The sequence below is a fragment of the Scyliorhinus torazame genome, chromosome 4, assembly GCF_047496885.1.
Source record: "Scyliorhinus torazame isolate Kashiwa2021f chromosome 4, sScyTor2.1, whole genome shotgun sequence".
Taxonomy (NCBI): Eukaryota; Metazoa; Chordata; class Chondrichthyes; order Carcharhiniformes; family Scyliorhinidae; genus Scyliorhinus; species Scyliorhinus torazame.
In genome coordinates this window covers 126749692-126893870 of record NC_092710.1, presented here as the reverse complement: position 1 = coordinate 126893870, position 144179 = coordinate 126749692, and the positions used below count along the sequence as shown (strand labels likewise).

The 144179-nt window shown below is 47.8% G+C and overlaps 1 long non-coding RNA gene across 1 annotated transcript; it reads right to left on the bottom strand.

The window, feature by feature from the left end:
* Positions 1 to 67361: 67361 nt before the first annotated feature.
* On the bottom strand, positions 67362 to 123926 carry LOC140411636 (uncharacterized). Its single transcript, XR_011940913.1, has 2 exons — positions 123518 to 123926; positions 67362 to 67893 (listed from the first exon to the last, which is right to left on the bottom strand). It is a non-coding gene; the product is annotated as an uncharacterized lncRNA (long non-coding RNA).
* Positions 123927 to 144179: the final 20253 nt, after the last annotated feature.

Genomic DNA, 144179 nt, shown 5'->3' with positions numbered 1-144179 from the left:
CACCCCAGATGATTATCATATAATCAAATCCCTACAGTGAAGAAGGAGGCCATTCAGCCCATCGAGTCTGCACCAACCCTCCAAAAGAACACTGTACCAAGGCCTACTCCCCCTCCCTATCCCCATAACCCCACACATTGACCATTGCCAATTCACATAACCTATACATCATTTGGACACTAAGGGGCAATTTAGCATGGCCTATCCACCTAACCTGCACATCTTTGGACAGAGTTTTCGAACTTCACTATCAAAACATGCTTTAAAGTTTTCTCTTGTAGTCATGCTTTCCATTAGAAGGTTGTGTTGCGAAATCCACTTCACATTTTCAAAAGGACTTTTTGAACAGAGCTTCAACTTTACTTTTAACAGTGAATCCACACCAGGTTTTACATCAATCCCTTGTAGGATTTATTTGCCTTGACTGCATTTGCACACTTGAGGTCTGTCCACCAATTCCCACAGGTACTTCATTCCATGTTTCACGCTGTAGTAAAATCACTTCAGATATCCTTCTGGCATCTCAGCCTTCTTCTCAGTTCTGTTTGATTTTACTGAATAGTCCTCAGTTCTCTTACCCTTAACCTCGGACCTCCTGAAAACGTCTTCTCATTTCTCTACTTTCCTTCACTAGCTACTCTTCAGATAATTATTGCTCCATGGTATGGTTTTCTTACGGCAAAGCTGAGAGAGATATTCCCTCTTTAGCATTCTAAAACCATTGCTTTTAGAAGAGCTGTGGGAGCTGTTCCCTCTCACAGCTGTATATCTGCAACTGCCCTAGCTTTTCAGTTAAAACTAAAGAACAAAGGAAAACTTTCCCTTTTATCAGGGCTACTAGTTGCTGAGCAACCATATTTATTCTTCATGCCATAGCTCTCAACCACAATTGAATCCTAGTTGGAAGTGAAACCAAACCACACAAACATCTTTTCCTAGCATGAATCCAACTATATGTCCTGTCCAGGCACAGAAATATTAAACTGAACCCACCTAAAACCAGACCTTATTTCTAATGTTTACCAATACAGATATGAATTCCTTCATGGTACCTTTGTTTTGGTAACAGTAGCCTTATCACATTAGTGGGACCGGAATGAATGTTTAAGTTGGTGGCTGGGGTGTCACTCAAGTAAACTACCCTTTCTGAGATGTTGGCAGAAAACTTGATTATTATAGCTGCACCCAACCTGGCAAGTGGAGTGTATTTAATCACACTTCTATTTTGTTCTTTGTAAGTGGGAGGCTTCAGGGGGAGTCAGAAAGTCATAGAATCTTCGGAACTTACAGCTTGGGAGACCATTTAGTCTGTCATTTCTGTGCTGGCTGTTTGAAACAGTAGTTGTGCTTCGTCCTGCTTTTTATGCGTAAACCTGTAAGTTCCTGAACCTCAAATGTCTGTCCAACTCCCTTTTGAAATTATTTGTGGAATCAACATCCATAACCTTTGAATGGAAATTTTTCCAGATCCCAATAACGCTGAAGTGAAAAAAAAATCCTCATCCACCCCAAAACAATTCCTAATGATTTCAAATCTATGGCCATTTGTTGCTCATCCATTCACCGGAGAGAATAATCTGCCTATCCTTTCAAAACTTTTAATCCTGAAAGTATCTATCAAGTAATTCTTAACCTTCTTTATGCAAAGTCCTAACGTTTCACATATAACATCCCAAAATCATCCTGGTGAATCTTCTCCAATTACTTTTGAAAGCCTTTATATCTTTCCTGAAATGTGAGTGGTAAACCACTGTTTTCTTATATTAGGGGTTGTACGGTAGAAACTGTACTGCAGGTTCACCTGGGCCCCTGCATGCTAGCTCCGCCCAGGAGGCGGGTGATAAATATGCGCGGCCTTCAGCTCGCAGCCATTTCGTCAGCTGCTGTGGGAGGCTACACATCTGATACTAATAAAGCCTCAGTTTGGATTCAACTTCATCTCCGGTCAACTTGATCGTGCCTCAATTTATTAGAATCAGATTCAGAAGATGGACCTCCGGATTAAACCAGATCGCCTGCAGCTGGATCCACTCGCAAGCGACGCCAGAAAGAACTTACAGTACTGGCATCTTGTTTTGAAGCGTATATCAACGCGGCGACGACCCCTCTTCCAGAGGCTCAGAAGATTCAAATATTGTACTCCAGACTCAGCTCCAAAGTCTTCCCGCTGATCCAGGATGCGCTCAATTACGCTAATGCCATGACACGACTAAAAAAAATTATGAGCAGAAGACGAACACGCTCGTCGCCAAACATGCGCTTGCAATGCGTACTCAACTACCTGGTGAGTCAATCGAGGACTTCCCCTGATCCCACTAGTGCGGGATTGTGACTGTCAGGACGTTACAGCTCAGGAGCACTCAGATCTCCTTATGCGGGATGCTTTTGTAACTGGGATTGGGTCTGATGTTATCAGGCAGCGGCTCCTAGAAGGGGCCACGCGTGACCTCGCAGCGACTAAAACACCAGAAGAGGGCAGTAGAGCGGAGCTGCTGATTAGCTGTTGCAAGGGAAATTTGCATACCTTCATTGTGGTCACCCTAACTTGAAGGTGGTTTGTGGAGGAGCTGTTGTCAAGTGACACTTAAACCCAAAACACTTCTTCAGTGTTTCCCTCCCTACCCCCTCCTCTAACCAAAAAAACAACTGCTGTAAAGATCACGAGGAAGGCTCGAGGGCAGGTAGAAGTTGAACTGGGATGTCACAGCCTGCAGGCAAGGGATTAGCTGGTGACTGGTAAGTAGTTTTTCTTTTCTTTTCCTTCAGGTGTTATTGTGCAGGATGCAGAGGTTGCTGAGTGAGTGCTTGCTGAGAAGGGGAGTGAATAACAGGTAAGCTCTTTCTTTCTTCTTTTTTTTAATCTCGAGGGGATGGCAGGGAAGGTAGTGCAATGTTCCTCCTGCAGAATGTTTGAGGTGAGGGACGCCGACAGCTCCTCAGAAACCGCGTTACGGAGCTGGAGCTGGATGAACTTCGGATCATTCAGGAGGCAGAGGTGGTCATAGTCAGGGATGTAGTTACGCCGCATTATAGGAAGGATGTGGAAGCATTGGAAAGGGTGCAGAGGAGATTTACCAGAATGTTGCCTGGTATGGAGGGAAGATCTTATGAGGAAAGGCTGAGGTACTTGAGGCTGTTTTCGTTAGAGAGAAGAAGGTTAAGAGGTGACGTAATTAAGGCATACAAGATGATCAGAGGATTGGATAGGGTGGACAGTGAGAGCTTTTTTCCTCGGATGGTGATGTCTCGCACGAGGGGACATAGCTTTAAATTGAGGGGAGATAGATATAAGACAGATGTCAGAGGTAGGTTCTTTACTCAGAGAGTAGTAAGGGCGTGAAATGCCCTGCCTGCAACAGTAGTGGACTCGTCAACACTAAGGGCATTCCAAATGGTCATTGGATAGACATATGGATGATAAGGGAATAGTGTAGATGGGCTTTAGAGTGGTTTCACAGGTCGGCGCAACATCGAGCGCTGAAGGGTCTGTACTGCGCTGTAATGTTCTATGTTCTATGTTCACTAGCGCTTTCCATGATGGTCGCCCTGCGCAATGTCCAGTCCTATGCCCCCAACCGCACGACCCACTCCTCCTATGCTTCATGTGCCCCACAGGCAGCCGTCCCAGCGGGGGCGCTACCCACCCAATAAGCCTGCGCGACGCACCAGCCATTGATCTCTGGGGGGCCCAATGCTATTTTTGCAGCCAGCAAAGACATCCCCGCCAACGCTGCCCGGCTTGCGCTGCCCTTTGTAAGGCCTACGGGAAGAAGGGCCACTACGCAGCGGTGTGCCAGGCCCGCTCAGCGGCCATGGTCGCCCCCCCCCCCCCCCGGTCACGGACAATGGGCACCGCTATCCTCCTCTCCTCCCCAGGCTATGTGCGAGCAATGGGCGCTGCCATTTTCTTCCCCGCACAACACGTGCGTTTCATGGACGCCGCCTTCTTGCTCCACCCCCGTAACGTGCATTCCATGGGCGCCGCCATTTTGTAATCCCCAGGACCTCCGGGCGCTGCCATCTTGTCCACCCCGCAGCACATGGATACCAACGGCGTTTCAGGACCCCAACTCAACGGCCGCCTCACTACCCGACGATGAACCACAGCTTGCATGCATGGCAATCGACCAGTCCCGACCACATACTCTGACCATCGCATCCACCAGCGTGAAAGACAACGGCCATGTGACCTCTTGCCTACTGGATTCCGGGAGCACCGAGAGCTTTGTACATCCGAATACGGTAAGGCACTGCTCCCTTCAGGTACACCCTACCAATCAAAGTATCTCCCTGGCCTCCGGATCCGATCGCGTAGTGATCCAGGGGTACTGCACGGTCACGCTCACAGTCCAAGGTGTAGAGTTCCACTGTTTTCGCCTCTACATCCTCCCTAACCTCTGCGCTGCACTTATCCTCGGCCTGGACTTTCAGTGCATCCTCCAGAGCATGACCCTTAAATTTGGCGGACCCTTACCACCTCTCACTGTGTGCGGCCTCCCGACCCTAAAAGTCGATCTCCCTTCCCTCTTTGGCAATCTAAGTCCAGATTGCAAACCCGTCGCCACCAGGAGCAGATGGTACAGCACCCAGGATAAGGCCTTCTTCAGGTCTGAGGTCCAGCGGATGCTTCGGGAGGGATTCATCGAGGCCAGCAACAGCCCCTGGAGAGCTCAAGTGGTAGTGGTTAAGTCTGGGGAGAAAAACCGAATGGTCGTGGACTACAGCCAGACCATCAACAGGTACACGCAGCTCGACACGTACTCCCTCCCACACATATCTGACATGGTTAACTAGATTGCACAGTACCGGGTCTTCTCAACGGTGGACCTGAAATCCGCTTACCACCAGCTCCCCATCTGTAAATCGGACCGGCCATACACCGCCTTCGAGGCAGACGGCCGGCTATATCACTTCCTTCGGGTCCCCTTCGGCGTCACCAATGGGGTTTTGGTCTTCCAAAGGGAGATGGACCGAATGGCTTGCGGGCCACGTTTCCGTATCTAGACAATGTGACCATCTGCGGCCATGATCAGCAGGACCACGACGTCAACCTCGCTAAATTTCTCCGCACCGCCATTCTCCTCAACCTCGCGTACAACAAGGAGAAGTGTGTGTTCTGTACAAACCGTTTAGCCATCCTCGGCTACGTAGTCCAGAACGGAGTTCTGGGGCCCAATCCCGACCGCATGCACCCCCTCATGGAACTCCCCCTCCCCCACTGCCCCAAGGCCCTCAAACGCTGCCTGGGGTTCTTCGCGTATTACGCACAGTGGGTCCCAAACTACGCGGACAAGGCCCGCCCACTCATACAGTCCACTCATTTCCCCCTGACCGAGGCTCAACGGGCTTTCGCCCGGATCAGAGCTGATATTGCCAAAGCTGGAATGCACGCTGTAGACGAAACACTTCCTTTTCCCACTTGCCGCCACCCTCAACCAGGCAGGCAGGCCCGTGGCATTTTTTTCCCACACCCTCCATGCCTCTGAAATTCGGCACTTATCCGTCGAAAAGGAGGCCCAAGCTATCGTTGAAGCTGTGCGACATTGGAGGCATTACCTGGCCGGCAGGAGATTCACTCTCCTCATTGACCAACGGTCGGTAGCCTTCATGTTCAACAACACACAGCGGGGCAAGATCAAAAATGATAAATTCTTGCGGTTGAGAATCGAGCTCTCCACCTATAATTACGAGATTAAGTATCGCCCTGGCAAACTCAACGAGCCCCCAGACGCCCTATCCCGAGGTACGTGTGCCAGCGCACAGGTAGACAGACTCCGGGCCCTGCACGACAACCTTTGTCACCCAGGGGTCACTCGGTTGTGCCACTTCATTAAGGCATGAAATTTGCCCTACTCCGTCGCGGAAGTAAGAACGATCACCAAGGACTGCCAGGTCTGTGCGTAGTGCAAACCACACTTCTACCGGCTGGACCGTGCGCACCTGGTGAAGGCCTCCCGCCCATTTGAACGCCTCAGCTTGGATTTCAAAGGCCCCCTCCCCTCCTCCAGTCGACACACATATTTCCTCAGTGTGATCGATGAATACTCCCGTTTACCCTTCGCTATCCCATGCCCCAACATGACGTCTGCCACCATCATTAAAGCCCTTAATTCTATCGTCACTCTGTTCAACTTCCCTGCCTACATCCACAGTGACAGGGGATCCTCATTCATGAGTGATGAGCTACGTCAGTTCCTGCTCAGCAGGGGTATCGCCTCCAGCAGAACGACGAGCTACAACGGACAGGTAGAAAGGGAGAATGGGACAGTATGGAGGGCTGTCCAGCTGGCCCTACGGTCCAGAAATCTCCCGACCTCCCGCTGGCAAGAGGTCCTCCCTGATGCACTACATTCCATTTGCTCATTACTCTGCACTGCTACTAACAGTACACCACACAAACGTCTTTTTGCCTTCCCCAGGAAGTCCACATCTGTGGTATCGCTCCCAACTTGGCTCACAGTTCCAGGAACCGTGCTTCTCCGTAAACATGTGCGGCTCCACAGGGCGGATCCGTTGGTGGAAAGGGTGCACCTGCTCCACGCAAACCCACAGTACGCCTACGTGGTGTTCCTGATGGCCGCCAGGATATCCCTCAGGGACTTGGCACCAGCAGGTTCCACTCCCACACCACCCCCGTCGCCCCCGGCGCCACCCTCTCCTCCCCCGCCGCCCCCATCACCCCCTCTAGACTGTCCATCCTCCCCCTGCCCACACCCGTTGATGAAGAGGATTCTGGCACGCTCCTGGAGTCAACTTCGACCACGACAGCACCAACACCACCGGCTCCACTTTGTCGATCTCAAAGGACTATCAAGGCGCCAGACCGGCTGAACCTCTGACTGGCCCGCCGGATGACCAGACATTATATTTACTGCTCTATAAATATTAAAGATTGCTCATTGTATATAGTTATCCACCACCCCCCGCCGGACTCAATTTTAACAGGGGGTGAATGTGGTAAACCACTGTGTTCTTATATTAGGGGTTGTGCGGTAGAACCTGCACTACAGGTTCACCTGGGCCCCTGCATGCTAGCTCCACCCAGGAGCCGGGTTATAAATATGCGTGGCCTCCAGCTCGTAGCCATTTTGTCAGCTGCTGTGGGAGGCCACACATCTGATACTAATAAAGCCTCAGTTTGGATTCAACTTCGTCTCCAGTCAAATTGATCGTGCCTCAATGTGGTACCAAGCAGGAACGTATGCAATTGTTCCAACTGTGGCCTAACCAATGATTTACCAAGTTTGAAACATGAATTGAATTCCCATCCTTCGACCTGCTCTAGTAGGCATGTGCTTGTCCAGTTGAACTGTTGGTCAAGGGCACCACCACACCTGATCCCTCGCATGTTGATGGTGGGCTTCACCATCCATGTCAAAGGTGGCACGGTGGCACTGCTACCTCACAACGCCAGGGAGCCGGCTTCAGTTGCCGCTTTGGGTAACTGTGTGGAGTTTGCACATTCTCCCCGTGTCTGTTTGGGTCCTCTATTTTCCTCCCACAGTTCAAAGATGTGCAGGTTAGGTGTATTGCCCATGATAAATTGCCTCTTAGTATCCAAAGATGTGCAGGATAGTTGGGATTATGGGGATGGGGCAGGAGAGTGGACTTAGGTAGGGTTGGTGCTAACTTAATGGGCCAAAAGGCCCCTTCCTGCACTGTAGGGATTCTATGATGCTTCTATTCTATGACAGGTGGTTGACTCTCCTATATTGGAGATGGCACTTGTATGCAACAAATTGTACCTGATACATCAGCCTAAGCTTGACATTTGTCTAGGATTGCAATATTCAGACATGTCTTGTTTCATTTTCTAATAACTGGGAATGGAGCTGAACACTCTGCAATCATCAGCAAACAGCCACTTATCATGTCTGTGTTTTATTACTTTTGAAATTTACTCCGATACCTTCAGGGAACTGGGTCAAGATCTAGGCCTTAATCCCAAGGCAGTAATCATACAAGTGTTGGGTTCCTACAAACTGACAATCAAGGACTTATAACAAACAATATTTTATTCACTAGCTGAGCTACTATTACATGCTTGCACGCTGCCCGTACTTCAGGGAAAACTCCTGTGCTTCCGTCATGTGACCTCTTAAATAACCACATCATCATGTGACCACTCGGTTTACAGAACCACATTGGCAGTCCTCTCACTTGCCATAGTATCCGCCAACGGTCTACTCACTCAATGAGAAGCTGAGGACACAGGAAATCCCGGAATTGTGAGTCCCAGCTTCTAACCCATTCCTATCTCACTGGCCTTGTTTGAGGCAAGAGGCGGCACTGCTCCTTACAACTGGTGATTACTGGTTTTGCTATCAGTCAGAAATTCTTCTGAGATAGACCCAGGACATGAAATGGAACTATTTGCAAAGTGGCAGAAACATTTCCCACAAAGGAATGTTAAATCGAATAGATTTTAAAATGGATATTAATTTAACTTTTGTAAGATTTGGAATTAAACGTAGATAGAAGAAGACGCAAATGTTAGCTAGCCTTCTTGATTTAGGGCAACTATGAGTCAATTCCTATGGATGTGGGCAAGGATCAAACTATGAACAGCCAGAACCCCTTCCATGTCTTAAAAGCACCCTTTCTCTGATCTTTAAGTGATTGTTCTTTATGTTTATTTATGCAGTTTATATTTATTACTGACTGTGTCATAGAATTAGATTATTATAGAATTTACAGTGCAGAAGGAGGCCATTCGGCCCATTGAGTCTGCACCGGCTCTTGGAAAGAGCACCCTACCCAAGGTCAACACCTCCACCCTATCCCCATAACCCAGTAACCCCACCCAACACTAAGGGCAATTTTGGACACTAAGGGCAATTTATCATGGCCAATCCACCTAACCTGCACATCTTTGGACTGTGGGAGGAAACCGGAGCACCCGGAGGAAACCCACGCACACACGGGGAGTATGTGCAGACTCCGCACAGACAGTGCAGAAGGAGGGTATAAGCATAATCATTTATATGATTGTAATGCAGAGGAAAGCTTTCATACTTCACTGTTTGTGGATAGATCTTTTATGAATTTACTTCTAGTTTCCTCCACTACAGATATTCATCCAACTCCCAGTTCCACACATCAGCTGTCCAACCAGCCAAGAAACCTTTTGATCGACAGTGAAGAATGCCACGCCAGTCACTGCGTTAATACACACTTAGCAATGATATAATTTCAAAGTGCAAAGGCTCATTTGTCACAGGAATAACTATTCATTCCTTGGGCATTGGAACATACATTTTATTCAGCAAGGTTAAGAAATATAGGAACAGGAGTGCACCTTTCAGCAACTTGAGCTTGTTTAGCCATTTACTTAGTTGATCTGTATCTTTAATCCACCTTAGTTCCTTATTCCTTTTTCCTTTACAAAAATCATTTGATTTCAGTCCTGCAAATTTTAATTGATCCAACAACCTTTTGGGGAAGAGAGTTGCAGATCTCTGTTACCCTTTATGTAAAATGTGCTTCCTGATTTCACTCCTGAGAAAACCTGGCTAGGATTTTACGATTATGGCCCCCTGGTCCTAAGGTCTCCCAATGATGAAATCTTATCAACATTTTGAACGCTCCCATTAAATCACCCTTCAATCTTCTGTGCTTATGGAAATAAAGGTCCAGTCCATGCAACCTGTCCACAGAATTTTTGACTTTAGACCGGGTATCATGCTGGTGAATCTGCACATCCCAAGGCCAATGCATCCTTTCCTGAAAAGCAATGCCCCAAACTGAACATACTCCAGATCAAGGCTCTAAAGAACTGAAGCACAGCATTTTTTTCCCTTTTGAAAATATCTTTGAGATAAAGGCCAGCATTCCATCAGCCTTTCTGATTACTTTCAGTGCCTGCGCACACTTGCATTTTGTTCGGAAAAATATAACGTTTTTTTTGGTCCCTAGAATTTCTCACTCTGTACCTTCAGCAGTACAACAGTGGAACCTCAGGAGTGTTTGACTTTTGTTTAGTCATCAATATTATTCCTCTGTTATGATATGGCAGGAGAACCCATGTGGAATTTCTGAGCCGAAATGTTTTGCATTGTTTCCAACAAAGGGCAGTATTTTCCAGCCCCGCCCACCGCCGGGATAATCCGGTTCCGCCGAAAGTCAATGGACCTTTGGCTGGGCTCCCTAATCTCCCGTGGCGGGGCCCTCCTCGATGGGACCCAAACATCCCACCTGATGTTTTCATCCTCCGATTTGTTGTTACTGAATTTGGGGCTTTTACATCGGTGGATGAGGCCAGGGATGACGGTAACGTGGATAGCAAGAAACAGATCCTAGCCGGTCCTGAATAACCTGTTTTAATGTTATTTGTTTTGAAAATAATCTGTCGGCACGGATGTATACTGAGGGGTTGTAGCTTGACTCTCTTCAGCTGTAAATGATGACACTGGCAACCCATTAACTCCGGCCTCAGGCTTCTTCAGTCAAGCACGAATCTGAGAGAAATTGTCAGAAAGTGCAATAGTAAAGGTAGGTTTAATAATGTCAGTCCTCATTATGCAAAAAATCCTTATTGCCAGCTCTATGTTCGCAGGACAAAGCAGGAACAGTGAAAAGGATTTTTTAAAGAACATTTAAGAGTAATTTGATTCATTTTTCTTTATAGTTCTTGCTGACGGCTCAAACTTGGTTATTTCAACAGGCTTATAATCATTCTTCATTGGAAGGTAATGTGCGTACGTTTGATTGGTATCTGATTGGAAATTTCTTAACCATTCAGGTGTGACTTATTGCACTGTTATGAAAATGAAATATGAAATTAACTGCAACTATGATGCCTAAAGTATAATGAACTCAAACTGACAAAAAGTTTTATTCACAACAAAAACTTTGACTTATAGAGCACTTTACAGGTGATAAATTGTCAAAGGTAGTTCAAAAGATTGTTTTTACGTAAAATTTGACTTCGAACCACATGAGGAGAAAGATCTGAGACAGATTGATCAAAAAGGCAGGTTTTAAGGATTGTTTTTGAAAGGTGGAGAGGTTTAAGTAGGGAATTCCAGAGCTCCGGCCTCCTCAAAGAAGCATGAAAATCAACTGAAGATACACCTGGGAATGATGGAGAGATAAAAGTAGTGAGGTAAAGAACCAGAATTGGAGGAATTGAGAAGGTTACTGTTGTGTTCTGGACTTCCAGCACAAAGGATCTTGAGGTGGAAGTATGTGGGATTAAATGCAAATAACAACACAGATTTATTGAAGAGCTATACAAAGGCTTGAAGTAGACTAAGGCAAAGGCAGTGAAGCAGCCGATGATGTTACAAACTATACAGCTGACTAGATTTTTAAAGTGACCACACAACAGCACAACAACAACCCCAAATATATACTTCTAAGGTCTTATAACAATAATTAACCATCGTACTTTTATATAGACATCAAATAATATATGCATGGGCAGGTAATGAATCATTACACAGTGATAATACAGTTAATAGGAAATACAATCTGGTGGGCATCTATTCTGCACTGGATGCCTGAGCATTTCAGGGATTTAATTCTTGATCTGAGAGGTATTCTCTGGGTCTTCAGAATATGCCTCTACCCTGGAAGGCATCATAGTCTCTTTTGAGAAGGAAGACTGTGGTGATATCATGCTTATGTTGTAATTCACCGACTGACCACTAGGAGTCTCATTAGTATATCAGTGAATGTTAGAGTCAGGTGACCTCAGACTGACTGGAGCTGGAAGCGAGAGGTTGCTTGTACATGTTAGTACTTTTATTCATCTGTTGTTTGTATATAGTTGTCCCACAGTTAATGTCAATAAATCGTTTATAGCTTTAGCTACAAGTGTTCTTGTAATATAAATCAGGCCATCTGACAAGAACATTACAAAGACTAGGAATAGCAAGGAGTTTGTTGGCAATCTTGGTTTCTGCTGATTGACAAGAAGTCACAGGCACACAATCTGGTTGTATAGCTGGTGGTTCATCCCGCGGTAGTTCTGGCATACACAGTACTGGCACATTGATGTGTGTAGCTAACAACTGATCTGCGTGTTGTCTCCACATTTGCTCATCTTCAGTTTGTACTGTTTAGGAGACAGGGTGGGTTTGAGCCAATACCGTTGCAGGAACCGTCTTCTCACTGATGGTATGACTGCGTGCCAAAACTTGCTCTCCTTGTTCAAACAAGCATCTTTTGGAATTACCTTCTCTTCTTAAGATTCCTGTCTGCGTTCTATTGTTTTGGAAGTCTCCTGTGGTAAAGGTAGATCAAATGTAATTTTCAACTTCCTCTTCAGTAGTAGTAAAGCTGGGAACTCTGAGTAGTCACATGTGTGGTGTCATTAAACTCGACAAGGTATTGTTTAGACTGCAATTTAATGAGGCTTGGTCCTTGTAGGCTTTCAGTGCATACATCAAGGATGGGACAAATCTTTGTCCAAGCCATTCATGGATGAGTGGTAAATTGCTGATTTTATGTGTTGGTTACCACTCATCTTTAGATAATCTTCAAACTGCTGTGGATTGTGGACCATTTCACTCACAATTTGTTATGGTTTCTCAAATCTGGCGAAAATCTCATTGAGCTTTTCAATGGTTTGTTCTGCAGTCGTTGACTTCATCAGGACTACCGCAGGCCATTTTTGAACATGTGCCCCTCATATGGACCTGCAAAGAAAATTTGGAGGTGTTGCCAAGGCATTTTAGATCACTCCCTTCTAACACCATTTCCAGTACCTTCCCCATCACGGGATCATTTCTGGTCCATCGTTGGACCTGATCTGCAGTCATTGGGACATATGGGGCGGGATTCTCTGTTGGCTGATACCGAAATCGGGAAACACAATTGGCGGAGAAAAGGTTCCAACGCCAAAATCGCGGCAGCCGATTTGATGCCAAGTCGCAATTCTCCATCATGTCAGCGGCATCAATGCACTGACAGTAAACACCGTTTGCATATCATTAGCAGGCCTGACTCGATATTCTCCGGGGCCTCTGCGATTCGCCGCCACCGATAGGCCGAGTTCCTGATGGCGCGGTTCGCTTGTGCTTTTAAAAATCGTCAAATTGGTGTCGTGGCGGCTGAGGGAGAGAGATAGGTACAGAAAGTGTCCAACATCGCCATAGTTTGCTGACAGCTGTGCCGCTGGAAGGGGGCTTCTGCCAGGGCCAGGGGGAATAGCAGGGGTGGCCAGAAGGTGGGATGTAGGGTGGGGTGGATGGACACAGAACATCATTGCCGCAACCAGAAAGGCAGCTATGCAATTGCGCCTGCTGTTGACAGCCCACTGTGAACTTAGGGCCACCGCTCATATAGGTCGTCCCCCCCCCCCCCACAAGCCACCCCCTCTAGGTGCCCACTGGCCCCATCTGACCCATCAGCTGCATGGGCGCACTCCAGCACAACCAGTGCCATCTTGTTGGCTGGGATGAGTGTGTGCAGGGATTGTAATGTGTATATGCAGCTGAAACGTAAGCCTCCCGAGTGCCAATCATGGACCCGGCGAAATCCGCACTGTTTTTCATTGGAATCAATTGTGTTCCATGTGGTGCCGGTGCTAGTCCCTCCACAGTTGCTGAATCGGACCAGGTTCAGCTCCAGTTTTGCTATCGTGAAAGTCCATGAATCCTGCCCTGGCATCAACACTTAGTCTCAAGAACTGAGAATCCAGCCCATTAAATCTGCGAAAAATAGACAATCTTGCCATTACTGGGTGGTACGTGACCAGCACGCAAAGGCATACGTGACAATGCATCAACATTGGGATGACTCTCTGATGGTAATTTAATAATCTTCATTAGTGTCGTATGTAGGCTTACATTAACACTGCAATGAGGTTACTATGAAAAACCCTAGTCGCCACATTCCGGCGCCTGTTCTCCCCAGAGGGAGAATTCAGAATACCCAATTCACCTAACAGCATGTCCTTCGGGACTTGTGGGAGGAAACCGGAGTATCAGGAGGACACCCACGCAGACACGGGGAGAACGTGCAGACTTCACACAGACAGTGATCCAAGCCGGGAATCGAACCTGGGTCCCTGGCACTGTGAAGCAACAGTGCTAACCACTGTGCTACCATTGGTCACAGAATCATAGAATTTACAGTGCAGAAGGAGGCCATTCAGTCCATTCAGTCTGCAGCAGCCCCTGGAAAGGGCACCGTATCCAAGCACATGCCTCCAAACCCCATCCTCACAACCTAGTACCCCCACCTAAACCTTTTGACACCGAGGGGCAATTTGTCATGGCCAGTCCACTTAACCTGCACATCTTTGGACTGTGGGAGGAAACCGGAGCACCCGGAGGAAACCCACGCAGACACTGGGAGAAAGTGCAAACTCCACACTGACAGTCACTCGAGGCCAGAATTGAACCCGGGTCCCTAGAGCTGTGAGGCAGCAGTGCCGCCCCATGATGTCATAGGAATGTGTAGATAATATTAAAGGTCATTGTTGAAGTTGCCTAATTGTAATTATGCCTTATGGTATCTTATAATCCTAACAATTGGGATAAGGGGATGTTCTTCATTGTCACGCCCTGTCTCGTTTAGATGAATGGAGCCGGAGTGGGGAGCGGGGTGAAAGGTTGGTGCTGGTTGTGTTCGTTCATCCTCACTGTAATTGAGAATAGTTTCCCAGTTAGAGCTATTTTGTTTTGGGTTTTTCTTTTAAATTTGAATGTCAGATTGTCTGTTATTAGAGTAGGCTGAAATGAGATTGGTATTCGTAGCTGAGGTTTGGGGATGAGAGTGACCCTGGATATCCTTTATATGATGGTTGTTACCGTGAATCAGTTCGGTGTCCCCTCCCTGGGTGTTCCTTTTTTCATCTGGGCGAGCATGGTGCTGCCCCTGATTCTGGTCTGGGTGGCTGGGAGAGGAGTGCAGGGCCTCCCCCTCCCTTCCAGGACTGGGTGCCTTGATGATTCATCTTCTCGTGGACTGGGATCGCCTCCTGGCTCGGATTAGGGAGATTACCATTTTCCTCCTTATGAAAGTGGGAGTGGTACATTGCCCTGAATGGGGTTGGGTGGGTGCAAGCTCAGTGCGGTGAGAGTTTTGGGTTGTGTGGAGATATAATCTCCTGAGTTTACTTTTTTGATGGTGCTGGGCTAAGTCAGACCTAGCACCACGGCTCGTGTGCTGTTGTGCCTGAGGATCAGAGCTGCCTCATTTTGAGGCCATCTGTTGGGGTAGGTGGGCAGGGGTCGGGAGGCTGGATTTGATCCCCGGGTGCTTGGAGCTTTGGGGATGGGCTGAGCATTATATTGAATAGATATCCTGTTTTCTTTCTCCCTGGGTTAGACTTGATTCCCCCCTTATTGTCTGGTGGCTGACTCTTCTCCTTGTTGACGTGTCTTGGAAAGCTGCCCGAGAAGCCGGGAGAGTGGCTTGGATACTGATTCCCTGTTCTTATTATTGTTCGGCTTTTGTTTGTGCATGATATTATTTTGTAACTTTGTTGTGTCAATTTCTAAAATGTAGAATCCTAACAGATATACTTTATAAAAAATGTATTGCCAATGGTGCTCAGGAAAGCAGGGACAGTGATATCCTCGGAAATCCTGTTAACTAAAATATAGTAATGAAAACGTTTTGCATAGGACTTCCAATTTTAAAATTTTTCCTTGAATGGGCTAATGGTGCCAAATTGCCCCGCCATTTTACAGTGATCCCGGGTTCTGCTCGCAACTTCCCTTCACAAGCTTAATATAAATGATGTGGTTTATTTAATAATATAAGCCAATTGTAGCAGCTTGTCTTGGATTTAATGCAATGCAAGAAATCTCTGTCTCACTCCACCTCTGTGCTTTACTCTAACTGTGCATGTGGCGAAGTGTGCAGCCCAAACTCCTCAGGGTTGTCGTTTTTCATTTTAGGCGCGGGCCTTTTTTCAAATTCTGCCCCACAACCTTACCGTTCCAATGCCAGGTACAATCAATCGGCTGACTTGTTGTTGATTCTGCCTCAATGTCAAAAAACTTTGCTTTTCTATTTATGCTTTAAAAGAATTTTTAATCCGTCCTTCGTCGGCAGTATTCTTTTTATCCTGTTATGTTCTGGGCTATCAGGACAAAAGAACTTGAAGTTCAAACTTCAATGGAGTTGAATGCAAATAAGAGAGTGGGTTTATTGAAGAGCCGTTAACTGTACAAAGGCTTGATGTAGACTGAGGCGAAGCCTGTGAAATAGCTGAAGACATCATAAATTATATATGTGACCAGACTCTTAAAGTGACCACACAACACAACAACTCCAAATATATAACAAATACAGGGATCGGAATGGGTGAGGCTATGGAAGGATTTGAACATGTTTTAAAACCAAGCATTGCCATTCTGGGACTCAATTTAGGGCAGCAAGCACAAGGATTGATGGGTGAATGGGACTTTTTGGGAATTAGTATGGACACTCAGGGCTGGATTCTCCGATCGGCGACGCTGAAATCGTGTTTGCCGATTAGCCGGAAAAAAACAGTTTAAGCGAGAATCGGCAAAGATCCAGCCCCTTAAAAACAGCGTACTCGGGGAGTATACCGCACGTCGTATGGACAGCCTCAGGACGTCACCTGAGGCCCTCCCCCTATGTTCCGCCCCCAATGGGCCGATTGCTTGACAGCGTGGGACATGTGTGCTCACACCGTTCGGGGATCTCGCGTGGCGGTTGCAGACTGAGTCCAGCACCGCCGCAGTCGGGGGGAGCTGTTCCGCTGGCAGGGGTGGCTTCTGCAGGAGCTGGGGTACAGTTGAGGGGTGGTCCGGGGGTGGTGAGGCTGATTACAGGGAGGCAATCTTTGACAGGCCGGGTCCGCGCCTGGCGGGCGCTATGTTGCACGCGCGGCCATCGCAGGCCGCAGCCGTGCGCATGCGTGGCACGGACCCGGCCATTCTCCTGCCATATCCACAGGTAAAGCCGGGGGGGCTTTATATTGCGTGGCTGCTAGTCCCCCACTGGATGGAGGATCAGTGCGGGGGGCAGCGCCGACTTTCTAGTCGTAAGACCAGACGGATCCTACAGATATAGCCGCAGGATCGGAGAATCCAGCCCAACATATCTCATACTTGGATGAGCTCAGATGTACGGAGGGTGGAAGGTGGAGGATGGCCTGGAAAGCATTTGAATTGTTCAATCTTGAGGTAACAAAAACAGAGACGAGAGTTTGACTACCCGACAGGCTGAAGCAGGGGCAGATATAGGTAATGTTACGCACGAGGAATGATGATCTTGATGGGATTTGGTGTCAGTACCTCAGCTCAGAGTAAATAGTTCTCAAAATTGTAAAAGGTCTCGTTCAGTCTCAGACAGTGGTTAGAGCAGAATAATTAAATCAGTCAAATGGAGTTTGTGGCAGGGACAAAGCCAATTGTTTCTGTCTTCTCAATAATTAATTGGATAAAATTTCTAACTAAACGTAAGCAGATCTTTGACATTTACTTTCTAAACAGTCTGCTCATTTCATATTCTCGATGGCATGTGGTTGAATAAAATGTAATTAACTTACCCAATCTGAATCATTCCGATACTAAAGAAGTGTGAGAAACAGTGAAAGTGAGGGGTAAACAATATGGCTGTATATATCAAGCAAAATAAAAGTTGCAAAAATACAGAACAGGCCATCCATGTGGAAGACTAATTGTTTCATTGTGAAAAGTGAACACAGTCTCTCTTCCTGTGACGAACATCTCCCTCGCGTGAATTCATTGCTAGATTTACCGATGTTTTCCACTACAGTGGATAAAGGGGAGAACACCATGTGGACGTTTACCACTCTCTCCTCGCCGTGAAAATATTCCAAATTATTCACTACTTTGGTGCTTCTCTGAAAATGTAGGATCTTTTTCTTGGCGTCAAGTGAGAAGCTCTGCCTGGACTCAGGGTTATATAATGACACTGACCTACAAATTACGTACGTTGATCTACAGAACCAGAACAAGCCATTCTGCCCAAATCGTCCATGGCAGTTGATCATGCTTCATATGAAACTTCTCCCACCCGTTTTCATGTTAAGTCGTAACCTTCTATTCCTTTCTCCCTTATGCTCTTAACAAGTGTGCCCTAGTTTTTCTTCAACTGCCCCTTGTGGGAGTGAGTTGCACATTCTTATTACTGGCATCAGTGAGTCCTTGCCACTGCACCACGCATCTCTTCTGCCTGAAGGCCCAGAGGCTAGGAGCTTGTACTTATGAGCAGGCTTGTTATCCAGACAGGGAATACAAGATTGACTGATGTTAATTGTTAGGAATCGGTTCATGGACAACAGTCTCCCTGAAATTTTAGACAATCTGCCTGTGGGTCTGGGGTGGGCTGGCTGTGGAATTATGGAGAGACTTGCCACAACACATCATAGCTCTTGGTGGCAGAAGAGAATTTAAAAGTAAATTACTGTCAGTTTGAAGCTTGAAACTTGCTGATTCAAGGGAAACTTGTCTTACTGATCATAACCTTTTTTTAATGCATTTTGAAAATGAGAAGAAAAAAAACCCCTACTGATTCCAGAAGCATAGAACTCCAGTAACACTTTTGGGATGTAAAAATTAAAAGATTTATTAACGGGAAGAAAAAAAACACTTAAGCACACAAGATTGAAGTTAAATAGCTGAACGGATCCGACAAAACAGCCCCCCAAAACTTACTTGGTCAGAACACACAAGTAAACTACGTGACAACAATTCCCGCATCAAGTTTTAACCATAAGTATCCAATAATATTACCCAAGGCAAAAAATATTTTTACTTCAGTAAAGGTATAAAACTCGACTTCTCAAACGCTTCCACTCTGCTGTTGAATTCCAAGAAAGCTTATAAAACAAACTGCTTTCTAAACAAATATTTTTCTGGTCTGAAAAGATGGCTGCTTCAGCTTTCTCACCTTCTCTCATCATATAGCTGGTTCCAGGCCAACACTCCCACACAGCCACCTAACCCAGCTCAACATTTTTCCCTGAACATGTTTTTCACCTTTAATTTTCGATTCTATTCTCCACAGCACTTCTTTAAATACAGCCTTTCCAAAATATAAAAGTCTTTCATGTTGCCTCCACTTTTGAGTCAAATAAAATTTAATAATCTTCCTTCGTTTACTTGTGAAGCCTTTGTAAGTTGTAAAGGTTCCTTAAACTGCCATTTGAAATTTAACAACGAAAACACCAAGGGCGGGATTCTCCAATCCCGCGGCAGAGTGTCCACGCCATCGTAAATGCCGTTGTGTTTTACGACGGCATGAACAGGCCGCTCCCAGGACTAATTCTGGCACCTACAGGGGGCCAGCACGGTGCTGGAGCGGTTCGCGCCGATCCAGCTGCCAATCCCGGTGCGAACTGTGCGCCGCAGGATCCATGCATGCGCAGTTGAGCCAGCGCCAATGAGGACATGCGCAGTGGCGCTGGCGCCAACACGCACATGCACAGTGGCCTCCTTCAACACGCCGGCCCCGACGCAACATGGCGCAGGACTACAGAGGCCGGTGCGTAGGAAAGGAGTCCCCCAGCCACAGAAGCCAGCCCGCCGATTGGTGGGTCCCAATCGCGGGCCAGGCCACATCGGAGGCCCCCCCAGGGTCGGATCCCCCCACAGGCTGCTACCCGACCCTTCAAGGTCGAGGTCCCGCCAGCTCAGAGCAGGTTAGAATGGCGCCGGTGGGACTCGGCTCTTTTCTTACGACCGCTTGGCCCATCCGGGCCAGAGAATCAGTGGGCCAGCCACGGAGAGCGGCCCACGACCAGCGCCGCGCCAACTACGCCGGCGCCAATGGTGCCGATTCTTCGCTCTGCGGAGAATCGCGTGCCTGCGTCGGGCGGCGTGATCCATTCGAGGGGATTCTCCGGCCTGGCCCAAGGCTGGGAGAATCCCGCCCCATGTTCCCATCTATCCCCTAATGCAATTTTTAAAACCCTAATCTATTTCCTAGTAAATTCACTTCACCATAGCTTTTCATTACAAATGCATGCTCTTGCACCTTTACCTTTTTATCTCTCAGACAGCTGTCTCTATTAACCCTCACCCAGCTTAATTAAATCAGGTAGATACATACAGATACATAACTTAAGAAGTAGACACCGCCACATGGACTTCTATACAGAACACCACCATATTCCCAAACTATTTTTTAAAATCAACTTCACAACATCATATATTATCTCACATCTGCTGCATTGTTGCAGGTAACATCATCCAAATAAAGTGTTAAAATAGGTTTGAGCTGCCTGTTCAGGTGGATGTTAGAAATCTACATGGGTTTGAGTCCAAACTTGGTTGACTGTATGTGTGGAGTTTGCACATTCTTCCCGTGTCTGCATGAGTTTCCTCTGGGTGCTTCGGTTTCCTCTCAAAAAATGTACAGGTTAGGTAGATTGGCCAAACTAAATGCCCCTTAGTGTCCAAAGATGTGTGGAGTTACGGGGTTATGGGGATTGGATGGGGGAGAGGGCCGAGGCAGTGTGCTTGTTTGAAGGGTCAGTGCAGAATCGATGGGCCAAACAGTCTCCTTCTGCACTGTAAGGATTCTGTGAACCTATTCCATGAATTTCTTTAATAAGAAGTCTTACAACACCAGATGAATTTCTTGGCATTATTTGAATAAAGGTTAATAATATCTTGCAATGTATTTCCAATGAGCTCCTCCAAAAACTAATTAACTTAATCTCATTTGCTGTGTTCACCAGTGGAATGATGGACTGAACATCAAATCATTTGTTGTAGAGCACTGTATGATGACGTTGGATATAACACCAAGCACATGAATTTTTAAAGGACCTTTAACATACATGAACATTCCAGCCATAAAATCAACACTGGGCCAAACCAAGGTGGGGGTCAAGTGTTCACGAGAGGTTTGGTTCAAGAGTTGGGCTTTATGGAGGAGAGGGAAATGGAGAAGGGGAGGGGTTTCAGGAGGAAATTCGAGTCTTGGCTGAAGACACAGGCTCCAATGATGGGACAGGGGGCGTGGGACAGTGTGAGTACCTTCACCGAACAAATTTCAGTTGTCCTAGGAGGGGGCTCACCATAACTTTCTCAAGGGCAATTATAGGACTGACTAATAAATGCTGACCTTGCTCATGACAACACATTCTACAATGAATAAAAATAGCTATATTGACTGACATATGTCATGAATGTCACAGAGGTTGAGCATAAAAGCTCACAACTCATTATAGCCATAGCAATAGAGTTAATTAACTGTGAGAAACAGTCTTGTGCTAAATGACTATCAATGAACTTTGAAGAAAAGGTCAGGAAAAATAGATGAATTAGTTGTCAGAGTTGGATGCAAAGAAGTGGAAGATTTGCACCATACTGTCAAAATAACCTTTGTTCTTATTAATAATTGTTTGAAGACATGCACGGCTGCTGTTATTCTTAATGTTACAATTCTATGTGGTTACTTTATTACCGGGTTTCTAAGTATTATATGGAGTTTTATAAAAAAGTGCATTTTTCCTTTAAAAAGATAACTAATATCAGCAATTATCATCTTATATCACAAAATCGGCCTGAGTTTTTCCATGGCCTTCTGCCATCATTGTGAACATACACATGAACATACTTTAATAACTGAGGAAACCAGTGGTAATGGAACAAGGATTTATTTAACTATGTACAATACTCTGCCTACTCTCTCCCAATCCAGTCTCTGTTGGGACAACAAAAAGCTCCGGGCCCTCCTTAGGTTGGCTTTATATGTTGGTTTAATGATCTCCAGCTGGGCTGCCTTCGTCCCCTATCTCAGAAACTCCACAGGGAGATCAAGGATAGTTTCCCCGTGGTCATCGTAGGGGTTATGACACATACAAAATAGAAGCAGGAGTAGGCCATTTGGTTCCCTGAGCCTGCTTCCCCATTCAATAAAATCATGGCAGATCTGATTTTGGCCTCAACTCCATATTCCGCCTCCCCTGACAACCTTTGTGGTCTAAATTATGTGCTGGTAGAAGAAAATGGGCATGAAGGTGACCACTGTTTTAGACTGGCCCCTGACTCAGTAACACCAGAAACAACTACAATCCCATGCACACATGCATTTGTGAACTTCATTGGTTAAAATAAACCGGGCAGATTAGTAATTATTGATTTGAACATTTTGCTCAAATGAGTGAGCTATCTTACTTAGTGATTCCATTTTCTGAACATGATCTAACCTTGGGGAACTTATACATTTCCAGCTCATAATGAACATTTGATGAGCTGAAAGCTGGTTAAAAGAATTTGAGTGATGTTTGCAATCAGGAACCGTGTGTAAACGTATTGAGTCTGCCGAATGACCTGATCCATTTCATGGGCAGCAGTAACCAGGTTGAGAATCGGAGCAAGACACATACAGGCAAGGAAGGCATTTTATGACGTTGTCGTGGTCGGGACAGGGCCGGAGAATTCTGTCAGGAGAGTTTTTACCAGGCTGTTGATGTGTGTCTTCACACAGCAGCTTTTTGAGAACAGTGTGCATCATCATGCTTCTGTATCTACATTAATCACAGTACAAAGGAAATAGTGCTTCGGCCTCATAATGACACACAAAAGGTTGGACTCAGTAGGTTGGACATGTGTGACCATGACAGTGGCCCCAACCTGGCACAATCAAGGCCAATCATTTTGACTTTGAATGCTTTGATAGAGGCTGGGAGCTTTAAATGTATCTATTCTAAATGGGGTACCAGGAGAAGACTGTCTGAAAACTGGGCTACCCTGTATAAAGCCGGACAAATGGTTACCCTAACTATTTTCCCCTGTGTAATATCCAAAGAGTGGGCGAGTGACCTTGGAGTCTCCTGAAACAGGAGTGCTTCAGCTGAACATGTTTTCAGATAAAGTGTTCATCCTGCACACCAGGGAGATAGTAAATGCCCAAATGGACTTTTACCCTTGTTTTCGACCCCACCCAAATTTGACAGTGTTGTTATTTGTGAGGAACAATCTCTAGTTGTTTCTCTTGGTGCAGGGCAGGAGTGGGAAACATTTTGGGCATAGAAATTGTATGGGGGGAGTGTGGGTGCGGTCATAAACACTCAAGAAATAAACAATCATAATCAGCATTAATGTTGGTACAAATAAACATGATGGGCCATGTCTTCGTGGCTCCGCAGCATCAGATTTGGGGGGTGGGATGGGGGTTACCCTAAAGATGTGCTGGGGAATCCCTCTTAGAAATTCCCAGGTAAGGCTTTACACGGCAATTGTCGAGAAGGGCTAACTTTCTCTCGATAATTGCACTGGGCTGAGAACGAACTGATAAAGCGATTTAAATCACTAACTTTGGATGTTTCTACCGGTTTTACACCAATAGTTACCCTGAAAGAGTTAGAAGAAATAAAACCATTTCAAACTTCAGCATATCTATTTTAAACACCTAGACTGAGCCCCGCATGTTACACTCCCCACACTCCGGACCCTCCGCCACCCCGATTAATCAGCCATCAGCACATTCCCAAACCCAACCCCAGCAGCACCATATTCCCCGCCCCCCTTCCTCCAACCTGTGGGTCTGACTCTTAGTCACCCTGCCCCAAATTGACCCGATTCCCCACCCTCGGCTCACCTCCCAGTGCTGGCCCAACACCACTACCACCTGAGAGTGAACCCGACCCCCTCTTGGACATGGACCACACCTCTGGACCTGGACCTGCCCCCATCCCCAGACCCAGATCTCACCTCCGGGAGCAGACCCCAACACTTTCTCCCGATCCGGACCTGGAACTCCCCCGTCACTGGACCCGGACCTCCCCATCTCTGACCTGGACCGAGTCCTCCCCGCTCCCCAGACAACCCCCACCAGACCCATACCCGGACCGCTTCCTCGACTTCCCTCCATCCATGCACTTACCTGGACACTTACCTTCTCCCTTTCCTGTCAGGTTCATTGCACCCTTTAAATCAACTTGTCTTCCCATAACCAGTGTGTTAAAAAAGATGGTGTGGCCTCCCTGGGATCAATGGAGTTGAATCTGATCTGCGGGGACTCTTTTGCTGCAGGCCCCAAGCAGCATTTGAGTGCATGTGTAATTTCAGCAGGTCATGACTTTACGCTGTTGGGTGGAGATATGGCGCCAAATCTTCATTATTACGATAATACGATGATAACTATGTATTATATACAGAAATGAAATAAGTGTACCACCTTCCGAGCTTTCTTGACTTCCATACAAACATAACACTTGTGGAGAAATGAAATGAAAATCGCTTATTGTCACAAGTAGGCTTCAAATGAAGTTACTGTGAAAAGCCCCTAGTCGCCACATTCCAGCGCCTGTTCGGGGAGGCTGGTACGGGAATTGAACTGTGTTGCTGGCCTGCCTTGGTCTGCTTCCAAAGCCAGCAATTTAGCCCTGTGCTAAACAGCCCCTAAATACATTGATCTATACCCTCTCTCTATAATCACATTCCTTGGGCTGGGATTCAATAACCTCATGGCACATTTTTAAAAAGGTGCTTCCAAGGCCTTCTGAAATCTACTGCACCTCTGTCAGGGAACACGATTTTCAATTTTCTCAAAACACAAAACCAAAACTAAAACCACATAGCCTTTGCTTTCTATTACCTTCACCATCCTTCTTCTGAATATTTAAACTTTAACTGCACTTCTAGCAGGAACAGAACATACTTTCTCAACTCTACTTTTCAGAAGTGCCTAAGTAACTAATCACTGAGCTGTCCATCTCAAGCATTTAAGCTGAGTTTGCTGGTGGAGACATTCAGGCCACACACAGCTTAGGATTCGCTGCAGGTATCAGCAATTATGCTTCATATGAGAACTTGTGGCAGGTGTAGGTTTGGCACCAATAAATATAAACTTTATTGGCTTGCTGTGAACTCCATGATCAGTGTCCTCAGCAACCGGTGGAGTGGTGCAGTATGGTGCACAGATTAGGTAAGAAACGGCTGTAGTAATTCATTCCTACTTTGATCCCAGACGAAACCCAAATAGTAGCTAGGATACTGGACAGAAACCCCAATTATTATTTTAATTTTGTGAGACCGAGGAAAGGATATTTCACCCCAGGAGTGACTGCACAAAGAAATAGGGATATGATGTATTAAAACAAGCTTTATTACTAACACAGTATTAAAATCTTTAACATCACTGCAGAAAATAGCTTACAAAACCTCTTCAACAATATTACTCAATACAGTGAATACAGTACCCTTAATTGCTATCTTTATTATACTTAAACAACAAGAACAAAAACCATCTCAGCTCTGAATTCGCTTTAACTACCAATGGCACAGTGGAATACTTGCTTTACAAAGATGTTCTTTGAGAAAGAGCCATCTCTTGACATTGCTTTACAGAAAAGATCTGACTCCTGTCAGACCCATGAAGAAAATTTGGTCCTCATACAAGTCTGCACTGTTTAAAGGCAGTTAATCTCTTATTAACTAAATTGCAGAGAGCAAAACCTGACGTATGTTCCCAGCTTCATCCAGAACAGAACTGAACTGAAAATGTTTTCTCAAAAAGCCTGATGCCTTAGCTCCACCCAGAAATTACATAATCTCACCAAGCTGAACACTAATTAACTCCTCAGGAATCCCCTTAATCGTAACAAAATTGCATTACCGCAAGCTTTTTATGTTGGTTAATTGCACCTCTGTCCTCCAAACGCTTTGTTGTCTTTCAATCTAAGAATCTATTAAAACATGATTTCAGCAGTCAAACAAACTCTCACCCAGGTTTTTAACCCATACTTCACCAAATAGTTATCATACAACATATTGACATTCATCACAACTTAAGCTCCGTCACATTACAGGGTGATGGTTCATCTGTCAGGCGTTAACCTTCTCTTCAACACAATGCAACAACATCGCGTCCACTCTGTGGCCCAGGCAGGTTACCTCAGATGACTGGAATGTGCATTTCCCTCGCTGAAAACACACGCCTGCTGCCATAAATCATATCAGTACTTACTTGAGGTTGGCTGAATTTTGGGCTTCAGTCGGTCCTGTGATGAAGACATCATCTAACTAGACAACCATTCGTGGAAGTCCCTGCAGGAGACTCTAAATAGTTCATTGAAAAATGGCACATGCAGATGAATTCTGAAAGACAAAGGGGTGTACTGGCAGAAGAATTGTCTGTGAGAATTGTTGCCACATGCCCCTTTGAGGGGCTATCCATCCAGCTGCTGATAGGCATGACTCATATCTAGCTTGGTGAATGACTTCCCTCCTGCTAACTTGGCATACAAATCATCGATTTTAGCATTGGAATACTTGTATAATTTTTGCTGCTCTGTTGACTGTCAATTTGTAGTCACTGCAGAGACGTATGGTCTGGCCTTGCTTGAAAACTGGAACGATGGAGGCAGCCCACTCAGGAAATTGGACAGGTTGAATTATTCCCAGGTTTTCCAACCCACACATCCCGTCCTCCACCTTTTTTTCTGAGGATGTGAGGCACTGGCCAAGCTTTGAAGAAACATGGTGTTGCCTGGGGATCGATGTGTATTTTAGCTTGCATGCACTTCACTTTTCCCAATTTATCCTGAAAAGCAGTGTCATATTTCTTCAAAACTGTGGAAATGGAATTTTTTGACCAGTCTAGTTTTATATTTTGCAGCCTGCCTTGACCCAAAAGGCTGGGCCGCTCCCCTTCTGTAACTATCAGAGGAAGCTGGGCTGCCTGCTGCTTGTGGCGGACTAAAATATCAGCAATGCCCTTGGCATGAATGGTCTCTCCAGTGTAGGCCCTCAGTTTGGTTGACTTGCAATCCAATGTCAACAGTTTACTCCCTTCACTGAGGTACGTGAGCTCCCCAACAACAGTGTCTGAAGCACCAGTGTCCATTTCCATCTGCAGATGCTTGCCCCTGTCACTGCAATGGGCACAGAGTTAGAGCAGCCACCTGATACAGGGAGTGTGCAGCAGCATCAGCTTCCTCAGTGCCAGTTGACTCAATCAGATGTTCACTCTGCTCTGCTGTTGCTTTATTTTTTGTCCTGCAATGCCTCGCCAGGTGTACTCTCTTTGGCAATAGTAGCACTCTGCGTCTCTAAATCTTAATGTGAATGCTCCATGATTCCCTCCACACCTATAGCAAGTGTCTACCTTGTCAACTGACGCATTGTAATTAGGCTTCCTGGCTTGTTGTTTGGGAGACAGGGAATTGTGCTGACGATGTGCTGTGCCGCCATTTCCAGCAAGCTTCTGCCAAACAGATGCAGTGCTCCATTGTTCACGTACTGCAAATCATAAGGATCGTTTGCAGCACTCTCCTTGGTGAGAAAAAGTTCCAGAACGCATTTGAAATTAATATTCGGTTCAGCAAGCGAACAGCACTGTCTGATATTTCCATTCACGCAGCACACCAGCGTGTTCCACAGCATATCATTCAAGACATCCACCAAACTCGCAATACTTGGTGTGTTGTTACAGGTTTGCCATACAGGTAGCAATAGATTTTCCCGGAGCACGGACTCTCGTGTTGAAGATGAAGCGTTTCATAATTGCAGATGGTTTGGGCTGAAATTGGGACCTCACAAGCTCCAATGACCCGTGGTATGACTTAGTACCGGGTGCATCTGGGGCATGGAGGTTTTTGATAATGGTCCACATTTATGTCCACGCATGCTCGGGGAATAGCTCTGCGTTTACCTTTTTCAGCTGTTTCATTTGCATTGAAATAGAAACCGAGCCTCTCAATGTACTGACTCCTATCCTCAGCATCTGCATCGTATGGATGAACAGCATGATCAGTAAGTCTTTATTTCTATTTGCCTCTACAGCTGTTGACTGTTTATTTTTGTCTGTTTACTGCTTTAAGAGCATCGCCACTTTCAGAGCTCATCTTTGCAGCTTGCTGGTTGCGTCCTCTGTGCTTTTTAATAAGTGGCATTTGACCTGTATGTGGATTTTGCTTAATTGAAATTTTCGAAGTAGATGGGAGAGTAAGCTCAAAGACGTTTTTTTATTTTTACGAACTGTTTAACTGTTAATTGAACATGTATTTTTTCCTTGGATATTAATGGGGTGAATCCTGTGTTAATAATAAAGTTTGTTTTTGTACAGAAAAATCCATATTTGTCAGTGGCATCATTCCTGGGGGTGAAGTATCCTTTTCCCACAGCTTACAAATTGAAAAATTGTTGGGGTGTCTCGGCCCGTTTCCTAATATAAATTGGGGTCTTAACAAAATGCTTACAAAGCAAAAAAAACTAATTCAAACTGCAGTCGTCGAACAAGTAAGCCTAAATGCACACTTATTTTATGCTGCTCCACGTGTGTTCCCCTTTTACCTCCCCAGAAATGTCCTCACCCAGCCTCTGATAATTGGTCAACCACAACGTTCTCAAAGTGGTTCAAGAGGCATTCAAGTACTTCCCTTGAAGCTCTCCATGGGATCTGAATTCTACATTCACAGCTTCTAATGCTTATTGACCAGGCAGCAGGAACAGTTGTGCACAAACATTCCTTGCTTACTGCCTTCATTGGCACACCTTGTGTGCTTTTCCTGAAGCAGCTTGCAGGCAGGATTACAAGCTCATGTGGGTTGGATGTGGTCTGTAGTTTGTCCAGGTCTGGGTTAGAGAGTCTTGGTGACCTCCTTGATACAGTAGAGAATTTCCTGGTACAAGGCTCAGGTTGTGACTGCAGCAAGTGACCTAACCCCGCAAGGAAATCCTTTGCAAATCAAAGGCCATCACAAATTCTTCCTCAGACACATTCAGATTGAAGGAGTGCTCATGAAGACTCACTGTGGAAATGGCCTCTCACTTAGTGCTCTCTGTTTTGTTATGTTTCCTTTGTAACATAAGCGGCTTCCTTGAGTTGCATTTGTCAAAGGAAGGTCGAGACGTGTAGATAACGTCAACACATTTATTTACACTATGTACACTTTTATAACTTGAGTTCGACACTACTGCTAATCCTATTATAGCTACCTAAACTGACTAACCAGCTGCTGTCTTTCATGTGGTGGGTGTAATATTGAATCAACCCTGTGCCTCTCCTCACTGACTGTCTCCACTGGCCAAAGGGCAGATCATGTGTGTGGTGTCCTTTATATATGGGTTGGTGAAATGCCCCCCTGTGGTCGTGTCACCTCCTTGTGTATCGTGAATGTCCATTGGTCGCCTCCTATCTAACTTATCTATTGGTTGAGTGTGTGTGTGTGATGTTTCTGGTGCTCCCTCTAGTGTCTGGCTAGCTTACATGTATTTACAGTGATGCACATCACCACATCCTCCCTTTTTTATATGTTCATATTTTCTGTACACTTTAAGAAAAACTGAACAAAGAACAGGTAGATAAGGTAAGGTATATACAAGTTATGGGAACGGTGATTAAACAATAAGTCCAAATCATTCATGTGAGTCCATAAACCATCAATCATCATGGTCAAATGTCTCTCTTGGTTATGAACGCCATCAACGTTTCCGAGCCACAGGAACCAAGAAGTGGTCGAATCACTTCGCTGTCTGATTTGGAGTGTTTTTCTTTTTTTATGTTTGTGGTGGTGCTGTCGGATGGCATCTTGTAGCTGATAAGTCGTTGACATTGAAGAGGTACCATCAACAGTATCATTCGAGGTCATGGATGTGCCATATGCTGAAGTTGGATAAGACTGTACATACTGGATCTGGCCACGTGCTGTGCTGGAAGGGTGATTCTGCTGAGAAGCGTTGAAGCATGTCGATTTGGAGACAGAATTGCTGCTGCTCCCCCTAGTGTCTGGCTAGCTTACATGAATTTACAGTGATGCACATCACCACACTCTCCTCCTCTCTGTTCACTTAGTTATGCCTGCCATCGGTTTTCTTCACTGCTCCCCTTCTTCTCCAGCTCCAACGCCAATCATTAACAAGCCCTTAACTGCAGTCCAATTGTTTAGATGGCATTCAAAAACAGTACAGCACCAGAAAAATCTTCTTCTCAGAAGAAATTTAAATATATATATATTTATTCTCTGCCTTTTTCACACTTTCATCCAAATTTACACCCACCAACAAACAATCAATGATAACAAATACAATGTCAATCCCCTGGCCAACAATTCCTCCCTCCCACCAACCCCCAAACAACCTTCACCATTTTGAATACAAACACCAAAGAAAAGGATTCAGGAATCCACCATCCACCCATACATAGTCACCAGCAACATACACAGACCAACCCCCCCCCCCCCCCCCAACTTCTCAGAAGAAATAATAAAATTTTCCACCAGAAAATATCAGCCTCAATTGGCAGACTAGCAACTAATCTACAAGTACTGCACAAATCATTTGAGTCGAGCAACTAAAGGATCCTTTCAGTTTACTAAAGGTTTTGAAGTGAGTTCATCACAGAGCCGAAGAACAGTATCAGAAGAGGACCTTCCAAAAATCAAACAACCCTACTTTGATTGTTTGATGCACTAACATCGGACACTATATATTTTTATGAAATATATGCATACATAAAATCGCTATTTCTAAAGTTTTTCATGACCTTTACAGATGGCTGAAATTGTGTCTGTCTATGACACCTGAACAAAACTATTAAAACAAATTTCAACTTCAAATTCCAGGACACCTTTAAAAAGCTGAAGCTAGATAATGTGAATGCCAAAATAAAAGGAAAACAGAAAATGCTGGATAAACTCAGCAGGTCAGGCAGCATCTCTGGAGTGAGAAAAACAAAGTTAACATTTCCAGTCCATATGACCACGGTCAGGGCTCTTTAAAAGGGTCATAGGGACCTGAAGTGTTAGCTGTTTTTATCTTTTATCCAGCATTTTCTGTTTTTATTTCATAGTTCCAGAATTGGCAGAATTTTGGTTTGTTTGAAGAATGACATTGTGACAATGACACATCTTGCAAAACACTTCACCATGCTACAGGAAAGAGCAGACAATAGCATGATCAAAAATCATAATGGCTGATAAAGAGGGAATATGGCATATTGTGACTTGGTAGAGGTTGTTGAACAGGGATAGGCAGGATTTATTGACCAAAATGTACAAACTTCTTAAAATGAAATAATTTGACTTCAGGAAAGTTATAAAGTACAATAAAAAAACCTTCAGTCAAGAAAAAAGTGTTGGATATACTCAGCAGGCCAGATAGCATCTGAAACAATAATTACTTTGCTGGATAATCCTTCAAAGCTCTCCACTCCAGTTTTGCAGGTTAATTCAGCCTTCTGCATTTCTTGAATGCAATGAACACAATAAAATGCTAAAGTGATTACAGTAGTATTGGGACAGTGCTTGAACGGTTGTTATATACCTAGTTGATAGTAGACTTTTAAGCTTAAGATTTATAAATGTTTCAGACAAATGGCTGTACTGTGTTCCCATTCCTAATGATTTTCCATCATTAGAAATGTCACTAGCAGCTGGAAACTTCCTCCATATCTCTGTACTTTTCCTTCAGTGTGATCACATTGCATAAGTGCAACCATCTGCTCATCTTCTGGTAAACATCTATTGGCAGCACAAAAACCGGCCATGATACACTTGGGTGATTCGTGTATTTGGAAGTAACAATATAATCAGAATAACTCATCGGACGAACTAGATTAATTGCCAGATTTATGTTTTATGCTTCCTTGGAAGAAGTTGAAAACTGTTCCATTGAATGCTTTCCAAAGAATTTCCGTCAAGTTAAACACAGAGGGGGAATCTGTCACATTGACGAACAAATGGGTTTAATTTCGGGTCGGTTTTCAAATTCAGTGAACATATCAGCATGTTCCAAAATGCAGACTTTCTGGTTTAGTTCAGGTTTAGAGCCATATTAGACTTGAAACTCTTTTTCTCTCTGCACAGAGGTGAGATGAGAGTTGATATCAAGGCAGAATTTGACCAAGTGGTGCATCAAGGTGCTCAAGCAAAATGGCGTCAATGGGAATCAGAGGGGAAATCCTCTGCTGGTTAGAGTCACACCTGACACTGAGGGAGCTGTTTGTGGTGGTTGAAAGAGCCGGAGTTCCTCATGGTAGTATATTGTCGTCTGCCCAACTATCTTCAGCTGCTTCATCAATGGCTTTCCTCCCATCATTAGGTCAGACATGTGGATGCTCGCAGCTGACTGCAAAATGTTCAGCACCATTTGCAACTCCTCAGATACTGAAACAGTCCATTACCAAGTGTAGCAAGACCTGAACAATATCCAGATTTGGGCTGACAAGTACCAGACAATGACCATCTTCAACAGGAGAGAATCTAACCATCACCCCTAGACATTTACTGGCATTACCATCGCTGAATTTCACATGATCAATAGCTTCAGGGTGCTGATCAAATGGTGCTAAACATTGACCAGAAACTGAACTGAACATGCCATATAAATACCGTGGCTACCAGAGCAGGTCAAAGACAAGAAATCCTGTGACATTATTCAAGAAGAGAAGTAGGGAAAAAACAGGTAATTACAGGCCCGTGAGTCTCACATCAATGGTAGAGAATTTATTGGAAAACGTTCTGGAGATAGAATTAATCGGCACTTGGGTTGATCGAGGATAGTCAGCATGGCTTTGTCGAGGGGAGGTCATGTCTAATTAATTTGATTAGATTTTTGAAAGAGATGGCGAGATGTGCAGATGAAGGCAGTGATGTCTATGTATTCTGTGTAGCTTTTGACAAGATCCTGCATGGGAGACTGATCATAAAGGTCAGAGCCCATGGGAGCCAGGCGGGTCAGTGATTATAATACTTAAATGAATATTAACCAATGATATTTTAACTGGCATTTCTATTTGAAAGCATATTCAGGCTTCCTGGGGTACCTGAAACTGATAAAAGCTAGACATATAGTTGTTGATAGGTGCTCATTGATCAAAGATGCTTTCTTACCACTCAGTGGGAAAGGTTTGTTGAGAGTACTTGCATTGAGGGGCTATTTTTGGAAGTGTTATAGACAGCTAGAAGGAGAGATAAAGTGAAAACCCCAATTCCATTCTCTTCTGTCCCTAATCAATGTGCTTTTGTGGAAAGATAGATGTGTGTGTTTCTAAGCTGCTTTTTTAGTGTGCAACTAATTTAAAGAGTCAGCAGCAGACTTTTATGGTATTCAATAAAAAAGATTATTTGTACACGCACACCCCAAAAAATCTTAATGCTTTGTCAATCACACACAGCACATTGGTAAAGATGCTAGTTCATTTTCACAAGTGTAAATCAAAAGAATAGTTACCGGTTCACATACCTGGCTCATGTGGTGTTCTTTGTGTTGCTTATTTCAGGATGGTCAGCGTAGTGTTGACAAAGACCACAAAGTAGCTTGAACTTAACAAAGTTATAAATTTATTAACACCACTAATTTGGATTCGACACGTACTCCTAAAGAATACACAGTTGATTGTTAACATTTAAACTACACTCACCTGCAGCTAATCTTAAGTCAAATATAAACTATGATCTGCTCTCACTCACACTATTTGTACTTCTGACTCTCTCTAGCTAACTCCTGCACACACTCTCCCACAAGGCTTAGCGTCACTGCCTTACATACTTGTAACTGTAGCTCCCTCGAGTGGTTACTCTCAACACTTCATTAACCATTACAGTTCTTACAATTATGATAATAACACATTCCCCTTTCTTTGTAAAAGAAAATTATTATAATTTTGGTTGTGATATTTTCTTTAACCATTACATTTCATGTGTGAATCTGACTATTAGCTAGTATTCATCATAAACTTGTTATAATTTTGCACATTAATTTGTGAAGAACTGTTACATCACTCAGATGATCAAATTATTAATAATACAGTCACCACAAATTAAGTCTTTCAGGTGGTCTTCTTCTTCTTGAGGACCTTCTTACCGGCGTCTTCTCAGTATTCAATTGCTCTGCCACATATTCTTGCTGTTTCTGTGTCAAGTAATGATTGGGAAAGCCAAGGTCCTTGAAGATGTTATCTGGATCAATAACATTCTGTGGTTAAGGTTTAGCATTATGTTTTAAAGGATTGTCCCATCATTTTGAGGCTGTGCCCTAGGGTTCTAATTTTTCCCTACTAGTGGAAACACCCACTCCATGAACACTCTATCCAGGCCTCTCTGTATCCTGTAAGTTTCACTGAGATCCCCCCTCATCCTTCTGAACTCCATCGAGTACAGACCCAGAATCCTCAACTGCTTCTCAGATGACAAGTCCTTCATTCCAGGGATCATTCTTCTGAACCTCCTCTCGACCCCAAGGCCCGCACATCCTTCCTTTGATACGGGGCCCAACATTGCTCACAATATTCCAGACCGGATCTGACCAGAGCCATATACAGCCTGAACAATACATCCCTGCTCTTGTATTCAAGCCCTCTCGACATGAATGCTAACATCGCATTTGCCTTCCTAACTGCCAAATGAACCTGCATGTTAACCTGAAAGAATCCTGAACTCGGACTCCTAAGTCCCTTTGTGCATCTGATTTCCGAAACCTTTTCCCATTTAGAAAATAGTCTATGCCTCTATTCTTCCTACCAAAGTGCATAACGTCACATTTTTCCACATTGTATTCCATCTGTCAGTTCTTTGCCCACTTCCCTAGCCTGTCCAGGTCCCCTGCAGCCTCCCTGCTTCCTCAACACAATTTGTCCCCCTACAACTCTTTATGCAAACTTAGCAACATTTCCCTCAGTTCCTTTTTCCAGATAATTCATGTATATCGTGAATAGCTGTGGTCCCAACACTGACCCCTGCGGAACACCACTAGTCACCGGCTGCTATCCTGAAAAGGACCCCTTTACCCACACTCTCTGCCTTCTGCCTGTCAGCCAATCCTCTATCCATGCCAGTACCTTGCCCCTAACACCATGGGTATTATCTTCTTTAGCAGCCTCCTGTATAGTACCTTGTCAAAAGTTTTCTGGATATCCAAATAGATCACGTCCATTGGTTCGCTTTTGTCATACTAGGGAGGGCTCAGCACACATAGCAGGCATGCATGCTTCCTGACCTCTCATCCATCTCTTCCCATCTCTGCCCATTTGTCTTCATGCAGGACAAGCTTGCAGTTGGAGGCAGTGACAGCTCAGGTCTCTGGCACTTGAAGGATTGCTGGCGAACAGGCACCCACTGAGTTTGAGTCAGATGGTGAGACTCTGGAAATAGCTGTATCACACATGCTGGAGATGCAATGGCAGGTTGTGGAAAATCAGATACAGTTATGAGAAACAGTCAAGAGACTAGAGTCAAAGATGGTTGAGTTAATCTGCGTTCTTTCTAATGTCGTGGCTCCAACATGCAAGTGCCTCAAGGTCTCCATGGGAAGGATCATTGGAGGCCTTGGTCCAGGAGATTCTGCTGGATTTTCACTCGGACCTGCACTCCATTGCTATAGAATTGGTGGGATCCGTCAGTGGCATTCCTGCTTTCGTTAAGCCATGTTTCAGCAATAGTTCTGATATCATACTTCCAAGTGCCGTTTGCTTACGAATTTTCTGCTTTCCATTTTCAGCTTTCTTTTTCTTCCTTCAAGAATCTGTGCACATATTGCAATCCCCTTGATGCTCTCCAACCTTTAACTTTTAAAAGCTTATCTTTAGAATTAGGATTTGGCCACACCCTTCAACGTCTCACCTTCTGCATTCACCATATTCAAGGGTCTTTTTTAGCTGTTTATGAATTGGGCCCAGGGCCTCCTCAAAATTGACTTTAAATAACTCCTTTATTTCTTTGCCCTGCTACTCAAATTTCCTGTCCATCAGCTTGCACAATTACTCCAGCTCCTGCACCATTACTACAACCAGCATGTCTAATGTAATGGGCGTGGCAGCCATCTTCACTCTTTTAAGTTCATTCAACAGGCTCCCCTCCTGCGCTTGTTTTACATTGGGTTTCTTTGTCGACGCTTTCAACATACCTCCACCGGGAAAAAGTTCTCTAAAGCCACTAAATGAGATTGGACATCAAAATCCCCCCAAAATTCAGGTAAACGGGACCAAAAGCAAAGACCCTGCCGGGAGCCACCTTTTATGCGTCATGCTATCACATGACTTCACCAGACGTTCCCAGAGAAACAAATTCAATGTGCAGAATTTTCCAGCCTTTCCACTGGCTGCATCTTTTGGTCCCTCAGCAGTCAATTAACGTTTGAGAGGCTCGCCACATTTTCCGGTTCCTCTCCTGCCATGATGGGCGTTGTAAAATTTCCCCCAACGTTTCATTTTGCCAACCTTTCATTAGAACTCATTGATCTAAAAAGTGCTGCCATAACTACTGAATATCTCCAGCAGTTTCTGTTTTATTTTCTAGATTTCCATGAATCTCAATATTTTGCTTTTGAATCAACTTAAATCCCGGTTGCAAAGCGAAAGATTAACAACCTGATACTGTACTGCCCAATCTCTATTGCATTGGATTTGTGTTGCCTTATATAAATTAAAATACACTGCACTTTGTTCGAGAAGTCTCTTCCCAACATTGAAGATGCACAACCAATGTACCCACTGTTTCTTTGCTTCCACAGTTTTCTTCATGCCTCAACAGATTTCACATACATCAAAGCTTGAAGAGATTAATAGACTAGACAATGCCTAATGAGATGGCACAGACAGATGGGAAGGGAGAATAGTATCATTAAAAGTAAGAAAAAAAACACTTTGTTCTTGGCAGTAAATGTTGGAAATTCTAGGCCAAAACTATCTAAGTCCGCCTCATCCCAATAGTCTTGCTCATTATTTCAGCTATTGCTTTTTGAAGCATTCTGGGTCCTATTGAATGTTATCTTACTTAAATTGTTTAATGGCCCCCAAAAGAATTACAAAATTGGGCTGAATTCAAGAAATGTGTGTCGTCTGAATGCTTCAATTAAGGTTTTTTTCTCTAATTCTTTAAAAAGAGGGCAGCACGGTAGCACAAGTGGATAACACTGTGCCTTCACAGCACCAGGGTCCCAGGTTCGATTCCCCGCTGGGTCACTGTCTGTGCGGAGTCTACACGTTCTCCCTGTGTCTGAGTGGGTTTCCTCCGGGTGCTCCGGTTTCCTCCCACAGTCCAAAGACGTGCAGGTTAGGTGGATTGGCCATGATAAAGTGCCCATAGTGTCCAAAAACGTTAGGAGGGGTTACTGGGTATGGGGATAGGGTGGAGGCATGGGCTTATGTAGGGTGCTCTTTCCAAGTGCCGGTGCAGACTCAATGGGATGAATAGCCTCATTCTGCACTGTAAATTCTATTCTATGATTCTATCACTGGGAGATACTGTTGCCACACGGCAGGAAGAAGAGGACTCCACATCTCACCAAGAAGGCTGAGACCGGTGGCAGTACAAGTCAGCAGATGGGCTGGCTCGTGGGGGTAGCATGAAGGATCTGGGTCAGTATTGGAAGAGGGTGAATGACCTTCTCCACTCTACAAGGGTGAGTGATGAAGCCCCTTTTCACCTTGAATCGGTGTTTATGTGTGGGCTTGCATTTGCTTAGCTCAAGGGTATAAAGCCATGAGCTAAATTCAGCATACCTTGTAGTGCCCTAGAAGGCTGCCCGGGACTAGACAGGATGGCAGGTATGTCTGGAAGGCAGATGTCCTGCAATATGCTGGGAATTTACACCAGCAAGCTAGGGAGGAAGATGTAATCTATCAAGGAGGGACTCATGCTCTCTTCCTCACAGGAGAAGAGGAAACACAATGCCCTGGAGCAAAGGTGTACTGGTGGTGGATATAATGATTCATGGTTGTGTTATAATTTACTGACTGACCACTAGGAGTTTCATTAGTATATAAGTGAATGCTCGAGTCAGGTGACCTCAGACTGACTAGGGAGCTGGAAGAGAAAGGTAGGTATTCCCGCTGACTATTTGGGGGCCTGTAGTACAGTCCTATCAAGGTGATCTCTCCCTTCTTATTTTTCAGTTCCACCCATATAGACTCAGTGGGCGAACCCTCGGATATATCCCCTCTAAGTACTGCCGTGATGTTCTCCCTAATCAAAAACGCCACTCCCCCTCCTCTCTTTCCTCCTGTTCTATCCTTTCTATAGCATCTGTACCCCGGAACATTGAGTTGCCAGTCCTGCCCCTCCCTTAGCCATGTTTCAGTCATAGCTATAATATCCCAGTCCCATGTGCCCATCCATGCCCTGAGTTCATCCGCTTTGCCCGTCAGGCCCCTTGCATTGAAATAAATGCAGTTTAATGTAGACTTTCCTTGCTCTCTGCCCTGCTTTCTCTGGTCATGCTTTACACACTCTCCCTTCCTGCCTTTTGTTTCCGTCCCCACTGACTTCCTACATCGGTTCCCATCCCCCTGTCACATTAGTTTAAACCCTCCCCAACTGCACTAGCAAACACACCCCCGAGAACATTGGTTCCGGTCCCACTCAGATGCAGACCGTCCGATTTGTACAGGTCCCACCTCCCCCAGAACCGGTTCCAATGTCACAGGAATTTGAAACCCTCCCTCTTGCACCATCTCTCAAGCCACGTATTCATCCTAGCTATCCTGTCATTCCTACTCTGACTATCACGTGGCACTGGTAGCAATCCTGAGATTACTACCTTTGAGGTCCTACTTTTTAGTTTAACTCCTAACTTCCTAAATTCAGCTTGTAGGACCTCATCCCGTTTTTTACCTATATCGTTGGTGCCTATATGCACCACGACAGCTGGCTGTTCACCCTCTCCCTCCAAAATGCCCTGCAGCCGCTCCGAGACATCCTTGACCCTTGCACCAGGGAGGCAACATACCAACCTGGGTTCTCGTTTGCGTCCGCAGAAACGCCTGTCTATTCCCCTTACAATTGAAGAAACGCCTGTCTATTCCCCTTACAATTGTTATTAATGTGGGTTTATAGTGGTGCAGTGGTTAGCACTGGGACTGCGACGCTGAGGACCCGGGTTTGATTCTTGGCCCTGGGTCACTATCCGTGTGGAGTTTGCACATTCTCCCCATGTCTGCGTGGGTTTCACCCCCACAACCCAAAGATGTGCAGGTTAGGGGGATTGGCCACGCTAAATTGCCCCTTATTTGGAAAAAAATAATTGGGTATTCTAAATTTTTTTTTAAAATGTGGGTTTATACCTATATGAATTCAAGAAATTTATAGCTTTAGCTACAAGTGTTCTTGTAATATAAATCAGGCCATCTACCAAGTACATTAAAGTGGGGTGCCAAATTTTGCAGTGCTGACTCCGATGGAGGAAGCCATTTTGGGCCTAACGCGCGAACTTGCAATTAAATCCACTGGTCGCGGAGAGGCTGAGTAGTGAAGTTGTCACAGATTAGGTTGGGGAGGGTTTCAGAAATGGAGGGCAATGGAAAAACTACAAGGTGGCATCCATTTATCTTTTGCGTTCTTGAATGAGGAAATCTTTGCATAACCCTCTGCCCAATTGCAGACTCGAGCTGAATTCACCTACTCTGCAACTTAAAATCTCATGGATATTTACAATTTGTTTTTCCTCCATCGGTGGGATCATCTTCTACACCAGCTAATAATCCAGAAGGTCCTTCATTAACATTGATGGAGGAGGAACCGTCAGATACAATAGCACCAGATCCTCGCTCTGAACCTTCCACCACCTCAGGTACAGACACTTCAGTGGGTTTGAGCACACTTTCAAATATGTGAAATGAACAACACATTCACTCGGAGGTGTTGGAGACAGAAAATTCCCAGGCCTCTGACAATTGGAGCAATGTTGGAGACACTGAGTCCCAAAGATGATGTGCCTCTGGAGTCATCCATTAGACACCAAATGTTGGGTATCCAGCAGGAAGTAAATGGACAGCGATTCCTGAGTGTTTGCATGCCATGGTTGAAACAATGAAACAGTTGATGTGGAGTATAGGCACTGCATGCACCCTTAGCCCTGAATGCATGGCATTCTCCATAAAAAGATTGCCAACTCTCATGGGGTGCCAACTGCAGGAGCTCAATCATGGGTTTCTGGGGCTGTTCAGCCCTGCGAGCCCACACTGGCAGTGACCTCAGCAGGAAATTGCCTGTGTGTGAGATGGATGAGGCACCCAGTGACTGTTAGCTGCTCATCCATTTATAGTGAGCAAGGAGGTCAAATCAACTTCATTTTGCCAAATGACCTGCAGTTTGAAGCAGTTGAGGCTTTTCTCAGGGTGCTCTCTTCCAGTGATCATTGTGTCTGAGGACACTGCGATGATTGAGAGTGTCCAGCATTGTACAGGACTCTCCTGCCCAGTTGCAGCTGCTGGTGACAAGGGACCACCAAGACATAGCACTTGTAAGCAGATCATGAAGAAACACACAAGGGCTATCTCTGGTGAGATATTTATCATTGTTGCTTGTCTCATTTTTTATCTTGTTGTCACACATCACTGTATTAAAGTGCAACCTCATATCACTTGCCCTTCTTGTACTTTTTGTGCCAGTACGTTAGGAGGCCTCCAATTCAAACCTAAACAGTGATTGAGAATGATAGTTTATTTCACAAGGAGGCCTAAGAGAAAGAGGGTGTCAGGAAGGCTTAATGAACTCCGAGCAATAATGTGACTGCCTCTTTCCGATTGTTTGGAGTGTTGCTATTGGAATCTGACTGGAACATCCTTTGAATCAAAGTGCCCCTGACCTCCCTTGTGCCTAAAAGCTACCTCATTGCTGGGCCATCATTATCACACTGTGGTTGAGCAGGTTCTTCCTCATAGTCTATGCTGGAATCTTCGTCAATGTGGAAGCACAATACAGTCTTTACCTGCCATTTGATCTCCCAGAGAGAGAGCCAGATTGTGGAGGGCACAGCACAACTACAATGAGTGACATGCATTCTGGAGGAAGTTGACGAGATCCTCTGGACCAGTTCAAGCAACAGACAGTCACCAGGGAGCCTGTTGCCTCCCAATTACTGGCACAAAAAGTACAAGAAGGGCAAGTGATATGAGGTTGCACTTTAATACAGTGATGTGTGACAACAAGATAAAAAATGAGACAAGCAACAATGATAAAGATCTCACCAGAGATAGCCCTTGTGTGTTTCTTCATGATCTGCTTACAAGTGCTATGTCTTGGTGGTCCCTTGTCACCAGCAGCTGCAACTGGGCAGGAGAGTCCTGTACAATGCTGGAAACTCTCAATCATCGCAGTGTCCTCAGACACAATGATCACTGGAACAGATCACCCTGAGAGCCTCCCAATTTTGGATGTATGGCTTCTAATGCACCTCTCCTCCGTGATATTCTTAGATGCTTGTTTGGCATCATCAGCCAACATTTCAGAGGATATCCTTTACCCCCAACCCCTCCACCCACCACCACCCCCCCCCCCGCCCCGCCCCGTCCCTCCTCCACCACCACCAGCCAGCCATCCAAACGTGCAGGGGGAGATGAAAAGCTTTGCAACTTGGGAGTTGAAGTGTTGGGTACTCTGAGACACAGACGAACCAACACGGTTGCGAATGGTACAACGCAGTTTTATTTCATTTAACTATTGACATAGGAAACTTTGGTACTCAGCACATGGTGACTGTCTGAGTGGCTGGCAATGAGGTCTGTGCCCTGAGCCGTCTCCTGCTGGACTGCTCAGGAAGTATCGTGTTCCTTGTTTTGTACTGTGTATGCTCTTGTCTGTGATTGGCTGTCGTGTTGTGTGTGCTAATTGGTCCGTTGATCTGTCCATCATTATGTATGTATGTGCTGTGATGTTCACTTGAATATCTTGACATCCCCCCTTTTTTACAAGATTATGTGCCTATGTGGTTATAATTAGAGATGTGTACTGAGTGCAGCTAAATGTATGTGTGTGTAATATTTACAGCATATACATGGGGCTTAACTATATACAAGGGGCGATGTCGGGTGTGACATAATAACGAGGTTGTACCATAACAAAGAACGGGGAAATGTGGAGTGATAAAACGAATTCCTGTAACGATAAGAACATAACATGTTAACACAGTGGTTGCATGAGTTCAACGTGTAAACAGTCTCATAAGTCCAGTCTAGTAGGTGGGCGATGAATGCGGGTTGACCGCCTCAAGGGTAAGTCTGGAACCACCGGCTGAGGTGCGGGCCTGGCCACGGGCGACGACGGAAGGATCATGGTAGCAGGCAGCTCCACGAAGTCGCTATCAGGAACAACAGGAGGACACGGTTTCAGTGTAAGATCTCGTAGCGAGTGTGGAAGTAGGCGAAGAGCCCAGCGATTGCGCCTACGAACGGATCCATCAGGCATGCGAACCAGGAATGAGTGGGGAGCCACGCGTCGGAGAACTTCGGCAGGTGCTGACCAGCCACCTTCTGGTAGGTGGATGTGGACTTCGTCTCCAGGGGCCAGGGCGGGAAGATCAGTTGCCCGTGTGTCATATGACCTCTTCTGGCGACCGCGCTGCAGTTGCATCCTGTGCAGTACCGGAGCATGGTCTATTGTGGGTGCCAGGATGGAAGGCACGGTGGTCCTGAGGGCACGACCCATCAGCAGCTGGGCTGGTGAGAGACCAGTGGCTAGTGGGGCCAAGCGATAGGCCAGCAGGGCGAGGCAGAAATCCGATCCGGCGGCAGCAGCCTCGCAGAGGAGCCGCTTGACAATGTGAACGCCCTTCTCCGCCTTTCCATTGGACTGGGGGTGCAGAGGGCTAGACATCACATGTGCAAAGCCATACGAGGCAGCAAACGATGACCATTCCTGGCTGGCGAAACAGGGTCCATTGTCCGACATGACAGTCATCGGAATGCCGTGGCGAGTGAAGGTGTCTTTGCAGGCCCTTATGACAGCAGACGACGTCAAATCGTGCAGGCGTATGACTTCTGGGTAGTTGGAGAAGTAGTCAACGATGATGACATAGTCCCTGCCGAGCGCGTGAAATAGGTCCACACCCACCTTCGCCCAGGGGGACGTCACCAGCTCATGGGGCAGAAGCGTTTCAGGAGGTTGCGCCGGCTGAAACCTTTGGCAGGTGAGACAGTTGAGCATCATGTTGGCAATATCGTCACTGATGCCCGCCAGTATACCGCCTCTCGGGCCCTTCGTCTGCAATTCTCAACCCCCAGGTGGCCTTCGTGTAGTTGGTCGAGAGCCAGCTTGTGCATGCTGTGTGGAATCACAATCCGGTCCAGCTTCAGAAGGACACCATCAATGACGGCCAGGTCGTCTCGGACATTGTAGAACTGTGGGCACTGCCCTTTGAACCACCCTCCCGTCATGTGGCGCATCACACGTTGTAGAAGGGGGTCGGCCGCAGTCTCTCGGTGAATACGGACCAGACTGGAGTCGTCAGCTGGCAGATTTGCCGATGTGAAGGCCACCTGCGCCTCGACCTGACAGACGAACCCCTCCAAGTTGGGCGGTGTGCTCACTGCTCTGGATAGGGCATCTGCAACGATGAGGTCCTTCCCTGGAGTGTAGAACAGTTGGAAGTCGGACCTCCTGAGTTTAAGCAGGATGCGCTGGAGGCGAGGGGTCATCTCGTTCAGGTCCTTGTTTATGATGCTGACCAGGGGGCGGTGGTCAGTTTCAACAGTGAACTGGGGAAGACCATACACATAATCATGGAACTTGTCTAAACCGGTTAGCAAGCCCAGGCATTTTTCGATCTGCGCATAGCGCTGCTCTGTGGGGGTCATGGCTCGCGATGCATAGGCAACTGGGGCCCATGGCGCCGTGTCATCCCGCTGCAGGAGCACTGCCCCAATGCCGGACTGGCTGGCATCAGTCGAGATTTTGGTGGCACGAGACGTGTCGAAAAACGGCAATACCGGTGCAGTGGTGAGTTTGAGTTTGAGCTCCTCCCATTCCAGCTGGTGTGTGTGTTGCCACTGGAACTCTGTGGACTTTTTGACGAGGTGGCGCAGAGCTGTCGTGTGGGAGGCAAGGTTGGGAATGAACTTCCCCAGGAAGTTGACCATGCCAAGGAAGCGTAGCACTGCTTTCTTGTCTGCCGGCTGCGGCATGACTGTAATGGCGCTCACCTTGTCTGCATCCGAACGGACCCCTGACCGGGAAATATGGTCCCCCAGGAACTTCAGCTCGGTTTGGCCAAAGGAACACTTGGCTCGGTAGAGGCGCAGGCCGTTTTCCCGTATGCGGGCAAAAACGCGTTGGAGATGATATATGTGCTCCTGTGAAAAATGAAAAAATGAAAATCGCTTATTGTCACAAGTAGGCTTCAAGTTAAGTGACTGTGAAAAGCCCCTAGTCGCCACATTCCGGCGCCTGTTCGGGAAGGCTGATAAGGGTGGTGTGATGGACCAGATGATGACATCGTCCACGTATACGCGCACCCCTTCGATGTCTTCCATCATCTGCTCCATGATCCTATGAAAGACCTCGGATGCCGGGATGATGCCAAATGGCATCCGGTTGTAGCAGAACCTGCCGAAAGGAGTATTGAAGGTGCACAGCTTTCGGCTAGACGGATACAGTTGGATCTGCCAAAACCCCTTAGAGGCATCCAGCTTCGTAAATATTTTCGCCTGGGCCATTTCACTCGCGATCTCTTCCCGTTTGGGTATGGGATAATGTTCCCTCATGATATTGTTATTGAGGTCTTTTGGGTCAATACATATCCGGAGCTCGCCGGGGGGCTTCTTGACACACACCATGGAGCTGATCAATGGCGTGGGTGCCGTGACCCTGGATAGGACCCCTTGGTCTGGGAGATCCTGCTGCTGCTGCTTGAGGCGGTCTTTGAGTGGCGCAGGGACTCTGCGAGGTGCGTGAATGACCGGGATGGCGTCTGGTTTGAGGCGAATTCGGTAGGTGTATGGCAGTGTTCCCATGCCCTCGAATGCCTCCTGGTTGTGGGCGAGGAGCGATTGAAGCTGTGCGTTGAACTCTGCATCCAGGAAGTCAGACGTGCCGTCTGGACAGAGAGAGTGGACTCGTTGCACGAGGTGGAGAGCCTTGCATGCCTTTGTGCCGAGCAGGGAGTCCTTCGATGAGCCGACTATCTCGAACGAGAGTGTGGCCATGTGTGTGTTGTGAGTCACCTGGAGCTGGCAGGATCCCATAGCCGGGATAACGTTCCCATTGTAGTCGACCACTCTGCACCAGGATGGGCGGATTGGTGGTCTGACCTTCATGGCGTAGAAGGCAGACCATGCTATAAGGTTGGCGGAGGCGCCAGTGTCCAGGCGGAAAGTGATCGGCGATCAGTTGACCGTCAGGGTGGCACACCATTCATCACCCCGATTGATCGTGTTGACTCGGTTCCCATCAATGACCGCAGCCCGGAAGGCGTCTCGGTCATCTGTGTCACCGGTCTGGATGTCGTCTGGGCCCGATTCGTAATGGGGAGGCTGAATGGTCCGCACGTCCCTGCGAGGTTGTTGGAGACGTGGAAGATCGACAGGTTGAGCTGCTCGACAGTAAGCAGCGTTGTGGCCCACCTTGCCACAGCGTAGGCATTGTTGGGTTCTTGCGGGACATTGCCTCTTTAAATGTGCAGCTCCACAGTTGCCGCACGTCATGATGTCATGGCGTTCATTGCGCCACTGCGCATGCGCAGTTCGGTCTTGTGTTGAGCACGCCTGCGCATCACGTCCCTCAGTGTTGCCGTAGGTTTTGGCGCGCACAAGCGCGGGAGGCCTCGAAAAGCGCGCAAAACGGCCGCCCTCGTCCGGGCCATGGGCCGGGAGGAACTCGATCGCCTGGACCCATTCGGCCTCGTGGGGCACCTGGCTCGCCGATCCGGCCACGTAGGACCCTCTCCGCGCTGACTCGGTCACCTGAAATTGGGCATAGCGGCTAGTCGCGTTCTCGTGCAGGACACAGGCTCCGATTGCAGAGGCTAAGGTTAGGCCTTTTATTTTTAAAAGCTGCTGGAGTAGGGTGCCCAAGGCGACCCCAAAAACGATCTGGTCCAGGATCATGGACTCTGAGGTGGTGTCGTAACCGCAGGACTGCGCGAGTATGCGGAGATGCGTCAGGAATGACTGAAAGAGCTCATCCTTACCTTGCAGGTGCTGCTGGAAGACATACCTCTCAAAGCTCTCGTTGACCTCGACGTTGAAGTGTTGGTCGAGCTTGAGGAGGACCGTCTTGTATTTAGATTTGTCCTCGGCTTCCGCGAACACCAGAGAGTTGTCGACATGGATGGCGTGCTGACCTGTGGTGGTGAGGAGGATGGTGATCTTTCTTTTGTCCGAGGCGCTCTCTTTTTCGTTGCTTCCAGAAAGAGTTCGAAACGCTGTTTGAACCACGTCCAATTTACGCTAAGGTTCCCAGCGACTTGCAACGGCTGCGGTGTGTTGACGGTGTCCATGGCGCAGGATGGCAGATTTGTGGGTAGGTATTAATTCACCTCTGGTACCATGAAGTGTTGGGTACTCTGAGACAGAGACGAACCAACACGGTTGCGAATGGTACAACGCAGTTTTATTTCATTTGACTATTAACATAGGAAACTTTGGTACTCAGCACATGGTGACTGTCTGAGTGGCTGGCAATGAGGTCTGTGCCCTGAGCCGTCTCCTGCTGGACTGCTCAGGAAGTGTTGTGTTCCTTGTTTTGTACTGTGTATGCTCTTGTCTGTGATTGGCTGTCGTGTTGTGTGTGCTAATTGGTCCGTTGATCTGTCCATCATTATGTATGTATGTATGTGCTGTGACGTTCACTTGAATATCATGACAGGAGTGATGGGGAATATAGAATCATGGCAAATCCCAGGATATCCTGTACAAATCTGGTAGGATCTCCTGCTGCTGATCGCACTGTAGCTGGACATTGAATGAATGGAAGCTCTTAGAATATACAAAAGCCTCCCCGGTCTCCAGCAAGTGCCATGTTGGATACATGGGTGCCTGAACCTTTGGGAAGCCTGCAGTAGCTGCAAGTCCTGGCTATCCGCACCTGTTTTAAAATGTATGAAGGCATTGATCTTTCTGGAGATGTACATCACAAGCTTTAAGCAGCTGTGTATTGTGGCACACCACACAGACCATCAACAGGACCCTGGAAGGAACCTGAGGCATAAGAATTGAGAGTGGCAGTCACTTTCATCGCCACTGGTATTGGATGCTCACCTACACAGTTGCATGCGATCTCACCAATTGAGATTAGTGTCTCCTTTTGAGAGGCCGATCCTTCTTCTGCACTACACCTTGGCCATCACAAGCTAGCTGGATCAAACTCTATAGACCCTCAGCAGAGTGTATGGCACCTCCTCCTGCCCTTTCTCCTTTGCAAGCCTTGCTGTCCTGTAACCCTTTCAGATTGCACTGCTTGGTCTTACGGACAGATTCTATGATGATGTCCCAGACCGCTGACCTCCTCTCTCTTCTTGCCCTCCACTTCTCATGTGAGGAAGTTCTGCAGCTGAAAGGAATGTGTCCATTTTTTCACCTTCTGCTTTTCAGAGGTTCTCCCTTAATAATTATGTGGCCAGTCTGTAAAAGCCTGAAGAAGGAGTTAAACCTCCAAACTTACAAGTGAGCAGGATGGTTCACTGTTATAAAAAGGACTTCTCAGACTTTCAAATAACCTGTGTACTTGTACCTTCTCACTCCACCATTCCTCCCAGTATTGTATGCTGCCCAGGATGTAGAAGTTGTAAATAACATGATCCCTGCTTACCCATTTCTCCTGTACGACAAATGAAAAAATGCACAGGCCTCTCAAAACTGTGGTGCATTATCTCTTTAAGTTGCTTCACTGGCCCTTTGATTGGTGTTGGCGAGGCTGCCGCCATCAGAACATGTCCGCCCAGTGTAATTTCACAATGTGTGTGATGACTTTGGGAACCCCTCCCAACATCATCATGCTCTACTTCACATAATGTTTGGTGTGCTGGGTACTGGTGTCATAAAATTCAGCCCCAAGTTTTCTCCTGTGGGAAATATATGTAATCTCAAATAAAACCAATGCACAGGCTTTGTTACTGGGAAGTAGTATCCATTTTAGCAATGAGCCAAATAATATACAAACCAGCACTATTCACTGTACTACCACTGATATTGACAGTAGAGTACCAGATACATATCCTGTCTCACTGATGTTCACGCTCCTGCAGCCACATATGCCAACAGCCTGTGTTTCAGGCTGACAGTTGGTGCTTCGACATATGTGTCAGCATGAGAGCATTACACACGAACAGCCAACTTTATCACTGGAAATGAAGATTGTGAGAACCACCAAGTCAGGTCAGTCAAAACACAGAGCTGGAGCCTGACAGAACCAATCAATCACAATGCCACTTTCTCTCACTGTTGCAAATTTGACTGGAGAAGCTTTAAGATAAGTTGATGGCTTCTGAAAGGAAACAATTCCAGATAGTTTTCATTAATGTTTGTCCCCCAATGAAGAGACAGACAAACAAATCCACTACTAATGTGCAACTTTTGAAATGTTTATTTTTCTCAAGGTAGTGAATTGTGACCTATTAAACTATTGTCCGATGGGAAAAGTTATTTTCTTCAAACCTAGATGCAATTGCATTTCAGTGTGTCAAAATATACATCTATATATACGATGGAGTGCAGACAGACAGTGATTGACACACAGGATGACCAGTAAGCACACAGAACAGAGCAGCCAATCACCAGACAGGACACGACCACTATAAAGCCAGAGGGCACCAGTTTTCCCGCTCTCTTGGGACCTAGCCTCTGAGACAGTCAGAGTTAGTGAGCTGGCCAGTGCAAACACCATGTGGGAGCTAGTAAGTCTGGTTAGGCTAGTATCAGATCTCCAGTCAAGTCAGCATAGTGTCAACCCATAGTTGAACATGTAAAATAGTTTAGATATTAAATAAAATCATGTTGCATCTTATCAAGTGTTGGAGGTCTGTCTCTCGCTACACTGCATCAAGTGCAGTCCACATCGACCCAGCCTACCAAACACATCATGGTATCAGCTGAGTGATGCTGAAAATTGACGGACCTGACTTGAGTGAATCAGCGTTGACCTGCAAACAGCCATCCGGTGACATGGAAAACATCCGCCCTCCTCCGCAGCTCCGCATCACCGGCAAATTGGAAGATCTTCAAACAAAAGTTCCAACTCTACCTCGAAGCCACCGACCTTGAGGCCGCATTGGACGCCAGGAAGATCGCACTATTCCTCTCCACAGCCGGGGACCACGCCATCCACATCTACAACTCCCTTACATTTGCTGAAGGCGAAGACAAGACAAAATTTAAAACAGTCCTACTGAGGTTCGACAGCCACTGCAACATTGAGGTGAATGGGAGCTTTGAACGGTATTTTTTCCAGCAGAGGCTTCTGGGTAAGGATGAACGTTTTCAATCCTTTCTGACCCATCTGCACATCCTCGCGCAGTCATGTAACTATGACTCGACCACTGATTCCATGATCCGGGATCAGATCATTTTCACTTCGATTCCATTCGCCAGCAGCTCCTGAAAGTCAAGCAGCTCACCCTCACCATCGCCATCGAAACGTGCGTTCTCCACGAACATGCTAACAATCGGTGCTCCTACATCAGGGCGGCAGAAACGGCAAAGCTAACCTCCCACGAGGCGGAACGGGTTCAGGCCATTGCACAAATGCAGGGCCTAAGTATCAACGAGAATGGCCATTCCGCACGCTTTTCCCGGGCCCCTGCGCATGCGCACCACGAACGAGGGGACGGCGAGACCGACAACCAGACTGCGCAGGTGCATATGTCGTTCGACCGCACTGCGCATGCGCGATGGCGCACGGAATGTGCTGACGTTGGCGTCATGACGTGTCTGAATTGTGGCTCCGCCCATTTAAAGCGGCAATGTCCGGCAAAATCACGACGGTGTCTACAGTGTGGCAAGCTTGGTCACTACGCAGCCCTTTGCAGATCTGCTCCACTGCCCAGCATCCAGCAATCCCAGCCGCGGCGCAGAAGCGTCTGTTCAATGCAGCAGGCCATGCAAGACTCTGACCCCGACAGCCCAACAGATCCTGATGCTGCGTGCCTCAAATCTTCATACCGGGTGGGCATCATTACGAAGCATGCGCTGCCTTTCTCCAAGACAGCAAAGCACCTCGCGATCCTCAGCGTGGATCCCGACGACGAGTGGTGTGCTGTCCTCACAGTCAACAAGGCTCGCACCCGGTTCAAACTGGACACCGGCGCTACGGCGAACCTCATCTCCAAATCCGATCTCGACACCATCCGCATCAGACCAAGCATTCTTCCACCGGCCTGCCAGCTCCTTGACTACAATGGCAATGCCATAGCTGCCAGTGGCTCATGCCAACTCGGAGTTTCCAATAAGTCATTTAAAGCGACACTACGATTTGAGATCGTGGGACCTGACAGAGCATCCCTGCTCGGTGCTCGGGCCTGCAAACTCCTGAACTTGGTTCAGCGAGTCCACACCATGTCATCCTCACAGGCGACGGCCTCACCTGGTGAGAACTTCTAGGCTGAAATTGATGATATCATCACACAGTACCACAGCGTGTTCGATGGAATGGGCACACTCCCATACCGATACAAAATCCTGCTCAAACCGAACGCCACCCCTGTGATCCACGCACCACGTTGGGTGCCGGCGCCCCTCAAGGACCGCCTCAAACAGCAGTTACAGGATCTCCAGGACCAGGGCATCATATCAAAGGTCACAGAACCCACGGACTGGGTCAGCTCCATGGTCTGCATCAAAAAGCCGTCAGGGGAGATTCAAATCTGCATCGACCCCAAGGGTTTAAACCGCAACATCATGAGGGAACATTACCCGATACCAAAACGCGAGGAGTTGACCAGCAAGATGGCTCATGCCACACTCTTTACAAAGCTGGATGCCTCCAAGGGGTTCTGGCAAATATAGCTGGATGCATCCAGTCGCAAGCTGTGCACATTCAATACCCCGTCCGGTTGCTACTGCTTCAACCGGATGCCTTTTGGCATCATCTCTGCCTCAGAGGTATTGCACCGCATCATGGAACAGATGATGGAGGGTATCGAGGGGATGCGCGTGTATGTTGACGACGTCATAATCTGGTCCTCAACTCCTCAAGAACACATCGATCGCCTCAAGCAGGCATTCCACAGAATCCATGAGCATGGCCACCGATTCAACAGAGCCAAGTGCTCGTTTGGTCAATCAGAAATCAAACTCCTTGGTGACCACATCTCGCAGCAAGGCGTGCGCCAGATGCTGACAAGGTCTCGGCGATCAATGCCATGAAGACCCCAAAGGACAAGAAGGCGGTCCTCCGTTTTCCAGGGATGGTCAACTTCCTCGGGAAGTTCACTCCCAACATGGCATCACACACCACAGCCCTCCGCCATCTCGTCAAAAAGTCGACGGAATTCCAGTGGCGGCCCGCTCATGAGAACGAATGGTGTGAGCTGAGGGCAAAACTCACCACAGCCCCGGTTCTGGCGTTCTTCGACCCTACCAAAGAGACCAAAATATCTACTGACGCGAGCCAGGACGGTATTGGGGCGGTGCTCCTCCAACGGGATGACTCCTCCTCATAGGCCCCAGTTGCGTATGCCTCCAGAGCCATGACGCCCACTGAGCAACGGTACGCTCAGATCGAGAAGGAATGCCTGGGCCTCCTAACGGGAATCGACAAATTTCACGACTATGTGTATGTTCTCCCAAAATTCACGGTTGAGATGGACCACAGGCCACTAGTCCACATAATCCAGAAGGATTTGAATGACATGACGCCTCGGTTACAACGAATCCTTCTCAAGCTACGCCGCTATGACTTTTAACTTGTCTACATGCCAGGCAAAGAACTCATTGTTGCAGATGCCCTTTCCAGGTCTCTCACCACACCGTGTGAACAAACTGACTTTGTCTGCCAAATCGATGCGCAGGTGCAATTGTGTGCCTCCAACCTTCCGGCCACTGATGAGAGGGTCATCCAAATTCGTGAGGAAACGGCCAAGGATCCTCTGCTACAGCGTGTGATGCAGCACCTCACGAATGGCTGGCAGAAGGGACAGTGTCCCCAGTTTTACTACGTCAAGGACGACCTGACGGTGGTGGACGGCATCCTCATGAAGCTCGATAGGATTGTGATTCCGCAGAGCATGCGAGCTATGGTGCTCGGCCAACTCCATGAGTGTCACCTGGGGGTCGAGAAATGTCGACGCAGAGCTCGAGAGGCAGTCTACTGGCCGCGCACCAGCCAGGACGTTGCCAACTCAGTCCTCAACTGCCCCACATGTCAGAAATTTCAGCCAGCTCAACCCAAAGAAACTCTGCAGCAACATGAGATAGTGACCTCCCCATGGTCCAAAGTCGGTGTCGACCTTTTCCACGCCAGGGGCGTGACTATGTCCTCCTGGTCGACTACTTCTCCAATTACCCAGAAGTGGTGAAACTGTCCGACCTCACATCGAAGGCGGTGATTAAAGCATGCAAAGAAACGTTTGCCAGGCATGGGATACCGCTCACGGTGATGAGTGACAACGGTCCCTGTTTTTACAGCCAGGAATGGTCCGATTTTGCCCGCCTATACAACTTTTGTCACGTAACCTCCAGCCCCCATTACCCGCAGTCAAACGGGAAGGCCGAAAAAGGGGTCCATATCGTCAAGAGATTACTTTGCAAAGCTGCAGACTCAGGCAACCTGGCGCGGCTGGCATACAGATCATCCCCGCTGTCCACTAGGTTGTCTCCCGCGCAGATGCTCATGAATCGCATTCTGCGAACCACGGTTCCAGCCATCCATGTTCCAGACCTTGACCACCTCACGGTCACACGGTCTCGGGCCCAACAGAAATCAGCATACGACGTTCATGCCACAGATCTCCCCGAGCTGGTCCCAACTGATTGTGTTCGTGTGCAGTTGCCTGACGGCGGCTGGTCCGCCACAGCTGTTGTGGTCAAGCAAGTGGCCTCGTCCGCATGGCTGATGGTTCCTTCCTACGACGCAACAGACGGGCACTGCGCAGAGTTCCATGCCCGTCACCTAACCATGATGTCCCGCCTCACACAATGCTCCCTCCGGACGTGCCCTACCACGAGGCCACCGATCTACCAGCAATCCTGCCGACCTCTGCGACCACCGCATTGGTGGCGGTCCCGCCTATCCAAGTGCAGGCGGCCCCTGATCCACCCTTGAGGCGGTCAACCAGAATTTGTCGCCCGCCTCAGAGACTAAACTTATAGACTGAACTTTTGCACAACTGTGTTACCTCATCGTTTTGACCTCTGTAAATATCGTTACCGTTTCATCGCCCTATATGTGCACTAGCGACACCTTCCTATGTACATAAGGTCATTTTAGCACAGTCTGTATATAGGCACGCACATATACACATCCACACGCACATGCACCTTAATGTTTATTATCTCAACACACACAATACAAAACAAAAAAAAAAGGGGGGGGAGATGTCATAATATCCATCTATGTATACAATGGAGTGCAGACAGGCAGTGATTGACACACAGTAAGCACACAGAACAGAGCAGCCAATCACCGGACAGGACACAACCACTATAAAGCCAGAGAACACCAGTTTTCCCGCTCTCACGGGACCCAGTCTCTGAGACAGTCAGAGTTAGTGAGCTGGCCAGTGCAAACACCATGTGGTAGCTAGTAAGTCTGGTTAGGCTAGTATCATGTCTCCAGTCAAGTCAGCATAGTGTGAACCCACAGTTGAACATGTATAATAGTTTAGATGTTAAATAAAATCGTGTTGCATCTTATCAAGTGTTGGCGGTCTGTCTCTCGCTACACTGCATCAAGTGCAGTCCACATCGACCCAGTCTACCCAACACATCACAGTGAGTGCTCCTTTCTGTTAATTATAAACTGGCTTTATGTCCTACCTCGGAAACTGCAGTTGCTGAAGTTTCAATACACATGGAGGGTAATGGCAGGTGGTAATGTGTTCAATGTAATCACAAAACATTACTGTGAGATTCTGAATTAAGGATTTTACCACATCATACGATTGTGATGTAAACCATTCGTACCTTCATGTGCATGTGTGGCGATTTATCTCGCACTATCATCACTGGGTCTGAAGATTATGGGTTTATGTTCCACTCCGGTTCCTCCATGGTGAGACATTGAAATGCCCAGACGTTGACGGGACTGGAAGGTCTGGCTGGTGCGAAGGGGCTGGAAAATGTCAAAGACTTGAACACATAGGGTGGGATTTTCCATGTGATGGAAGTTGCCCACCATTGACCGGTGTCAGTGTCTTCTCATCCTCCTGTTGTCAACAGAGTTTCCTTTTGAATGCACCCCTCGCCTCTGGGAAACCCGCAATGAGGGTGTGCCACTGGCAGCACTGGAAGATTCTGCTGGCGATTTCTGGTCATAACCTTGCATCATGGATTTTGTGATCAGCAGTGAACCACTGCAGTTCATCACACCAACAGCTGCCCACAAACCACTTCTCATTTCACAGCAACTTAAGAGTGAAAGTTTGCCTGATATAGCATGGTGCCTTTTACAGTGGATCTGCAACATGCTTGAACAGAATAGGCAAGAGTGTGGTCTCCTCAACTGATTAGAATGAGGGGCGAGATTCAACTGTGGGCGGCACGGTAGCACAGTGGTTAGCTCTGTTGCTTCAAAGCGCCAGAAACCCAGGTTCGATTCCTGGCTTGGGTCGCTCTCTGTCTGTAGTCTGCATGTTCTCCCCGTGTCTGCATGGGTTTCCTCTGGGTGCTCCGGTTTCCTCCCATAGTCCAAAGATGTATGGGTTAGGTGGATTGGTCACGTTAAATTACCCCGTAATGACCAAACGTTAGTTGGGGTTGCTGGGTTACGGGGAAAGGATGGAGGCGTGGGTTTAGGGGGGGTGCTCTTTCAGGGGCCAGTGTCGACTCGATGGGCCGAATGGTCTCCTTCTGCACTGTGAATGCTATGAAAACATTTCTAAGTGCCATATTGGGCGGGTTTGGCAGGGTGTTTCACGTCGGCTGCAATGGCAAGATCGCAGCCTGTATTCACTCGTACTTAGTTCCAAAAGTGAGCCGCCACATGACACCCCCCTCTCTCACTGTCTGACTCACCCAACTTGCACCTCAGCTGCTCGCTGCTAACAAGGAGGTGCTGCTTTTAAACGCTCCCTCACCACTCACTCCTAGTCAAGACACCAGGATGGCAGCGTGGAGACCTGCTTCTCGCTTTGGGGATGCCGACTTGGCCACAAAATCATCCTTCTCTTTCACTAACCATAAGTACAATGTCTTGCAAGATCACCATCTGATGAGGCCGGAGTCATGCCCCGCCCACCTCACAAGAAGCCACTTTGGAGGAGAGCTCCGAATAGAACACTGACAGCTATCATCCGCACTTCCCATCAGCACAGAGACACACACATTGATGGGCGACGTAAGTGGACAGGCTTCGGGGGCACTCTCTGATGATCACCAAACAATTGCTGATGCTCATTAACTGGAGGCAGGAACATCCAAGGGAGACAACAGTTGGAGGTCTTCTGGAACCCAGGACTCAGTTCGACCCCTGCCTGATGTAGAGCCCCTGGACAAAGTTCTCCCAGAGCTGATTGATACAGATGATAGGACACAGCTGTGACATTCAGGGGGAGGTGTCAGCCACATTCCTGCAACTGCATGGCTGATTGGAGAAGTCCCAAAGGCTTCAAGCGCAGGAGATGGTGCTGACAATGCATGGCTCCTGGGCCCGCACTGCTAGGGTGGAGCACGACATAATCTCCTTGAGTAGTGGTGTCCAAGGCATGGCTCAATCTGCGACGACCATCGCTGAGGGGCATGTCCGAGGCGCAGTTTGGCATTGCAGAGGTGCCCCACAGCATGGCCCAGTCACTGAGGAGCATCACGGTGTGTGCCGACACCATGGTGCAGACACATGGTGCAGTGCCAGGTGACTCCAAAGCCTCTGGAGCTTACTCAGGGTGCCTCTCCGTCCCGTGGAGTCACCCAGGGTCCTATGAGCACCTTCAGGGAGGAGGAAGTGCTGAAGTTTATCAAAGACACTGGGGATCTCAGTGTGCCCCATGATGTAGCTGTCATGCACACCTCCAGGGTAGGGGCACACGCATGATGATTCTGAGGTGGTGGTTGCACACAATCTGAACATTCAGGGAGTGGAACCTTTTCCTGTTAATATGGGGCGCTCCCAGATTCGCCTCAGTCGCCATTGTGCCAGCTTCCCGGTTTGGAAAGGAGTACTAAGCAACATCCACGTAACTTCTCTGGGGTGTAGGGTGACTCCCATGAGGCCATTGCATCTGACTTCAACCTCGCTAATGAAATTGAAATGAATGCAAATCAAGCTTAATGACCTTGTCATCATTTTTGGGTGAGATCCAGAACTCTCCATCAGGATTGGGCCGGGTGAATTTCCAAATGGTTCGCGCCCGGTGCGAATTTCTGTTTTGGCCTTTCCCGCTTGATGCACAATCAATGACCACTAAAGCGAGGTTGTAGTCCAACTGAAGGCTTTAATAAGCTAAATGTTTCCCTGAGCATCTCAGGTACAGAATGAAGGCTGCTGGGGCGGCATGGGCTCTTATACCCCGTCTTGCAGGGCAGAGCTACCATACAGCTTGACCAATAGGAATCATACAATATCTACCAATGGTGTTCCAGCATTACCAGGTACCGTAATACCTCTACACAGACTACCACATTCACCCCCTGTTAAAAAAGGGTCCGGCGGGGGTGGTGGCCTGATATTACAACATGGTAACGTGGTAGAAATTATAGTTATGGAGGTACCGTAATACCTCCGTACAGCGTTTTGTAACTATTTACAATTCTATTTACTATTTACAATTTATGATTCATAATTAACTATACACTTTAAAATGAAGCAATCAGTCAATCGGGGGCCCTGGTCATCCTCTGTGATCGTCGAAGCTTCGGTGGTGACTCCGGTGGAGGCTCGGGCGTCTGTGACTCCGGGCGCGTGGCCTCAGTCTCTGTGGCAGCTTCGGCACCCCTAGACGGTGCTGGTGAGGAAAACGGGTGACCTGGTAAGGGAGCGTCTGCGAGGTGCGTCGGTGGGTGGGGGGGCCTAGACGGGACCGGCGGAAGGACCGATCCTCCTGTAAGGTGCACTGGTGGGAGGGAGGGTGGGACTGGTGGCTGCAGTGTGCATGGGGCTCCGGCGGGCACCAGGTCTCGTAGGGAGACCGTATCTTGTCGGCCGTCAGGGCACGCCATGTAGGCGTACTGGGGATTAGCGTGGAGAAGATGGACCCTCTCGACCAACGGGTCCGACTTGTGCGCCCGCACGTGTTTTCAGAGCAGGATGGGTCCGGGAGCTGCCAGCCAAGTCGGGAGCGAGGTCCCAGAGGAGGACTTCCTGGGGAAGACAAGGAGACGTTCGTGAGGTGTCTGATTGGTGGTCGTACAAAGCAGTGATCGGATGGGGTGGAGGGCATCCGGGAGGACTTCCTGCCAGCGGGAGACTGGGAGATTCCTGGACCGTAGGGCCAGTAGGACGGTCTTCCAGACCATTCCGTTCTCCCTCTCTACCTGTCCGTTACCCGGTGTTGTAACTGGTCGTCCTGCTCGAGGCGATGACCTTGCTGAGCAGGAATTGACGCAGTTCGTCGCTCATAAAGGCGGGCCTCCTATCACCATGTATGTAAGCGGGAAACCCGAACAGTGCAAAGATGCTATGGAGGGCCTTGATGACGGTGGTTGCGGTCATGTCGGGGCATGGGATGGCGAATGGGAGCCGGGAGTACTCGTCAATCACGTTCAGGAAGTATGTGTTGCAGTCGGTGGAGGGGAGGGGGCCTTTGAAGTCCATGCTGAGGCGTTCAAAGGGACGGGATGCCATTATCAGGTGCGCTTTCTCTGGCCGGTAGAAGTGCGGTTTGCACTCCGCGCAGATTTGGCATTCCCTGGTGGCTGTCCTGACCTCCTCGATGGAATAGGGCAGGTTGCGGGTCTTGATAATGTGGAAAACGCGAGTGACCCCCGGGTGGCAGAGGACCTCGTGGAGGGCTCGGAGGCGGTCTACTTGTACGTTGGCACATGTGCCGCGGGACAGGCCATCAGGAGGCTCGTTTAGCTTCTCGGGACGATACAAGATCTCGTAGTTGTCGGTGGAGAGTTTGATCCTCCACCGCAAGATCTTATCGTTTTTTATCTTGCCCGGCTGTGCATTATCGAACATGAAAGCAACCGACAGTTGGTCAGAGAGGAGAGTGAATCTCCTGCCAGCCAGGTAATGCCTCCAATGTCACACAGCTTCTACTATGGCCTGGGCCTCCTTTTCGACTGAGGAGTGGCAGATTTCGGAAGCATGGAGGGTACGTTAGAAGAAGGCCACAGGTCTGCCCGCTTGGTTGAGGGTGGCCGCCAGAGCTACGTCAGACGCATCGCCCTCGACCTGGAAGGGGAGGGACTCATCGATGGCGTGCATCATGGCCTTTGCAATGTCTGCTTTGATTCGGCTGAAAGCCTGGCGGGCCTCTATCGACAGGGGAAAAGCTGTGGATTGGATCAGGGGACGGGCCTTGTCCACATAGTTGGGGACCCACTGGGCATAGTAAGAGAAAAACCCCAGGCAACGCTTCAGGGCCTTGGAGCAGTGAGGGAGGAAACTCCATAAGGGGGCGCATGCATTCAAGGTCGGGCCTATAACTCCATTTCGCACTACGTAGCCGAGGATGGCTAGGCGGTCGATGCTAAACACGCATTTATCCTTGTTATATGTAAGGTTAAGGATCTTTGCGGCCTGGAGGAATTTTCGGAGGTTGGTGTCGTGGTCCTGCTGGTCATGGCCGCAGATGCTGACATTATCGAGATACGGGAATGTTGCCCGTAAACCGTACCCGTCAACCATTCGCTCCATCTCGCGCTGGAAGACCGAGACCCCGTTGGTGACACCGAAGGGAACCCTTAAGAAGTGATAGAGCTTCCCATCTGCCTCGAAGGCAGTGTATATGCGGTCACTAATGCGGATGAGGAAGTGGTGGTAGGCGGACTTAAGATCCATCGTGGAGAAGACCTTGGAATGCGCGATCCTGTTTACCAGGTCGGATATGCGGGGGAGAGTGTACGCGTCCAGCTGCGTAAACCAGTTGATGGTCTGACTGTAGTCGATGACCATCCTATGCTTCTCCCCGGTCTTTACCACCACTACTTGAGCTCTCCAGGGACTGTTGCTAGCTTCAATGACTCCTTCCCTCAGTAGGTTTTGGACCTCTGACTTAATAAAGATCTGATCCTGGGCACTGTACCGTCTGCTCCTGGTGGCGATGGGTTTGCAATCCGGGGTGAGGTTCGCAAACAGGGAAGGCGGATCGACCTTGAGGGTCGCGAGGCCGCAGACAGTGAGGGGGGGCATAGGGCCGTCGAATTTTACTTAGACTTTGGAGATTACACTGGAAGTTTAAACCTAGGAGTGTGGCCTCGCAGAGGTGGGGAAGGACGTAGAGCTGGTAATATTTAAACTCCCTTCCCTGGACTGTGAGATTTGCTACACAAAACCCCTTTATCTCTACTGAGTGCGAACCGGAGGCCAGGGAGATTTTTGGATTAACGGGGTGGACGAGCAGAGAACAGCGCCTTACGGTGTCGGGGTGTATGAAGCTCTCCGTGCTCCCAGAGTCGATTAAGCAGGACGTCTCGTGCCCGTTGATTAATACTGTTGTTGTAGCAGTTGAGAGTGTTCGAGGCCGGGACTGATCCAGGGTCAACGAGGCTAATCTCAGCAGTTGAATGTTCTCTTCGGGCGGTGTGCGTTCAGCCGAGCTGGGGTCCTGGGAGTCCATCCAAGATGGCGCCTCCCATTGGTCGCGCATGGCTGGGGGTGCACAAAATGGCGGCGCCCATCCATCGAACGTGGCGTCCGCGGGACAAGATGGCGGCGCCCGGGAGCCACAAGTCGCCCTGGAGTAGGAAAATGGCGGTGCCCGCTGGCCGCATGGGGACCGTGGATAGGTTTGTGGTGGTGGTCCGCATTCGCCGCCGGAGACCGCGGCGACCACACGGGCCTGGCATACCACCAGGAAGTGACCCTTTTTACCGCATCCCTTGCAGGTGGATGCGCGGGCCAGGCAGCGCTGCCAGCGGTTCTTCGCCTGACCGCAAAAGTAGCAGCGGGGCCCCCCGGGGTTGCCAGGCCACCTTGCAGCACAAGCTTGTGGGGGGATGGGGGATGTCTCAGGGTCGGCTGCGGAGGGGTTCCATGCTGCCCAGGGGGCTGCCACGCAGTCGGGAACGTAAGCGCGGGCATTTCTGGAGGCAACATCCAGGGAGCCTGCAAGATCCGTGGCTCCTTGAGGCCTAGGGTGACTTTTTCCAGCAATCGCTGGTGGATTTGGGAGGACAGCATACTTCTACGAAAGCGTCCCAGATCAAGAGTTCTGTGTGGTCGCTCGCCGAAACCTGCGGGCAGCTGCAGTTTCTCCAGAACACCAGGAGCGCACGGTAGAATTCTTCCAGCGATTCCCCAGGGATTTGTCGCCTCGTTGCTAGCAGATGTAGGGCGTAGACCTGGTTTACCAGGCGAATATAATGTCCTTTTAACGGCTCTATTGCTGCATCGAAGTCTTCCGTGTCCTCGATGAGGGTGTAAATTTCCGGGCTCACCCTCGAGTGCAGGACTTGCATTTTCTGTTCTCTCGTGGGTGCGTTTTCGGCCGTACCCAGATATCCTTTAAAACACACCAGCCAGTGCTTGAAGATTGCCGCTGAGTTCGCTACGTGGGGGCTGAGTTGCAGACAGTCCGGCTTGATTCGGAGCTCCATCCTTTTAAATCTAGCTTATTAAATTGATGCACAATCAATGACCACTAAAGCGAGGTTGTAATCCAACTGAAGGCTTTAATAAGCAAGATGTTTTCCCCAGCAGCTCAGGTATAGAATGAAGGCTGCTGGGGCGGCACGGGCTCTTATACCCCGCCTTGCAGGGCGGAGCTACCATACAGCTTGACCAATAGGAAACCTACAATATCTACCAATAGTGTTCCAGCATTGCCAAGTACCGTAATACCTCTACACAGACTACCACACCGCTATTCACCCAGTGCACCTGGATCGGTGCAGGGCACAACATGGTGGTTGAATCATGCCAAACTAATCCTCCCTGGGCCACCAGAAAGTGTCAGTTAGAATATTTACTGCAATGTAAGAAAGCAAAACAAAGTGAGGAAAAGAAAGAGGGGATTAAAAGTGAGACAAAAAAGAAACAAAAAGTAACAAATAACATATTTTATACTTTTAATCTCCAACAATAATTAAAATCTGAGGAATGAAAGTCCACTTCCGTAAAAGTTAATTTTCAGTGTAAGCAATGTTGTTTGACCGTAACCAAAGTGTATCACAGTACTTAAAGAAAAAGGCACATGTTTTAAAACTTGGACAGAATTTAAAGATTGTTGTCAAAATGGTTCCAAGCTCTCTGACAGATTTATGGATCAGACTATGATTGCCTTCTAAGATGCGAAAGATAACCTTTAATTTAATTATAGTCACTGTGATCTTGCCCAGGAGAATACAAAGTTTTCCAACGCCTCATTGTAAGAATGTAAATTGCGCTTTTGCCTGAACAAATAAAACAGTTGGGAAAAAAAATCTGTTTGAAATGACAATACCATATTTGGAAGATAACTTGGTATTTTATCCAGATCATATGGCACAGCAGCCATCATGGGTCTCTCCAAATTTTTGCAGGAACATTCAACCTGTTATTTCAGATCCATCTTGAATCATTGAAATCCGTCTTCAGAGAAGCAGGACGAGCTTCAACCCAGAAGGAGAGAGGGAAAGGTATCTAGAAACAGCCATGTTTTCTGCTATAAATAATGAGGTAGTTTGAAAGTGTCACACCTGCAGAACCCCAACAAAGTGACCTTCTCTCCCCCCTGTAAACATGATTCCACATATTAAGCTTACCTGGGCGGTGGGGCAAATCACGGGTGGGATTCTGTGATCCTGAGGCTAGAGTGATGACGCCGTCGGAAATGCCGTTGCGCTTCTCGACGGCGTCAACACGGCCTCAGGATCAGCAATTCTGGCCCCTATAGGGGGCCAGCACGGCACTGGAGTGGTTCACACCACTCCAGCTGCTGATCCCGGCATCAAATGGCCACCGCGGCATCCGGGCATGCACAGTGGCACCGGCGCCAACGCGCGTATGTGCAGTGGCTTCCTTCAACGCGCCGGCCCCGATGTAACATGGCACAGGGCTACAGGGGCTGGCGCAGAAGAAAGGAGATCCCCAGCCAGAGAGGCCGGCCGGCTGATTGGTGGGCCCCGATCGTGGGCCAGGTCACATCAGAGGCCACCCCCCGGGGTCGGACCCCCCTCCACTGTGGATGGCGGCGGCGAGAATCGGCGGGCCAGCCGCGTAGAGCGGTCCCCGACCGGCGCCGTGCCAACCACGCCGGCACCAATTCTCCGCTCTGCGGAGAATCGCGTGTCGGCATCGGGGCGGCAATTCGCGCCGGCCAAGGGGATTCCCCGGCCCGGCCCAGGGCTGAGAGAATCCCGCCCCACATTCTAGCTGCGTAGAAGAGTCAGATGAAGAGCTTGCTTGGTGAAGCTTCATAGGTAGCTGAGTGTGATAAACCTAATTATTGTGCATTGGAAAAACTGCTCGAAAGCCTACAGATTATGCCGAGAAGTCCGCCTCCACCTTATTCTTCAAGTTGACATGCAGCCTGGAACCCATCTTCTCCAGTTTTGAGGGGCTGAATACTTCCAACTACCAACCAGTGGAGCCCAATGTAATGCAATGTTTGGTTACTGAGTTTGCAACTTCCACTGCATTCATTGCAGCTTCTATGAAATGACCAACTGCTCTAACCAAAGCTCGAGCAGCAACCATAATGGTTGTGGACTCTGTTTGAAAGGGTTGCACACTGTCTCTGCGCACAGATTTGTCCTCCAATAATTAGGGAAGACCCAACAAATGCCCCAAGGTAGAAATGGGGGAATCATCCAATAGGACCTACTGGTATCTGTCTGAATGACAGCATTGCTGCTCCCTGTCTTGGCACTGCACCATTATCCTTGAGTTGTCCATCGGATAGGTGGCACAGACTGCTGAGACCTATACTGATGCAGTCTGAGGTGAGGCCATGAGTGTCCACCACCTCTTGGAGGGAATCACCGGAGGCCCCCTGAGATATCCTCTTTAGAATCTCAGCAGCCGTCCACCTGATATGCTGTATCACTGGGGCTACACTTCACCACAGAAGGGCTAGATTACACAAGAACACTTGTATATAGAAACTAAGAGTAAAAATCAGTGGTGAATAGTTTGACATGTCAGTGCTGTTGATTGTGTAATGAATTCATTGTTTTTCAATTGATAAAGGTTAATTATAGTAATTAGACACTTATGGAATTGGTAGACGATTATTGTGATCTTCATGGGGAAGGATGGAAAGGATAGAATGTGAGTCCTGGGCTTCTTGATGGATCTTCAACCATGGAAGGTGCACCACATGGTTAAAGTGCTCCAGTGTTGGGATGAGAAGGATGTTTCTCAAAAGTACTGTTCAAATAGATGGTAGTGAGCATCCCTCACAAATGCACACAATTTATTTGGAACCTTCTGGTGACACCCCTGATCATTTCCTTCCCCTTCCCCTTTCCTCCTTCAAAGAACAAGAACAAAGAACAAAGAAAAGTACAGCACAGGAACAGGCCCTTCAGCCCTCCAAGCCCGTGCCGACCATGCTGCCTGTCTAAACTAAAATCTTCTACACTTCCTGGGTCCGTATCCCTCTATTCCCATCCTATTCATGTATTTGTCAAGATGCCCCTTACATGTCACTATCGTCCCTGCTTCCACCGCCTCCTCCGGCAGCGAGTTCCAGGCACCCGCTACCGTCTGTGTAAAAAACTTGCCTCATACATCTCCTCTAAACCTTGCCCCTCGCACCTTAAACCTATGCCCCCTAGTAATTGACCCCTCTACCCTGGGGAAAAGCCTCTGACTATCCACTCTGTCTATGCCCCTTCCTTCCACATAGATATATTTGGAGGTTCAAGCAGTCCTAAGCAATAAACATTTTTTTTTTGCTTGTTGTTTATGATCTACGGAATAAATATTCAGAAAATCGCTATAGCAAATTCCATTGCCACCACTTTGTTTACTGTCGTTACTTACAAAATGGGGTTTACCTGAGACTTTCACTACAATGGACTGCAATTTGTTTCCAGCCAGTCCCGAGCAAGTTATAGAATTCACCACCATCTGACATTGCGATGCAGCCCATGACTGAACTGAACGAATGTGTCAGAATGAAAGCAGAAAAAAGCACAAAATGACAAGGTCAAGCAAAAGCTTACTTCGACAAGCAAACTTAGGCAAAGGGAACCATGATTTAAAATTATAGATTAGGTGCACATTGAACGATAAATCACTGCTACAAACTCACACCATCTCCATCAGGACCAGAGAAGATCAAGCAGTTGCTCAATACCAACATTTCTCTGTTGGTTGACAGCTCAAAGTGGAATGTGAGACACTTGATAACGGGCAGACCAGGATATTTTAAGGACAATGATTATGAGGATACATTTCCTTTTCCAGTGAGTGACCATGATGTTGATTATCTATCGAGCTGATCATGCAGAACCACAAATTCAAGTTTGTAGACCTATACGCTATCATCAGCAACATTCACGTCTCAAAGATTGTTTCCTCTATGTTTGTTTTTTAGAGCGATCACTCAGAGTGTACAAAGCTTCGGTGACCACTCTACTAAAATTTAGTATCACTGTGCTTAATACAGGTGATGCAGTTTTAGCTATGCTGATAAATGTGAGTCTTCATTTTATGAGGCAGCAGATCTCAGTGATGACCTCTTTGGTAAAGCTCAGTCTCTTTGTAACTCGGGTTCTGTGAGGAGTGTGCTCTCTGAAGATCCTGGTGAGGATAGGCTTCCTGATGAGAGCTCTCCTCACCCTTCGTCCTTTTCCTTCTGAAGCAATTGGTCTCATCGCCTCCTCACATTCCTCATGCAGACTGTGGAAGACCCCCCCTCCCCCCAAGCGGGATCCCAACGTCCAGGCACTCTTTCTCTTGGTGACTCTTGCAAGGTGTCCAAAATATAAAGTCAGACAGCCATGATCCTTTTCAGGATCAGAGAATTTCCAGCAATAAATGCGGATTAAATGTTGGTGAAATTTTTGCAGAACATCTCCTGATGTGCATCAAAAGCCTTCTTCAGAGTGTAGTCAGACTGAACAGTGGAAGCTCGGCATGACTTCAGTGTGTTTGAAAATCTCAGCAATGACTAGTTTCTACCTGTTCAACATGTTCCTTTTAGGGGAGCTTGTTTAATGAAACATTGGGAACAAAATGTTGTGCAGCCACTTTAATGACTGCTGGCAGGCAACATAATTCTCCATCATGATTCTCTGAGCTGTCATATCGAGGTTGGGCTTCAACTCCTTTCCCAAAATAACAACTTCCACTAAATGCACCTAAAGCTGACTTGCAGGTTAAGATTCCATCTTGGCCACCTTGGAGGCTCTTTAGTGCCTAAAGTAAATCTCCTCAATACGCACAGGTTTTTTTTAGGCCTTTTAGCGCAGCTGCGGAAGTATAATTAAAGGAAATTAATTCAGTGTGAATAAGGAAATAGGTTCCCAGTGATTGCCAGACGATAAGCTTCCAAAGGCAATAAATCAGGAAATTATTGCAAAGATTGGAAGCAAAGAAACAATGTTAAAAGATATAAGCGACCCCCGCACCCCCATGCCCACCCCACTTCCTCCCCATCATTGTCCAGCAATCTGTTCTGTGATCTAAGGGTTATAAAGCACAAATTAAAGTTGCACCCAGCACAAACAGTGAGACAGATATGAATCAAAGCTCTTTAAGAACTTTGACTGCTTCAAGGTAACATGAATAGACCTGAATAATCAATGCTCAAGGTTTCCACATAATTCCTTAAGTGCACATTTTAGATGTAGGGCTGTGTGTACTGCTCTTTAAGAAGTCCTAAGATGTAACAATAAGAAATAATTTGAAATAATAACTCAATTGACGGACCTATTGTCGTCTCTACTTTTTCAAATCTACTTTTAAAGAACTTCAGGTAAAAATGATCTAAAAGCGATGAGTTCCCACCGTGAACTGGTTCTCCACATCCAGATCAAGGACCAAAACTTTGGATTTATATTGCACCTTTAAATTTGCAAAACGTACAAAAGGCACTTCACAGAAGCATTACAAAACAAAATTTGACACTTAACCACATGTGGCAATATTAGAGCAGATGACCAAAAACCTGGTCATAGGTTACAAGGCCTGTCCAAGGAGGAGACAAGAGAGGTAGAGAGGTCAAACCGTGTGAGAGATGATGGATTGGGTTTGAGAAGGATGATAAAAATAAAATGTCAGAGATACACAGAGCATGATTATTTGTCCAGGTCAATTTCTCATTAAATTAGAGTACTGATTTGGATTTATGGAGAAGACGGAGCAAAGCAATCTCAGCTAACTCCGCTGCCTGGATAATTAGCCTTTCTATTGGGACAGAAAAGGAGAGGGTGCCCCACACGCAGCCATTGCTCACAAATGAGATGACTTTGTCAGATAACACATGTACATCACTCGTACAATATTGGGGCAGAGCTCCATTAACCATTAAAGCCAATCTTTGCATAGTATTTGTTTCTATACAGTTTGACAGTGTTAAATTGCACTCAGAAGAACTTCATGCAAATGAGTTAACATGTTCATCACAAGTTTCATTGAGAAAATATCAGGATTTTTAATGCATACTAACTGAAATCTGAGTGCAGGTTGGATAATTAGAGAATTAATAGGGTATGGTAGCAATGTGGTTCTGTTATTAGACTAGTGATTCCAGAAGCCTGGGATTAATGAGAACAAATACAGCCACAGCAGCTGGGGAATTTATTTAAATTAATTATTGGGATGTGAGCGCCACTAGCGAGACCAGCATTTATTGCCAATCTCTAATTGCTCTTGGGAAGGTGGTGATGAGTTGTCTTCGTGAACAGCTGCAGTCCATGTGTCATAGGTACACCCACTATGCTGATAAGGAGGGTGTTTGGGGATTTTGACCCAGTGACAGTAAAGGAACAGTGATATAGTTCAAGTTTGGATGGTGCACTGAATTGGTGTCCCACACCAGCTTCCCCAACAGACCCCACCCACCACCAGCAGAGCACAGGCGGTCAATCTCAAGGTAACATGAAAATTTGTTTCCTTACGGCGGGATTAATTGGCGGGAACTTGTAGTCCCGACCGTTTTGGTCGGGTAATGAACAGCGATACTGAAGTCAAATGCAGTGGGTGGAATTTTCCATTCATTTGACTAAGTATCAATCAGGCAGAAAAGCAGTGTGTAGCCTGCCAGCTCCACTGCCATGGATTTGTGCCTTTTTTTTGACACATGGTTCTAAAAGAATCCTGGAAGCAGGCCCCACGACGTCAAGCTGGTGGTGAGGGTGCCCAATGCAGATTTTTGCGACACACCATTACTCACATCCTACTAATTAGAGCACCTGCTCAACCGTCCTACTCTTTACTTCATGCTGCTCAACCGATTTCATAAATACAGTATATACCCGTGCAAAAGCCAAACTTTTTTGGACCAATTTTGTAAACCAAAAGTTAAAGTGGGAATATTTTTGACGGATTGACATGCAAGCTTGATTTGGGCCCAAAATGGACCAATGCAATGGAATAAAATCAAAACCAACAACATGTAATCATTCTCTACCATGTATTTATTTTGTAACATTACAAACTATATACATTCATCCAATACCATATAAATATATACCATAATGAATTAACTACAACACTTTGCATTGAAATCCTTTGAGAACACGCTGATCACTGTCCCAATCACCAAACAATTTGTCCCAATAACCTGGTTGTATCATAATAACATCTGGATCTTCCCTGTCTTCACCATCATTGTTGGTAGAACCAGAAACTTCCGTATCATCCCACAAGCAATCATCCTCATGCACACATTCAATATTCAGCATTTTAGAAATGATTTGTTTACAATATTGGGATCAATTTCTCAAGTAATGGTTGATACAAAGGTGATGGGCGACACGATGATGCAATGATTAGCACTGTTGCCTCACGGTGCCGAGGGCCTGAGTTCGATCCTGGCCCGTGGTCACTGTCCATGTGGAGTTTACACATTCTCCCCGTGTCTGCATGGGTCTCACCTCCACAACCCAAAAGATGTGCAAGATAGGTGGATTGGCCATGCTGAATTGCCCCTTAATTGGAAAAAAAAGAGAATTAGGTCCTCTTCGTTTTAAAAAAAGACACAAAGGCGATCAACCAATGTCATGACAACCCCATCGAATATGGAAAAAGCCAAAAGAGGAACCTTTGAAAACAATTCCACACATCTATGTTTCACTTAGTCAGTAAGTGGCCCATAACTTCCGATCTCCCGGGGGCTTGTTTTGGGAAGGTATCCCGGAAGACGTCTGGGACTGTACAGGAATAGTCTGTTAAGTTTAAACCTCTGATGGGTAATTACCCTGCACCAGGAGCCACTTCTAATTCCTCCTATCCTAGTGACGCACCAACCCCCATTTAGCTCCCTGACTATATCATCCACACCTCCACTAGAACCTGACTATCATCCTAATCCTTTGGCTGTCGTCTGACCCACTGACAAACCCCCAACTTCTGACTATCCTCCCAACCCCCCCCCCCCCCCCCCAACTAACCAACCATCTCCCCCTGACCTATCCTCCATCCCTAACTGACCCCTCATCCCACAACCCATCTTACATCAACTGACCACCTGAGCCACCTAACCCACTCTATCGCCCAGGCACAAGTCAGGAGTGTAGTGGAATACTCTCCACTTGCCTGGATGAGTGCAGCTCCAACAACACTGAAGAAGATTGACACCATCCCGGACAAAGCAGCCCGGTTGATTGCTCCTCCTTCCACAAACATTCAAACCCTCCACCACCGATGAACAGTGGCAGTCGTGTGTACCATCTACAAGATGCACTGCAGTAACTCACCAAGGTTCCTTTGACAGCATCTTCCAAACCCATGACCACTACCATCTAGAAGGACAAGAGCAGCAGATACCTGGGAACCCCACCACCTGGAGGTTCCCCTGTAAGTCACTCACCACGCTAACTTGAAAATATATCGCTGTTCCTTCACTGCCACTGCGTCAAAATCCTGGAACTCCCTCCCTAACAGCACAGTGGGTGTACCTACACTTCAGGGACTGCAGCAGTTCAAGAAGGCAACTCACCACCACCTTCTGAAGGGCAGCGAGGGATGGGCAATAAATGCTGGCCTAACCAGCGACGCCCACATCCCGTCAATGAATTCTTAAAAAAGACATACCTCGCCCCACTAACAAACCCTTTACTGAGCCCCAAACCCAACCGCCTACTGACTGATCATGTGACAAACCATCCTATGCTCCTAACCAATCCTACCCACTTACCTTACACACTTACCTTCTCCTGGCTTCTCTGCCATTTAAACAGACCTGATTTATGGGACCTAGTGCTGTATAAAGTGAGCATGGCTTATGGCTTCCTTTTGTCCTACTCTGCTGCCCTAAACTGAAGGACTCAGGAATCCGCAGCAGTGCACTTTTCTGAGGAGGCTCGAGTTGGAATGTCGGGCATGAAATGTGCAACTCCCGATTGTGGTGAGAAACAAGCAGTGGAATCCAACTGTGATTGTAACTCCTGGGAAGTTCTAGTCTATTGGACCAATGTTGCCAGTGAGAATGCTTGTATATTTTTACCTTTGGTGCATGCTTTTTCACCTTGCAAAATCCAATTATCCCATATCTTTCAGATATGGTCATTGGGAGGTTTATCTGTACACACATGCACAGACTGATCAGGATTGCTGGGAACAACTACCATATCGGTGTTTGCTGACCTCACATCACAGACTGCATCATCGACAAGGCAGGATTTGAGAATGCCTTAGTTGTGAAAATATTTTACTTTGCATACTGCTCCTGGTCTCAGATTCTACCAATATTTGATCCAGTTCTTGCAACCATCTTCATCCTCTCAGTCTTTCTCATGATCATAACGCATTTCTGAAATTTCTCTTTGGGGAGGGCTTTGCACTCATATGTCATTGTTTGTTTTAATTTTGTGCCACTCACCATACAAGATGGAACCATGTGAATTGTGTTCTCTCATGGCCTTCTGTCTTTATAAAGGATATCTTCTTTCACTGGTCTTAGTAACTGCCCTGTTTACTGATATGTTCATTGGTGTTTCGCCCATATTTTAAAATGTCGATCAAGCGAAATTCCTGTCTCAAAATCAGATGACAAATGATGAAATTTGATGATTTTATCATCTAGTTGAGGTGACAGAAACTGTGATTTTGTTTTGTGGTGGAGTACTAAATCGTGCCTTTTCACAAATCTCATGCATCATCTGGCACTCGCCCTGAGGTCGAAAATGCCACTTTTCTTCACTTTCCCGTGGGTACAGAGTCAGATGGCTCCATGGGTAATATTATTTATTTATTTTATTTTTAAATAAATTTAGAATACCCAATTCATTTTTTCCAATTAAGGGGCATTTTAGCGTGGCCAATCCACCTAGTCTGCACATAGAACATAGAACATAGAACATTACAGCGCAGTACAGGCCCTTCGGCCCTCAATGTTGCGCCGACCTGTGAAACCACTCGAAAGCCCATTTACACTATTCCCTTATCGTCCATATGTCTATCCAATGACTATTTGAATGTCCTTAGTGTTGGCGAGTCCACTACTGTTGCAGGCAGGGCATTCCACACCCTTACTACTCTCTGAGTAAGGAACCTACCTCTGACATCTGTCCTATATCTATCTCCCTTCAATTTAAAGCTATGTCCCCTCGTGTTAGACATCACCATCCGAGGAAAAAGGCTCTCACTGTCCACCCTATCCAATCCTCTGATCATCTTGTGTGCCTCAATTAAGTCACCTCTTAACCTTCTTCTCTCGAACGAAAACAGCCTCAAGTCCCTCAGCCTTACCTCATAAGATCTTCCCTCCATACCAGGAAACATTCTGGTAAATCTCCTCTGCACCCTTTCCAATGCTTCCACATCCTTCCTATAATGCTGCGACCAGAATTGCACGCAATGCTCCAAATGCGGCCGCACCAGAGTTTTGTACAGCTGCAACATGACCTCATGGCTCCGAAACTCAATCCCTCTACCAATAAAAGCTAATACACCGTACGCCTTCTTAACAACCCTCTCAACCTGGGTGGCAACTTTCAGGGATCTATGTACATGGACACCGAGATCTCTCTGCTCATCCACACTACCAAGAATCTTACCATTAGCCCAGTACTCTGTCTTCCTGTTATTCCTTCCAAAATGAATCACCTCACACTTTTCTGCATTAAACTCCATTTGCCACCTCTCAGCCCAGCACTGCAGCTTATCTATGTCTCTCTGTAACTTGTAACATCCCTCCGCACTGTCCACAACTCCACCGACTTTAGCGTCATCTGCAAATTTACTCACCCATCCTTCTACGCCCTCCTCCAGGTCATTTATAAAAATGACAATCAGCAGTGGCCCCAAAACAGATCCTTGTGGTACACTACTAGTAACTGGACTCCAGTCTGAACATTTCCCATCAACCACCACCCTTTGTCTTCTTCCAGCGAGCCAATTTCTGATCCAAACTGCTAAATCACCCTGAATCCCATGCCTCCGTATTTTCTGCAGTAGCCTATCTTGGGGAACCTTATCAAACGCTTTACTGAAATCCATATACACCACATCAACTGCTTTACCCTCATCCACCTGATTGGTCACCTCCTCAAAGAACTCAATAAGGTTTGTGAGGCACGACCTACCCTTCACAAAACCGTGTTGACTATCTCTAATCAAATTATTCCTTTCCAGATGATTATTCCTCCCATCTCTTATAAACCTTTCCAAGACTTTGCCCACAACAGAAGTAAGGCTCACTGGTCTATAGTTACCGGGGTTGTCTCCACTCCCCTTCTTGAACAAGGGGACAACATTTGCTATCCTCCAGTCTTCTGGCACTATTCCTGTAGACAAAGATGACTTAAAGATCAAAGCCAAAGGCTCAGCAATCTCCTCCCTAGCTTCCCAGAGAATCCTGGGATAAATCCCATCCGGCCCAGGGGACTTATCTATTTTCACACTTTCCAGAATTGTTAACACCTCCTCCTTATGAACCTCAAGCCTTTCTAGTCTCGTAGCCTGAATCTCAGTATTCTCCTCGACAACATTGTATTTTTCCTGTGTGAATACTGACAAAAAATATTCATTTAGCACCTCTCCTATCTCCTCGGACTCCACGCACAACTTGCCACCACTGTAGTTGACTGGTCCTACTCTTACCCTAGTCATTCTTTTATTCCTGACATATCTCTAGAAAGCTTTAGGGTTATCCTTGATCCTACCTGCCAGACTTCTCATGTCCCCTCCTGGCACTTCTTAGCTCTCTCTTTAGGTCCTTCCGAGCTAACTTGTAACTCTCGAGCGCCCTTACTGAACCTTCATGTCTCATCTTTACAGAAGCCTCTTTCTTCCTCTTGACAAGTGTTTTGACTGCTTTAGTAAACCACGGTTCCCTCGCTCGACCACTTGCTCCCTGCCTGACAGTACATACTTATCAAGGACACGCAGTAGCTGTTCCTTGAACAAGCTCCACCTTTAAGGGCAGCACGGTAGCATTGTGGATAGCATAATTGCTTCACAGCTCCAGGGTTCCAGGTTCGATTCCCCGCTGGGTCACTGTCTGTGTGGAGACTGCATATCCTCCACATGTGTGCGTGGGTTTCCTTCGGGTGCTCCGGTTTCCTCCCACAGTGCAAAGATGTGCAGGTTAGGTGGATTGGCCATGATAAATTGCTCTTAGTGTCCAAAATTGCCCTTAGTTTTGGGTGGGGTTATTGGGTTATGGGGATAGGGTGGATCTGTTGACCTTGGGTAGGGTGCTCTTTCCAAGAGCCGGTGCAGACTCGGTGGGCCAAATGGCCTCCTTCTACACTGTAAATTCTATGAAATTTCCATTGTGCCCATCCCCTGCAGTTTTCCTCTCCATCCGATGCATCCTAAGTCTTGCCTCGTCGCATCATAGTTGCCTTTCCCCCAGATATAACTCTTGCCCTGCGGTATATACCTATCCCTTTCCATTCACTAAAGTAAACGTAATCGAATTTTGGTCACTATCACCAAAGTGCTCACCTACCTCCAAATCTAACACCTGTCCTGGTTCATTACCCAGTACCAAATCCAATACGGCCTCGCCTCTCGTTGGCCTATCTACATACTGTGTCAGGAAACCCTCCTGCACACATTGGACAAAAACGGACCCATCTAAAGTACTCGAACTATAGCGTTTCCAGTCAATATTTGGAAAGTTAAAGTCCCCCATAACAACTACCCTGTAGCTTTCGCTCCAACCAGAATCATCTTTGCAATCCTTTCCTCTATATCTCTGGAACTTTTCGCAGGTCTATAGAAAAGCCCTAACAGGGTGACCTCTCCTTTCCTGTTTCTAACCTTAGCCCATACTACCTCAGTAGACGAGTCCTCACCAAACGTTCTTTCTGCCACCGTACTACTGTCCTTGACTAACAATGCCACCCCTCCCCCTCTTTTACCACATTCCCTGAGCTTACTGAAATATCTAAACCCCGGCACCTGCAACAACCATTCCTGTCCCAGCTCTATTCATGTCTCCGAAATGGCCACAACATCGAAGTCCCAGGTACCAACCCATGCCGCAAGTTCACCCACCTTATTCCGAATGCTCCTGGCATTGAAGAAGACACGCTTTAAACCACCTTCCTGCCTGCCGGTACACTCCTGCAACTTTGAAACCTTACTCATGACCTCACTAATCTCAACCTCCTGTATACTGGAGCTACAATTCAGGCTCCCAAACCCCTGCTGAACTAGTTTAAACCCTCCTGAAGAGCATTAGCAAATTCCCCCCCCCCCAGGATATTGGTACCCCTCTGGTCCAGGTGTAGACCATCCCGTTTGTAGAGGTCCCACCAACCCCAGAATGAGCCCCAATTATCCACAAATCTGAAACCCTCCCTCCTGCACCATCCCTGTAGCCACATGTTCAACTCCTCTCTCTCCCTATTCCTCATCTCGCCAGCACGTGGCATGGGTAACAACCCAGAGATAATAACTCTGTTTGTCCTCGATCTAAGTTTCCACCCTAGCTCCCTGAATTCCTGCCTTACATCCCTATCCCTTTTCCTACCTATGTCATTCGTACCTATGTGGACCACGACTTGGGGCTGCTCCCCCTCCCCCTTAAGGATCCCGAAAACACGATCTGAGACATCACGGACCCTGGAAGGCAACACATCAACCGCGAGTCTCTCTCGTTCCCACAGAATCTCCTATCTATCCCCCTATGGAGTCTCCAATGACTAATGCTCTACTCCTCTCCTCCCTTCCCTTCTGAGCAACAGGGACAGACTCTGTGCCAGAGACCTGTACCCCATGGCTTACCCCTGGTAAGTCTCCCCCCCCCAATAGTATCCAAAGCGGTATACATGTTACTATTGTTACTAAGGGGAACGACCACAGGGGATCCCTGTACTGACTGCTTCCTCATAGCCCCTCTCACCGTCACCCATCTATCTTTATTCTTCGGAGTAACTACATTCCTGAAGCTTCTATCTATGACCACCTCTGCCTCCCGAATGATCCGAAGTTCATCCAGCTCCAGTTCCCTAATGCGGTTTCTGAGGAGCTGGAGATGGGAGCTGGAGATGGAGGTGTTAACAGATGAAATCAGCAGGGACACTGATGGCGTCCCTCACCTCAAACATTCTGCAGGAGCAACATTGCACCACCTTCCCCTCTTGATAAAAAAAAAGATGAGTGTCTGCGGCTCCCTGACTGGGAGGACCGATTGCAATAACTTCATTGAAGCCTACTTGTGGCAATAAGCGATTATTATTATTACCCCGCCCCAGAGTTGGGGAGTGGACATTGTGGCCATTTACCGCCAGTGCCCCTTGAGGAGGTGGTGCCAGACCACTGTTGGTTGTGTGTGTGTGGTGGGTTTGGGAAGGGGTTGACGCAGGGTGAGGGTGTGTGTGAGGGGCAGACGGTGGGTGCTGGCGGTCTGGTGCCTGGTTGGGGAGGAATGGAAATTGGTTGCCCCCAACTCCATTGACCAACCAACATGGCCGCCTTATCACCGCGCTGCCCGCTGGGAGACGTCCACTAACCCTCAGCGTGCAGTGCGCCACCCTCTTCCAGGCAGCGCATACGCGCTCTGGTTCAACCAATCCAATCTGCGCACGCGCACTCTCCCACCTCCCCTCCCCCTCTGATCTATCGAGCCCGTCTTAGGCCTCAGGCTCCGGTTTCGTGCAGAACCTCGAACCCCCTCCGCCTGCCGCCTCCCGCCCGAGATGTTCCACGCAGCCCCACACCCGGTAACAACCTTCTCCGAGTAAAGGTTCACCAGCTTCTTCATGTGCCAGTGCGGCGCCGAGAAGACGTCCACCTCCTCCGGAAACGGCGCCATCTTTGCGCTGGAGTCGCCGGGGAGCAATGTCGGGGTGAAACCCACGCAAACACGGGGAGAATGTGCAGACTCCACATAGACAGTGACCCAGAGCTGGGATCGAACATGGGACCTTGACACCGTGAGGCTGCAGGGCTAACCCACTGCGCCATTGTGCTGCCCTCATGGGTAATATTATGACCATTTTGCCAATGCAACATTAACCATTCTGCCACTTTGATCTCCAGTTTGAATTGAGCTGCATGCTTGCCATTATTTCATGAAGGAATTGTGATACATGTGGTACACGCTAGTCTTGTTGATTGCGCAATTGCTGCTAGAACAGGCGGAGGGAAATCTGAAGGTTGCTGGACATGCTTTCAAATGAATGAACCATTGTAATTACTGGTAGATTATTCACAATCAGAATGCATCTTGTTCCTTGATTAACTGGAGTCAAATTTGGCAAGAAGTATATGAAAAATCACATTTCTTTCGGTTGAAAGCTAATGGATCAATTTTTACATGAGGTTGGATTTTACCTGAGTAAATATGGTAGAGCGATCATTTGCTTTCAATTCTATGGGTTTCAACTTCAGCTAAGTTTTTGAGTGAAATGTTCCTGAAATTCTGGGGATCCCCAGTAGAAAAGCAAACCAGAAAGATATATTTGTGCAAGAGATGTATTTCCTCAGGTCAACAGCAAGTGGTTTTAACTGACTGCAGAGAAATCAATCATTGTGATTCAGGTACACTATTTATTCTCATTTTTTCCCAGAGCTCCATCAAAGTAGATTCAATATCTCCAGTGCAGCTTTTCTGAAATCCCCTTGAGCAGTTATTACTGCAGGCCCATTACTCCTCATTTTCACTGGAGCAAGATCCCATTTGTCAGTGTAATTATTACCTCAGAACCTAATTTCCTCCGTTCATCATGCCAACAGCACTTGTACATCCTCCACTTGCTTTGCTCCACTATGGGCAGCTGTGCCTCCAGATGACTAACCCCTGAGCTTTGAAATGCTCTTCATTGTTTGCCTCTTTGCCTCTCTCTTCTCCTTTAAGATGGCTTAAGGCCCATTTATTTTAACCAAGTGTTTAGTCACCCACACCAATGTCCCCTTTATTGTCTCAATGTAAATTTTTGTTTGTGTACGCTCCTGTGAATGCCTTGAGGCATTGCACTACATTAAAGGAGTTGTGTAAGTGAAAGTTGTTGTTATGGGCCGGTTTAGCTCAGTGGGCGAGACAGCTAGTTTGTAATGCACAACAAGGCCAGCAATGCGGGTTCAATTCCTGCACCGGCTTACCTGAACAGTGATGCCTTTCTTTTCCTGTGGCTCTGCTCTAACTATGGCAATCAGTGGCTTTGCCCTTCTTTCTTTTGGTATCTGTATTCTAATGCTCAGAGTCGCCAGGTATCAAATGATACCACCACAAGGTTCAACCGGCTATCGATCAAAGAGCCAAACACCATTAGTTAGTTCAAGGTCAAGGGTACTTTATTTACATACAATTGGTCATGCAACATAAACACTACTAGTTAACTACACCTATCGACAGAGACAACCTGTACTTAACTTCAGGCACCCAGCTTAGGTCAGAGAAACAGTGGCCGCTGTCCGATTCTGGATCTATCGAGTCTGGAAAAGTAACTGCTGCTCAGCTGGGCTCATCCGTCTGGTGGCGGGTGTTGAACTTGGACTTGCTTCTGGTGGTTTTGTGATTGGAGATGGTCGGTGCCGGTGCGCCAGGTCCAAAAACAGGACGAACATATGGCGGACTCTCTACTTATACTTGGGGCTTTTCGCCCTCTTTCGCGTGGTCCTTCAGTTTGGACCCCACTAATTGGGTGATCCCTGATCACTCTGTTCGATTTCTAACCAATAAATGGGCGGGGATCTGGATGGCTGGGCGTGTCCCAAGCGGTCACTGATCCTATTGTTTACGCTTCCCTTGAACAGGGAGTGGTCCCGAAATGTCTGGGACTGTACCGGTCGCTCAAGCACCAGTCCTTTGTCTTGGTGGAGATGGGCCATCAAATGCTAATTGGCCCATCAAAATGCTAATTGGTCGGAGTTTCGATACCGTCTGGATTCCTCACTTGCAAATATACATTTCAGGCTGTGAGCCTGCCTGAACCTTGCTCTGTCCATTTTACCCACTAGGCTTTGCGAGTTTCTCTGTTCCTGGTTGTAAATGGCCATCCCAGATGGCGGCAACAAGTGCCGGAATGTGGCGACTAGGGGCTTTTCACAGTAACTTCATACTTGTGAAATAAAAGATTATTACCGTTATTATTATTATTATCCTGGAACAGCAAGAGGAGAGCCCATAAGAAGGATCCTACTGTTTTTCTTCTATCTTGTTCCTTTTACTCTTGACAACATTCAACAAGGACATTTCTTCAAGCACAAATGAGAATTTATTCTTGCTTCTATTACATATTGTGAAGATAGTTTGACATTTTATCTATTAAAATGCATCCAATGTGACAGCATGATGTATTATTTGCATATCAGTTGGCTTTACCTGTCTGCAGATGGTGAGCATTAATTAGAGATATATCCATACTATAGCCTTCGACTGAAAGTGTGGTAGTTGGGTAAGGAAATGCATGCTTGCAATGTGAAATTCTGTAAATAAATGCTTATAAAAGTGTGCAAAGTTGGTATGGTTAGTACGAATATTTTCCATCCATGTCATCCAATAATGTTATTTTCCTGACAAAAAATTTGACAGCGAGAAATGTGTACCGGGACAGGTAAGCATAAGGGGCGGGATTCTCTCAGCACACACGGGGTCAGAGAATCGCTGGGCCGCACTCGACTCGGGCGACGCTGCCCCGACGCCGGTCTGCCGATTCTCGGTGACTGGAGAATCGGTGCGGCGCCGGCGCAGACAGCGTGCCGCCGGTTGAGGGCCACTCTACGCAGCCCCCCCCCCCACCCCCCGGTGATTCTCCACCCGGGATGGGTCGAGTGGCCACCCAAAAAAGCCCGAGTCCCGCCAGCGCCATTCACATGTGGTCTTACCCAGCGGACCTCGGCATCCATCCAGTCGGGGGCAGCCTGGTGGGGGGTGGGGGGGGGGGTGGCAGGTCCGACCCCAGTGTGGGCCTCCACCGTGGCCTGGCCCGCGATCGGGGCCTACCGATCGATGGGCCGGACACTCGTGGTGGGGGCCTCTTTTGCTCCGCGCCTGTAGCCCTATGCCATGTTGCGTCGGGGCCAGCGCAGAGAAGGGAGCTTCTGCGCATTCGCGCCGGTCGCAGTGCACATGCGCGCATTTGCGCCGGTCGCAGCACGCATGCGCAGACCCGCGCCGTCCATTTGACGCCAGTATCGGCAGCTGGAGCACCGTGGGTCGCTCCAGTGCCGTGGTGGCCTCCTGTAGGGCACAGGATCGCTACACAAGCAGTCCGATGGCGCCAACGTTAAACTCTCCAGGTTTTACGACCGCGTCAACACTCTGCCTTTAGATGGGAGAATCCCGCCCAAGGTTCTTTCCTGACACATCCTCTTCTGAGATCTCCAGACCCCCTGATCTGACATCACTGATGATGTATATTAGCTGTTGTCATAACAGCAAATACCTCCTGCGTAGTATCAAGGCTGGCAAAATGGCAGGATCCTCAATAGCTGCTGTTCAGTAGCAGATAGTTGGTTCAACAGGGGAAGCATTGCATAGTCCTCATCTTCAGCTTCTGACTGTGTAATTTTCTGCTGCCTTCCATCTCAGCACGTGCCTTCCACTCTGCTCCTGCTCTATGGAACACCCTATAGCTCTTTGATACCTGTCTCTTCTCTCCTTTAAAAGTCGCCACAAAACCTGTTTAATTTACAATTGTTTTCGGTACATCTCCTAACTTCTCTTCCATCTATTCTATTCTTCTACCTTTAAAACATTTGGAGACGTGACATTTTTCTATGAAAGATGAAAGGTGCATGTTGTGGTGGTCATATTCACAGTAACATATGCAACTGGTTACCTTAACTAAGTAATACTTGCTTTGGTAATGGTGAATGTTCTCATTCTCTGAAGGTTTATGGCGACTGGATGATTTTATATAAGTAACCTATAAAACCTAAGCCGTAAACTTCCCATTTAACTTTTTGACTCAAGTAGAAATGGAATTAATTCTTTCAACTAAAACAACAATTTTCTGACTGATTTTATTATGTGAGTTACTGACCTTCCCTGAGATATAAGAAAGAGATACAACTAATTTGGGAAAAGGTTTGCAAAAACAAAATGCGAATGATTTGCTTTTTATAAGTTCAGTTTCGGACATGAAAAATAATGCCTTGATGGACTGTCAAGTCATCTTAACATTCACAAAACTTTTTCACGTTTTCCACACCAAATAAGAAGTGATGGCCAGGATTAAATATAGGCAATATTCACAGCCCTAAAACCAGCAGAGCATAATAATAGCATTCATAATCTTGTATTATTGCATTATTGCCAGCGCAATGAAGTTTAACAATTATATATTTGAGAAACTTTATTTTGTTTTCTAGTTTATCTCCATCACACCTTTGAGCTATTTATTGCCTGTTCCTAACAAGTGCTTTTTGTGAGGGCCACGAAGAATCCAACACGAGTTGAAGGATAGAAAGAAATAACATTTATTTACAATAACATATATATACAACAGCAGCAGCAACTCCCTTGCTGCTAACTCCTCTCTAGCTGGTTCCTTACTGGCCAGCTTTATTTATGCAGGGAATCTGCTAATGATTTTTCCGCCCCCCCTCATTGGGGAAGTTCATACTCCCAGAGGATTGTGGGATTGCCATTAGTCCCCAGCCAGTGGTAAGCATGCAGGTTATAACAGTGCTCATTTGCTAATTGTAATGATGGGTTTAAAACTGATATATAAGCAGGTTCTCAACATATTTCTAACATTACTTGGAAAGTTTCCTCACAATTCAGGAAAATATGAAGTCCCCAAATTTGTCAACCCAGATGCCCAGCCTCTTTGTTGCTGCACTGCTGGAATGCCCCAAAATTGTTATGCTTGGGTGAGGAGGGATGAACTGGCTTCCTTTCTTCATTCAAACCCCTCTGCAGGTTGCAACAAGAAATTTAAAAATTATCTAAAGAGGAGCCACTTTAACCACGCTTTCTTGAGTTCAAGATAGAGTGAGTTTATTAACTACTAAAGGCAAGAAAATGATAAAACACTTTCATTTACGGTCATAAGATTAGAAGTGAGAATTGAGTCCCTTGGTAAGTCTTAAAAAAACATTATACAAAATAGTCCTTGGCCGGGATTCTCCCTTCTGGGACTAAGTCCCCATGTTGGCGCGAGAACCGGCTCCAACCACTCCGGCGTCAACAGCCCCCGAAAGTGCGGAATTCTCCACATTTTCGGGAGCTAGGTGGACGCCCGAGTGGTTGGTGCCGCTCCAACCGGCGGCAAAGGGACGGTGCGGGTTCACGCATGCGCCAAAGGGCAGGCGTGAAATTGCGCATGCGCGGAACGGCCGGCATGATTCCGCGCATGCGCAGACCGGCCAGTGTATTTTGGTACATGCGCGGGGGGTACTCTTCTCCGAGCGTGCCATGGCGGAGCCCTACAGGGGCCGGCGCGGAAGAAAGAAGTGCTCCCATGGAACAAGCCCGTCCGCAGATCAATGGGCCCCAATGGCGGGCCAGGCCACTGTGGCCCCCCCCCCGGGGTCAGATCCCGTCCCGCCCCCCTGAGCACCGCCCACGAACACTCATCTGCCAGGTCCCGCCGGTGCTTGAGTTGAGTGATTCACGGCGGCGGGACTGGCCAAAAATGGACGGCCGCTTGGCCCATCGGGGCCCGGAGAATCGCCGGGGGGGGGGGGGCCATGCCAATGGCCCCCAACCGGAATGGCGGGAATCCAGCCCCTGCCCGGAAAACAGCACCGAAGAATGCGGCAGCCGGCGTCGGGGCGGGATTCGCGCCGCCCCCCCGGGGATTCTCCGGCTGGCGGGGCGTCGGAGAATCCCGCCCCTTGACTCATATGGAGTCGCAAAATGAGCATTGTGGCCATGGAAACGCCAGTAGCACTGACGTCAGCAGGTGAACAGTCGATTTCGGGATTCCATGTTCTGGAGTTTGGCAGTGCAGAATCCCTGTTCCTGTTTAACCATTAGTCATTTCTGACTTGTCTTACTTCAACAATCAGAGATGGAGATATACCTGTGTTAGCGGATGAAATTGCTTTTTGTGTCAGGTATAATAAAGATGTCTCAAAGTATTGTCATCGCACAGGTCAAGGACAAACCAGCAGGCAAAGGGTTAAACATATACCAAGGGAAAACCAGCAAGCAAGGGGTTAAAGCCACCCACATTGGAAATGATTTAATCATCTCACAAAGCATTTGGATATGAATAGGGAAATACAGGAGGTCCCAGTAAGTCTAAGGGATCCATTGTCCAACACATTTGCACCTCTTCTAGAAGTTAAATATGTTAAGCACAAACCGATGAGATTGTAAGGAAACATTGTATTCTTTAATCGTTTACCCATTACGGGAACCAGAAAATATGCATACTGATCACTTTGTATTATTCCGAATGATTCAGTGACGCCAATACCTGCTTGTGACACCGAAGAATTTTCAATATATATGCATGTAATTCTGAGGACAGGCAGAGCTGACTTTTGCGAGCTACAGGATTGTCGCTGAATCTATCTCTCCTCTGTGCACACAGTTTTTCCGAATTAAACAAAGTTTTAACAACACCACGCGGTCGTGAACAGACTTTGAGGTTTTTCTTCCCTCCAACACCTGCAAAAAGCTTTTGCAAGGGTGCCTCTGCTGCTTGCTTCATCTTTGCTGTTATACACCCTAGAACAGGTTCATGTACATATACACACACACACTTGGGGTAGCTTTTCATAGAATTTACAGTGCAAAAGGAGGCCATTCGGCCCATCGAGTCTGCACCGGCTCTTGGAAAGAGCACCTCACCCAGGCCCACACACCCACCCTATCCCCATAACCCAGTAACCCCACCCAACACTAAGGGCAATTTTGGACACGAAGGGCAATTTAGCATGGCCAATCCACCTAACTTGCACATCTTTGGACTGTGGGAGGAAACCGGAGCACCCGGAGGATACCCATGCATACACGGGGAGAATGTGCAGACTCCGCACAGACAGCGACCCAAGCCGGGAATCGAACCTGGGACCCTGGAGCTGTGAAGCAATTGTGCTGACCACTATGCTACCGTGTTGCCCCTCAGTTGTTTTTTTTCTCACATCAGCTTCGCAGTTGTTTTTTTCTCACATATTTGTACATTCCTGGAAACAAAATCCACAAATCCATCTGGACATTACTCATAGGATATTTCTTGATGAAATAACATTCATCTCCTATTAGGTCCTATTGTCTCCATCGGAGATGGCAATTAGTTTCTGTATGTTTTACAAGTATCTTTGTCTGGAAACCGGGTGGGGTTTCATTGTCTCTCAGAATATCATCCACCCCAGCACTTCAGCCAGTGACTGACTTTACATCCTTAGCCATCTTTGGCTTGTATGTCCATCAAAAAAAACTAACAGGTCTTATTTATGTTCAATATTTCCAGATGTAACTCAGTGTTTTTCCTTCATTACTATGGCAAAATCATAGATATCATCGAATTTACAGTGCAGAAGGAGGCCATTTGGCCCAACGAGTCTGCATCGGCTCTTGGAAAGAGCACCCTACTTAAGCCCACACCTCCACCCTATCCCTGTAACCCAGTAATCACAGCTAACCTTTTTTGGACACTAAGGGCAATTTAGCATGGCCAATCCACCTAACCTGCACATCTTTGGACTGTGGGAGGAAACCGGAGCACCCGGAGGAAACCCACTCAGACACGGGTTCTTCTTTCATCTCAGGTGTTCTTCTTTCATCTAAAAGTACTTTCACTTAAAGTTATTTACTTCACGGATGGAATTTAATGTAGCCCACCAGAGCAGAAAACGTGACTGGGGCTGTTGAATCACACAGATTGGGGTCATGAATGTAGGAAAATGGGAGTCAATTAAGCATTTGGCAGTAAGGACATGAGACAACAATGTCACTTGGAAGGGGCTGGATAGCAGTTAATCTCATTGACAAAGTCTTTAAATAAAATTTACATACCTCTGAATCAAATGTCACACTATCTCGGCAATTAAACTAGAGGGAATGGCAATCATTCAACATGGCCCAGGACTGACTCAATTTGTCCAAGTACAGTGTCTGGAGTTAACACCAAAGTGCCTCATAAATAGTTAATCGGGTCCACTTCGGAACTCAACACACTTCAACGCAAACAATATCATTAACTGACTTTCAAAAAGTTGCAAAACGTGTTTTCTTTTATTCTACAGCTTTACGTTAATGATTTGCCTTTGTGACCGTGCATGTGGATTCACAGGAGGGGAATTCACCCTCTGATCTGATGCACTGTGGATATTATAGTTCCATTGGCATAATTGCCATCACACTTTACTTCAATGGCAACTCAAATTGTCCACAGATTCACTAACAGTTTCAAAAATACCTTCTTCCCCGCTGTTACCAGACTCCTAAAATGATTGTCTTATTGACTGACCTGATCTCGCTACGCATCTTCTCTACAGTTGTGTCACTATACTTCGTAAGTCTGTGCCTATGTATTTACATTGTGTATTTATCGTCTGTCCTCTGTTTTTCATGTATGGAGCAATCTGTATGGACTGTACGCAGAACAATACTTTTCACTGTACTTCGGTACATGTGACAATAAATCTAAATCTAAAGATTATCACAATTCCAGTTCCAGGCAAAGGTTTCATCACAAGCTGAATACTTCAACACAAAAGGCCAGCGCCGAGTGAGAAAAGCTCTGCCCCGGCATTTTCAACATTAATTAACCAACTTTTCAGTTAAGCACTGTGACTTTGTTTCCAAGAATATGCAAATGTTGATGTGATGCTTTACATTCTAACTGTTATTTCTGGCTGCGCATATGCAGAAAAAAAGGCAAATGAAAACTCCCAAGTAATTATCTGGAGTGATTTAATTGTTTCATTTCAAAAAAATAACCTCCAACTCTTGCTGACTTCCCCATTTTTAATTTATAATTCTTTGAACATCATGATTTGTGTTTAGTATTGCTACTTAATTTCACATTGTTGTGTTTGTATCTGTTTCCTGAATATGGAAATTGTACCAATTAAGTCTGACTGTGTCAAAAATAAATTAACATGTAAATACGATGATATCTGAAGTGACAGATGAAATACACAGTGGACTTTACATTTTTATAAAATTTCATAGATTTCATAGAAGTTACAGGGCAGCAGGAGGCCATTCGGCCCATCGAGTCTGCACCAGCCCTTGGAAAGAGTATCCCACTTCGGCCCACACCTCCACCCTATCCCCGTAACCCCACCTAACCTTTTTGGACACAAAGGGCAATTTAGCATAGTCAATCCACCTAACCTGCACATCTTTGGACTGTGGGAGGAAACCGGAACACCCGGAGGAAACCCACGCAGACACGGGGAGAAAGTGCAAATTCCACACAGGCAGTCATCCAAAGCCGGAATTGAACCCCGGACCCTGGGAGCTGTGAAACAACAGTGCTGACCACTGTGCTACTGTGCCGCTTGTCATAATATGCACCCATGCACATCACGATGTAAAAACAGGCAGAGACAGACACCCAGGTTAGCCAACCAACACACAGGAAAGAACACAACCAATCACCAGACAGAAACCAGAGGGGGGCTTCCAACTATAAAACACACGAGGCATCAGCACTCCACCTCTTTCCACCGGTGACAACTGTAGTGATAGTCAGGGTGTATATATCAGTCAACACCTTCTACACGTGGATCAGAGCTTGCCTGGTCTAGTAAGTTAGAGTTAGTACACTTAGAGTAGTAGAGTATCAACCCACAGCCAGCTGTGTGCATTGTTACAGAAGTTCAATTAGTCATAATGAACCGACGCCTACGTTTGGTGTATGCTTTACAGTTCATCTGCATTCTGTTGCAGTCCGTGTTACCCTAGGGTGAATACCCGTTTCCTGGGTATGGTTAACTTCTTGGGTAAGTTCATTCCCAACCCCGCATCAACACCACAGCTCTCAGTGAAGAAGTCCCCTGCCTTTCAGTGGCTACCCACACATCAAGCAGAGTGGCTCGAGTTAAAGGCAAAGCTCACCACTGCTCCGGTACGAGCGTTTTTTGACCCAGAGCGGGAGACAAAAAACTCCACGGACGGCAGCCAGGACTTCATTGGTGCGGTGCTCCTCCAGAAGGATGACTCCTCGTCCTGGGCTCCAGTGGCCTATGCGTCCAGGGCCATGACTCCCACTGAGCAGAGGTATGCTTAGATAGTGCCTGAGCCTCCACACCGGTATTGTAAAGTTCCATGATTATGTCTACGGTCTACCAACCTTCACAGTAGAGACTGACCACAGACCCCTAGTCCATATCATTCACAAGGACTTGAATGACATGACGCCCAGGCTTCAGCGCATTCTCCTTCGACTCCGCAGGTATGATTTCGAATTGGTTTACACACTGGGCAAGGAGCTAATCATTGCGGATGCCCTGTCTTGTACCATCACCTCACCCTGTGAACAGGTCGACGTCATCCGCCAAATTGAGGCACAGGTGCAACTGTGTGCCAGCAACCTCCCGGCCTCAGACAAACGAGTCGTCAATATTCGAGGAGAGACTGCCAAGGACCCTCTTCTGCTGCGGGTTATACATCACCTTGCAAATGGTTGGCAGAAAGGGCAATGCCCCCAGTTCATTAATGTCAAGGATGAGTTAACAGTTGTCAAGGGGATCCCCCTCAAGCTGGATCATATCGTTATTCCTCGCAGCCTCAAGAGCTTAGTGCTCAAACAGATCCACGAGGGACACCTCGGTATCGAGAAATGTAGGCGCAGGGCCCGGCAGGCTGTCTATTGGCTTGGAATCAACGAGGACATATCCAACATGGTCCTCAACTTGCCAGCGTTTCCAGCCTGCTCAGCCCAAAGAAACAGTCCCGCAACATGAGATTGTGACCTCTCTGTGGTCTAAGGTGGGAATCGACCTTTTTCACGCCAACGGGCGTGACTACATGCTTATAATTGACTACTTCTTGAGTTACCCCGAAGTGGTGAAACTGTCCGAACTCACATCAAGGACTATCATCAAGGCCTTCAAGGAGACATTTGCCAGGCATGGTATTCCGCTCACGGTCATGAGCGACAATGGTCCCTGCTTCTACAGCCAAGAGTGGTCCAACTTCGCGAAGCTATACCAGTTCAAGCACATTACCTCGAGCCCGCATTACCCGCAATCTAACGGGAAGGTCATAAAAGGGGTCCATATCGTGAAGCAACTGCTCTGCAAGGCTGCGGACTCAGCTTCTGACTTTAACCTTGCGCTCCTGGCATACACGGCACCCCCTCTGTCCACCGGTATGTCTCCGGCACAACTCCTTATGAATCGTGACCTGCGGACGACTGTTCCGGCCATTCATTTACCAGACCTGGATCACCTCCCGGTGCTGCAAAAGGTGCAGCAACTCAGAAACCGGCAAAAGCTGACATACGATGCTCATGCTACTGATTTGCCTGTGCTCTCTCCGGAAGGTGCTGTTCGCATCAAATTACCTGGTGGAGGCTGGTCAGCTCCAGCTGCTGTTGTCCGACAGGCTGCTCCCAGGTCGTTCGTGGTTCGCATGGTTGATGGATCCATTGTCAGGCGCAACAGAAGGGCACTACGCAAACTAGCCTGCCCACCACCGGATCTCACATTCCCAGCTGTCGTTATGCCTTTTCCGGACACCTCGCTCTATGAGGCCACCAATCTGGCTGCAATCCCGCCTGTCAAGGTGCCGCCGTCCCCACCTCCACCACTCAAGCAGTCGACAAGGATCCGACGCCAGCCCCAGAGATTGGACTTATAAATATTTCCTTTGCACATATTGTTCTGTATCTGCACGCTAGACACCTTACATGTACATATGCCTTCACTCGCCATTTGCTGTAAATAGTTATATCTGTAAAAATGTCGTATATGCTCCAAGCAAGCGACAATTTAAAAAAGGAGGGATGTCATAATATGCACCCATGCACACCATGAGGTAAAAACAGGCAGTGACAGACACCCAGGTTAGCCAGTCAACATACAGGAAAGAACACACCCAATCATCAGACAGAACCCCAGAGGGTGGCTTCCAACTATAAAACACACGAGGTATCAGCACTCCGCCTCTTTCCACTGGTGACAACTGTAGTGACAGTCAGGTGTACATATCAGTCAGCACCTTCGACACGTGGATCAGAGCTAACCTGGTCCAGTAAGTTAGAGTTAGTACACTTACAGTAGTAGAGTGTCAACCCACAGCTAGCTGTGTGCATTGTTACAGAAGTTCAAGAAATCGTATTGAACCAACGCCTACATTTGGTGTGAACTTTACCGTTCATCTGCATCCTGTTGCAGTCCGTGTTACCCCCAGGGTGAATAACACAACACCGCTTACTTGTGTTGCAGCTTGAAGAGTGTTGAAGATACACTGTTTTATAACGATTGGAACACTGTAGTTTCAGAGAGTAAATGCTTGCGTTTTGCCCTTCTCAACTATGAGTGGAAAAAGTTTCCAACTGGTTACTATAACAGCTACTTCATAGTCACAAAAATGTAGACATATTCTAATTTTAAACAGTGAGCTAAGTTCTCGCCGCCTGTGGTCAGCTGCTATTGTAACAAGTTGGAAGATTTGAGAGCTACAGAACAAGGGCATTTAAAGCGATCAGCAGGTTAAAATTGGGCGTTGCCTCTGACTCATTCCCTCTTCCGTTGTATAAGGTAAAAGAAATGCTTAAAAACATTTCTGAAATTCGTCTTAAAAATGCAATTGGTATTCAACTCGAACACTAAGAACTGGTGCTAATTAATCCATGAGAGGCAGATAAGGGTATGTGGAAGTGACATTTTATTATGCACAGTTGATTCACTAACATTCTTGCATTCTTCCTCCTCTTCTCCTTTCTTGAGGCAAGCCAAAAAAGGTAGTCCTACAAAGACATAATCAAAAGGGCAAAAATAGAGAAGGAAAATTCCCATCTCCAAGATAAAAGTAAATTGCTGCGGATGCTTGAATCTGAAACAAAAACAGATAATGCTGGACGATCTCAGCAGGTCTGACAGCACCTGTAGGCGGAGAATGGATTCAACGTTCTGAGCCTGGGTGACTCTGTAGCGCAACAATTACTCACTCAAGTCGAGAAGTGATTAAGTCAATCGAAGCTTTATTAAGCAAGACTTGTTCCCCAGCAGCTCAGTTACAGAATACGGCTGCTGGGAGAACTCAAGCTCTTATACTCCGCCTTCTGGGTGGAGCCAACAGGCGGCAGATCCAACCAGGACCCGGGACCTGTCAGCCAACAGCCTCTCAGCTTCACAGGTACCGTACTACCCCTAATACATACCACCACATTCACCCCTTGTTAAAAAAGAACCCGGCGGGGTGGTGATTCGCATGGTGGTAGGGGTTTACAAGGCTGGTCCTGGAACAAATTTCATTCAGTGGCTATGCATTTAGACCAACAGTTAACTATGTACAGGTTTTGTCAGAATAATTTACAAGTTTTTATTCTGTTGTCACGCGGATTCCACGTGTCGAGCGGGTGCCCTGGTCGTCCTTGTCGATCGCCTCACCCTGGGTGGTGGTGCAGGTGCTGGCTCGGGCACTGTCATCTCTGGGAGTATTGCGCTGTTCGTCCCTGTTTCTTTACTCCTGGGCGGGCACGGGAGGAGGACCGATCCACCCGGGAAGGGAGCGGTCGTGGGGTGCGCCGGTGGCAGGGAGGGGGTGACTGGTGTTGGGAGTGTGTGTGTGTTACCGGCGGGTGCCAGGTCCCGCAGGGAGACCGTGTCCTGTCGGCCGTCGGGGTAAGCCACGTAGGCGTACTGAGGGTTTGCGTGCAGAAGGTGAACTCTCTCGACCACCGGGTCCGATTTGTGCGCCCGCACATGCTTTCAGAGCAAGATGGGTCCTGGGGCTGCCAGCCAGGTCGGCAGCGACGTTCCGGAGGAGGACTTCCTAGGGAAGACAAGGAGGCGCTCGTGAGGCGTTTGGTTAGTGGTGGTACACAGCAGCGACCGGATGGAGTGGAGGGCATCCGGGAGGACTTCCTGCTACCGGGAATCTGGGAGATTTCTGGACCGTAGGGCCAGTAGGACGGTCTTCCAGACCGTACCGTTCTCCCTCTCTACCTGACCGTTCCCCCGGAGGTTGTAACTGGTCGTCCTGCTCGAGGCAATGCCCTTGCTGAGCAGGAACTGACGCAGTTCGCCGCTCATGAAGGAGGCCCCCCTGTTGCTATGGATGTATGCGGGGAAACCGAACAGTGTAAAGATGGTGCTGAGGGCTTTAATGACTGTGGCCGCTGTCATGTCGGGGCAGGGGATGGCGAAGGGGAAACGGAAGTACTCGGCCACCACATTCAGGAAGTATGCGTTGCGGTCGGTGGAGGGGAGGGGGCCATTGAAATCCAAACTGAGGCGTTCAAAGGAACAGGAAGCCTTTATCAGGTGTGCTATATCTGGCCTGAAAAAGTACGGTTTGCACTCTGTGCAGATTTGGCAGTTCCTGGTGGCTGTACGGACCTCCTCAACAGAGTAGGGGAGGTTGCGGAACTTCACAAAATGGTAGAATCGAGTGACCCCCGGGTGGCAGAGGTCCTCGTGGAGGGCTTGGAGGAGGTCTACTTGTGCGTTGGCACATGTACCATGGGATAGGGCATCGGAGGGCTCGTTCAGCTTTCCGGGACGATACAAGATCTCATAGTTATAGGTGGGGAGCTCAATCCTCCACTTCAAGATCTTGTCATTCTTGATTTTGCCCCGCTGTGCATTATCGAACATAAAGGCTACCGACCGTTGGTCAGTGAGGAGAGTGAATCTCCTGCCGGCCAGGTAATGCCTCCAATGTCTCACAGCTTCCACTATGGCTTGGGCTTCCTTTTCCACTGAGGAGTGGCGGATTTCTGAGGCATGGAGGGTCCGGGAGAAAAAGGCCACGGGTCTGCCCGCTTGGTTGAGAGTGGCCGCCAGAGCTACATCGGATGTGTCGCTCTCGACCTGGAAGGGGAGGGACTCGTCGATTGCGTGCATCGTGGCCTTTGCGATATCCGCTTTGATGCGGCTGAAGGCCTGGCGGGCCTCTGTCGACAGGGGGAAGGTAGTGGACTGGATTAATGGGCGGGCCTTGTCTGCGTACTGGGGAACCCACTGGGCGTAATATGAAAAGAAGCCCAGGCAGCGTTTCAGGGCTTTGGAGCAGTGGGGGAGGGGAAATTCCATAAGGGGGCGCATGCGTTCGGGGTCGGGGCCTATCACTCCATTGCGCACTACGTATCCCAGGATGGCCAGACGGTTGGTGCTAAAAACGCATTTTTCCTCGTTTGGGTGAGGTTCAGGGCGTTAGCGGTCTGGAGGAATTTGCGGAGGTTGGCGTCGTGGTCCTGCTGGTCATGGCCGCAGATGGTTACATTGTCGAGGTATGGGAACGTGGCCTGCAACCCGTGCTGGTCAACCATTCGGTCCATCTCCCGTTGGAAGACCGAGACTCCGTTCGTGACGCTGAATGGGACTCTTAAAAAGTGGTAGCGCCGCCCGTCTGCCTCGAAGGCCATGTACATGCAGTCACTTGGGTGGATGGGGAGCTGGTGGTATGCGGATTTGAGGTCCATGGTGGAAAAGACCTTGCACTGTGCAATCCGTTTGACCATGTCGGATATGCGGGCGAGAGGGTACGCATCGAGCTGCGTGTACCTATTGATGGTCTGACTATAGTCTACGACCATCCTCTGGTCTCCCCGGTCTTCACAACTACCACCTGGACACTCCAGGGACTATTGCTGGCCTGGATTATGCCTTCCTTCAGCAGCCGCTGGACTTCAGACCGGATAAACGTCCGATCCTGGGTGTTGTATCGTCTGCTCCTAGTGGCGACGGGTTTGCAATCCGGGCTGAGTTTCGCAAACAAGGAAGGCGGTTCAACCTTGAGCATCGCGAGGCTGCAGATAGTGAGTGGGGGTATTGGGCCGCCGAATTGGAACGTTAGGCTCTGGAGATTACACTGGAAATCTATCCAAAAGAGAGTGGGAGCGCAGAATTGGGGCAGGACATAAAGCCTATAATTCTTAAACTCCCTCCCTTGCACCGTTAGGTTCGCGATGCAGAACCCTTTGATCTCTATGGAATGGGATCCCGCTGCCAGGAAAATCTTTTGGGTGCTCGGACGAATAGAAAGAAAACAGCGTCTTACCGTATCCGGGTGGTTAAAACTTTCCGTGCTCCCAGAGTCGATTAGGCATGGCGTCTCGTACCCGTTGACCAGTACTGTTGTCGTTGCCGTTTGGAGCGTCCGGGGCCGTGATTGGTCCAGGGTCACTGAAGCCAGTCTTGGTTGCTGCATCGTGGCGCTTTCTTCCGACCGCGTGGAGCCGTCTATGCTGGGGTCCTTGGCTATCAGCCAAGATGGCGGCGTCCATGGATCGCACGCGGTCGGGGGTGGACAAAATGGTCGCCCCCATGGATCGCACATGGGCGGGGGGTCACAAGATGGCGGCGCCCATCCTCCCCGCGTGGTGTCCGGGACCCAAAATGGCGGTGCCCGCGGGCCGCATATGGATCGCTGGGGGGGGTTGAGTCTGCTGTCCCTGTTCTCCCCCGGAGATTGCGGCGACCCCCCGGGACTGGCACACCACTGCGTAATGCCCCTTTTTGCCGCAGCTTTTACAAATAGCTGAGCGGGCCGGGCAGCGCTGCCGGGAGTGTTTCGCCTGCCCGCAAAAATAGCAGCGGGGCCCACCGGGATGGTCTGGCGCTCTAGCCACGCTAGCATGCGGGGGGGTGCCGGGGAGTCGGTCGCAACGGGGGTCCACAGAGCCCAAGGGGCTGCCGCGCGGTCGGGGCCGTAGGCATGGGCATTTTGTGAGGCCACGTCGAGGGAGGCCGCAAAAGGGCCCATGCCTCTGTGAGTCCTAACGAGTCTCTCTCTAACAGTCTCTGGCGAATTTGAGAAGAAGTCATACCTGCCACAAAAGCACTCTGATTAAGAGCTCCGCGCGCTCGTTTGCGCTCACCGACGGGCAGTTGCAGTTCCTTCCCAAAATCAACAGCGCGCTGTAGAACTCGTTGAGCCATTCTCCGGGGATTTGCCGTCTCGTCGCGAGTTGGTGGCGTGCGTAGACCTGGTTTATGGGCCGAATGTAGACTCCTTTCAGCATGGTGAGCGCCGTCGGGAAATCCTCCACGTCTTCGATGAGCGTGTAGATCTCTGGGCTCACCCTGGAATGCAGGACCTGCATTTTCTGATCTTCCGTGGTCCGGCCGGGGGCCGTTCGAAGGTAACCTTTGAAGCATGCTAGCCAGTGTTTAAACACGGCCGCCGACTTTGCTGCATGGGGGCTGTTTGCAGACACTCCGGGGCGATCCAGAGCTCCATAGTCTTTTAAGCTTGCTTAATAAATGTAGCGCAACAATTACTCACTCAAGTCGAGAAGTGATGAAGTCAATCGAGGCTTTGTTAAGCAAGACTTGTTTCCCAGCAGCTCAGTTGCAGAATGTGGCTGCTGGGAGAACTCGAGCTCTTATACTCCGCCTTCTGGGCGGAGCCAGCAGGCGGCAGATCCAACCAGGACTCGGGACCTGTCAGCCAATAGCCTCTCGGCTTCCCAGGTACCGTACTACCCCTAATACATACCACCACAGACTCTTTGTCAAAGCATCCCAGCTTCAAACCCCTTCGCTCAGGGCAGAGAGCACTAACAAACTATGCAGAAGAACAAATAAAAAGAGAGTTTAAAACACACTTATTTTCAAAGGGTTGTCACTTTAAATATTTAGCTCTCAAATTATAAGTTTAGGATCAAATTAGAAGGGTGTGAAGAGGAACAACATAATTAAGTTGCAAACTACACTGCAAAATAAAGTAGAAATCATGGCATTTCTTATGATGACCTCGTCAAGAAACTTTCACCTATTTAGACAGTGCTCCCATCACCTAACGTGCGCACTACACAAAGCAAGTCAAGCACCACACAAATTGATTGATATCAATATATTTCCATTTTTCCATTGTCCTGTTAGTCTGCTATCAGGATATCAGACATTTAATATTCAGGCCTACATTTGAAAATATTATTAGGCAAGCATGAACAAACTCCATTTACATGAAAATCTATCATTTAATTCTTTGTTATGTTAAACACTTTGGGTGTGGTTTTACCATCGCGTTGCGCCCTGTGCCGATCCAGGTGCGCCGGGTGAATCGCGGGAGATGCACAAATTGAGATTCGCGCCGGGTGCAAACCGTTCTGCAATTCACCCGGCCCGTCCCTGATGGTGAAATCCAGGTCTCAGCCAAAAATGGCGAGAAGCTGATTGAGCCTAATTTATATTCATTTCCATGTCATTAGCGAGATTGAAGTCGAATGACACAGTCTCCTGGGAGCCACCCAACACCTCGGCGAGAAGTCATGTGGGTGCCGTTTAGTACTCAGCTACAAAAACAGTAGCCTGCCGCAATGGCGACAGAGGGGCTGGTTTAGCACAGTGGGCTAAACAGCTGGCTTGTAATGCAGAACAAGGCCAGCAGCGCGGGTTCAATTCTTGTACCAGCCTCCCTGAACAGGCGCCGGAATGTGGCAACTAGGGGCTTTTCACAGTAACTTCATTGAAGCCTACTTGTGACAATAAGCGATTATTATTATTTTTATTGTTAGAAGGGAAGTGAGTAGGTGACTATCCTTTTCCATATACCGGCATGCAACTCAAGGGCACCGGAACTGATGGGGTTGTTCGGGGGGCTGGAGTGGTCCAGGTTGAGGGTCACCCCTGGTCCGGAGGGTCAGGGGCTTTGCATCTGTGAGGCCTTCAACCCATTTTTAAGTATTGTGGAGACCCATAACAGGGGCAACCACAGTTGCAGCCTGTCTGTCCGAACAAACACTCCCAGGACAGAGCCCTGCTGCAGCTCAGTTCGTGAATTTTCCTCCCTTTGACTGTGAGCAGCCGCAGCTTCGCAGCTGAAGGCTATTTCAAATGAGGGTTTAGCCCTGTTTGTTGTGAGAGCACTTCACACTCCTGAACTCTCAAGTGCCTCATTGAAGAAACAGGTGCCCTGTCTGAGAGGATGATTAGTGGACTGGATATGCTGCAACATTTAATGCCTGAACAATGTGCTTGAACTCTAGGAGCATCAGCACCGCAGAGGCAGCTGCCAATGATCAAACACTAAAGAGCAGGGCTTCGTCGCTGAGGACTCTTGTTCAGCAGTGCTTCAGGCTGCTAAAAATGTGGGTCTGCTGCCTGGACCACTCTGGTGGGGCTCCACAGTACAGCTACCAGAGGGTCTTCTGCTTTGTGCTGATCTGATGTACCCTCCACAATCTTGCAAAACAGCAAGGTGACATGCTGGATGAAGAGGAGGTGGAGGGACATTCGGCCTCATCTGAGGAGGACCCGGGGGGGCAGGAGGATGAGCATGAGGAGGAACCAGAGGATGGAGGACAGGCGGCAGCAAGGATCCAATATGCCAGGAGGACCAGGGAGGCCCTCTCCCCACCAGATTCTCCTGGCATGAACATTCCTCCCCTCCCCATCCCTCCCTCCCCCTCACCCCCAATCACACCACCTGCTCCCCGATTACTTGAAGATCGGATGTTGGGAGGGTGCGAGATATCAGCCAGTGGATTGGCAATGGGAGGTTGGAGGTGGTGGTTTGGTAAATTAAAGGTGGCAGGTGGGACTGATGCCAGGTGAGAGTTGGTAACTTACCTTTGCAGCTCACAGGAGGTCATTCATCTCCTTCCTACATTGGGCACCGGTCCCCTGATCATGCTGCCTGCACCCACTGCAGCTGCAACTTCCTCCCAGGTGGCATTGCCGACCCTGCTGCTGGTTCTCCAATCCCCTCGGGGGAGCAGGGTCCCATGGCTCTCATCGACAGAGCCGAGAGGCCTGGCCAGGTTGGCATTCCCAAAGTGAGGAGCAGGTCTCCGCGCTGTCATCCTCGTGTCTCGATTGGGAATGAATGCTGAGGGAATGTTTAAACGTAGCTCCCCTTGTTAGCAGCAAGCAGGTAAGGCACGAATCCGACAGCGAGGCATTCAGGTATGACAAGATTCATGTTGGGGCTCATTTTTGCACTAAGTGTGGGTGAATATAAGTTGCGATCTCGCCATTACAGTTGGCGCAAAACACTCTGTCCAGCGAGGACTTGATCCAGATCACACCGAGTGCAGGGTTTTGCTGCCCGGCATGAAGCCTGATTTGTACCTGTCCCACGATGCACCCAATGCGACCAGATCGGCGCTGGACACAACGCGGGGAAAGATTGCACCCAAAGATGCCTGTCAGGAGTTGTGTGTGATGGTCTGATATTGTTGGAAATATTGAGACACTAGTCAAGCACTATCAACAGTGTCAACTGCAACAAGGGTTGCCTGCTACAGCTCTACTGCACCCTTGGGAGTGGTCCGGTCGGCCATGGGTACAAATCCATATCTATTATGTTGCTTCATTCCAGGGCACAATGTTTTTGGCCACATTCTAAGTGGATGGACATTTCTGAGGTGAAGTCACCTACATTGCATGCTAGTTGAAAGATTGCGTCAATGCTTTTCGACTAATCAGACAATGGAACCTTATTCACAAATGCAGTGTTCCAAACCTTCACTGCTCTGAATGGTATTAATCACATTAGAACTGTGCCTTACTACCCAACAACAAATGGACAAGTCTAAAGAGCCACCCAAACTTTCAAATCTGGCCTAAAGAAACTGTCAGGAGGAACCTTGGAGACCAAAATCTCCCAATTATTCCTTAGCTATTGAACCACTCTATATGCAGCAACTGGAGTTCGACCAGCAGAACTGCTAATGAAACGTCGTGTCGGAACAAAGACTGAGCCTCGTGTTTCCAAATTTGCCAGGGAGGGGAGAAGCCAGACAAAGTAATCAGAAAGCAGGCCATGATTCACATCGTACAACATGAGAGATTTCTGTAGTGGATCAAGTTGTCTCCTTAGAATTATTGTCTCTGAGACCGGACTCCTGTCATACCCTGTAGACATGGAGAGATGGATTATTCATAAACACGTGGATCACTTGAGGAGTAGAGAGACATGCCAGCAGTCAGAAATGTTTCTGAACCCGCAAGCACTGATGTACCTGATCGACCTGTTATTGACTTAACTGATGTCTCTATGGAACCAAATAGTGCCAGAAGAGGTTGCCATTATTGCAGTTCCTGTCGATGTCGATCCTGTGGAAACATCTCAGACAACAAAATTATGATGCTCTACAAGGAACAGAAAACCGACTCAAAGACTCCATTTATGATAGCCCAACTCATGTACATAAGGTTTAGTTAATATTCTGGACTGAGTGAATTGGTTATTAAAGATTGTATAAAGGACTTCAAGGGACAAGAACCATATCCATCTCCCTTTGAGGGCAACACAGCAGAGTAAGGGTCACATGGCCTGTGCGTCTAATCAAGACTCAGTGTGGAATCACCGCATGGTGAGAGAGGCTCCTCGGCAGAGACATTTTAGGAGCTACCGACAGCCATGATAATAATAATAATCGCTTATTGTCACAAGTAGGCTTCAATGAAGTTACTGTGAAAAGCCCCTAGTCGCCACATTCCGGCGTCTGTTTGGGGAGGCCGGTACGGTAATTGAACCCGCGCTGCTGGCCTTGTTCTGCATTACAAGCCAGCTGTTCAGCCCACTGTGCTAAACCAGCCCCTATGAGACTGCTGTACAAGTCTTATTAATGTTGTGTTCATTAATGAATTCTGTGAAAGTGCATCTTGATAATCTTTATTAGTGTCACAAGTAGGCTTACATTAACACTGCAATGACATTATTGTGAAAATGTCATCGTCGCTTGTTCGGTACACTGAGGGAGAATTCAGAATGCCCAATTCACCTAACAAGCATATCTTCCGGGACTTGTGGGAGGAAACCCACAAAGACGCAGGGAGAACATGCAGACCCAAGCTGGGAATTACATCTGGGTTCCTGGCTCTGCGAAGCAATAGTGCTGACCACTCTGCTACCGAATGATCTAAACATGAGATAGTTTGCTCATGTAACAGTGACTGCACAAAAGATGATCCATTCATGGTAAAATGGTTTGGGACATCCTGCAGATGTGATTGGCACTGTACAAATGCAATTTCTTTAATGCTTTCATTCTTCCATTTCCCTCTTCTTTTCCTTTCCTTCCTTTCGTTAAGGAAGTGTTTACTCAATCCATAAAACATAGACTGATGTGAGAAGTCAGAGGTTGTATCAGAGTTGAAGCACAGTGTCAAAAATAAATTAACATGTAAATACGATGATATCTGAAGTGATTGATGAAATACACAGTGGACTTTACATTTTTATAAAAATATGGCAATCGCTTACTTGCGTTGCAGCTTGAAGATATAGCACAGTAACATAATGCTTAATATTGCAATAGTTGCATACAACATCTCATGACAAGTACAATATTAGTTTTCAAAAAGCTCCCTCAAAGAATCAGTTAGTTCTTTGCATGGTTTTGTTATATATTCCTCATGCACAATTTAGCATAAGCTACGTCTTGCCTGGGGACAACATAATAAACAAACAACAATCTGGTAAACACCCAGTACAGTATAAAGAGACCAATAAGTTATTCAATAAATATCAAGAGAAGGACCATATTGACATACCTATTCACTGGAAATAATAAATGTTAACTGTTATCTCTATTATATGTATCTTCCATTTTTATGAGTATACTGAAATGATGCAATGTGTTACAGTTGTTTAAGTAACTACATTTAATTGAGGTTTAAAAGGTAAAACTTTAAGATTTTTTTTCATATTTTTCCAAAGTATTTCCATGGTATTCTCTTGGCACATTTGCATTTTTTTTTGTATCTGAAGTAATCACATTTAGAGTTGCCCCTTTAAACTTTCCACATCTGCAGTCATGTAAAAAATTGCAGCCACCATTTCTTCCTTACATTTTAGAGCTTTACATCATCATCTTTCTCCTTCTCTGGCTTCTGCAGAGAACATACAACACATCTGTGCCATTAATGTCCAGTAACTAATGCATAGCAATCTTTTGGCTAAGTTTATTAGTATAATGATAGCTGTACAGTTTGCTTGTATTGCTTGCCTCATTAATTAGTGCCGATAATGTTAGCTATTTGTAATTCATATGCTGTCCATCATGAGGAATGAAGGATTTTCATACATAATCTGCTTAATGATAAGTACTTGTAACTGATTCCATCAGTGAGTAATGACTACCTTGAATTAATAGCCAACGCACGAGGGCAAAGGCATAAATTTGTCAATTAGCTTTAGTTGCTTTTAATTGATAGGTAGCTCACTGAGGAACTTGGAATTTCCTTTGCTGACAATCTATTGATTTCTAATATTCAGCAATACTAAGGTCATTTTCATTAAAGTCCCTAGCAAGAGTAAATTAGCAATCATCAAATTTGTTAAGGATGTTGCCCACTTTTAGTATATTGTATTACCCTTATCAAACAATATTTACTCATATTAACCTCATAGATCTACCCATTAGAGCCCCAAAATAATTTTCACTGTAGTTTGGAGAAAAATGAGTCCCTTCAAAACCTGTGAACATTATTCATAGCAATTAGAGCTATGTCTGTTACCAACTGTGTCGAAACTTGGCCTAAATTGAGTTTCCCCAACAACCTAGTTTGGTTGGTTGAGGAGGGTCAAGTACTATATTTTAAAGAATATGTACATGGCATACAAAGGGAACACAATCAGAAGGAAACCCTAGTCCACCTTAATCTGCATAGATGCAAATAGACTCCTTAGAAAATATGCGAATAAAGTCCGATATATTCCACCTATCCATTGTATATGCACAGTACATAATGGGCGAGATTCTCTGACCCTGCGCCGGGTCAGAGAATCGCCGGGGCGACGCGCGAATCGCGCGCCGCTGCTCCGACACTGGTCTGCCGATTCTCCGGCGACCGGAGAATTGGCGGCAATCGTGCCAGCACGGTCGGCGCGGCGCAGGTCGGGGGCCACTCAACGTGCCCCCCCCCCCGGCGATTCTCTGCGCTCGACAGGCTGAATGCCCGCCAAGTTTGGCCGAATCCCACCGGCGCCATTCGCGTGTGGTCCTACCTGGCGGGACCTTGGCCTTCATGCTGCGGGGGCCGTCCTGGTGTGGGGGAGGGGGGGATCCGACTCCGGGGGGGCCCTCCACGGTGGCCAGGCCCGCGGTCGTGGCCTACCGATCGGCAGGTGGGCTTATCACGGGGGCGAGGCCTATGTTCCCCCGCGCTGGGCCCTTGTAGGCTCCGTCCTGTATGGACACAATGGGCAGGATTCGCCGATCCTGGGGCTAGTGTTGATGCCATCGTAAACGCCGGAGCGTTTTACAGGTGGCCAGCACGGCATGGAACAACTCACGCAGCTCCAGGTACCAATACACGCGCCAGCACAGCCGGCGCGAGTTCGCGCATGCACATGGGTTGCCTTCTCTGCGCCGGCACCCGGGCAACATGGCGGAGCCCTACAGGCGTCCGGCACGGAGGAACATAGGCCCCTCCCGGGATAAGCCTGCCTGCCGATCGGTATGCCCCGACCACGGGCCTGGCCACCGTGGAGGCCCCCCCTGGAGTCGGAGCCCCCCTCCCGCACACCAGGACGGCCCCTGCAGCATGAGCGCTGAAGTCTCGCCGAGTAGGACCACACGCGAGTGGCGCTGACGGGCCTCGGCCAAACTCAGTGGGCATTTGGCCCGTCGACTGCAGAGAATCGCTGGGTGGGGCTGCGTTGACCAGCCCCCAACCGGCGCCGCGCCAACCACGCTGGCGTCGGAGCGGTGTTGCGTGATTCGTGCGCAGCCCCCGGCGATTCTCCGGCCCGGCACGGGGTCGGAGAATCCCGCCCAATTTGTACACATTCACAATATTTAACTTTGCATCCCTCTTGGAGAAAGGAGAGAGACACAGTGCTGAAAATGCAATATTCAACACCTGAAACACTGCTGCAGCTCAAAAGCCAATGTTCTATATAAGTGGGTGTTGAGGACTGTGTAGCACTCACTTTTTAGCGCTCTTTACAGTGAGATCCAGAACAGCCTGTGCACTCGTCCCATGAATGCATGAAAAAAACTGCAAGTCTTGTTCCATTACAAACTCGAATACCTGAACAGTGCTTCTCCAGGTGTTCACTGTCCAGATGAAATCGATGCTACGCTTTGTTGGGCATTTTAAAGTTAATTGGATTCATCAGCAATGACTTACATCGGGCCTTTAATGGAACAAAATACTCCAAGGTGTTTCACAGGAGCATTATCAAACAAATATAACATCTCGCTGCATAAGATATTAGGGAACCAAAACCTTGATCACAGAGGTAGGTTCTAAGGAGTGTGTTGAAGATGAAAGAGAGATATAGGGCAGGTATTCCAGAGCTAGGGTCCAAACACCCGAAGGCATGGATGATCAAGAGGCCTGAATGAGAGGAATACAGATATCCCTGAGGGCTGTGAGGCTGGGGGAGATTTTAGATAGGGAGGGGTGAGGTACAATGCCATGGAAGGATTTTAAAATGAAAATGGTGCTTGACCAGGAGCCAGTACAGGTAGTTGAGCACAGGAGTAATAGATCAATGGGACGTGCTATGAGTTAAGACTTGGGCAGCAGAGTTCTGGATGGCATCAAGTTTATGGAGGGTAGAATGTGCGAGGCCAGACAGGAATTCTTTGGGATGCTCAAGTCTAGAAGTAACAAAGGCATGAATGAAGGTTGCGGCAGCAGATAAGCTGAGACTGGGGTGAACCTGGGTGTTATGTTCTTTATTTTGTAGCTGTAAAGAGAAAGAATCAGAGGTGGTGCATATCGAGTTTGTGGAACATAGCGCAAGGGGGTTAATTTACAAGATGTTGCTTAAACAGGGTGCAATGGTGAAGCCTGCAAAATGCTCCACTGGTGTCATTGCACAACACGTGACATCACACCAGTCAATGGTGTTATCTGATACATAACACTGGACCAAATAACAGAAGTGGAAGGAGATAGTCTTAGTGATGGCACGAATATGAGTGACAGTAGGTATACCCAAAGTACTGGACGGAAGAGAATTCCAGAAACTTGACCCAGCAACAGTGAAGGAACAGCACTGTATTTCCAAGTCAGGATGGTATGTAACTTGGAAGAGAAGTTGAAGACGCTGGTGCTTCTATGGCCCTATTCTTCTAGGTGGTGTGTTTGTGAGGTGCTGTCGAAGAAGCCTTGGTTGAGTTGCTGCATGCATTTTGTAGGTAGTACACTATTGGTTGCTAAAGGAGGAGAAACCCATTCATCATTAATGAAGTATCCAGGACAAGACATTCCCTGATTGTGACATTAAAACAAACAAAACTGTGGGTGAAATCCTGACGCATACCCCTAGTGACTGAACAGCTATGCCAGGAATTTGTAAAATGTCCTCTTGAACCTCTGAGGAAAATGGTCAGATCTGGATCTTAGACTTCGTCTATTTACTTTGAATGGGCTGTTCAGCTGCCATAAAGCACTCACTTCAAGACCATGGATTGGAAAGATAATTGTAACTGATGGAATCTGAATTAATTGTTCATTGAATTCAAGATTTAGACCTTGGGTTGAAGAAATTCCCTGCTTAATATTTTATTATCCCAGCAGTTTCATACTTTGCATTGTTATTATTGGCAATTAAAAGACGACCAAATGAATGAGTCACCGAGACAAGATAGTATCTTTCACCCTTTACAAGATGAAGAATCAATCTTAATTTAAATCCAGTAATAGGGAGATTGAAAGAGGAATTTGGGATACATTTTTTAATCTAGCGAGCACAACAAAAAGGGTCCATGGGTTCAAAGCTGGGCGTTACAATGCTTGGAAATGCAAACGTCTTGACTATAAGTTTGGTCACACTGTATTGAATGTGCTGATGTTAACATGTAATGCTACAAAATTAATTGACATGTTTATAATTTGTTGGTTACTGGTTTGCAGTTCTCGTTTGATCGTATATGAAATTGAGTTGAAAGTCCCTGGACAAGACTTGAGTTTCAGCCTAGAGTGAATTACTAACTGTGACAAGGTTTCCTTTGATTAAACATGACACATAAAAAAGGCATTGTGTAATGCTTGGCATCTGTGTACCTTTTCTACTTGTAATTTGCAATGCTTGCATTTTACACTAATATGTGATTTCAAAACGTTCAAATGATTTAACCTTCCAGTACTATATATAGGTCCAGAAATAATTGGTTTTAAAACAGTTGTAACTTTGCATGCCCATTTATAGATGTGCTTTGATGAAGAAGTCAGTTACTGTATTCTGCAGTTTGTATGTCTTGTTTGTAGGTAGAGTTCCTTCAACAGCCATTGGGCCTAATTACCTTAGTATTTTTTCTTCACTATCGTTGTGTCTCATGTTGCCTAAAAACAAAATAAATTGCTCAAAGAAAACCAAGTGAAGAATGTTATTTTCCAAATTACCATTTAAGCCAAATAATAATAGCATAATTTATAAAGATCTTACCAAGGTCCCACTGCTGATTGGGATGGTTGGAAAATTTTAGGAACGTTTTTCAACCTAGGCTAATGGTTTAACTGGGGAGGTCCCTGGGGAGTTAATGTGGTTCCGCAGCCTGCAGAGATAATTTGTGTTTTAGTGTGGGAGATTAAGCCATTGTTGGGTGGAGCCAAGGAAGGAAGAGACATTTTGCAAGCATCAAAGAGAGAGGAGCTGAGTTTTGATCTACCTGATTCTGAGTCCACAATTCTTTCCAAGTAGGATAGTTAAATAAAAGAGTAACAGTATTTTAAAGCAGAGCAGTCTTGCCTGAAGACAAAGAAGAGGCTGAAACAACCTGGTTGACGCAGCAATTTGAAGATATTAAGCCAGAGTCTGAAGAGGTTCCAACCGGAGCTAAATCTGTTTTATAAAGCAAGTATTACTCTATGCCCCACTAATTTTATGCTGGATTAAGAGCTGTATGTTTATTTTCTTGTTGTTTAATGGGAAATTGTATAGTTGTGTTAAGCGGTAATTGTAAGCTATTCTTTTCGGGTGTAAAGTTGAAAATTTAATATTGTATTAATGATATAAATTTGTTTTAGAAGTACCAAATCCTATTTTTCATACCATCACTCCTGGAGTGAATCATTCATTCAACACAGTCTTAAAATAATCTAAAATATTGGAGTTTCGGTCCTGTATCCTAGCAATTGCTGGGGTCTGGTCTGCAATGATAATATGATCTAATGGTTTCTTAAAAAAAACAAGGATTTGGTGAGGGACTCAAAATCTAATGTATATTTTATGGATTGTGGGTTATATTTGTATTAAGGGTAATTGCACAGAACCTCTGATCTCATTGGGGGGTTGCACTGAAAGGGAGATTGAATGTTTCTTTTCAAAATGTCGGTTTCAGCGGGAAATTCGTAGAAAATCCTTCTGGTGCCATCGACAAGAAAACGTGCCGTACATTCAGCCTCTTTAAGGAATTGTTGTTTTTTCATGAGTTTCACGCTGCGCCTGTGGTGGCCTGCCTAGGATTCGCTCACCCCGCTGCAACTTAATCTCTGCAATCAGTGGGGCGCACTACTTCAATGGTTCCTCAGCACTTGATCCAAGTCCAGTCGGGGGTTGGCCACCAGAAAGACTGCACCATGCTTCACCGAGAGAACCCTCAGCAAATTTCTGGATGGGGCCGAGCAAAGGCGGGAAACCCTCAGCCTAAGATCAGGCAGACGACCAACCAGCAAAGTCACCAACCCCACCTGGGAGGCTGTGGCCATGATTGTGAGAGCCAGCTCACTCCATAAGAGGATGGGGCTGCGGTGCCGGAAGAAGATGAATGACCTTCTTTGTGCAGCCAGGCTAAGTCTGCCTGCTCATGTGTTAACACGCCTTAACACACCCATCACACCTCCACGGTGATCCCACTGAGGGACAATTAGGGTGTTCCAAACCCTGCGCCCCATGCCAGCCCTGGTCATTTCCCGAGGTCCTTCCTCCGCAGCTTGACCCACACTGCCTTCCTTGACGTACTCCTCATCCAAGGAGATGTGGTGCTCCTCCTTGTCCCTTTGGTCTAGCTGAAAGCCCCGCTGCAGTTTTTGCACAGCACCGAAAACCACAATGATTTTGCAGCACACCCTCTGGGGCTGTTTTGGAGGACTTCCCCCGACCGGTCCCAGGACCAAAAACAAATCTTGAGCAGACCAATTGCCTGCTTGACCAGCACACGCATTGATGCATGATCCTCGTAGTAAGTCTCAGCTGGTGCTTGTGGCCTTTGCATTGCCATCATCAGCCACCCCCTCAGTGGGTACACTTTGTACCTGAGGAGCCACGGGTCCATCCACTGTTTTCCCTCAAAAACGACTAAGATCTGCAAGCAGCCCAGGATGTAGCTGTCACGGATGCTCCTTGAGAAACGGGCACACATCTGCATAATGAGTAAGGCTTGGCCACCCACTCTCTGAACATTGACAGAGTGGAATCCTTATGGTTCACAAATGGCACCCCATGCAGGCTGGGAGATACTTTGCAGGTTACCCGTGCAGTCCTGAAATGCTGGCATAGAAATTCAGAGCAGCAGTTACATTCAGGGCCACTGGCAAAGGGTCCATGGTGGCACAGGTGGTTCACTGTCCCCAAGACAGATACAGCCTTCTCTGGGACCGGGCCTCTGGCATCTGGAGGTAGGGAGTTCTTCAGTGGGGTTCCAGTGACCAGTAGTGTCTTCACTGAGGTCCGCCATCTTGTGGCACTGCTCCTGGATATTTAGCTGGTCCAGCCTCCCCCTCCCCTGCAGGGCGCTGGTCCTAGCTGTGTGCAGCGGTACGCCAGTGACACTGCTGCTGCTCCACACCTATCAATAGAACTGCCAGCTCAACTGGAATCTCAAATCAATAACTGAAAGGAAGAGAACATAAAAGTGCGAGATGAAGAGTCCTGACAGTTTCCTGACCCTCTCAGGGTCTGGGTCATCCACCCAACCACGTCCCGCTACCTGAGCACCTTCCCAATGAACCTCACTCACTCCCCTCTCACACAGTGGCCAATCGCCCACAGTTGCCCCTCTCAATGCTGCCTGACAGAAGTGCTGTGACCCTTATGAACCTCAGCAGGCCACATGCCTCCCCCACCCCAATGGTGAGGACTAAAGGCAGTTGACTTTCATTCAATCGAACTGCTTCCTAATCTCATGAGTGAACTAGATGAGTGAACCCTAACACCATGTCCTGAACGGGATGGCTGATGAGCGCCTCTTCCCTCGTGCTTTGCATTCGGGGTGCCATGTTGCGACACTTCTCTGTCATGGAGATGTGTGCCTTGGTTTCCAATGCTTGGGGGCTCAGCTCCCAATGGGTTAACCTTTGGGCATCAATCAGTGGCACACTCAAATATTCCAGGGCTGACTAATTTGGCACAATTGACTTGTCAAGGAAGGGCTAGGGAGCTGATCAGCCAACTGGCTTCCCCAAGTGGCAGGCAAGGCACACCTGATTCATGCTAAGACAGAAATTTGCAGACATCTTCATCTTTAGGTGGCACCATTCCCCCAATTCTCATGGGCTGTGGGCTAAATGAGCCTCCCATCTTGAACAACAAGCCACCTTGACTTTATTCCTGGCCTGGCCTCCATAACCATTGGCTTTTCCCTTCCAGATAGCTAATGCCCTGAGGATGCACTGAGGGTTGAGGGTTCATTCTGACTGCACTCTTGCGCCCTCCTGTGTGAGGGGCCTTCTGCCCTCATGTAGCAGCTCTACACCCCTTGTCAGAGTCCCCCACTCTGCCCATCCAGCCTGGAATTTCACAGGACCCCACCCAGGGACCTCCCCCTCATTCCATGTGCCGACCCAGTGATTGCACCCACTCCCACCATCCTCCAGCTGCTGCTCTAGAAGGGCAATTCCCACAATGGAGAAATGACCACATGCCCAGCAGTGGGGGGGAGGGTGGGGGGGGGGGGCTGAGAAGTGAAACCATACACACTGCCAGATCCTTTGAGACCTGGAGGACCAAAGCAGTGATGGGCCGTTAAGGAGTGCGAATGACCCCCTCCTCCCCGAAAATACTGAGACACAATCCCTCATCCCCCACCCCCCCCTACTCCCGCCCAGCACTGGACCTGAGTTCCAATTATCTGGGTCCCCCCACGTCCTCCCCGGTGCCCCCTTTCCAATTTACACCCTGGAGTGTAATGGCGGCCTGAGCACTCATCTCCAATACCCCCTTCGGAGGTGAGGTTGCCAGGTTCTCGCTTCTGTATAGCTGTTGTAAATCACGACAACGCGCAATGACTATTTAGTCGAGGGGGGGCATCCCAGTGGGAGGGCTTGCTAATGATATTATAATGTATTTAAATGAGATCCCCAACCTTTCTGGGCGGGAACCTCATTACATTATCGGCGAAGGCAGTGGAAAATTGGGAAATCTGCTCTCTCCAACGGGAATTGGGTTTCCCGACTCATGCGGGATTTTGCGCCTGCAATGCCATTCTTGCTGACGGCTGACTGGGGCTCAAAGTCCTTGCCTGTTTATTTTGCATCTCCTTTGGAATAGGATATTCCCATTGGGATAAAAACTACACCACTTTCGCATTAATCTTTTTGACACACATTCCTCACTTCGATCAAAGTTCCCTGTTGGGAATGCTGAGTTAATTAAATTCATTTTATAAAAATGCACATGTTATGTATAAAGAAATTGGAAATAATACCGTATTGTTAAAAATACTTGCATATTTTATGAAACAAATCTACCCTTTGAACAAAGAACAATACAGTACAGGAAGAGGGCCTTCGGCCATCCAAGCCTGTGCCGACCATGGTCCCTGCTTAAACTAAAACCGTATGCACTTACGGTATCCGTATCCTGCCATTCCCACACTTTTCATAGATTTGTCTAGATGCCCCTTAAATGCCGCTATCGCACCTGCTCCCACCACCTCCCCAGGCGGCGCGTTGCATATATTTACCACCCTCGCACATCTGTTCTAAACCTTTCTCCGTGCACTTTAAACCTATGTCCCCTCGTACTTGACTCTCCAGCCCAGGAAAGAGTATCTGACTATCCACTCAGTCCATGCCACTTGTAATCTTGTAGACCTCTATCAGTTCGCCTCTCAACCTCTGTCGTTCCAGTGAGAACAGACCGAGTTTATCTAACCTCTCAGTGGCGATTATTTTAAAACTCAGCCTCATGTGAAACCTTGTCCGCTAGGAAAGTCTATGGGCACGATTTACCAGCTGCATCCCGCCGGAATCATAGAATTAGAATCAGGATGAGATATGGTCTGTAAATCCCACAAGAAGCCTCTTCCGGGATGTCCTGCGCTCCTTATGCCCCACAAGAGCTAATGAGATCTCGCAAGATGTCACGATCTGGATCCCACCCACAAAGTGTACAGTTAGGCTCACTTAACCATGTCTGGGCCAGAATTAACCAAGCCCCAGGATCTACTGGCCTTGCCGAGGCGACCCCAGCCAAATGCCGTTCAGCACTCATCTCGACAAACGAGGCAGAATGACACTTGGGGGGTCCTCTGGGGTCTCGCAGCCAATCAGAGGTCCACAGGTGGTTGGGCTCTGGGCAGAGTTGCACCCTGGCACTGCTGATTCCATCCAGTCACCTTGGCACTTCCAACCTGGCGGGACACTGCTAGGCTGGCAGTGCCAAGGTGCCCAGGTGGCATTTTTTCCATGCTGGGGAATTTTCCCAGGGGTGCCCTGCCAGCTATGAGGAGGAGTACGAGGGGATCCGAGGACCCCCCGACAGGTGAATTGTGGGGGTCTGTGGCTCGAGAGGTCAGAGCACCATTTCTAAATGGCGCCCCGATCTCTTCCTGCACTGATGAGCAGAGGTCCGCATTGCAGGAAACGTGACTGAGTACAGACTCGGTGGGGCGGAACGCTGAGGCCCGATAAGAATCGAGAGTGCTGAATAACTCGGCTAATCCCGCCCAGAAGGGAATCTGGTTTTGGTTAGATTGTGCGGGTAAATAGCATGAGTGTGATGGCTGTGTAAAGATAGCCTTTGTCTATGGGCATAATTTAGGTGTCCCGGCGCTGACCTGATGGCGGTCCTAGAGGTGGGCAACATTGCAGCTAGTGGTGAGGAAGACTAGCTGAACAAGATTACCGTGTATACTCATATAAATGTCAATCTCATGTATAGGCTGACTTTAATTTTTCAGGCATCAAAGCTCAGGGGCGGGATTCTCTGTTGCCCGTCGATATCGTAATCGGCGATTGAGTGGAGAATCCCTTACGACGCCCAAATCCGGGCCGCCGCCGGTTTGACGTCGGTTTTCTAATATCCGCCCCCTCCAAAATGGCGTCATTGCGTCGCATGCTGCATGCCGTTGAACCGCCGTTGGCGCGTCATCGGATGGCCCTTCCACGATGCTGTGCCCTGATGGGCCGAGTTCCTGACCACGCGGTTGATGTGTGGTCTGAGCAGTCGGGAACCCAGCGTTGGCGGCTGCAGACTGTGTCCAGCGCCGCCACACTCAGCCGGGATCCGTGTCGCTGGCCGGAGGGGCTTCCGCAAGGGCTGGGGGGGCTGGTGGGGGGGTGGCCAGGGGCTGGCCTGTGGGATCGCATTTGGCGGGTTGGCTCCATGCACGGCCGCGCCAGAATTTGGTCTCAATAACTTGACTACTGTTCTAGATTTAGGATTTGAACACTTTCAAGTTTATGAACATGCTCATGGAACAGCCCAGGGGTGTTCCCCGCCAAGGCCCGAGAAAATAGCAGAGGCCCGTTCGATAGCGCTGGGAACAACCAGCTAAACCCACCCAAAACGGGACTCTGTTTTTTTTTTCATTAAATCGTGCCCTGTATGTGCATATCTTGCAAGACTCTGTTATCAGTTGGATTTTGGACACTCCCAAGAATATCAACAAACCACAGGCAAAGTTTCTTCGGATTTTCCATCTGTTTATCTCAATAGACAGAAAATCTAGGATTGAATCAGACGGCTCCTTGCAAAACCCAAGCAGGATTCAAATTTACCCTGCCTGGAACTTGTGAGGTGCTGTCACAATCATTTTCTGTGTATTTTCCATTATTATATAAAATCAACCCTGTGCACCACGGTGACCATTGTGTTCGAGAAATAGCTGTACACAACGTCAGGAAACAATTTCTATTAGCTTTTCTATATTAAGCAGGATTGGAAATGGCCAGGTTGTCTCAGGCTAATAAGTTATTTTTGACCTGAAATGGCAATCCAATTGACTCTCTGTCCTCATTATGTTACAATAAATGCTTACTGATTTCAACATCAGATAGGGGAAATATCTAAAATCATGTACCTTGCAGAGAGCAAAACTGGATGTGTTCTTATGATTTGGATTGCAAACATCTTTGGACAAAACTTGATCAAAACTCCTTAATAAAGCGAAGAGGTGCCATGTTTAAAAATAAATCTAATTAAATGGTTAATCCTGCAGCCATTCACGATCCATTGCATTTAGGGACAAAGGAACGTAGGAATTAGGAGCAGTAGTAGGCAATTCAGCCCTTCGAGCCTGCTTCGCCATTCAATCAGAGCATGGCTGATTTCTTCCTGGTCTCAAATCCAGCTTTCTATCTGTTGCCCATATTCCGTTAACCTGCTTTTTATTATAAATATATCTATCTCCTTTTGAAACCATTTTAAAGATCAGATTCCACCGCACTATGGGGCAGCGAGTTCCACAAATTCACTGCCCTCTGCGAGAAGTAGTTCCTCCTCATCTCAGTTCTAAATCTACTGCCTCTCAACATATATTTGTGATCTCTCATTCTAGGTTTCCCCACAAGGGGGAACATTTGGTCTATGTTTACTTTATCAATCCCATTTAGTATTTCATACACCTCTCAAATCCCCTCTCATTCTTCTAAACTCCAGCGAGTGTAAGGGTATTCAGCCTAGATATTCCAGTTGGTGGTGATCCTGTGAAGTCAAAGACATTGGGCGGCATGTGGTTAGGATAGTAGTTAGCACTGTTGCTTCACAGCGCCAGGGTCCCAGGTTCGATTCCCGACTTGGGTCGCTGTCTGTGTGGAGTCTGCGTGTTCTTCCTGTGTCTGCGTGGGTTTCCTCCGGGTGCTCCAGTTTCCTCCCACAAGTCCCAAAAGACGTGCTGTTAGGTAGTTTGGACATTCTGAATTCTCCCTCCGTATACCCGAACAGGCGCTGGAATATGGCGACTAGGGGCTTTTCACAGAAACCTCATTGCAGTGTTAATGTAAGCCTACTTGTGACAATAAATATTATTATTATTAATGTGTTGGCCATGTCTCTGTGCCCTAACCAGGGCACGTACACTGAAGACAGGCTCATTAGCAGTTGTTGGAGAATCTGGCAATATTTCAGCTGCCACAGGGTTACATGTCTCAGGCACAATAAGGGAGAGGGAAATGTGGTGGTTCCTGCTACGAGATAATATAACTGGTGGTGCCATCTAAGCACAGCACTTCAAAGGCAAATTCAAATTTTTGTGTAGAGCAAGAATTTTTAATGTGGTAATTTGTGCTTTTGTGACATTAGATAAAGACACCAGCTATCGGTACTTGTACAATTGCTTATGAACTCTCCCACTACGTCTAGATGTATCCCCAGGATGCACATCAGAAGTGGAGATGGCGTGCTGCATTCCATGCCCTGTTGTCTGACATGCACTTTGCGGGTGTCCTCTGGAGGACCTTGGGGGCCCCGACCTATTCTCGGGTGGCACTGGTGTTGCCTGTATCAGGAAACGGGGATTCAGAAGGGCTGGTCATTCTGAGGGTCTCCTGGGTAGAAGGCCTCGGGAGGTGCTCCAGTGGTTCATCCTCCCTCCGGGTGCTCGTAGGCCCCTGGGTTACTCCATGGGATAGAGGGATACCTAGAGTGAATTCCAGGAGTCTCAATGTCATCTGACACTGCCAGTCCTGGAGGCCCGCCATTGTCTGTATGATGGTGTTGAACCCCTCAGCCATGGTCCTCAGGGTCGGAGTCATGCTTCAGACATCAGCAGTCATGGCCGGATGTCTTGGCTCAGGACTTCCACTCTGACCACCATCATTGCAGTGTTAGTCTGGGAGCCACGATTCACCTGCAACACTTTCTGTAACAGAAGGCTTTGGGACTCCTCCATTCAGCCTTGCAGTCGTAGGAGTATCACTGACAACCCCTCCTGGTATTCCCGACCCTGTCTGCAACTCAAGCACCTGAGGGCCGTATATGTCCAGAGGCACAGCACCTGGCTGGGGCACAGCTGTGTCCTGGGATCCAGCAGACCTCTGACTGTCTGATCCTTGGGAAGCTCCTGCCTCCAGCTGATGTGCACAAGAAGCAGTGTGTGACCTAGAGGCTTGCCTGCTACGATCCCCCACCAAGGTGAGTGCCTCTGTGATGGTGGAGGGTGCTCCTGATAGCTGTGATGCTTCATCCGTGCCCGCCTCGACACTGCTGTTCATTGGGCCAGGCTCTTCAGGTTTTTTTTTAAATTTAGAGTACCAAATTCATTTTTTTTCCAATTAAGGGGCAATTTAGCGTGGCCAATCCACCCAGCCTGCACATCTTTGGGTTGTGGGGTGAAACCCACGCAGACACAGGGAGAATGTGCAAACTCCACACGGACAGTGACCCAGAGCGGGATCGAACCTGGGACCTCGACGCCGTGAGGCAGCAGGGCTAACCCACTGCACCACCGTGCTGCCCTTAGGCTCTTCAGTTGATGTTCGTCCAGAGCAAGGGACATGGTTTTAGTTCATGGCCAGGTCAAGGGTTTGGACAACAAAGCACTCATTTGACACTGATCAGCTGGATGAAGGTGCAGCAGGGCCTCACTTTTTTCCTGCAGGCCAACCTCGCTCTCAGTACAGGCCCACTCCCGCTCCTCCCCTCTGAGCTCCATGATCTTCTCCTCAAATGGTGTCAGGATCCCCAGTTAGGGCATTCCTCCACGTGTTTTCTCCTTCTCTTGGTGTGGGTGATCTTCTCCTTCAGGGACACAAAGTGAATAATATTAACTGGACGCTTGGTGGGTCAGAGGTCAATGACAACTGCCGCGCCTAAGAAGGAAGGGGTTTGGATAATGAGTGTTGGGTGGGGGGGGGGGGGGGGGGGGTGGCATTTGAGGATGATGCTGGGAGGTTGGGAACCTGCAAGTTGACAGGTTGTGGTTTCCAGGTGACTTTCCGGAGGTGACGAAAGGATGGAATGCAAAGAGGAGATAAGGAGATCTTGCTGATCGTACGAGATCATTCATCTTCTTTCGACCCTCACTCCTGTCTTCTTGGTCAGGTTGCTGTCACCATCTATCTGGCAGGATTTGTGACCTTGCTGGAGGGCCTCCTACCAATCTGAGGGTACATAGTGCCTTCTCTCCACTGCGGCATCCAACATTCTTGTGAGGGCCGACTTGGTGAATCGTAGAGCTGGCGTCTTGTCTGCCATTCTCCTGGCTCAACTGTGAGCACTGCTGTGGAGCCGTTTAAACGAAACGACCCCTTGAATGAAATACTCACTTGACACCAGGGGCGTCATTCTCCGACCCCCCAGAGGGTCGGAGAATGGCCGTTGGCCGCCGTGAATCCCGCCCCCGCCGGTTGCCGAAGTCTCCGAAGGGAGAAAAGTCGTCGGGGCGTTAATGTCGCCGCTGTCGTCGGAGAATGTCACGGGTATGCGCAAAGCAGCCGATTTTCGGCCTGCCGATATTCTCCCTTCCGGATGGGCCGAAGTCCCATCGACGTGATGACCGTTCACGTCGACGTAAATCAAACCTCCTTTTCATCGGCGTGACCCTGTGCTCCAGGTTCACGCCGACCAGCGTCGAGGTGAGTGACGGCCTGGGGGGTTGGCTCTGGGCAGGCGATGGCGTGGCCTCAGTCTGAATGTGTGGGGAGAGGTTTGTCTCGGGATGTGTGTGTGTGTGTGCGGCGGGGGGGGGGGGGTGGTTAGAGTGGGCTGGGCTCCGGGGGAGTGCCGGGAGGGGGGTCCGTGCCGGGGAGGAGGTTGGGGGGGGTCCGTGCCGAGGAGGAGGTTGGGTTCCGTGCCGGGGAGGAGGTTGGGGGGGTCCGTGCCGGGGAGGAGGTTGGGGGGGTCCGTGCCGGGGAGGGGGATGGGGGGTCCGTGCCGGGGAGGGGGATGGGGGGTCCGTGCCGGGGAGGAGGTTGGGGTCCGTGCCGGGGAGGAGGTTGGGGGGGGTCCGTGCCGGGGAGGGGGATGGGGGGTCCGTGCCGGGGAGGAGGTTGGGGTCCGTGCCGGGGAGGAGGTTGGGGGGGTCCGTGCCGGGAAGGAGGTTGGGGGGGGGTCCGTGCCGGGGAGGGGGATGGGGGGTCTGTGCCGGGGAGGGGGATGGGGGGTCCGTGCCGGGGAGGAGGTTGGGGTCCATGCCGGGGAGGAGGTTGGGGGGGCCCGAACCGGGGAGGGGGTTGGGGGGGTCCGTGCTGGGGAGGGGGATGGGGGGTCCGTGCCGGGGAGGGGGATGCGAGGGCAAGTGAGTTGGTCCACCTGGCCAGGTGCCAGCCTCCAACAGTTGGACCCATGCGGTCCATGCCACCTGGCTGGGGGGAGGAGGGGATATGGGCAATGATGACATGTCGTCGTTCCCCTCCCCCCCACCAGGCCGTCATGTTTTCCGATCATCCAGCGATGTTGGCCGCCGTGGCGGCAGCCGCTAATGTCTATGTTGCCTTGGATGAGGAGGAGGAGGAGGGGGAGGAGGAGGAGCGTGCCAGAGAGGCGGCGCAGGCTGCCGCAGAGGGACAGGCGGCAGCCGCCCAGGCTGGAGGGACACCTGACCGACAGGACGAGGAGGGGGAGGAGGACCTCGCGGCGCCACGACAACGGAGGCACCCGAGGGCGCCCCGTGTGTACCGGCCCCGGCAGTCATACCAGTACCTCACGGACCGGGAATGCAGGAGGAGACTCCGGATGAGGCGGGAAACCGTGGCACACATCTGCCACCTGCTGGCACACCTGTCACCGCGTGGCACTGGCGGGGGACACCCTCTCCCCGTGTCCGTCAAGGTTACGGTGGCCCTGAACTTTTATGCAACGGGGTCATTCCAGGAACCGAGTGGCGACCTGTCCGGCATAGCGCAGACATCGGTGCATCTGGGCAGTGACAGATGCCCTATATGCCATGGTGCACTGCTACATCCGCTTCCCTGTGCCAGCCAAGGTGCCCGGGCCGTGGGCTTCTCTGCCGTGGCCGGGTTCCCCATGGTCCAGGGCGCGATTGATGGGATGCACGTCTCCGTGCGGCCACCTGCAGATAACAGGGCCGTGTTCACCAATAAGAAGTGGACCTATTCGATGAACATACAGGTGGTCTGCGACCACTGCATGATGATCCTGCACGTCTGCGCCCATTACCCAGGCAGTGTACACGACTCATACGTGTTGTCGCGGTCATCCATCCCCGGCATGTACGAGGGACGCCATCCCCGGCTGAGGGGCTGGTTGCTGGGCGACAGGGGCTACCCATTGCGATCATGGCTGATGACGCCTATACGGAGGCCACGCAAGGAGGCAGGGAACCGCTACAATGATGCCCATGTAGCGACAAGGGGAGTGATAGAGAGGTGCTTTGGCGTGCTGAAGGTGCGTTTCAGGTGCCTGGACCACTCTGGGGGCGCCCTCCAGTATCGGTCAGATAGGGTCGGCCAATTCATTGTGGTGTGCTGCGTCCTGCACAACATAGCCCAGCAGAGGGGCGATGTGCCGCAGGCAGAGGAGGGCGGAGTGGAGGAGCAGCAGGAAGAGGCGCAGTCCTCCCCAGATGAGGGGGATGGGGGTAATGGTCAGGGCAGACGGGGTAGACACAGGCGGGTGGCTGTCCACCGTTATCAGCTGGCCCAGCGGGCACGGGACAGACTGATAGCCGCCCGCTTCACTGACTAGATGGGCGTGGGAATCGGGTAGTAGGCCACAGACCGCACACCATGGCAACAGCCGACCACCCACACCCCCCACCCATCCACCCATCCAGCACCCTCAACCCCCTCCCCAACCCCACCCACTCCACCCGCATGCACACCACCCCCCCCATTGCCGATCCACCTGGGGCACAACGGGCCGGGCTCACACAGTTGCGGGTGGACGTGTGTCTATTGCAGGCCATGGAGGATGATGACAACCCGCCCTGCGGTGAGCTCCTGGCTCCACATCGTTGGACTATGTCTGACCCATGGCCACAGTACCACCATCCACCCGCACCATCCCTGCATGCGGCTGTGACACTGCAGCGCACGGTCCCGTCCTCTGCCCGGGGGGATGTTGATGGCGGCCCAGGGGGAACGGGGCAGACTCACCTGGGTCTGAGGTAACACCACCCCTCACACAAACACTTGCGTTCAACGTACATGACACCCCTGCACGCTTTGGACAGAGCACAAAGGCAGCTTCTGTAGGTGTAACATTGACTTTAATAACCACAGGAGTTCATGCACATGCCCTAGCCCCTAAAACTCATCTGTGCCCCGCACCCGTGCCAACTTACTCAGTGTCTAATTGTTTGGCCTTACGGGCCCTTTGACTACGTCTACGTGGTTCCCCAGACGGTACAGCAGAACTGGAGGTGGACTCCTGTGATTCCTGCCCTCTGACACTGGATCCCTTTGGCGGCCGTTTCCTGGAGCGTCCTGGCCTAGATGGGCCAGGCTGTGGCCCGGGCGACTGGGATGGCGAGCTGCCAGCCTGTCCTGCCCGTTGCCCACCCGATGCACCTGGGACGGAAGGGGGGGAGTCCGAGGTGTCGCGGTGTTCCGGGACCTCCCCTACAGGGGGAGCCGGGACGGACCACACCACCTCCTCCTCCCTCGGGGTGCCCAATGGCCCCCAGGCCTCTACATGGGTGGGGGATGCGAACGGACTGGCCATCCGACGCCCCCCCGACATCTGGCGCTGCCAGTCCTGGAGGTCCGTGCTGATATCGACAGGGGTCTGCAGGTTTGCAGCCATGGAGCCCAGGGGGTTGGCAAACCCTGTCTGTGACAGTGCGACGCCGGCTCGCACATGGCCACTGGCGCCGATGCCCTCAGCGATGGCATACAGAGACTGGGCCATGGCCTGCAGAGACTGGGCCATGGCCTGCTGAGACTGGGCGATGGCCTGCTGAGACTGGGCTATGGTGTTGAGCGCCTCTGCCATCTGGCGCTGGCACTGGCTCATGGCCTCCTGTGAGAGGGCAGCCATGTCCTGGGCCACAGACGCCGCCTGCACGGAAAGCCCCAGGCCTCGCAAACTGTTCCCCATGTCTGACACCGTCGCAACCATTGCCTCCACCGCGGACGCCACCCGTGCGGTGTCGGCCTGGGTGGCACGTATGACCGGCACCACTTCCAGCTCCTGGACGCGGGTGGACTCATCCACCTGCGACTGCAGCTGCCGCAAGCCGGCCGTCACCCTCTTCGCTCGTCTCCGGGTCGGTGGTTGCATTGGATCTATGTGTGGGTGTGGTAACTCCAGGAACCCGGGATCCATCTGGGCGGCAGATGTTCATTTGGGCTGGGCTGCCCTCCGACCGCCCGGCTCCTCTGCTGCTCCTACCTCCACCTGCTGTACCGGGACGGCTGTGTTGTGCGCACCAGTGAGTGTACCAGACGCCTCATCACTAAAGTGCCCAACCGAGGTGAGTGTTTCTGCGATGGTGGAGGGTGTTGGTGACAGCAGTGGCGTTGTGTCGTGCTCTTCATCCCACTCTGAGTCCATGGCACTTTGGGGTGGGGGTTCGTTTCCACCCATCCACTCTGAGTCACTGTCCGGTATTTCGTCTTCCTGGGTAGTGCTGTCCCGGGTAGTGGTGTCCTGGGTAGTGGTGTCCTGGGTAGTGGTGTCCTGGGTAGTGGTGTCCTGGGTAGTGGTGTCCTGGCTCGGATGTGACGGGGGCCTGTGGCTGCCCCCCTCGTCGCTGGGTGGTCGCTCACGCACGTGACGGGGGTGTCGTCTCCCTGTTGCTCCAGGTCTCTCCGTCTCCTGTGGTGTGCGAGGGGCATCCTGCGGGCGTCGCATGCTGGTGGGCCCGGGTCTCTCTGTCTCCCGTGGCCTCCAAGGGGCATCCTGCGGGTGTCGCATGCTGGAGGGTCCGGGTCTCTCCGTCTCGCGTGGCCTCCGAGGGGCATCTTGCGGGCGTCGCATGCTGGAGGGTCCGGGTCTCTCCGTCTCCCGTGGCCTCCGAGGGGCATCCTGCGGGCGTCGCATGCTGGAGCGTCCGGGTCTCTCCGTCTCCCGTGACCTCCGAGGGGCATCCTGCGGGCGGTCTGCATCTGCGGGGATGGGTGCTTGGACGTTTGGTCCTGCGATACACAATGAAGCATGCATGGTTAGACACGCAGGCAGTGATCAGGTGATATGGGGGAGGGGGATAAAGGGGAGGGGGGATATGGGGACGGGCTGTCGGTGGCTCACTTGCTAGCACGCCCCCGACCTCTGCATCAGCAACCTCCCGGTCCTCAGGTCCACCAGCCAGTTCCAGGGCCATTTCCTCGTGTTCGGTCAGTGGCCTCTCATCAGCGGGGCCTCCTCCAGTCCTCACATGCTCCCTATTGTTGTGTGCGCGCTTCTCCTGTGGGGGGGGGGGGGGCGGTGGTGGCAGGGGTAAAAGGCAACACTGTTCGGCAGGTATACGAATGCACGCCATCGGTTGCGCATGCATTGCAGAGGTTAAGGTTAGGGCTGGATTCACTTGGGGATATGGGGGATATGGGGGAGGGTGGGATATGGGGAGGGCGATATGGGGGAGGGAGGATATGGGGAATATGGGGTAAGGGGGATATGGGGGGGGATATGGGGGAGGGGGGATATGGGGGATATGGGGGATGGGGGATATGGGGGAGGGGGGATATGAGGGAGGGGGGGATATGGGGGAGGGGGGATATGGGGGAGGGGGGATATGGGGAGGGGGATATGGGGATATGGGGAGGGGGATATGGGGGAGGGGGGATATAGGGGATATGGGGGAGGGGGGATATGGTTGATATGGAGGAGGGGGGATATGGGGGAGGGGGGGATTTGGGGGAGAGGGGATATGGGGGATATGGGGAGGCTCACCCTGCCTGCTCTGACGAGGTCGTTCACCTTCTTGTGGCACTGGGTGCCTGTCCGTGGTGTCAGGGCCGCAGCGGTGACGGCCTCTGCCACTTCCCTCCACAGACGCCGGCTGTGGCGTGGGGCAACTCTGCGGCCGTGCCCGGGATACAGGGCGTCTCTCCTCTGCTCCACTGCGTCCAGGAGCACCTCCACATCCCATGACTCGAACCTCGGGGCTGAGTGGCGGCCAGCCATCCAGTCGGGTGTTCCGGTCGGGTGTTTCGGTCGGGTGGGGGGGAGCAGCGCGGCCTTTTGAGCCGTTATGCCGTGCGGCGCGTATGACGCTGCACGGCGTGAACCACGTGCGCAAGCGCGGATCCCGTTACATCGCTGCTAGCCCATTTCGGGCCGGAGACCTTCGACCCATTTTTCCGACGTGACGCAAGCCGGATTTGCGCCGTTTTTTGCGCCGATCGGCGGACTTTGCACCGATAACGGAGAATTTCACCCCAGAGGTGGGTGAATGAGGCGCTTTGCCCTAAGGTCTGGCATTTTTCAAATCACACTGACTTTCTCACTGAAAATGGGAAAATTCCACCCTCAATTTATTCCCACGGCTGAAACAGGACAATTGTAAAATGCTGAACGATATGGATAAAGCAGATGTAATCAGGAATTTCAGGAAACACAGTAACGTGAATGAGGTTATTTGCTTGAGCACAGGCACAGAATGTTTTCAGTGATAGCTACAAATTTGACACATGTTGTTTCCTGCACATTGGCCTCTTCCCCCCCCCACCCCTCCAAACTCCTCTGTATATCTGCCAGTCTCAGCTGTTATAATATTTTCACAACTCAACCTTTTGACCAAGCTTTGGCCATCTCATACTAATCTTTCCCTCCATGACTTGCATTCCTTTCCCTGCCAGCTTGGATTTGTGAAGACCATTGGGAAGTTTTATTTATATGAAAGGCACAAATTCACCACTGGAGAATCAGGGACCACACAGTTTAACTTTTGGTATTCGGCAATCTTGTTATTGCGCAAATCTTGGCTACTGAGGACAGTACATTGACACCATTGCTTAAGTTGCATATAATATGCATTGTAATTTGTATATTTTGTACAATGCTTAAGCATTAAGTAGCTTTACTGGGGATGCTGATAAGGGTATTTAGGCATCTGGTAGATCTGGTAGATTTACACGTACATAAAAAGCAAGAGGGTAGCCAGGGAAAGGGTTGGCCCACTGAAGGATAGGCAAGGGAATCTATGTGTGGAGCCAGAGGAAATGGGCGAGCTACTAAATGAATACTTTGCATCAGTATTCACCAAAGAGAAGAAATTGGTAGATGTTGAGTCTGGAGAAGGGTGTGTAGATAGCCTGGGTCACATTGAGATCCAAAAAGACGAGGTGTTGGGTGTCTTAAAAAATATTAAGGTAGATAAGTCCCCAGGGCCTGATGGGATCTACCCCAGAATACTGAAGGAGGCTGGAGAGGAAATTGCTGAGGCCTTGACAGAAATCTTTGGATCCTCGCTGTCTTCAGGGGATGTCCCGGAGGACTGGAGAATAGCCAGTGTTGTTCCTCTGTTTAAGAAGGGTAGCAAGGATAATCCCGGGAACTACAGGCCGGTGAGCCTTACTTCAGTGGCAGGGAAATTACTGGAGAGAATTCTTCAAGACAGGATCTACTCCCATTTGGAAGCAAATGGACGTATTAGTGAGAGGCAGCACGGTTTTGTGAAGGGAAGGTCGTGTCTCACTAACTTGATAGAGTTTTTCGAGGAGGTCACTAAGATGATTGATGCAGGTAGGGCAGTGGATGTTGTCTATATGGACTTCAGTAAGGCCTTTGACAAGGTCCCTCATGGTAGACTAGTACAAAAGGTGAAGTCACACGGGATCAGGGGTGAGCTGGCAAGATGGATACAGAACTGGCTAGGCCATAGAAGGCAGAGAGTAGCAATGGCAGGATGCTTTTCTAATTGGAGGGCTGTGACCAGTGGTGTTCCACAGGGATCAGTGCTGGGACCTTTGCTCTTTGTAGTGTATATAAATGATTTGGAGGAAACTGTAACTGGTCTGATTAGTAAATTTGCAGACGACACAAAGGTTGGTGGAATTGCGGATAGCGATGAGGACTGTCGGAGGATACAACAGGATTTAGATTGGTTGGAGACTTGGGCGGAGAGATGGCAGATGGAGTTTAATCCGGACAAATGTGAGGTAATGCATTTTGGAAGGTCTAATGCAGGTAGGGAATATACAGTGAATGGTAGAACCCTCAAGAGTATTGAAAGTCAAAGAGATCTAGGAGTACAGGTCCACAGGTCATTGAAAGGGGCAACACAGGTGGAGAAGGTAGTCAAGAAGGCATACGGCATGCTTGCCTTCATTGGCCGGGGCATTGAGTATAAGAATTGGCAAGTCATGTTGCAGCTGTATAGAACCTTAGTTAGGCCACACTTGGAGTATAGTGTTCAATTCTGGTCGCCACACTACCATAAGGATGTAGAGGCTTTAGAGAGGGTGCAGAAGAGATTTACCAGAATGTTGCCTGGTATGGAGGGCATTAGCTATGAGGAGCGGTTGAATAAACTCGGTTTGTTCTCACTGGAACGAAGGAGGTTGAGGGGAGACCTGATAGAGGTCTACAAAATTATGAGGGGCATAGACAGAGTGGATAGTCAGAGGCTTTTCCCCAGGGTAGAGGGGTCAATTACTAGGGGGCATAGGTTTAAGGTGAGAGGGGCAAGGTTTAGAGTAGATGTACGAGGCAAGTTTTTTACGCAGAGGGTAGTGGGTGCCTGGAACTCGCTACAGGAGGAGGTGGTGGAAGCAGGGACGATAGTGACATTTAAGGGGCATCTTGTCAAATACATGAATAGGATGGGAATAGAGGGATACGGACACAGGAAGTGTAGAAGATTGTAGTTTAGTCGGGCAGCATGGTCGGCACGGACTTGGAGGGCCGAAGGACCTGTTCCTGTGCTGTACATTTCTTTGTTCTTTGTTTGTTGTTCTTTGATCTGGAATGAACCTTAAATAAATAGATTAGGCACCTCTGCCTACTTATCTGTATTGCTGATGCCTGGGCCAAACGATGCTACTACATTGGCTGTAGCATGGCTGGAGGACACTGCAGATGGTCTTGCAGGATGACCCTGAGCAGCTTTGGGCCCAGCTTCAGACTGCACCACCTTAGCATGGAGGATAGCAGTCTGGGATGGCTGGACAGCAGATAGCAGGAGAACATTGGCAGACTGGCAGTGATGAGGGGCAGCACGTGTTGCAGTGGTTAGCAGTGGGACAACGGCGCTGAGGATCTGGGTTTGAATCCCGGCCCTGGAATCCCTGTCCATGTGGAGTTTGCACACTTTCCCCATGTCTGCGTGGGTTTCACCCCCACAACCCAAAGATGTGCAGGTTAGGTGGATTGGCCATGCTAAATTGCCCCTTAATTGGGAAAAAATAAATAATTGTGGACTCTAAATTTAAAAAAAAAGACTGGCAGCGGTAGGCACGCAAATTCTGCCACCCTGAGAGAAGACCGCAGATTAATGCTTCTGGCACCTCCTGGGCATTTACTACAATACTGGCAATCAGCTGCAGAAGAGATTGTTAAACTGCTGTGACTACTTGAAGCCCCTTCAAGAACATAGGAACTGGAGTAGGCCATTTATCCCCACCATAAGTCTATTCCATTATTCAGTGAGATCATTGATGATCTGTGGCTCAAGTCCATATAACTACCCTTGTTCAATATCCATTTATAACTTGGAGTAACAAATATCTATTGATCACAGATTTGAACGAACAATTGATCTAGCATTATTTGCCATTTAAAGCAGAGTCCCAAACTGCTATCTGCCTTTTTGCGCAGAAGTGTTGCCTAAATTCATTGCTGAAAAGCCCGATTTTTAGGCTATGCCCTCTCATCCTTTTCTCTACCTACCCTATCTGCTCCCCAAAATATCATAAAATCATAGAATTTACAGTGCAGAAGGATGCCATTCTGCCCATCGAGTCTGCACCGACCTTTTCGAAAGACCACCCTACCTAGGCACAATGTACCACCCTGTAACCCCACTCTAAGGGGAAATTTAGCATAGCCAATCCACCAAACCTGCACATCTTTGGACTGTGGGAGGAAACCGGAGCACCCGGAGGAAACCCACGCAGACAGGGGGAGAATGTGCAAACTCCACACAGACAGTCACCCAAGGCCAGAATTGAACCTGGGACCCTCGAGCTGCAAGGCATCAGTGCTAACCACTGTGCCACCGTACCGCCCCTAAAGTATTGATCAAATAATTCCTTAATCTTTTAAATTCCAGGGAATGTAACCACTAGTTTGCTTAAAATCAAAAGAGAAAATGTTGGCAATACTCAGCACCTGTGGAGTGAGAACAGAGTTAATGTTTCAGGTTGACCACCTATCATCAGCTTAGTTCCTTTAACCTCTCCTTGTGATTTAACCATTGGGTTCATATATCATTCTGCTACATCGAGGCTGCACTCCCTCCAAGGTCAATATATCCTTCCCAAGGTGTGGTACTCCAATGATAGCCTGACAAGTGCTCTGTATAGACGATATATGACTCCTACACACTTAGATTCTAGTCCTTTAGATATGAAGGCCAGAATTCCATTAGGTTTTATAAATTATTTTCTGTATCTGTTCATGACGTTTTAAAAAACTAGACATTCTTCAAAGCCTTTCAGCTCCCAGCCACATGAAGGCTTTTAAAATTTATATAAACTCCGAGAATCCCTCTGCCCCATTCTATACTGTGCTCTAATTCAAGTCAATAGCATGAAGGAGCCTCAACTATATACAAATAAGAGTATCTAATAAAGATAAATGTTAGTTTCTAATAATAAAGTTAGATTTTAACAGGTAAAGGTAAAGTAAAGTCGCCGAAGTCCCAGATGACCAGAGGCTGCATTCCCCTTTGAGGGGGAGAGCTGACTGGTGGTGATTTAACTTGAGGATCACCACACCTCAGGCAAGGGGCAAGGTTGAGAAGGAGGGGCCTACATGAATAACGTCAGCCGGTATGGGAATTGAACCTGACCTGCTGGCCTTGCTCTGCATTACAAACCAGCTGTCCAGCCAACCGAACTAATCTTTCCACACTACTGCCTGACCAGGTGGCAGTTCTTGGGTATCTGAAAGTGTAAAGGGATAAGGACGTGGCTGGACTAAAGGAAGGGGGTTAAAGTAAGAGATGCATTATTACACCATGTGCATATTAGCTACTATTGTCACCTATTATGGAATACCTGTTATGTGGCTCCCGTAGTTCAAAGCTGTCAGTGTGTCCAAGCTGTAGGATGAAAATATGTTGCTTACAGCAGTTCTACGCCTGTGAAGGTGAGATGAGGCTCTGAAAGTGAAGTCTGAGACACAGTTAATAGATAATGTTTGTAGGTGTGGTGAATGGAGCAACTGGTGAGGCTAAGTTGGCAGCATATGGAATGGATGAGTGCACTCATGGAACTTGACCACTTGATTGAGATCAGTAAACTTCTTGCGACACTGCAATCATGTCCTCGGGGCTCGATTATTTGTCTACTTTTACCTCTGTAACATTATCCAACTTTGCCCCTCTCTCTCTGCTCGTCTGCTGCTGAAACCCTCATTCACCGTGATAGGGGAGTTAATCCTCATTACCTCTAGACTCGACTATTACAATGCATTCCTGGCTGGTCTCGCGCATTCTACCTTCCATAAACTTGAGACTATCCAAAACTCTGCTGCCCATGTCTTAACTCACAGAAAGTTCACATTCCCCTATGTTCACTGATTAACATTTTTAAAATTTTCTATAAAAATATTTTATTCAGGCATTTGCATCAACACACAAGAAACAAAACCAATGAAAGCAGTAGTAAAATTATACAACATAATAAATAACCAACACCAACTCACTCTCCCCCCCCCCCCCCCAAACACACACACACCTTACCCCCTTCCTATGTTCACAGTTTTAAACTGGCTTTCAGTCAACCCACATCTTGACTTTCAAATGTCCACCCTTTTTTCAAAAAGTCCCTCCATGGCCTTGCCTTCCCTATCTCTGCAGACTTCCCGTGCCCCATAAACCTCCAAAATATCTCTCCAATTCTGGCATCTGTGCTTCCTAATTGTAATTGCTTCACCATTGGTGGCCATGCCTTCTGTTAGAACCTTCCTGGATCCTACCGGCTGGGGACAATTGGTTACCCCATGTTCCTTGCAGAATATGAGCTCCCCCAGTGGGGGGGGGGGGGGGGGGGGGAGAGTGGGCAGCACAGCTGTACAAGTAGAGCTGGCCAGTGTGGTACTATCTAGAGAGGGAACTAGCAGTGAGCTGTGGATATTGTGTGCATATTGTTAAAAATAAAGTTACTTTCTGCTAGACTTTGCAAACCTGTGCTGGATTCTTCGTGCCCCTCACAAAACCCTCAGTTGCCTGAGCTCTGAAATGCTCTCCCTACACCTCTCTACTTCACTTTTCTGCTTTAAGAAATACCTTAAAACTTTGTTCTTTGATCAAGCTTTTGGTCATCTGACCTAACAGCTCCTGATGTAGCTCGGTGTCACACTTTTTAATAATATTCCTGTGAAGAAACTTGGAACATTTTATCATATTAAAGATGTTATATGAATAGAAGCTGTTGTCACTGTAGGCTGCTGGCATTGACCATGCTGGCCATCTGCCCCCATGCATTCTTAGAATTCTCTGTTGGAAGGGCATCTTAGTTCCATTAGGGACGGCATCTCCTCTACACCTGTCCAGCCCCTGCACCAAGGTTTCCAGCATGGCATCCAAGAACGTTGGGCATGCTTTCGAGCCTGTTGCCCCATTTCTTCTGCACCTTCCTGGTCTACCACATTACTTCAAACCAGTTTTGGTCCATGCTGCAGCCAAATGCACCTGCCCTTTAAACGGCTATCTAGATTGCACTAGGCTCACACCGACCTGGGCCCCCTGCCAAGGCACTAAGCCACATTCAGCACTGGGCTGCACTCCATGATCATTTGAATTCACGGACAGCATGGTCGTCAGGCGTTGCTGTAATCACTTTTGAATGGACGTGGATTAAATGCTTATGTGGGCTATCCAATTTTATTCATTATCGTTCAGTTTTATAATGAGGCTTTTGCAAAATTTACATCATCAATGTGCTACGCTTGTGAACCAAGGAAATATTTGTTGTGCATTTTTTGCTCAGTCAGTGGGGTTGAATTAGTTGGACTCTGTCATGAATTGGCAGCTTACTGAACATTATAACTAATTCTCTTTTGGATTGACTTCTATGTCGAAAAAAAATCAGGTGCAATCTAAAACAGGTTTTGGTTTGTTATGAGCCTGTTTTACATTTCTGGCAAAAAAAACTGCTTACATCCCCAGTGTCATTTTCGAATACTTAGAAGATATCCAAAGCTTTACTCAAAAAGGCATGCTCACTTAATGATTTTCAAGACAGTTGTGACAACATCACAATGTTTGCCTGGAGCAATGTCCAGTTTCAATGACTTGGAGGTCAGGTGAATGCTGCCGGACTTGACACTCCCACCGTTTGAACTGCCGCAGAAGAAATGGAGTTTGAATCAGTGAGCAAATTGCAGATGTTTTGATTTGCTGATCTCAGAAGTAGCATTTGCCCACTGGGGAATTTTGCTGTAGAGGATACTAAATAAATAGGACAAGAAAGTTTGCAACTTTCTTCACATCTTATAGTAGAATGGATCCGCTGGGACTGAACTGTTAACAGTTTCAGAAATAGTCACAGGAGAGCTAAGGAGAACAAGCTTTTCTTTTGGTTATGTAATTATAAGACGATGTGCAGCTCAAATGTTAAAAGTTTAACACAAAATTGAATTCCCTATAGATTTTTTTTGAAAGAAAAATGTGAGAGGACATCAGGACATTGGAGGGTCAGTATCACATAATGATGGGAAACAGGCTGTGTCTCTTGCGCAGAAGCGCAATTCATCCAAACCTTAAGACTTCAGAGGCTAAAAGTTCATGTGCACTCTCAATTGGTTTGGCGGGAAATTGTGATTCGCGACCTATCCATCCAATCCCATTGGGTGCAGGCTGCACACAAACTTTATGATACCTACATCTTACCACGGTTGTGCCATGGAGTCCAGTGGCACGTGTTTCAGCTAACCTCCAGCTCTTCAAGGCAATCTGTCCACCTTGAAGTGAAGCTGCACTGGAAGACCCTAATTTAAAAACAATTGAAACAGAAGCATTCAAGGTGAAGGGAAATGCAGCAGCAGCCCAGGGTGAGCACTCCAATATTTACCGATGCTGCTTTGAAGACACAAATGATGGAGTGGTCAAAGAAAGAGAGAGCCCAAATTTCCTTTACGGTTCAGAAGTGCCTCAAGGCATATCCTCAGATGGGTCTCAACATCGAATTCAACAACTTCAGATGATCAGCTCGACCCCACCTCGACCCATTTGTTTTCATCCCATTTCATTTTAACTGTCTTTTACCATTTCTTTCTTTCTTGATATATATTTAACCTCCCCCAATCTCATCCGCCTTTCCTTAACCTTTCTCCTCTTTGCTTCCCTCTTTCCCTCCCCCCACATCGACAGTTCATCGTCTGATGTTAGTTTCTCTGCTGTTTGGCCTTTCACATCTTATGTTCTCTCTGGCGACTGCCATTAACACTCTTTCCCCTTGATTTCTGTGGCCATGAGCACCTGGTTCCCTGGGTTTCTGTGGCTATGACTCGTCTTTCATTCTTACTCCACAGTATAAATATTTCCCATTTTCTCTGTCAATTAGCTTTGACAACTTTCGAGCTAACTCGAAACGTTAGCTCTTTTCTGTCCCTACAGATGCTGCCAGACCTGCTGCGATTTTCCAGTATTTTCTCTTTCCTCAGATGGGTGTGGGAGCGGGTGGCCAGGGAGACCAGTGGCAGAAGAAGGTTAGTGACCTCACACACGTGTTCATGGTCAGTGAGTGTATTTTTACATCACCTCGCACATTCTCCAAACCACCAGCCTATCATAGTGCCCAATGTACCATACCCGATCACATCACCTTCCATACTCTCCAAACCACCAGCCTATCATAGTGCCCAATATACCATACCCCATCACATCACCTTCCATACTCTCCAAACCACCAGCCTATCATAGTGCCCAATGTACCATACCCCATCACATCACCTTCCATACTCTCCAAACCCCCAGCCTATCATAGTGCCCAATGTACCATACCCCATCACATCACCTTCCATACTCTCCAAACCACCAGCCTATCATAGTGCCCAATATACCATACCCGATCACATCACCTTCCATACTCTCCAAACCACCAGCCTATCATAGTGCCCAATATACCATACCCGATCACATCACCTTCCATACTCTCCAAACTACCAGCCGATCATAGTGCCCAATGTACCATACCCCATCACATCACCTTCCATACTCTCCAAACCACCAGCCTATCATAGTGCCCAATGTACCATACCCCATCACATCACCTTCCATACTCTCCAAACCACCAGCCTATCATAGTGCCCAATGTACCATACCCCATCATATCACCTTCCATACTCTCCAAACCACCAGCCTATCATAGTGCCCAATGAACCATACCCCATCACATCACCTTCCATACTCTCCAAACCACCAGCCTATCATAGTGCCCAATGTACCATACCCCATCACATCACCTTCCATACTCTCCAAACCACCAGCCTATCATAGTGCCCAATGTACCATACCCCATCATATCACCTTCCATACTCTCCAAACCACCAGCCTATCATAGTGCCCAATGAACCATACCCCATCATATCACCTTCCATACTCTCCACACCACCAGCTGATCATAGTGCCCAATGTACCATACCCCATCACATCACCTTCCATACTCACCAAACCACCAGCCTATCATCGTGCCCAATGTACCATACCCCATCACAGCACCTTCCATACTCTCCAAACCACCAGCCTATCATAGTGCCCAATGTACCATACCCCATCACAACACCTTCCATACTCTCCAAACCACCAGCCTATCATAGTGCCCAATGTACCATACCCCATCATATCACCTTCCATACTCTCCAAACCACCAGCCTATCATAGTGCCCAATGTACCATACCCCATCACAGCACCTTCCATACTCTCCAAACCACCAGCCTATCATAGTGCCCAATGTACCATACCCCATCATATCACCTTCCATACTCTCCAAACCACCAGCCTATCATAGTGCCCAATGTACCATACCCCATCATATCACCTTCCATACTCTCCAAACCACCAGCCTATCATAGTGCCCAATGTACCATACCCCATCATATCACCTTCCATTCTCTCCAAACCACCAGCCTATCATAGTGCCCAATGTACCATACCCCATCATATCACCTTCCATACTCTCCAAACCACCAGCCTATCATAGTGCCCAATGTACCATACCCCATCATATCACCTTCCATTCTCTCCAAACTACCAGCCTATCATAGTGCCCAATGTACCATACCCCATCATATCACCTTCCATACTCTCCAAACCACCAGCCTATCATAGTGCCCAATGTACCATACCCCATCATATCCCCTTCCATACTCTCCAAACCACCAGCCTATCATAGTGCCCAATGTACCATACCCCATCACAGCACCTTCCATACTCTCCAAACCACCAGCCTATCATAGTGCCCAATGTACCATACCCCATCATATCACCTTCCATACTCTCCAAACCACCAGCCTATCATAGTGCCCAATGTACCATACCCCATCACATCACCTTCCATACTCTCCAAACCACCAGCCTATCATAGTGCCCAATATACCATACCCGATCACATCACCTTCCATACTCTCCAAACCACCAGCCTATCATAGTGCCCAATATACCATACCCGATCACATCACCTTCCATACTCTCCAAACTACCAGCCGATCATAGTGCCCAATGTACCATACCCCATCACATCACCTTCCATACTCTCCAAACCACCAGCCTATCATAGTGCCCAATGTACCATACCCCATCATATCACCTTCCATTCTCTCCAAACCACCAGCCTATCATAGTGCCCAATGTACCATACCCCATCATATCACCTTCCATACTCTCCAAACCACCAGCCTATCATAGTGCCCAATGTACCATACCCCATCATATCACCTTCCATACTCTCCAAACCACCAGCCTATCATAGTGCCCAATGTACCATACCCCATCACAGCACCTTCCATACTCTCCAAACCACCAGCCTATCATAGTGCCCAATGTACCATACCCGATCACATCACCTTCCATACTCTCCAAACCACCAGCCTATCATAGTGCCCAATGTACCATACCCGATCACATCACCTTCCATACTCTCCAAACCACCAGCTGATCATATTACCCAATATACCATACCCCATCACACACCGAGCAGCTCTCAAGGCTCATGCCTCATAGCCGGATACTCAGCTCATGGGTATGCTCCTTCCAATGCTGTCAGCCTCACACCTACCTCTTGCTGCCTCCAGCTATTCAACTGTAACAGACACTTCATGCAAACAGAGTGGCATACAATAACTGACAATTAATAATAAGAAGAATCTTTATTAGTGTCACAAGTAGGCTTACACTAATAATGCAATGAAGTTACTGTGAAAATCCCCTGTTCACCATGCTCCGGCGCCTGTAGAAGAATTCAGAATGTCCAATTCACCGAACGAGCACGTCTTTCAGGACTTGTGGGAAGAAACTGGAGCATCCGGAGGAAACCCACGCAGACACGGGGAAAACATGTAGACTCCGCACAGACAGTGGCCCAAGCCGGGAATCGAACCCGGGTCTCTGGTACTGTGAAGCAACAGTGCTAACCACTGGGCTACCGTGCCACTCATTTTATCCTCTTGGAGACAAATACCTCTGAACACAAGGGAAAACAGAGAACTCATGGGTGTCCAACTCCACTCAGCTTGGCAGTGAAGATGGGGACAAGGATGGGGTGGTGGGGGTGGGGGTAGAGGGTGCAGAGGATGTGGTGCTGAGGATGGGGTAGAGAGGAGATGGTGCTGGAGGGGAAGGGGTGAGGATGTGGTGGTGGGGGATATAAGGTGGTGCTGGGGGGAGGGGCAGAGCAGGTGGTACTGGAGGCAGGGTGGAGACGGGAAGGGGGAGTTTATGATGCTGGGGGGGTTGGGTGTGAGGAGGCAGTACTGAGGCTCCTTCATACTGTTGACTTCTAAGATTCATTCAAGGGGAAAGCACTGGGAGTCACAATAATTTATTGTGGAGTGACATTATCAGAATAGATCGAGTAGAAATGGCCTGTAAAAAGGTGAGATGGTGGAATGATTGTTAACTTTTCCTCTCCTCTATTGACTGTAACAGGTGTTTTTTTTAAGAATCTGCTTGCCAATTTTGTTAATGTTTAACTGTTTGTTTAAGTGCTGTGACTGTAAAAGGCACTCAAGGCACGCTTTCCTGTAAGCTTTTAAAGAAAAGGAAATATGAAAATTGTACTTAACAGCCAATCAAGAAAAGAATATAAATGCTTCAACTCTCATTCACATGCATTCAACAGTTACGACACACACAGATAAGTACGTTATAAAATGGAGGGATAGATTAAATTGCTTAAGAGTCCAAAGAAAAGTTAGTTGTATACTGATCCTGCACATTGTTGCCATGGATGGTTTCAGACTGGGCTTGATGGCCTTTCTGGATTCCATGTTGAGACGATTTAAAGATGTTGATGGACAATTTCTATCTTATTTTCTAGTGTCAGCAGCTGCTGGGTTTATTTTCCTAAGATGCAGCCTGCAGCATGTGATTTGTCAAAAACAGGTAGGGCACAAGTTTGCAGGATGGTTGGAGAGAAAAACTGTGCGACTGCGGGTCCCAGTTTTTTTTCTGACTGCCCTGGGGGAATAAGCAACTTCTTAAAACACAAGGGTATTAGTTTACTTATCACACGGTCAGCACTCACAAACTGACCAGTTACCCAAATGTGGTCATGGTAAGCTGATTCCAGTCCATTGTTTAAAAATGATTATATTATGGCTGAGTCATTTCCCTGCTCAGCCAACACCCATTGTCCAAAGTGATTGTGTGTAACGGCTTGGCCTGCACCCAGCTGAATATGCAAGTGATGTCTGGATGTTTAATGAATGGTTCAGGAGATGGGACATTCTAAGTTGATTGCCTCTTGTCAGCTACTTCAAAACAGGTTTACTCCATTCTAATGGCATTGGAATTTGGAAGATGCAGCTATGCAAATGTTAGACCGCCTTAGAAGCTTCTGTTTTAAGACATTTAAAATTGTGTTGTTTAGTCTTTTATTTATTTGGAGGTTTCAGCCCACTCAATAAATAGCCGTTTTTGATATAATATTTGGGTTTTATAACAAGAGTTAGAAGATTCATCAGTCCTGGATCAGACTGGGGAGTTGTAATGACCCTCACGAGACCGCAGGGATCATATACGCAATTAATCTCCCCGTGGGGCTCGTGGAATACAATCTCCCCACGGATGGACGGGGGCCCATCAGTTGGGGCAATAGAATCAACACTTAAAAGCCGTGCTGGATTGGGACCAGCATGACGGATAATCTGAGTTAGGACCTATGTGATGTACACCGGATTGCGACATTTCCTTTTGGTGATAAATAAACCTCTTTTTGAAACACCTTCTTGGATTTCCTGAGCTTTTATAGGAATGATGAGGCAGAACAGTTGAGGGGTGGAGGTGTGTACAATCTGAAAACAAGATCTTGCTGGTGACAAACGCATGTGCAAAATCCCAGCCATTATCTTTAACTTCACCTCATTTTTTCCCCCTCTTCCTGTCCCAAAATGAATAATTCTTGTTTGGGGGTCCAGGTCTATGAACGTCGAAAACCCTGTGATAGCTTGCTGAGCACATTCCTATACATTCCTCCTCCAAGTGATATAGGCCTGACTTGGCTTTTTGTCCTTCATAAAAGAATATCTGGAAGGTACTTACTATCTAAGGTCACAGGTCACACGTGAAACTTTGGGGGGGGGAAACAGAGATTCGTTAAAGCCCGACTTCATCATCTGGAGAGGAGGAATGAAAATTCATGGAAGTAGATCTATGGAGGCACAGAAATAAAAGACACTTGATATTTTCATCCTACATAAATAATACGTTGATATTTTTGTGTTACATCACATTATAGCGTTTCGTCAAAACTGATTTGACGTTAACACTGCATGGATTTCAGGTTAGTGTCTGTGAGTCAGTTCCTGTTATTTGCCTAGCTAAATCTGGCTTCCCTGCCACAGCAGCAGACTTGCTAAACCCCTCAAAAGCTGCTGCTGTATGAATTGTTGATTAGAATTGGAGAGCTAAATCTAATCATCTCCATCTGGAAGTTTGCAACAACTTAACAGCGCGACTATTAAAAATGCGATTGCCCTTTTAAGAACTTGTTCTGGATTGCTGTTTCCTTATTTGCAATTGTTTCACTCAGTTCGATTAGAGGGAAACTGACCTTATTGTTTTAAGTCTAAGATGAATAACTCTGAATAACAGGTGCAAGCATTTGTGAACAAAAACTCATTTCCATTTAAATTGACACATTTTTAGCACAAAGCATGTAAATTGTTTTGTGGTCATATTTTACCACCACATCATGTTACTTTCAATGATGGGTCCAAATTCTCTCGTGTAAAAATGCGTTTAGCATTAAACAATAAAACTCTCCATTCAAGTTTCATGTTCAATATGCAAACGCACATTTTAAAGATTCATGAGACTCATTTAAATGCTCTTCAGTGCAGATATCCACAATCCAAACACAGCCATCAGTACCACCGGCTATATGTCAGCTCTAACACAGAGGATCGCCAGTAATAAAGACACAAGGCTAAGAATAAATCAATAGATTATTGAAAAAAGGAAGTTAAATTAGTTTTTCAAAGCAACAAGTACTTTGATAAGTCCTTTACACTTCACTCCTTGACTTTTAGAATTAGACAAGGCTTCAGATTACTGAAGGAGGAAAGAGAGGAAATTGCTGAGGCCTTGACAGAAATCTTTGGATCCTCACTGTCTTCAGGTGATGTCCCGGAGGACTGGAGAATAGCCAGTGTTGTTCCTCTGTTTAAGAAGGGTAGCAAGGATAATCCAGGGAACTACACACCGGTGAGCCTTGCATCAATGGTAGGGAAATTACTGGAGAGAATTCTTTGAGACAGGATCGACTCCCATTTGGAAGCAAATGGACGTATTACCGAGAGGCAGCATGGTTTTGTGAAGGGGAGGTAGTGTCTCACTAACTTGATAGAGGTTTTCGAGGAGGTCACAAAGATGATTGATGCAGGTAGGGCAGTGGATGTTGTATATATGGACTTCAGTAAGGCCTTTGACAAGGTCCCTCATGGCAGACTGGTACAAAAGGTGAAGTCACACGGGATCAGGGGTGAGCTGGCAAGATGGATACAGAACTGGCTAGGTCATAGAAGGCATAGAGTAGCAATGGAAGGGTGCTTTTCTGATTGGAGGGCTGTGACTTGTGGTGTTCCGCAGGGATCAGTGCTGGGACCTTTGCTGTTCGTAGTATATATAAATGATTTGGAGGAAAATGTAACTGGTCTGATTAGTAAGTTTGCAGATGACACAAAGGTTGGTGGAATTGCGGACAGCGATGAGGACTGTCAGAGGATACAGTAGGATTTAGATTGTTTAGAGACTTGGTCGGAGAGATGGCAGATGGAATTTAATCCGGAAAAATGTGAGGTAATGCATTTTGGAAGGTCTAATGCAGGTAGGGAATATAAAGTGAATGGTAGAACCCTCAGTAGTATTGACAGTCAGAGAGATCTAGGTGTACAGGTCCACAGGTCACTGAAAGGGGCACCACAGGTGGAGAAGGTAGTCAAGAAGGCATACGGCATGCTTGCCTTCATTGGCCGGGACATTGAGTATAAAAATTGGCAAGTCATGTTGCAGCTGTATAGAACCTTAGTTAGGCCACACTTGGAGTATAGTGTTCAATTCTGGTCGCCACACTACCAGAAGGATGTGGAGGTGTTAGAGAGGGTGCAGAAGGGATTTACCAGGATGTTGCCTGGTATGGAGGGCATTAGCTATGAGGAAAGGTGAATAAACTCGGTTTGTTCTCACTGGAACGACGGAGGTTGAGGGACTACCTGATAGAGGTCTACAAAATTATGAGGGGCACAGACAGAGTGGATGGGAAGAGGCTTTTGCCTAGGGTAGAGGGGTCGATTACTAGGGGGCATAGGTTTAAGGTGCGAGGGGCAAGGTTTAGAGGAGATGTAGAGGCAAGTTTTTTACACAGAGGGTAGTGGGTGCCTGGAACTCGCTGCCAGAGGAGGCGGTGGAAGCAGGGACGATAGTGGCATTTAAGGGGCATCTTAACAAATACATGAATAGGATGGGAATAGAGGGATACGGACCCAGGAAGTGTAGAAGATTTTAGTTTAGACGGGCAGCATGGTCGGCACGGGCTTGGAGGGCTGAAGGGCCTGTTCCTGTGCCGTACTTTTCTTTGTTCTTTGTTCTTGTCCTTTGAAGGAGGAAAGGGGAAGGAAATGATCAGGGGTTTCACCAGAAGGTTCCAAATAAATGGTGTGCTGAAGGGCCTGTTCCTGTGCTGTACCTTTCTTTGTTCTTTGTTCTTGGCACAAAGGTCGAACATGGGGCAGAATTCTCCGATATCGGCGACCGGCGCCAAAAACGGCGCAAATCAGTCCGGCATCGCGCCGCCCCAAAGGTGCGGAAGTCTCCGCATTTTGAGGGGCCGAGTCCTCACCTTGAGGGGCTAGGCCCACGCCGGACTGATTTCCGCCCCGCCAGCTGGCGGGAAAGGCCTTTGGTGCCCCGTCATCTGGCGCGGAAATGACTTTGCCGGGCGGCGCATGCGCGGGAGTGTCAGCGGCCGCTCACGGCATCCCCATGCATGCGCAGTGGAGGGGGTCTCTTCCACCTCCACTATGGTGGAGGCCATGGTGAAGGCGGAAGGAAAAGAGTGCCCCCACGGCACGGGCCCCGATCGCGGGCCAGGCCACCGTGGGGGCACCCCCCGGGGCCAGATCGCCCCGCACCCCCCCCAGGACCCCGGAGCCCACCCTCGCTGCCGTGTCCCACCATCCCAAAGGTGGTTCAATCCACGGAGGCTGGCGTGGGTGAACAGCAGCGGGACTTTGGCCCATCGCGAACCGGAGAATCGCCGGGGGATTCCCGCCAACCAGCGCGGCGCAATTCCCGCCCCCGCCTAATCTCCGGTGGCGGAGAATTCGCGACACGGCGGGGGCGGGATTCACGCCGGCCCCCGGGGATTCTCCGACCCGGTGGGGGGTCGGAGAATCGCACCCATGATGTATGCAATATGCAGAGCAGCACATTGAAACACAAATGTCAATACATATCAAAATGATGTACCCAGATCATTGCTAATGATTACAAGTGCATTTCAGAGCAACTTAGAAATGGACAGCATTGGTAAAGACTGAATAAGGTCCACTTATCCAGTCCTTGCCGTGGATAACTTGATTGCATTGGTTTTCCTCAGCGCAATTCCCCTGATATTGGTGTAACCAGCACAAAAGATTGCAAAACGTTAAACACAAATTATGCTGGGGGCAACTCGGGTTGCCATAATCGATTCTACTTGTTTTAAAAATACAGGACTGGATTCACCGTTTTTCAGGCTAAGTGCTGATGCCGATCCTGTGACCGGTGAGGGACTAGCAGCCGCGCCAAGTAAAACTCCCGTCTTCCACGATATAAATGGCTGGAGAAGGGCTGGGTCCGTGGCTGTGCTTAAGCACGGCGATGAACTGCAGCGGTTGCACCGTAAAACATTGCGCCGGCCGTGCGCTGACCTGACCTGCCAAATGGTGCCCCCTGGCCACACCCTGGCCACTCCCTGGCCACCCTCTACCTGTCCCCCCAGACCTCATGGAAGCCACTCTGGCCAGCAGCATGGCACCCGGCCAACTGTGGCGGCGCTTGACACAGTCTGCAGCCGCCACGCTATGTTCCCGACTGCTGAGACCACACCTCCCCCACATGCTCGCGAACTTGGTCCGTCGGGGGGGGGGAGCATCACGGAGGGCCTACAGGTGAGACGTCCATGCCGTTCCAACGGCGTGTGACGCGCGATGCGATAACGCCATTTCGGAGGGGATGGTGGATAAGAAACCGGCGTCAATCCGGCGCCACCCCTGATTTGGGCGTCAGAAGGGATTCTCCGCCCGATCGTCGATTACAATATCACCGTCGGGGAACGGTGAATCATAGAATTTACAGTGCAGAAGGAGGCCATTTGGCCCATTGAGTCTGCACCAGCCCTTGGAAAGAGCACCCCACTTAAGTCCACGTTTCCACCCTATCCCCATAACCCCACCTACCCTTTTGGGCACTAAGGGCAATTTAGCATCGCCAATCTACCTAACCTGCACATCTTTGGACTGCGGGAGGAAACCTGAGCACCCGGAGGAAACCCACGCAGACACAGGAAGAACATGCAGACTCTGCACTGACAGCATGACCCAAGCCGGGAATCGAACCTGGAACCCTGGAGCTGTGAAGCAACTGTGCTAACCACTGTGTTACCATCCCACCCAATTAACTTGAGGAAAGCCGTGCCCACAAACGTAACCATGCTCCCAGGGGGTCCAGGCGATTATAATTCCAAAAATTAAGCTGCATCCTTTAGCTACAGAATTCTAAAATAAATTCAATTAACCTTTATCTTAAAAGAAAATACTTAGAAACTAACTGCGAACAATCTAACTACTAAAAACAAACCCAAACTCATTTGTCATTTAAAATCAAGTTGCTTATGGATGATTAACAGTATAATTTGAAACACATTTTGTGTGATAAACCCACTTTATTATATTACTATATTAATCAAACTTTTCCAAGATACCACTCTTATATATATCAGGAGGTATTTTATGGAGCAATAATTTTAATAATAAAGTATGTTTTTAAAATACTGCCTGATTGCCCTGGTTCATTGGTTCAGATTGTACATTCGGTAATACGGAAATTACTTTGGTGGAAATTCAGGGAATAAAACACTCAGCAAAATGGGCACAAATTGCACCCAGTTTGCATCTTGTGCCAAAGCAGAAGCTCTACAATCAACTCTTTGGAAAATATTGTGTCTCATATTTCCTTTCACTCCTGCCTATCAAATGTTTATCTTACACTTGAATTACTGATGAACCAAGCCTCCCTTAACTTTGCTAGGTACTCTATTCCATAAATCTAAATTCTCTTTTCAATGCCCCTCTTCTAGGTTTGAGATGATGTAATCTAGTTGCAGAATCTGTGACAACTAAATATGTTGATAGTTTCTTTTTGAATGCCCTTATTGAGGGAGTGTATTATAATGAAACTGAAAATTGCCTTTCATGCCTGTTTTTCTTCTCTCTAAAACCCATAAACATTCTCAGAACTCAGAGGTTTCAAAACTGTGACTTAGGGTGCGATTCAATGGTCTTGTCACATCCGACTTGGTGAAGAGATTTGCGAAGCTTGAAACGTCTCACGAGATTTAGCAGATTCCCGTGAGATGCCATTAGGTTCATTTAAATATGCATCCACCGGATGCTCACGGGTTCCGGGATTCAACGGTCGTGCCTGGGAGACCTCGCCAGGACGCCATTTAGTACTGGTCCACACAAACATGGCCCACTCGTAATGGCACCTAAGGGTAGTCTCCTAGACCATTGGAAAGGGTGTTACTCTGGCAGTCCTGCTGGCACCTGGGCACCTTGGCACTGTCACCTGGAACCTTGGTGCTACCACCTGGGCATCCTGACAGTGCCACCCTGGCACCACGAGGTTGCCTGGTGCCATTTCCAGGCTGGCAGAGGCATGGCTAGGGTGCCAGGATGGTGGTGCCAAGGTGTCCGGGTGCCAAGTTGCTAAGGTTACCCTCTGGAACAGCAAGTCAGAAAATTACCCCAAATAGCTTCTTTGGCAAATCTCCAGCATTGGTAGAATACATGAGAAGATGGCACGAAGCAAATGTTCTGCTGTCAAGAGATGGGATGTGGGTGGGCTTGAGGATACCGGAAGGGGTAGTTGGGCAAAGTGGCGGGGGGTGGGGGGGCGGAATTGGGTGGCTGCGATGGGTCGTGGAGGGGGATTGGAAAAATGGCTCTCCGAGTCGCGAGTAGTCTTCCTGCACAGGCGAGCTGTGCTCGTCAGTGCAGGAAATGTGTGAGTGCGGACTCGACCGGGAGTTCTTTGCCGAAGCCAAAATGAACAGAATGTGCCGGTGGGGTCTTTCCTGGCACTATAGGCGTCGAGAAGCACTCCGCTTAAACGCGCCAAAACCAGACAGAGAAATGTTTTGGTTGAATCACACCCTTAGAAAGGGGAACACTAATTTAGACGCAAAAACTATTCATCCGTTTTATTGAAGGAAGAATTGCATCCTGCAATTTGTTCTTTGATAAATAACAATAATTAGTCATCAACAAATGACCCTATGCATCATAATCATTGGATTTAGGCTGCCTTCTGTGCATTTCAGTGAACTGTTCTGCATAACCCAAGTGAACTGCTATTGGTTTCAATAATGTATTAAACAAAAAAGGGAAATGAATGTTTAATTCACTCATTCATGGCCAAGAATATGAATGGTCAATGCCACACTAACTTGACAGCAGGACATTTGCTTTGTGCCATCTTCTAATGAGTATTCTACCATTGCTGGAGATTTGCATTTGGAGCTTTTTGGGGTAATTTTCTGACTTGCTCTTCCAGAGGGTAACCTTAGTCACTATGTGTACATGTTATTAGCAGGTCAGAAAAGTGTACACACCTCCTGCCCATCAAATTGCTTTTTTGTTATTCCTTCATGGGACATTGGCACCACTGTCAAGGCCAGCATTTGGTGCTCTTCCCTAAATTGTGAAGAATGTGTGCCTAAATTTCCATGAGAGTGATGTTACCCTTGGAAACAACATGGGAGAAAATTAATCCTGCATTCATTGAAATAGCTGCTTAATCAGTGCAGTGGGTGGTAATTAAGAGGTCCTTTCTGTAGTAATGTAAGCCACAGCAACCAATACATTTTTATCGATAGTCAAGCAATGACTTATCATAAATGGTTATGACAATTCAATGACTTAGTGGTAGTGTTGTGTAACATTGCTGCATGGCAAGGAACATCACTAGAATGTTGTCAATATTTAGAGCATTCACTCTGTTATTTTTAACATTGAATCATGCCCAATTATGTATCCATAGCAAAGTCTATTTTTAAAAGATGAGCAGTGAAGACATCAAAACTACACAGTGTTTGCAGTAGAATAAATTCCAACACATAATGAGATTCTACCTGGATGTTACGCCTTTCTGAAAAAAGATTTTTGTTAAATTATTTGTCTGCATTTACCAGACATTGTGTGCAGAAATATTCCAGAAAATCAGGTCTATTGAAGCGAAATTTGAAGGATTACAAATAAAATGAATGGAACTGACGCACTGGATTGCAATTGAAAATAAATGTGCAATGTTATTCTCGTGAAAAACAATATTGCAGAAGGATATATTGTTCTAGATGCGCATGAAGACATTCAGCCAAGAATTCTTCTTCTACAGTTCTGCCCAAAGGTGGGTCTGACCCACAGCACCATGATCTCTGCACCAGGTAGGTCAAGGACAAATACAGAAAATGTTGGACAATCTCAGCAGATCTGACTGCATCTATGGAGAGAAAAGGGAGCTAACGTTTCAAATCTGGATGACTCTTTGTAGGTCAAGGAGGCAGGCCCTGAATCCATCCCAGCTGGACAGGGATACATCTCTGTGCTATTGGCAGCCATAGAATCCATAGAAGCCCATTTGGCCCATCGACGCTGCTCTAAAAGAATACTGTACCTAGGCCCACTCTCCTGCCTATCCTCGTAACCAGGGGCTGGTTTAGCACACTGGGCTAAATCGCTGGCTTTTAAAGCAGACCAAGGCAGGTCAGCAGCACGGTTCGATTCCCGGACCAGCCTCCCCGAACAGGCGCCGGAATGTGGCGACTAGGGGCTTTTCACAGTAACTTCATTTGAAGTCTACTTGTGCAAATAAGCGATTTTCATTTCATTTTCAACCCCAGTTACCTGCACTTCTTTGGATACTATGGGGCAATTTAGCATAGTCAATCCACCCAACCTGCACATCTTTGGTCATCTGATCCACACTGTCCATCCTGCCAACTGAGCCAACCAGCCAACCAAAAAGACCAAGTTGCTCTGGAAAGATTCACTTTTTACCTGAACATTATATTCTGGAGCTACGGATAGTGATGGGAGTGGTTTGAATTTTTTTCCTTCATATAGCTCAAACTGTTTGACTGCGTTATGTGCACTTCCCTTGCATCAAGTCTTGGAGTGGAACTTGAATGTGGAAATTCTGGCTCAGGGATGGACAATACCTACGCAGTACCACAATGTCTTTGACTCAACTAAGGATAACACTTAAAGTAAAAGTTCCAAATATTTGCTATATTTGCATGTGAGATGAATATATCTAATTATATCTTCAATTTATTAGTCCAGGTGATGGTTTGGAAGATGACATTCATACCATTAACAGGGCTTAAAAGAATGTGATGTGGAGATGCTGGTGTTGGACTGGGGTGAGCACAGTACGAAGTCTTACAACACCAGGTTAAAGTCCAACAGGTTTGTTTCGATGTCACTAGCTTTCGGAGCGCTGCTCCTTCCTCAGGTGAATGAAGAGGTATGTTCCAGAAACACATATATAGACAAATTCAAAGATGCCAAACAATGCTTGGAATGCGACCATTAGCAGGTGATTAAATCTTTACAGATCCAGAGATGGGGTAACCCCAGGTTAAAGAGGTGTGAATTGTCTCAAGCCAGGACAGTTGGTAGGATTTTGCAGGCCAGATGGTGGGGGATGAATGTAATGCGACATGAATCCCAGGTCCCAGTTAAAAGAATGTGAATGCATCAGATTTTGTTATTGCTGTCAAGAAACTGAAGGATATTTTACAGGTCCTGCACTGGGACCTCAGGTCAGGGATTCAGGACAATCATCACTGGGTCTCGTAGGACTTTCAATCTATTGCCAGCGGTGTACATTTCCCACTTAAGAATTTACGCAGCAATTGCTCAGAAGTGCTAACTTCTGGACAATTGCACGGGGCTGGGAACCATCCGACAGAAGCGATTTAGATCGTTAACTTTGGATGGTTGTGCCAGTCCTACCCTGATTAGTCACTCTGAAAGAGTTAGAGGAATATTACTCCAGAATAACTACTTGACCAGCCTTGAACGGTATACACCCCACGCTTAGCCTACAAATCGGTGAATCCAGCCTACGGTCTTTCACTTAGACATGAGACCACACAATGAGAAACTTCACCATCAAATCTCTCTGTGTGTTTCATTCAATACATCAAAGAAACCATTGTCAATTGTTGTATAAACCCATCTGGTTCACTAATATTCCTCAGGGAAAAAAATCTGTCATCATTACCTGGTTTGGCCTAAATGTGACTCCAAATATATAGCAATGTGGTTAACCCTTAAATGTCCTCTGAAATGGCCTAGTGAGCAGTTCGGTTCAAGGACAATCCGGATGGACAATAAATGTTGGCCCGCACTTCGTGAATGAATTTTTTAACAAACTACATAAGCAGGTCATATTGGTAGTGGCAGGAAGGGGAATGATTTAAACAGCCTTGACTTCTCCTCTCAGCACCCATCCATAAACAGAAAGGTGCTTTTTGATTTTTGTCTTCCCCCTTTAAAAGTATTTTCCCCAACCCTTCAGTTTTGGGGTGATCCAACCTTCCATTAATCACCCACAGCAAACTTGAGATAAGATAAAATAAGAGGGTTGTTTTATTTTAGAGATGCAAAACTTGGGAAGGCATGTTACTTTTTACATTCATACAATAAAAGAAGGATAAGGGAAAGAAAGGTGTTCAGGGCAAAGCCCATGATAAAATTAAAATTTTCCTGTGTCCAATGGAAGTTCTTTCAGGTGGCTTTGTCTGGCAGAATTCCAAGTCTTAGACATCGGAACTCATTGCAGGTTGAGTCTATTGAAGGTACTGGATAGTACTCTTGTATCCCGCAAATTAGTTCACCCCATAGGCAAAATGAAGAGTTCTCTCTGAAGAATAGACTTTAAGAGAGATGGAGGTAAAAATCAGGCTGCTAACCTGTAGTCGTGTTCTCTTCGGATGTTAAGCTGCAACTGAAGATAGAACCCAACGGCTGTATAATTGATGGAATTCAAACCACTTGAGTCTCGCTTATGTGACAGGGTTGTTTTGGGTCGAGCTATTCGGCAAACGAGACCCTCTTGTTAAAACCCATTGTGATTTGAGCAGCTAAATGTCGAACTATTAGCACACCATTGGCGACGAGGAGTTTGTCTTTACTGATAGTTTACTGGTGCAAAGATTCCTTCTATTATCCTTTGTGTTGGCTTGACTGGAATACTCATAAAATGCAGGGAGTGTTACATTTCAGAGTTTTGGTGGGTTAGTCTTTGTCCATTTTTAAAGTGCCCAGAAACTTCCAGAACTACCATGTGGTCAGGGATGGCCATTTTATCAGTCTAGCCATTTTTCCATTTAAAATTAGCCAGAGTATGGCAGCACAGTGGCGCAGTGGGTTAGCCCTGTTGCCTCACGACGCCGAGGTCCCAGGTTCGATCCCAGCTCTGGGTCACTGTCCGTGTGGAGTTTGCACATTCTCCCCATGTTTGTGTGGGTTTCGCCCCCACAACCCAAATGATGTGCAGGGTAGGTGAATTGGCCATGCTAAATTGCCCCTTAATTGGAAAAAATGAATTGGTACTCTAAATTTTTTTTTTTTTAATTAGCCAGAGTGATGCAGAAACATATACATATTTTTTCCTTCATGTCTTCTGATCATGACAATACCTAAATGATCTAGAAAGCTGCAGAGATTTTGCTAGCCTACGCTGATTCTAGCTTGCATGCTCCCAAGTGAGTACTCAAAAAACTGCTCCGAGTTTCACTTTTAAAACCTAAAAGTCCCAGGTGAACATTGGCATGACAAGGATATAGCAAACGCATTAAAGGAATTCCATATAAGGGGAAACTAATAAACACATTTATTGTATTGATAATTGAATTGAATAGTAAGCTGAATTTGTAATGAAAGAACTAACATATAACTTACTTTAATTGAGATAATGAGATTAATACAGTTAATAAAGTTTATTTATCATTATCATACCACACAACACGTTTGACTTATTTGTTGTTCAACCATGTGAATCTGCTGACCAGTATTTGGTTTATTAGTTCTACATTTCCATACATTCATTCTCAGCTAAATGAGTTAACCAGTTTGCATAGATGTGATCCAATTAAAAATCCTGGTACCTGCATCAATGGACTTATTTCCCTAATAGGCCATTAGTTCGCATGAGAAATCCAATTGAAATGGATTTAGGGGATTATTTCAGTTCAAATGTTCATTGACCTCCATCTTCGGTGGGTGCATAAAGGCAGTGCAATATCTTACTTTTCCAGGACACGGGAATAAAACATTATAAGGTGTGGTTTTGCCATCAGTGGTGAAGCAACGACACTTGCTGTTCATTAAACTTACAAATGCCCACAGAGATTTACTAGGCTTCGAGTGGCAACTTCCGCTCTTTGGCTTTCTCCCCAGTAGGTCAATGATGAGCATGAATAAAGCATGCATCAGAGTATCCATTTAAGCAGTCAGAAAGAAGAATCCTCACAAAGCTAATTTGGGGTTTAAATTGGATAAACCTCAAAGAATATGTGAAAGGATCTGTGATGCCTGATCAAACCAACACACAAGCAATGCAATGAAGGCAGGATGCCATCTTTACACAGCCTGCTCAACACTATCCATAAATTCCTGGTTCCCCAGCATTGGATTTGGAATGTACCCCATAGATGTCCTATAGGTGA